This window comes from Papio anubis, chromosome 9 (assembly GCF_008728515.1).
Source record: "Papio anubis isolate 15944 chromosome 9, Panubis1.0, whole genome shotgun sequence".
Lineage (NCBI taxonomy): Eukaryota > Metazoa > Chordata > Mammalia > Primates > Cercopithecidae > Papio > Papio anubis.
In genome coordinates this window covers 8,377,776-8,521,954 of record NC_044984.1, presented here as the reverse complement: position 1 = coordinate 8,521,954, position 144,179 = coordinate 8,377,776, and the positions used below count along the sequence as shown (strand labels likewise).

Below are 144,179 nucleotides of genomic sequence, written 5' to 3'. Positions count from 1 at the left end.
TTGAGATACGTTCCTTCAATGCCTAGTTTGCTTAACGTTTTTATCATAAAGTGATATTACAGTTTATCAAGTCCCTTTTCTGTATCTATTTAGATGATTATATTGTTTTTGTTTTTAATTCCATTTATGTGGTGAATTATGTTTATTGATTTGTATATGTTGAACCATGCCAGAATCCTAGGAATAAGGCTCACTTGATTGTGGTGGATTATATTTTTGATGTACTGCTGGATGTGGTTTCCTAGTATTTTGTTGAGAATTTTTGCACCTCTGTTCATCATGAATATCAGCCTGTAGTTTTCTTTTTTGTTGTGTCTTTGCCAGATTTTAATATCAGAAACACTGGTTTCAGAACGGGTTAGGGAGAAATACCTCCTCAATTTTTTGGAAGAGTTTATGCAGGATTGGTACCGGCTCTTTTTTGTACGTCTGGTAGATTTGGGTTGTAAATTCGTGTGGCTGAGAGTATGATTCTACACTAGAAAATCCTAAAGATTCTTTCAAAAGACTCCTAAACCCAGTAAATGACTTAAGTAAAGTTTTCAGATACAAAAATTAGTGGCATTTCTATACACCAATAATGTTCAAGGTGACAACAAAACCCAGAATGCAATCTCATTTACAATAACCATAGAAATAATAAAATAACTTGAAATTCATCTAACCAAAGAGGTGAAAGATCCCTACAAGAAGAACTATAAAACATTGCCAAAATAAACAACAGATGACACAAACAAAAGTAAAAACATTCTATGCTCAAGGATTGGAAAAAGAAATACTGTTAAAATGTCTGTACTATTCAGAACAATCTACAGATTCAGTGCAATTCCTATCAAATTACTCATGTCATTCTTCACAGACCTGAAAAAAAGCTATTATAAAATTCATATGGAACCAAAAAAGATCCCAAATGTCAAACAAACAAACAAACAAAAAAGCTGGAGGCTTCACATTACCTAGCTTAAAACTATACTACAAGGTTACAATAATGAAAACAGCATGGTACTGATTAAAAAAGAAAAAAACAGACATATAGATCAATGGGACAGAATAGAAAACCCCAAAATAAACCCAGATGGTCACTAATTTTATATTAATAAAAGGATGTCATGAAATGACAGTCTCTTTGGCAAATTGGGTTAGGAAAACTGGATATCCATATGTAGAAGCTGGATTCATCATACACCAGGCACAATATCAAATCAAAATCAACTGAAGATTTATTTTTGTTTTTTGTGGGTTTTTTTGGTTTTTTTTGTTTGTTTGTTTGAGACAGAGTCTCGCTCTGTCGCCCAGGCTGGAGTGCAGTGGCCGGATCTCAGCTCACTGCAAGCTCCACCTCCCGGGTTTACGCCATTCTCCTGCCTCAGTCTCCTGAGTAGCTGGGACTATAGGCGCCCGCTACCTCGCCCGGCTAGTTTTTTGTATTTTTTAGTAGAGACGGGGTTTCACCGTGTTAGCCAGGGTGGTCTCAATCTCCTGACCTCGTGATCCTCCTGTCTCAGCCTCCCAAAGTGCTGGGATTACAGGCTTGAGCCACCGCGCCCGGCCTCAACTGAAGATTTAAAAGTAAGAACTAAAACTTTTAAACTCCTAGAACAAAACATAGGGGAATAGCTTACATATTAGAAATATTATATAGAAACAATTTAAATCCAGGAATGTCCTAATAGACTGTACTAAATATACTTTATCTCTTTTTTATCTCAATCTTTCATTTTTATTTTAGAATCAAGAGGTACATGTGCAGATTTTTTACATAAATAACTTGTGTGATGCCAAGGTTTGGGTTTCAATTGACCCCATCACCAAATAGTGAGCATAGTACCCAATAGGTGGTGTTTCAACCCTTACACCTCTCCTTTCATCCCCCCTTTTGGAGTCCCAAGTGTCTATTGTTCTCATCTTTATGCCCCTGTGTACTCAATGTTCAGCTCCCACTCATAAGTGAGAATATGTAAGTATTTGGTGTTCTGTTCCTGTGTTAATTTGATTAGGATAATGGCCTCCAGCTGCATCCATGTTGCTGCAAAGGACATCTTTTTATTCTTTATTATGGCTTCATAGTATTCCATGAGTGTATATGTACCACATTTTCTTTATCCAATCCACTTTTGATGGGCACCTACATTGATTCCATATCTTTAATACTGTGAATAGTGCTGTGATAAACATACAAATTCCAGTGTATTTTGGTAGAATGACTTATTTTCCTTTGGGTATATATCCAGTAATGGGATTACTGGGCCAAATGGTAGTTGTGTTTTAAGTTCTTTGAGAAATCTCCAAACTGGTTTCCACAGTGTAAATTCCAAACTAATTTACATTTCCACCAGCAGTGTATCAGTGTCCCCTTTCTTAGCAACCTCACCAGCATCTCTTATTCTTTGACATTTTAATCAAAATGTCAAATGTGAATCACCATTGTGACTGGTGATGGTATTTCATTGTGGTTTTGATTTACATTTCTCAAAGATTCCTTGATCTGTATGTCTGTTATGCCAGTACCATACTGTTTTAACTACGGTAGCTTTGTAATATTTTTGAAATCAGGTTGTATGCTGCCTTTAACCTTGTTCTTCTTCCTGGAGATTGCTTTGGCTATTCAGTGTCTTTTGTGGTTCCATATGAGTTTTAGGAATATTTTTCTATTGTTGTAAAAAATGCAATTGTGATTTTGAACAGAATTGCTTTGAATCTATAGATGTATTTGGATAGTATGCATATTTTAACAACATTAAATATTCATAAAAGCATAACTACCAAAGCAAAATTATATAAAGTGGGACTACATCAAACTAAAAATCTTCTGCATGGCAAAGGAAATGGCAGAGTGAAAGGCAACCTATAGATTCGAGAAAATATTTGCAAATAACATATCTGTTAAGGTAATAATGTCGAGAATATATAATGAACCTCTACAACTTAATACCAAAAACAAAAAATAGCCCAATTTTTAAAAATGGATGAAGGACTTGAATAGACATTTCTCCACAAAAGATGTGCATGTGGCCAGTGGGTGTACAAAAAAAATGCTCAACATCACTAATCATTAGGGAAATGTTCTAAGATGCTACGTAACACCTGTTAGGATGGTCATTTTACATATATATCCAGAAGGAGGAGAAGAGCCATCCTCTCACTTTCATTTATTACCCTCTTCCTTAAAATGAATATATCCATATATATATGGATATGATATATCCATATATATCATATATATCCATATACATATCATATATATATCTATATATATGTTGGTGAGAATGTGAAGAAATTGGAACCCTAGCACATTGTTGATAAGAATGCACTATGAAAAAGCTGTATAGAGCTTCCTCAAAATTTAAGAGTAAAACTACCCATGTTACCCAATAATATCACTTCTAGGTATACAGTATATCCAAAAGAATTAAAATTAGTATCTTGAAGAGATATCTGCACTCCCACATCAATAGTAGGATTATTAAGAATAACCAGAATATGTAAACAACCTAAATGTACATTGACAGATGAATGGATAAAGAAAATGTAGTATGTACATATGATAGAATATTCTTCAGCCTTAAAGAATATTCTGCCATTCATGACAACATGAATGACCCTTGAGGACCTTAAGCTAAATGAGATAAGCCAGTCACAGAAGAAGAAATGCTTTATGATTATACTTACATGAGTTATCTAAAGTAGTCAAATTCATAGGAACAGAGAATGGTGGTTACCAGGGACTCATTTTCAATTGGTTAAGTTTCAGTTATGAAAGATGAATAAGTTCTAGAGATATGCTGTACAACATAGTACCTATAGTTAGCAACAATACACTGATCACTTTAAAATCTGTTAGGAGGGTAGATCTCATGTCAAGTGTCTTACTTGCCCTCTGCTCCCAAAATAAAGGTCCTCAAGAAAACCTTCATAGATGATAAACATGCCTACTATTTTCATTGGGTGATGGTATCACGAATGTATGCATATGTCCAAACTCATCAAATTGTATATATTAAAAATGTGCAGTTTTTTTGTACATAAACTATACCACAATAAAGCTATTGTAATAAATCTCCAATATAGCATCTATTAATGGTCATCACTCAAACATAATTTGAAGAAATGCAAATTATAATACAAATCACGACATAGCTATTTGTTTTGAACAAAAAATAAATATAACAACAATTAATCTTCTTAATTTAAAGAAGAAAAATATTTAGTGTAGAATTATTCTGTGTGTTGCTGGTTTTGTGTCTTCTTAGAAATGTAATAGCAGGCTGTATATTCAAGATCCATTTTCCTATAAATAGATTACAATGGTCCATTATTTTTTTAAGTATTTACCTGTAACTAATTGAAAATATACTTTCTGTCATGTTCTTCTGATAAAGTAATTCAAACTTTTTACCAGCACTGAGGATGGCATTGTGATTATACATCCCTGGGTTCTACTGCTGACCTAAAATAATATTAATCTCCATATATAACATTAAAATATATTCCCTTATTAGCTTAAGGGAATAAATGTGAATAATCAAAATTTTTCTTTTGTTAGTGTAGAGCAAATTAAAATTTTTCTGCTTTTTAAAGTTATGAAACAATAGACTCAGAAAAAAAATTCTTCAAATATAGGATTTAAGTATAAAAAGTTGTGTGTACATATGTGTATATAAATTCTTGGAAATGTTGTTAAAATCTCTTATATGTTAAAGCACATGAGAATGGTCAGATAAAATCTGACCTCCTTCAAAAAATCTAATATTTATGTGAGGGTAATACGAATACAATACTTATCTTCTTTGTTTCTGCATTTTATGTTGAGTGTTGAGGAGCAAATGAATTGTCTTTTAGAAAGTGGCATTCTGGCAGCGGGCAGCCTGTCTGCTACTTAGTGCTCTATTATTTCTCTATATCTATTGTTATATTGTCCTGTTAAATGTTTAAAGAAACATTAACTATTGCTTTACTGTGAGATTTTTATCAAGATTCTTAACATTGTTAGAATATTATTCTTTAATTCTGCCTATTCCTCCACAATATTTTTCTAGCACTCTATCTATATACCACCTTGAGGTCTTCCTTTTTTTAACTGAGGTATATGACACACATAAATATTAAGAGTATTTTCTTACTGTCTGTCAGGTAGCTTGCGAATATATTTCCAACAATCTTACCTTTCTTCTGAAAAATCATCAGTTTTTGCCAGAGTTAGATTTTTAATTTTAAACCACCCAAATTTGAAAAATATTTACTATAATTTTAGCTCTAAAAAGACTTTCAGATCATGACTTCAGTTATTATATTTTATTCAAATATTTTTACAGTTTCTAATTCTCATGCAATTTTTATGCTTTCTAGTATATTTGGCATATAGTATAAGAGGAATGTATACTGTGCCTCCATAACTATCCAAATTGCACAACCAATTTTCATGAAATAAATGGTCCTTTCCCACATTACTTGAAACATCATTTGAATAAGAACCACCATATTAGTAGTTATATATATTTATGGTTCATTTTGACAGCAATAAAAAACCTTAATCAGATAAATATCACTTATCACCATTAATTTCCAAAAAATTTTGATCATGCATGCATACATCCAAGAGAATTATGTTAATTAATTAATAAATTAATTATGAATAAATTTATATTTAAGGCATGAAAGTCACACATAGATTTTATGGGCACATAAAATCCTTATTGTTTTCCTACACTTCTGAGTAATGTAATAAAATAAGTATTTTACAGGTTTATTAACCACAAAATTAAGACAGTTTAGTTGGATCAGCAAAGGTTTATCTGCTCAATTATTAAACACATAATATATTCCTTTTCGAAATGTCAAAGGAATTAAAAAGTCTGAACTGTGTTAGAAAAAATATATTGCAGGCCGGGCGCAGTGGCTCACGCCTATAATCTTAGCACTTTGAGAGGCCGAGGCGGGCAGATTACCTGAGATCAGGAGTTTGAGACCAGCCTGGCTAACATGGTGAAATCCCAACTCTACTAAAAATAAAAAAAATAGCTGGGCATGGTGTTGGGCACCTGTAGTTCCAACTACTCAGGAGGCCGAGGCAGGAGAATCGCTTGAACATGGGAGGGAGGCAGAGGTTGCAGTGTGCCGAGATCACACCACTGCACTCCAGCCCGGGCAACCAGAGCAAAACTCCATCTCAGAAAAAAAAGAAAAGAAAAAATATATTGCCAACATATTTGTATACATTTCCTATTAATTAATTCAGCATATTTATTGAGTGCTCTATGTGCCAAACATTGTACAAGGTTTGAAGTATAAAAGAACAATCAAATAACAACATTACAAAATTAAAATGATTATCATAAAAGCAAGAGTAGACTCACAGTTTGATGCAATAGTATGAGCAATTCCAGGAAAATATCCAAATATGTTTGCAGATAAAAATATTTGCGTAGATTATGAAATATTTAAATTGCCTATTAAATCACAAATTATTTAAATATTAATTTTTTACTGTATGATAAATATAACATTAAAATCAGTGATGAAAGAATAGTGAATCATCTAAACAGTATCCTGGCAGGTGAATGCTGAATTGAAATATATATAGAAAGAAATAATTCTGCCTATGTATGTATACACATGTATGTGCTTTAACTTTTTCCATCTCATCCTAAAATAAATTTCAAATGAATAAAGATAATTTCAGTCCACTTAAATGTCAAACATTTGTTCACTCAATAAAAGCAAATGAACTTTAAAGGCAAGTTGCTAAAGAAAAAAAAAAAAAAGGCAAGATGTCCAAGGAAGAATTTATAAGCTTAATATATAAGAAATTCATACTAAGCAATAAAATACAATCAAATGGGCAAAAGATTTTTATATAGGTTATAGGAATAACAGCCTCAGTAAACATCAAAAGAAAATAACTGAAAAGAACAAAGTAAAAATAATCAGCTATCCAAATTATCAAACGTTATCTAACATTGGCAAAGAGTGATAAAACAGCTTCCCATAGTTGTCTAATGCAGTGTTCTATAGAGCAATCTAACAATTTTACTTAAAACCACAAAAAAGGTACAAACTCTTTGGCCAAACAATAATAATTCTGTACTTCTTCCCAATAAAAATATCAGAGATGTTCCAAAATTCATATATAATGATGTTCTTCCCCATATTGTATTTATTGTAAAAATTATAATCAAATCATCTAATAACAGAGGCATATTTACACAAATTATAAAATAGCTAATTGCCTTTATTACTTATAAAATTTAAGCAAAACACATTGAAACATTGAGAAAGGAATAAGGAATTGTATTATATACTAGAAACTTACGGGCCAGGAGAAGAAGAGCCATTCTCCCACTTTCATTCATTATCCTCTTCCTTAAAAGATATGCCAATTCAAGTCTGACTTGCTGAAAGTAACTTTATGATACTCTGCATGAAGATAAAACATACAAGATAGTTCCTTAATACTCAATGTGCATAAGGGATGAAAAGTATGCAACTTGTGTCAAGTGAGAGGTAAAGAATCTCAAAAATAATTCAGTCTCTTGTCTGCTGATAAATGAAATATCAAAAACATATATTTCAGTATTGCAGGGTCTGTCCATTTATCAAAGCACACTACCTGACTTCATAATATGATACAAAGCCATAGTAACCAAGACATGGTGCTAGTATAAAAACAGACACATAGACTAATGAAACAGTATAAAGAATCCCAAAGTCAATCCACGAATTAAGAGCCAATTCATTTTCAACAAAGATACCAAGAACATACATTGAAGAAAGGACAATCTCTTCAACAAACAGTGGTGAGAAAACTGGATATGCACATTCAGAAGAATGCAGCTAGACCTTTATGTCTCCCCAAATACAAAACCAAATCCAAAGGGATTAGAGACTTAACTGCAGGACTTGAAACTATGAAACTACCAGAAGAAAACACTGGAGAAATTCTTAAGAACATTGTTCTGGGCAAAGATTTTTTGGGGTGAGACCTCAAAAGCACAGGCAACGAAAGCAAAAATAGACAAACGGGATTATATCAAGGTATAAAGTTGCCGCACAGCAAAGGAAACAATCAACAAAGTGAAGAGACAACCTACAGAATGAGAGAAAATGTTTGCAAACTATCCATCTGATAAGGAATTAATAACCACAGTATATAAGAAAATTAAATAAGTCAGGGACAAAAAAGAAAACAACATAGTTTTTTTAATGGACAAATGATCTGGATAGACATTTCTCAAAAGAAGACGTACAATGGTCAATGAAATACTCAATATCACTAATCATCAGGAAAACGCAAATTGAAACCACAGTGAAATATCATCTCACCCCAGTTAAAATGGCTTTATGAAAAGGATTTAAAAAAGAAACAGATACTGGTGAGAATGCAGAGAAAGGGGAACCACAGTACACTATTGGTGGAATTAAGATAGCCATTATGAAAAACTGTATGGAGATTACTCAAAAAAAAAAAAAAAAAGTAAAAAAAAAAAAAAAGTAAAAATATGATCCAGCAGTTTCACTACTGAGTATGTATCCAAGAGAAAGAAAGGTATATATCAAAGGGATGTCTGCACTCCCATGTCTATTGCAGCACTGTTGAAAATACAATATGGAATCAACCTAAGTCCATCAATGGATGAATGTATAAGCAAAATGTGGTATATAATACACACAATGAAATACTATTCAGCCATAAAAAGTGATGAAATCATGTCATTTGCAGCAACTTGGATGCAACTGGAGAACATTATGTAAAGCGAAATAAGCCAGGCACAGAAAGACAAATAATCCATGATCTCATATGTGGGAGCTAAAAAAGTAGATATCTTAAAGATAGAGAGTAGACTGGCCGTCACCAAAGGCTCAGAGAAATTAAAGGGGACTGGGGTCAGGCAAACAGAGGTTGATTAATGGACACAAAAATATAGTTAGAAGAAATAAAATCTAGTCTTCAGTACCTCTGTAGGGTGACTATAGGAAACAATATTGTATTATATATTTCAAAATAGCTAGAAGAATTTGAATGTTCTTAGAATACAGAAAAATAAAAATTTGAGGTTATGGCACTTAACTATTCTGACTTGATCATTACACATTATTTTAAGGTGTCAAATTATCACATGTACTCCCCAAATACATACAACTACTATGTATCAATAAAAAAAAGAAAATATGCTAGAAAGGAAAATATAGTAAGTGTTCAATAAGCATTAGCAATGCTGCTGCTATTGCTTAAAATGATGATGATGATGATCATGATGATGATGGTGTTTTTTCCTTTGGTACATTCTAAGATGTCTCCTGTAATCATTTTCCTTCTTTGTTATTATTAGATTAAATTTCTTACGTTTAGATTGTGAATTCTTAGAACTGCTTATTCCCTTCTACTCAAATATACAGAGTAACAGTTGTATATAAAAAGAAAGCATTATAATAAAATGCACATGCAAGAACTTAAAAAGGAAAATAATCTGAAATTATTCTGTATAGTTAAATTCTTACACACCTTATTACCCAACAATTCTACTCATAGGGTGATTTGCGATAAAGAGAGGACACATGAAGAAGTCTTTCAGGCCGGGCGCGGTGGCTCAAGCCTGTAATCCCAGCACTTTGGGAGGCCGAGACGGGCGGATCACGAGGTCAGGAGATCGAGACCATCCTGGCTAACACGGTGAAACCCCGTCTCTACTAAAAAATACAAAAAACTAGCCGGGCGAGGTGGCGGGCGCCTGTAGTCCCAGCTACTCGGGAGGCTGAGGCCGGAGAATGGCGTGAACCCGGGAGGCGGAGCTTGCAGTGAGCTGAGATCCGGCCACTGCACTCCAGCCTGGGCGACAGAGCAAGACTCCGTCTCAAAAAAAAAAAAAAAAGAAGTCTTTCACGTAAGACATGTCGAAGAATGTTGCATGAAGAACTAGTCATAACAACAAAACTGAAAATAACCCAAATTCTCACCACCTAAAGAATTGATAAGGTACAGCTACACTATGGAATAATCAGACAAATAAGTAAAATTCCTGGAATAATCAGACAAATAAATTCCATTATCTAAAATATGAGAATCATACCATCTTTTTTGAAGATTTTGTGCATTGAAATAATGCATGCAAAGATCTGAAATGTCATAAACATAAAATCACTGTTAATTATTTGTAATAATTACTCCAATTGGTGTATTTTATTCACTTTAAATATTTTTTATGCATTCAAACTTGAAGCAATAAAACATTTTCTTTCCTAAAGCAATATATTTGTTCTTTCACTGTCTCTTCCACACATACACACACACACACACACACACAAACTATACTGTCATTAAAATCTGTATGACAAAAATTATAGTTGTTTATATTTTAACACCTAGGGAAAATGCATGGGTATTTTAGAAGCAGGTTAAAAATGTACTTTATTATTTCTAGGTCTCCAAAGAAGCACTAAGTACAGTCAGATATTACTGCTAAATGTTAGGAGTGTACATAAATATAATGAAAGGCCACTTTTGTTTTGAAATATCAATAGATCTAAGTCATTGATTTGCCTATACTCTTAGGCTTTACAAAGCAGTAAAGGGCTCAAAACTCTAAACCATTAGTGTGAAAAAAAGTCGTTCTAAAACAGTTTTTCACAGGGTTTGTAATGTGAATCTATGTGCAGATGTTAGACATTGATGGCAAAGCCACAATCAAATGAGATATTAGAGCACAAAGTCCAGCCTTAGCTCTAATAAAGCTTAGAAGTTTGATAAATATCAAAGGGCTATAATAGTTCACAGAAATGCGGGGATGACTTGGGTATAAGCAATTTCATGGAAACTCTAAAGTCCACTAGCTTCAATAGCAAGAATAAAAACAGAAGCAAACAAAATAGGAAATCATAAGAAAAACTATGAATTACATATAAGTTAAGTAAATTTCCTGAGACTACAACAAAACTCAAACCATTTAGGAGTTGATCAATAACAACTGAGGCTTAAGTTGACTAACGTACTTAAATCTTGATTTTTGTATTTTTTTGATTCCCTCCTCTATTGCTTTATAAAATACCTATTTTAATGAAATAATTATAAATAAGCAAACCTAAGCTAACTAATAGTGTAAGGAAAGAGATAAATATGTTCTCAATCGCAAGCTACAAATGAGTATTTAAAGACTGTGATGATAAAGTCCACTCTGAAACCTGAAGTGTATAGTAAAAGCTAGCTATTTCAGGAAAGTGTGAGCAATCTAAAAGTCATAATTTTTTGCTATTCGATCTTCCACAAAACAAAGTGAGCTCAAGATTTTCTGAAAGAACCTTAAACTTGAATCTAGGAAGCAGTTCTAATCCTTGGTATGCCACAAATTAATTGTATGGCCTTAAGAAAATGACTTCTCCAGTTTCCTCATGTAAGTAACCAGACATTAAACTAAACCATCTCAAGAATAATTTTTGAGTCTACAATTTTATGTTAATATTATACTAAAACAAAACCCAGAGGGGTAAAGTTGACTTTCAGTCTGTAACACGTATCATACTGCCAAGGGTGTTTGTATTTTTATTTTCAGATCCAACTTTCTTATCCTTTTAATTACACTGTGTAATTAGTATGTATTGCATAACACATAGCCTGGTGTAGTGGTGTGAGCTTGTAGTAGTGGCCGCTCAGGAGGCTGAGGCAGGAGAGTCACTCGAGCCTAGGAGTTTCAGGCTGCAGTGAGCCGTGATTGTGCCAGTGCACTCCAGCCTTAGGGACAGAGTGAGATCCTGTCTCTAAAAAATATTTAAATAAATAAAAACTAAACATAATACATACTATGTCTATAACTATATACTGTGATTAAATAATGTATGCAGTTTTGAAAAAAGTATAAATTTGTCATCAAATCAGGACTTAGAATGAAGCATCATTCAATTCATGGAGCTGGGAAAATTAATTAACCATCTAGAAAAAAATTAGTCTTTCCTTATACCTAAATAGATTTGAGTTATTGTAGTTTCCATATTTATTGATTCTTCAATATCCACCACATTCTCTTCCAGATTCATCTAATTCACCTTGATTTGATTAAGGAATTAGAATGGGGCCCAGTTCTTACCAATGAGACACAGAGGAAGTCTGCAGCAGACTTCTAGGAAATCATTTCTTTCTTTAAAGAAAAAAGACAAAAGAAAACATGATCCCCTTTCTCCTCTGGAGATTCTGTGCAGGCTGTGATGCCTGGAACTGCAACAGCCATATCACAATTATGAGAAGAACTTAGGTTCCTGAAAGTCTTACTGAAACATGTTTACAGCTAGCCCTACTCCTGGACTTCGTGTTTATTATTTATATCAGTCCAAGTTCTTGAAATGATGCTGCTTTCATCTGAAATACCCAAACAAGTAAAATTACATTTACATACACATATCACATGTATATACATACATGTATATATGTTTTTATAGAGTATTAGAATGCTACTCTTTCTCAAAATATGTTAAATATAAACTAAACTTGACTGTTAATTATGATGTGTCCTAATTTGATGATATGAAAAATTCCGATGTTCAAAAATTTAAAATGAAGCTACATTGATATTATAGTTATATTTCATGTTTTAAAAAATTGTACCGAGTTTTCAATCTACCTCAAGCACATTACCAGAAAATATTTCACCTCTACCACACCAATAAAGATAAAGACAAAGACCTTCTTTAGAAATTGTCTATCATTCTCCAGTCAGCAATTTCTAGATATTTGAATAAATTACACTGTTATACCCAATGACTGCTGTTGATATTGATGAATGATAGAAAAGAATTAAAATGCTTAAACCTAAAATCTAAAATGGAATAATATTATGATTCTCTTTCAAAATCTTCCTGAGATTTTTAACTTTTTCCCTGAGAATAGAAGGAGGAGGAGAAGAAAAATGGTTCTTCAGTTACTAAAAGTGCAATCACAGGAGACAGTGAAATTTGAAAATATGGTCATGGTTTTCTCTCCAGATCAGTGGGATCATCTGAGCCCTTAACAGAGAAACTCCATAAGGATTTGATGCTCGATAAGTGTGATAATTTATTCAACAGTGTAATTTATTCAGTGAAACATTTTATTGATTTGTCATTTACATATACTAATTTTCGCCTTAAGAGTACAGTTGGATGAATTTTAACAAATGTATACAGTCAGTATCCACATGCATAATCAAGATATAGAATGTTTCCATTCCCAAAAAGTTACCTCATGCCCCTTTGTAGATAATCGTCTCACACTACCTGTTTCCCTGGCAACCACTGGCAACTACTAATATAATTTCTCTATGTTTGCCCTTTCTGCAAGCTCGTATGAATGGAGTCATACGATATACAACTGCTCAATTATGAATTATTTCTCTTATTAGAATGCTTTTGAGATTTATAAATGTTTTGAGTATCAGCAGTTCATTCCTTTTAACAGCTGAGAATTGTTCCATTGTCTGAATTGCTATTCATTCACCAGTTGGTGGATATTTGAGTTGCTTATGATTTTTGGTAATTATGAATAAAGAAGTCATAACATTTACGTCATATGGATTGTGTGGATACATGTTTTCATTTCTCTGGGTAAATACCCAGTCGTGATTTCTGGGTCATATATTAAGTATATATTTAACTTCATAAGTAATAGCCAATTGTTTTATGAAGTGGCTATAGCACTTCACATTCATATGAAGGTTTTTACAGGTTCTACATCCTTGAGAGCACTTGGTATTGTGCATCTTTTTAATTTTAGCCAGTCTGATTGGCTGTATAGTATGTCATTGTGATTTTAATTTCATTCTCCTAATAACCAATAATTTTTATACTGTTTTTTTTTTGACATCTGTATATCTTTTCTGGTGAAGTATCTATACAAATAATTTAATCATTTTTAATAATCTTTTATTTATAGTTTTCTAAGAGCTTTGGTCTCGAACTTGGGGGGTGGGAAAGTGAGGATCCTCCGGAAGGCCTGGGTGGCCCAGAGGGGCCCTGAGGCTGGCAGTTGGGAGGGAAGTGAATCAAGGACCCTCCCCTCAGTGCTGAGGAAAAGGTATTTGGCTCAGTCTCCTACCCCCACTCCCCTACCTGTGAAGGGATGGGGTCCGAGTCTCCTTGCCTCTTTCCATGGCGCAGAGGCCATTCCTGGTTGAGCCTCTGGAGGCAGCTTTTGCTGAACCCATAAAGGCTGATCATGATGGCACAGGACAGGGCAGCCTAGAAGATCCTCAGGAGGAGGTCTGCAGAGTCCCCTGGTGCCCCACTGGGCCTGATGGGAGTCAGTGTGATGGGCGGAACATCACTATCACAGCCTCCACCACTCCCAGGGCAGCCTGCCATTGAGTCTTCACCACGTCAAAGGGTAGTGTCAGGACCACAGTCACCATCTCTGAGACTCCACCAGCCACAAAGCTGAGGTCAGCTAACCTCTAGTCCTTTAGCATTCAACCAGCTCTTCTCCAGCTCAGAGTTGGACCCGTGCAGGGTTGAGAAGGGCACATCTTGAAGGGCAGTGGGGCCTAACCCTGCCACAGGGAGCGCCAGCCGCCCTGAGCCACCACAGGCAGACACGGGTGCCGAGCTCATGGCAGGCCACGTGCTGAGCCTGCAGCTATGTCCCCACAAGCTCCGGCCACCAAGGGTGCGCAGAGATCAGAGGTCAGGGCTCTGTCACACAGGACGGCCTGGAGTTTTGTCGTAAGCCAGTGAAGTAGATGGTGGTGGCTGGCAGGGTCATCACCAGGGTAGCTAGGAGGCTGTCCCCAGGTGTCCTGGTGCCTCACAATCTTCACAAAGGCACCCACGGTGCCAGTGAAGCGGGTTCTGATGGCACAGCGGATACCATTTGGAGACAGGTGCGGGGGCTCCAGGACACCACTGCCGCACAGGAGGCCCCGCCCTGTGGCTTGGAAGGAGGAGGGCGATTTGGCTTAGGAGAGGTCCAGAGTCTGGAGCGAGGTGTCAGTCACAGCAGGGCATTGAGAGCGCAGGCGGACCTTCAGCACGTCCAGGGGTGTCCTGGAGATGCAGGTGACTGCTGCCCGAGGCCACCACTTGTTGGAGGAGGTTAATGTCCTCAGGTCCTGCTCAGCCGCCTCCTGGCTTCAATCCTGCCTCTAGGCCTAGCAGGCGCTGTGGCGCTCGGGAGCACTGCAAGATCTACGCATGCTCGCCTCCTGACTTCAATCCTGCCTCTGGGCCTGGCAGGCGCGGTGGGGCGGGGAGGGGGGAATCACTGCAGGATCTGCGCATGCTCACCTCCAGCCAAAACCCACCCTGAGAGCATTGCCGAATTTGATTTGCTGATATGTTGTTTAAAAAGATTAGTTCTATTGAGGGAGGATATTCGTCTGCAGTTTTCTTTCCCCAACATGCCTGTCTAATTTTTATATTAGAGGAATTCTGGTCTCATCAAATGAGTTGGGAAATTCTCCTTCCTCATCTAATTTCTGGAAGAGTTTAAGTGGAATAGGTGTTACATTGTCCTTAAATGTTTGGTAGAATTTACCATGAAAGCGTGGGTTTTCTTTGTGGGAAGGCTTTTTAACTGCAAATTGAATTACTTTAATAGATATAGAACTAGTTAGGTTTAACTATTCCCTCGTAAGTGGACTGTGGAATTGTGTCTTTCAAGAAATTTTTACACTTTACATGTTATAGAATTAATGAGCAGAAAAATATATCCTTTAAATATCTGTAGCATCTGTATTACTTTTCCTACTTTTATTCTTGATAATGGTAATTTCTGTCTTCTTACAGTTTGGGGGAATAATCCATTTTGCTGGCATGTTAAAAGAATCAGCTTTTGATTTATTTTTCTCTGTTGACTTCCTATTTCCTATTTCATGGATTTCTGCTCTTATCTTTATTATTTCCTTTCTTCTGCTGGATTTGGAATTAATTTTCCTTATGTTTTAAATTCCAAAGTTGGAATCTTGGATAACTGATTTTAGACCTCTCTTTTCTAAATAGCATTTTATAACTTCTCTCCAAGCAGTACTCCAATAGTAGCAGAATTTTGCTATGTTGCACGTTTATTTTCATTCAATTCAAAATATTTGCTAATTTTGACTATAATTAGCAAATTAACCTATGTGTTATTTATAAGCGCATTTTAAAATTTTAGCATATTTGGGAATGTTCCAAATATCTTTCTGTTGTTGAATTTTTAGAATTATTTGTGGTCAGAGAACATGCAATGTATAATTTAAATTATTTTAAACACATGGGCTATTTTGTCCCAAAATATGGTCTATCCTGGTGACTGTTCTAGGTGCACGTGAGTATTTTTTTTCTGTTGTTGAGTAGAGTATTCTATATATGCCAGTTATTTCAATTTGGTTGATAGTGCTCTTCCAGACTTTTTATATCTTTACTGATTTTTCTCTAAATATTCCAGCAACCACTGAGAGAAGTGTGTTGACATGTTTGACTATAACTGAGGATTTGCCTATTTCTTCTTTCAGTCCTGGCAGTTTTGATTCAGGAGAATATGGTCAGGAGACAGGGAACCTAAGATTGATTCACGCTGACTTCCTAGAACCGAATCAAAAGGAAAACCCCACTTCTCTACATCCAAGTAACAAAAGGATCAGGGGCTACTCCCTTTGCAACATCCCCCACCCCTTTTCTGCATTGAAGACGAAAAATGAAAGTGTCTTTGATTGGTTCCCTCCTGAAACCAATCAGACCGATTACAGGCCAAGTCTTCATGTGTAACCTTGTAACTTTACTTCAGCCTCCGATTGGTCACCTTATGCAACCAATCAGACTGATCACAGGCCACTACTTCATTTACATAGGGTGTAAACCAAGTAACCAATTGGAAACCTCTAGAGGGTATTTAAACTCCAGGAAATTCTGTAACCAGTTTCTTGAGCTGCTTGCTTGGCCTGTTCCCACTCTGTGGAGTGTACGTTTGTTTCAATAAATCTGCTTTTTTTTTTTTTTTTTTCATTGTTTTGTTTGTGCATTTCATCCAATTACTTGTTCAAAATGCCAAGAATCTGGACACCCTCCACCAGTAACAACAGTTCTGGTTCTGTGTATCTTCAGATCTGTTATTAGGTTATATATACATTTAGAATTGTATGTCATCTTACTGCTTTTGATCTCATCAATATTATGTAGTATTCTTTATCTCTGTTGCAGTAATTGACAGAATTTTCTTTCAGTGTAACAAAAATGTCACTTTGTCATCTTCTGATCTGCACAGTTTCAGATGTGAAATTGTAATTCTTATTGTCTCTAAACTCTTAGATGACCTGTTACGTTATTTTTTAACTCTTTTTTTATTTTTGGTAGTTTAGTTGGGATAATTTCTGTTTATCTTCAAGTTCACTTGACTTTTTTTCCCTATCCTGTGTCCAGTTTTTCTAAGAAGTGCATGGAAGGAATTCTTTATTTCTGATATCATAGTTTTATCCTTGGCATTTCTATTTGACTCTTTTTAAAGACAGTTTTCATCTCTGAAAAATTGCAGCATATATCCATGCATTTTTTAATATTTCCACTGTTTCTTTGACATATTAAAAAATTAAGTTTCTCACCGATAATTTCAACATCTTGAACACACATATCTTGAATTCTTTCAGCTAATATTTCTTTTGGCAGGGGGTCCTTTTCTTGCTTTTTGTGTGTTTGTCTCTTATAATTTTATTGAATGGCAAACACTGTATGTCAGGCCAGCATGGCAATACCTGTTCCGTAAATCTGCAAAGTTGGGGTTTGATTTAAATTAATTTAAATTGATTTAAATACAGTTGATACTATTAATCTGAAAACAACTTTGGAAATTGAGGAAGGAAACATGAATTTTATTGAATGGCAAACACTGTATGTCAGGCCAGCATGGCAATACCTCTTCTGTAAATCTGCAAAGTTGGGGTGTTGAGCTAGTTTATGTTTCATTGTTCCTGTGGTCACCTTTAGTACACCACAGGCTTCACATTTTCCCGGTGGTGTACTGCCGCTACCTTACACTTCGTGCAGGGTCTGGGGAGTGGGAGGGTTTTTCTTAGAGTTCTGTTCTGATTTCAGCAGGCCCAGGACAGCTGCAGTGTGAAGGGGTTCTCTCTCTAAGCTCTTGCCCCTCCTCTCTTGTGGCTTGTTATGTGAAAATAACGATAGTGTTGGGAGAAACAGAAATTCTAATTTATTTTGGCCTATTAGTCTTGGGCAAGGCCTTATGTGCCTTGGCCTCAGGAGTGTGGTTTCCTCAGCATTCCCTTCTCCTCCTCCTCAGCACCCAAGCTCTTCTTGTGTCTATGAGGAGTCTTGGGCAGGAACGAATTTCTCCTCTGCTGGCATAGCAGATCTCTGCCTTGTGTCACTGTGGGATCCTTGACCCCAGAGGGTTTCCTGCTCCTCTCTCAGTTTGAACATCTTTTTCTTTTCCCCTTCCTTCAACAGCAGAATGGTTTTTGTCTAGGATCAGTAATGGGGGAGTTTTCTGCCCCTCTTCAAGCAGTAGACTGTTATCGTGTGTTGCCTGGGGCAAGGTTTGCGGTGGGAGGTATGGTGGTTTCCTCCTCTTTTCTCTGCTACAAAGAAATTTTGCTTCTAGCTTTCTCTTTGCATCACGTTACGTTCTCTATACACCAGGAGAAAGAGAGGTTTATCCTACCCCTCCCCCAAGGGAAGAAAACTTTTGCTTATACTGCTTCTCTAAAAGCACTCAAACTCTGCCTGATTCCTGGGAGCAGGAGGGTTGGTTGGCCCTCCCTAAGTATCTTAAAGGTTTTGCTTCAGGTGAGACAAGGCATTGGGAAATGCTGAGGTTTCATGCCTAGACATCGCCATGGCTAAGGGGCTTTCTCTGGCTCTGCCCTGCCCCAGGCCTTCTAATGAGCTCCCACTTGAGGCCTGTGGAAAAGACCTGGAGACTCCCCTTGTAGCTAGGACTCTGAGTGACCTATGAAAGCCCAACTGAGCTTAAGACTTTGTTCAAAATTTAGCGTTTTTATTTTACTTTTATGTCTGCCATCTTTTCCTCTTATGCTCTGCCAAAAATGAAACCGTCTATGAGTCCCATCTCTCCTTAGTGGTGCATGTCCCTCCTGTAGTTCAGTTTAAGTGGTTGCCTTGTGACCTCAGCACTCTGATATCCTCAAAGTTATAATTTTATACATTATCTGGATTTTTCTTGTTGTCAGATGACAGCGATTATCTCTGTGACTTTTTGTTTTCTAAGCACAAGTCCGAGCAAGATTTTTTTTTTTTTTTTAACTCAACTGGTTCAGTTTCTGTTAATAGATTATTTTTGAGTTAGCATTATAATATTGCTTTGCTGGAATAAAGTCCTTTGTAAAAATATATTTCTGGATGATTTTCAGTGAGGGCACTCTACTAAGTGAACTATAGGCTACACTTTATATATAATTTTATTTCATATGTTTATAATAAGAATCCTTGACACCTTTTAACTTAAAAATTGAATCAAAATAAAATCAGGCATACAAAATTAATAGTGATGCTCTTAAATTGATTTAAATACAGTTGATACTATTAATCTGAAAATAACTTTGGAAATTGAGGAAGGAGACATGAAAGTGTTCAAGTCTTCATGTTTTCATACCAGAAAAACAATCTTTATTACAAGTAAAACATATTTTTAAAAGAATAAAAGTCTAATGACTTCAAAATCTTTGTAAAAATAGTATTTCTCTTAATCTTAAAAGGGAAAACTTAGGAAATAATGTCTTATGTTAAAGAAGTATTAATTCAAATATTCATTTAGTTTAATTTTCTGTCTTTATTTTCTACTAGATCCTGCTAACATAAAATTTAATACTTTCTTTACAATTAAAGCATAATATGTAGAGTATAATCCTATTTTACTAAATGCATTTCTGCCTTAATATTCTACTTATTCATCTGTATATATATCCAACTATAATACATTAATAGATTATATAATCACAATGACTATTTCTTGGTTACATATAACATTTTGGATTTAAAAAATTTTTTCCTTTGTAATTATCTGCAATTTTAAGTTTTAGTATAGAATCTATAATGTATTTTAAGAAGCAATTGTTTGTTTAATTAAACAAGCTTTTTAAAATTTTAAAATGGCTGGAAGAGTATTTAAAAGAATTTTAGGTAATCTTTAAAAGAATTTTTAAGTAATTATAAATGGTGAAATTTGTCTTCTTTGTGCTTTTATGTAACTATTTCTAATAATAATATTTCATTCCGGCTTCCAGATATTTAATCTGCACATGGTCATGCCTTTGAGAATATTGTACAAACACATTTGTAAAATTTCATATGTCATATGTATTATGAGGTAGACACATAGAGAAGAGCACACAATAACTGGAGGACATTGTAGAGAAACTCCAGAAATGTGTTCAATAAAATATAGCACCTTAAAGCAAAACAAAAAATAAAAATAAAAAATTTAACTCTTGGTGATTCTGAGATAAAAACAAACAAAACATCTGTATATTTGTATCATAAATCAATTCTACATCATCTTTGATTGGAGATTAGAGGTAAAATCTAAAACACATACACACTAAACACACTCCTTACATATATATTACACTAGTGCACATTTAAATATATGTTTAATATGCAGGTATATGTTTATAATGTATACCATTTGAATTTAATTAGAAAATAGTATATGTAGAGGGAAATCAATCTCTTAAAAAGTGGTGGTTAGTGTTAGCAAAAGGCACACAGGGCTTAATAAATATTTGTGGAAAGAAAGAATGTATGAATGAACAGACGTATGTATGAATTAGTATCCAAATCTAGAGAGACAGAGTTATAGGGATAACAGCCCAGTTGTTTTCTTATTCTCGGGGATTTTCCCTCCCTCTCATTCATACCCCAGCCAGGGACTCTTTGTGACGATAATTTGCAAAGAAAACATTCTGAAGAGTCTGAAGTAAAAGTTCATTTGTTGAACCCAATGTTTTCCCCCAGGCATTGGGAAGGGGAAGGCAGAAAAGCAGAGTGCAAAATGAAGTGATAGTGGATGCTAACAAGAGAACCCTTGAACACGATGGGACAGAAATAAGGTCATGCATTTTCTACTATCTGTCTGTCACCTGTGAACAACTTGCCACTTCAACAGTTCTGGTCACTTTTAAGCTCCCCCGAGGAGAAGATAGGAAACTTGGACACCCTGTGTGGGATTGAGAATCACGAAGGGACAATCTTGCCAACTGGTCAAGACAGAGCTGAACCGAACTCTTCGTTCACAAGTGGGATTCTCATAAGAGGAAGGAAAGCAGACACCGTCTGACACTACCCACATCAGGAAGAGGTGAACCTTAATGAGGGAAGAAAACAGATTCTATTAAGGGAAAAAACATTTAATCAGAAAATAAGGCTCTGGAAAGAAAAGGCCAATTGGGGCTTTGTCTAAGGAAATAACAGAATATTTTTCTGCCAGAGAAAGCAACTCCAAGGAAGGAATTTTCAGATTGACTGAAGAGTATTGGTCAGCATCATTAGTACTTTCAGTGAGAAATAATTGAAAATAAACCAGAGCAAGCGTTCCCCACGTGGGAACTCTTAAACAGTCACCTGGGAACTGTTAAAAATGCAAATTCTTGGACTCTCCACCAGAATCACTGAATCAGAAACTCTGAAATGGGACTCAATAATCAGTAGTTTAACAAGCTCTCCAGGTGATTCTTATTCCAACTGAAGGTTGAAATCCCCTGGTGCTAGCACTGGAGGCAAATGAGTCACAGCTGTGAACAATCCCTACCATTAATCCCCTGGGTGGGATAAATAAAAATGAGAAACTAAAAAGTTAAATGATAGAGGTTGACCATAGTTCAAAAGCAAGGCTATACCTGAATATAAAATTCTTTCTTAACCTAGATACAAAATGGGAATATGTTTAATCATTTATATAGCATCTCGTTGGTTTTCTTCCAGCTTAATTGAGGTATGATTGACAAACATTATATATATTTAAAATGTACATGATGTTTTCGTATACATTGTGAAACAATTACCACAATGAAGCTAACATAACCATGACCTCACCTAGCCACTAGTGTGTGTGTGTGTGCGTGGTAAAAACCCTTAAGACCTACTCTTAGCAAATTTCAAGTATACAGTACATTATTATTAACTATAGTCACCATGCTGTACGTTAGGTCTCCAGAACTTACTCATCTTTTAACTAAAAGTTTGACTAACTTCTCCCCCCAACCCCCGGTAACCACCAGTCTACTCTCTGTTACTGTGTGTTCAACTTTTTTAGATTCCACATACAAGCAAGATCATGCAATATTTGTCTTTTGGTGTCTGGCTTATTTCACTTAGAATAATGTCCTCCAAGTTTATCCATGTTGTCACAAATAGCAGGATTTCTTTATATACTTATAGAATAAAAACTAGACTGAATTATGCTTTACGTTTCTTTTCTCTTCTCAATTTTTAATACCTGAAAATGATAATTTCCAGGTTGAGCCTAATAGAGCACTGCTTCTTGCCTGATGGTAATAACACCAAGCACAGGCGCAGTGCCTATAGGGGGTCAATTTATAGCGTAGACACCATAGCTCTAAACACATTCTCAGTGACTCATTCCAATTACTCCTCTACCTAGTGGGTTTACACTGGCATTTTTTTCATGCCCACCTAGGTTCTTCCTAGTACCTCATCTTTTCGGCCCACTTTCACTGGCAATCCGTTGTTTAAAACTCAGCCAATGTCATACCATCTTGTCAAAGCATATTGAAACCAACAGCAAATAATATAGTAAATAATAATGGAAATAATTATAGTGAATAATAAATAGTACATAAAATATATAATTAAATAACACATAAGCGAGTTCTACATCACCACGCCAACTCAATCCTCCAACCTCGTAAGAATTGAAAATCTATTATCAAAGACACTATGAAAATACAGCATAAAATAGACCCAGATACTTCCTGAGAGGTTAACGACATCTAGCCCACCAGAGGAAGAGCTGCAGCTGGAGCTACCTGGGCTCCGTGAGTTAAAACCACACAGGAAGCCTCAGACACAGGGGCTCACTTACTGTGTACCAGGAGGCCCAGGGTGACCCTTACAAGATCTCCTCTCTTCTCCCGCTTTCATCCAAGGTCTAGGAACAAGGCAAAAGTTAATTGTTAAACTAACAGGGATTTAAGATGTACCTTTAAATCCTTGGTTTGCTTTAAATTTAGCCTCTTGAGTACGGATTCTCCCTATAGGTTTACTGTAAGAAACATTCACATGAGAATGTGATATTGGACTAAAATGTCTAATGATTGAAAACAGAATGTTTGGACCCTAGATTGTTGATTTTTGTTTTTTGTCTTTTTGGAAGTTTTCTTTCATATATTTTTATGATTTCTTAATAGTCATACTTTACCTTAGATTCCATATTTTTGTAAAGTATTTACTTTGTTGGGTTTATTTATTGAAAATGAAAAAACTAATTCCTTTTATTGACTCTCTTCAAAAATAAGCATTGGTGAATTCTTTGTGCGGTCATTCATATTCCATGGTTTACTAGCTGAATCAAACCCATATATAGAAAAGACACATGCCAAATACAGATTTTTGGGGGCTAGGTTTTTTGTTGTTGTTATTATTGTTGCTGTTTGACATATATATCATCTTATCTAATTCTCCAAAATGATATCCATGTTTCAGAGATGAAAAATTAGGGGCATTAGGTGACTCACAAAAGGACATTCAATTGACTAGTGCACATCTATATTTTATGTAGTCTATTTTAATCCTCGCTTATACTTACATAGGTAGGAAGAAGAGGATAAATTTTGTGATTATTCTTACCCTACTTTTCTGTAATGTTTGTCAAAAATTTTTAAAGGCCTTTCCATACAAATCACTTAGTTTTTTACATTCAAGGGATATCACACACAAATGTGATTTTTTTTGTTTGTTTTTTTGGTTTTGAGACAGAGTCTCGCTCTGTTGGCTAGGCTGGGGTCAGTGGTGCCATCTCGGCTCCCTGCAACTTCCACCTCCCAGGTTCAAGTAATTCTCCTGCCTCAGCCTCCCGGGTAGCTGTGACTAAAGGCGCGAACCACCACGCCTGGCTAATTTTTGTATTTAGTACAGATGGGGTTTCACCATATTGGTCAGGCTGATCTTGAACTCCTGACCTCTTGATCCTCCTGCCTCAGCCTCCCAAAGTGCTGGGCTTACCACTGCACCCGGCCCCCCCAACAAATTTAACTATGAGCTCCAGGGATGGAACTGGGACAAGCTGGATTTTTGCCTCCAGGTGGCCAACATGAGCTCACAGTGATACCAGAAAATGAATGAGAAGAGAGGAAGTAGCTAATATGAGGGCTGAAAAGTAGGCAGATTGGGAGTTTTCTGGAGAACTGTGTGGAATGGGGAGAGAGCCACTAAGCAGTGTCATTTTGCAGCCTAAATAAGGAAAGGTGTTCACTCTCGTTGCCCCATAGAAAGCATTTTTACACCCACCTTTCAGCTTTCAAAATGATTGCTGTGTCTCCATCATCAGAATTGCAACTTCAGTGTTTAGCAAGTTGAGAGTCCTCAGCTAGACCCTCAGCATAAACTCTTCTTTTTAGGGAAAGAGATTTTATGATCTCCCTAACATACCCTTAAATTCACAGTTCAAAGTCCTAACAATACCTTAGCCGGCTATGGAGCTCCGAACTCTTCAAACCTTAGTGCTTGTTCATCATAATTCAATTATCCGCTGCTAGAAAGAGGAAAACCATCTTTAAAAGCCGCTTTCCAAAGGTAACTCCTCCTCTCCAAACAGAGCTGCCTATACATATTCTCCCTCTTCACATACAAATTCTGCTGTGTTAAAACGCTGAGTGCTAGAGAAGAGGGGCAATCTTGTGGAAATCCATATTATTAAAAATCATCTCAGCCTCACAATTCAAATGTTGGAAAAATCAAACAACCAAGATATTTTATTAACAGTATTTTCTACCATAATCTGCCTTAATAACAGCACCAATAATCTTTTTCTCACAGGTAGATATCCTTTCCAACAGAGAAATACCTGTAACAAATGCAAATACTTTTTACTCATGTACCATATTTGCTGTTGGAAATCATTATACAATGAAAAATATATGTTCAAAGTTCAGTATGTCACATAAACCAAATATTATAGAATAATTCAAATTGAAAGAGTTACAACTATTAAATGGGATGAAGAAAGTTTATTATACCATTATTAGTCTTTAGTGTTGTACTTGTTATATTATTTTACAAAATATCTGTTTATATAGCTCTCAATCCAAGTTGATCATCCATTCAGTGAAGGCAGAAATTCTGTTACTCACTTTTGAACCATCAATATACAGTGCAATGTCTGGCATATAAAAACCACTAGACAAATAATTACTGAATGAATGCTTTTTCTTTGATTTTTGTTTTTTGTTTGGGACGGGTTTTCACTCTGTTGCCCAGGCCACAGTGTAGTGACCTGATCATAGCTCACTGCAGCCTCTACTTTCAATTGTCTCTGGTGCTCAAGCAATCCTCCCATCTCAGCTCCCTGAGTAGCAAGAACCATGGGCATGTGCCACCATGCCCAGCTAATATTTAAAATTTTTCGCTTTTTATAGAGACAGGGTCTTGCTCTGTTGTCCAGGCTGAACTCAAAACTCCTAGCCTCAAGCGATCTTCCCACATTGGCCTCTCAAAGTGCTGAGATTATAGGCATGAACCACCATGCCTGGCTGAATGAATGCATATTTTTATGGTTTAACATAACAGAAGACAAAGAATTTTAAGTTACAAGTACTAAAAAGCTTTTAATTTATTTGACACAGAGTCTTGCTCTGTGGCCCAGGCTGGAGTGTAGTGGTGCCTTCTTGGCTCACTGTAATCTCAGTCTTCCAAGTTCAAGTATTCTGCTGCCTCAGCCTCCCAAGTAAGGTGGGACTACAGGTGTGAGCCACCACACTCAGCTAATTTTTGTATTTTTTGGTAGAGATGGGGTTTTATCATGTTGGCCAGGCTGGTCTCAAACTCCTGATCTCAAGTTATCCACCTGCCTCAGCCTCCCAGAGGGTTGGGATTACAGACGTGAGCCACTACACCCAGTCGTAAGAAAACTAATGTAATGTTATTGTTAACTTGATTTTTTCTTATTAACATATGATGTTCCAATGAGTCATTGTTGAAAATTGGAGTAACAAGGAGAAATATGAAGAGAAAAAACACTTCCTTATAAAATTACATTAATATGTTTCCTTTCTATAATTTCTATGCAACATACTGGGAATCACACATTAGTTTACAACCCAATTCATAAATTAGCATTATGCCAGAAGCACTTCTCGTGTCATTGAATACTTCATAAAAGTCATTTGACAGTGTGTATGTTTTTTAGTTGTATGATTGTATCATATATACTAACCCTTTCATTACTGTTGGACACAAGATTTTACCTGGTATTTAACAATTCCAATAATGCTAAGGTAAAATCTTGAGTGTGTACCATTTTGTCCACGTTGTCTTCTGAAGATAGATTTCTAGTAGACTCTTTGGCTCAAAAAGTACTACCATTTTTAAGGCTATAAATATATTTTGCTAAATTTATGTGCAGTATTTATCTACTAACATTTGCTACAGCAGTTTATGAGAATATACTTATCACTTTATTCTGACCAGCAAGACTTATTTTAAAATAAGCCTTGGTTTTAGAGCTTGGCTTATGTGGTGATGCCATCTGGTGGCCATAGTAGAAAATTACAGAATCAGAAGTGAAAAACCTTTTGAAAACTGTCATGAGCAAAATTATAAGGCGATGGCAAATCGCTCAAGTCTCATACGTTTTCAGAAAGCATTCTTGCTGTTTGGATTCCTAAAAATTATCAGGAGCCATATAAAATGAAGATTACAAACTCAGTTTGTAACACTCAACAGTTTGTAGCTCAACAGTTTGTAGCTGAAACGTATAAAATGAAGATTACAAACTCAAACAGTTTGTAACACTCAGGTTGTAGCTCACTAATTCATCTCTTCAACCTGAGTTTTTGGAGTACCTACCACATGGTGGATATTCTATTCCCTGCTGATGAAAAAGATGAAGTCTTCGTGCATGATTTCCAGGAATTTATAGTTTAATGGGAATACATAAATGCAAATTTACCACTATAAATTTTACCAAGGGCTTTTACAAGTGGTGACTAATATTTACTAATATTTGTCATTTGAATCATTTTTAGTTTATCAAATGTACAATACCTAATTGTGGTTGACAGCCTCTAAAATAACTCCAATCGTCATTCAGCTTCTTGGTATTCATGCCAGTGTGTAATCTTCTTCCCAGAGCGTGTGCTCAAGTTGGCATCTCTGTTTCTCTTTCTCTCCCACATACACACGCCCAGCAGAAAACAAACTAACAAACTGCCATGAAGTGAGTAACTCTATGGACAGGTCTATGAGGCAAGACATTGACATTTCTCCCATTAACACTCACTGAGGAGACCAGCCAACAGCATGCGCATGAGGTTGGATATGAGTCTGCCCCAACTGAGCCTTCAGATGACTGTAGCCCTCACCCACACCCCAAAGGCGGCCTTGTGAGAAACCCTAAGTCAGAGTCACCCATGACTGGATTCCTGACCCACAAAAAGCATAAGTTGTGGGATAATTTAGTAATTTGTTACACACAAATAGTTAACTAATTAACAAATAAAAAGAATGTGAGGCTGGCCTGGTGGCTCATGCCTGTAATCCCAGCACTTTGGGAGGCTGAGGTGGGTGGATCACTTGAGGACGGGAGTTCAAGAACAGCCTGCTCAACATGGTGAAAACCCATCTCTACTGAAAATACAAAAATTAGCCAGGCATGGTGGCCCATGCCTGTAATCCCAGCTACTCAGGAGGCTGAGGCAGGAGAATCACTTGAACCTGGGAGGCAGAGACTGCGGTGAGCCGAGATCGCCCATCGCACTCCAGCCTGGCTGAAAGAGCAAGAAACCCTGTCTTTAAAAAAAAAAAAAAGAAAGAAAGAAAGAAAGAAAGAAAGAAAGAAAGTTATTCAAACATTTGAATAGTGATTTCAACATAATTACTCAAGTCCTACACAAAATTACTTAAGTCCTATATAAAATTTAAACTACAATTACAGATTTAGTTAAGCTAAGTCTTTTGAGTACCTCAAACACCTTAAGTGGCAAATATATCCCAAGAAATTATTACAAAACCTATTGCTTGCTCTTAAACCTATCCTAAAATATAACAATAGTTTTTAAACTTCATTTTTTTCTTATTCCTATAATTTTTATTCTTCTCTAAGGCTATAATTCCACTCAATACCTTCCATTAGTTGTATTAATGCATCCTTTTATGTCTTTCTGGGCTTGTAGTGATCTACCTAGACCAATAAGCAAAATATTTCAGTAAATGACTGGTCAAGCAACTGATTTTTAGTAAGTTTGGAACCTGTTTGTTTTTCCCACGATAATTAACCCAAGCTGCAGGCCATGAAGTCTCCTCTTAAACTTCTTTTGTTATAAAAATAAAACATCTTAAATTATCATTTTTCACATAGGTTTGGATTTTTATAACCTAATATCTCCATCATAACTGATACATGTTTTAAGTCTCAACCAACATTTCATTATGTATTATCCTATCTCTATTATGTACTGATATTTTATGTTAGCACTATTATAAAGTATGTATGATTTATTGCATTATTTAAATTTAATGGCCACTTAGAAATTCTATATCCCAGGAAAAGGGAAAAGAAAGTTTGCAGTAAGCTCCCTTTTTATTATTATTATTATTTTTGAATTATACCTTAAGTTCTGAGATACATGTGCAGAACGTGCAGGTTTCTTACATAGGTATACATGTGCCATGGTGGTTTGCTGCACCCATCAACCCATCATCTACATTAGGTATTTCTCCCAATGCTATCCCTCCCCTAGCCCCCCACCCTCTGTCGGGCCCTGATGTGTGATGTTCCCCTCCCTGTGTCCGTGTGTTCTCATTGTTCAACTCCCACTTATGAGTGAGAACATGAGGTGTTTGGTTTTCTGTTCCTGTGTTAGTTTGCTGAGAGTGATGGTTTCCAGCTTCATCCATGTCCCTGCAAAGGACATGAACTCATCCTTTTTTATGGCTACATAGTATTTCATGGTGTATATGTACCACATTTTCTTTATCCAGTCTATTATTGATAGACATATGGGTTGGTTTCTGCTATCGTGAACAGTGCTGCCATAAACATACATGTGCATGTGCCTTTATAGTAGAATGATTTATAATCCTTTGGGTATATACCCAATAATGGGATTGCTAAGTCCAGTGGTATTTCTGGTTCTAGATCCTTGAGGAATCGCCACACTGTCTTCCAGAATGGTTGAACTAATTTACACTCCCACCAACAGTGTCAAAGCGTTCCTACTTCTCCACATCCTCTCCAGCATGTTTCCTGACTTTTTAATGATCGTCACTCTAACTGGTGTGCGATGGTATCTCACTGTGGTTTTGATTTGCATTTCTCTAATGACCAGTGATGATGAGCTTTTTCTCATATGTCTGTTGGCCACATAAACGTGTTCTTTTGAGGAGTCTCTGTTCATATCCTTCCCCCACTTTTTCATGAGGTTTTTTTTTCTTATAAATTTGTTTAAGTTCCTTGTAGATTCTGGATATTAGCCATTTGTCAAATGGATAGATTGCAAAAATTTTCTCCCATTTTGTACAACAGGTTGCCTGTTCACTGTGATGATAGTTTTGGGTTTTTTGTTTGTTTGTTTGTTTGTTTTTTGTGCTGTGCAGAAGCTCTTTTGTTTGATTGGATCCAATTTGTCAATTTTGGCTTTTATTGCCATTGCTTTTGGTGTTTTAGTCACGAAGTCTTTGCCCATGTCTATGTCCAGAATGGTATTACCTAGGTTTTCTTCTAGGTTTTTATGGTTTTTGGTCTTTAATCTATATTTAAGTCTTTAATCCATCTTGAGTTGATTTTTGTATAAGGTATAAGGGGGTGTCCAGTTTCAGTTCTCTGCATTTGGCTAGCCAGTTTTCCCAACACGGTTTGTTAAATAGGGAATCCTTTCCCCATTGCTTGTTTTTGTCGGGTTTGTCAAAGATCAGATGGTTGCAGATGTGTGGCATTGTTTCTGAGGCCTCTGTTCTGTTCCATTGGTCTATGTACCTGTTTTGGTACCAGTACTGTGCTATTTTGGTTACTGCAGCCTTATAGTATAGTTCGAAGTGAGGTAGCGTGATGCCTCTAGCTTTTTTCTTTTTGCTTAGGATTGTCTTGGCTATATAGGCTCTTTTTGGTTCCATATGAAATTTAAACTTTTTTTTTTTTTTCCCAATTCTGTAAAGAAAGAGAATGGTAGATTGATGGGGATAGCATTGAATCTATAAATTACTTTGGGCAGTATGGCCATTTTCACGATATTGATTCTTCCTATCCATGAGCATGGAATGTTTTTCCATTTGTTTGTGTCCTCTCTTATTTCCTTGAGCAGTGGTTTGTTGTTCTCCTTGAAGAGGTCCTTCAAGTCCCTTGGAAGCTGTATTTCTAGGTATTTAATTTTCTTTGTGGCAACTGTGAATGGGGGTTCACTCAGGATTTGGCTGTTTGTCTATTACTGGTGTATAGGAATGCTTGTGATTTTTGCACATTGATTTTGTATCCTGAGACTTTACTGAAGTTGCTTATCAGCTTAAGGAGATTTTGGGCTGAGACGATGGGGTTTTCTAAACATGCAATCATGTCATCTGCAAAGAGAGACAATTTGACTTCCTCTCTTCCTATTTGAATACCCTTTATTTCTTTCTCTTGCCTGATTGCTCTGGCCAGAACTTCCAATACTATGTTGAATAGGAGTGGTGAGAGAGGCATCCTTGTCTCATGCCAGTTTTCAAAGGGAATGTTTCCAGCTTTTGCCCATTCAGTATGATATTGGCTGTGGGTTTGTCATAAACAGCTCTTACTACTTTGAGATATGTTCCATCAATGCAGAAAAGGCCTTTGATAAAATTCGACACCCCTCCATGCTAAAAACTCTCAATAAAGTAAGCTCCCTTTTTAAGACATTTGGCTAAGTCATCAATTTATAACAAAATATTCAACTCCCCTTTCTCTCTCCTTTCTTATTGTACATGATCATCCTGTGTCTAGTTCTGCTTTTTCTAGACTGCTTGACTCACAATTCCCAATATTTTTTATCCTTTACTTATACAGTTTTAAAAAATGCTCCTGTATAAACACATATATTTAAAAGAGGAAATAGAATGATTTAGATATATTAACATACAACTTACTAAAATTTTTATTACTTTATTGAAATACAGTTTTAAAATATAATCTATTATATTCCTTCTCTTAGATTACAACTACCAATAGTAAAACACAATATCTTTTTAGTATCACTGGCAGCTAGCACAGCACTTGGACAGGTGACCTGCAAGTAAACAATTCATGATTATATTGCAGCAAGAACGTATTGGCATGATAAATCAGATGAAAGAAATTAACATATAAATTAAAAGTATTATTGCAACAGTGTTTGAAACAAAATAAATATTAATTATCCAGATCAAAACAAAATTACAGAAGCATAAAATTATTGAGGAGGTAACAGCATAATGTGGAACACTGCCCAATAAAAGACATCAAAAAAGATGAATGTAAGAAAATCTTTTCGGCCGGGCGCGGTGGCTCATGCCTGTAATCCCAGCACTTTGGGAGGCCGAGAAGGGCGAGGTCAGGAGATGGAGACAATCCTGGCTAACACGGTGAAACCCCATCTCTACTAAAAATACAAAAAATTAGCTGGGCGTGGTAGTGGGCGCCTGTAGTCCCAGCTACTCAGGAGCCTGAGGCAGGAGAATGGCGTGAACCCTGGAGGCGGCGCTTGCAGGGAGTCGAGATTGTGCCACTGCACTCCAGCCTTAGCGACAGAGCAAGATTCTGTCTCAATAAATAAATAAATAAATAAATAAATAAATAAAACATTTTCATCAAAACATGCTATGCACATGCTGCAGTCTCTGCCTCAAGTTGATTAATGGGTGTGTCTATGTGTATGCAAACACACATTTACACATACAAATAATGACTTTCTACATTGAGAATAAAAGGTTAATGTGTAGAATTTTAACATTTAATAAATTACTAGAGTGGATTGATAGGACTCACATTTGTCCTAAACCCACCTTCCTAAGGTCACTCACAACAAATTATAGCATGTGCTTTTATTTTCTTTGATTTTTTTTACAACTGCTATAAGTACAAGAGCAAGGATAATTGCAAATCAGACTTTTATATGCCAGGCATGTTCTGAAGTTTTCTAAAGCCATTAAAGACGAGATAGTTTCCTTCAGTTCTTCCGCTGGCATGACTATCTGTGGATGGAGAAAACAAGGCCCAGCATTAAATATTCACTTGGATTACTGAGAAGGATCGTCAAAAAAGAACTAATAGAGAATTAGAAGAATGATGATAAGGGCCTAAACTTTACTGTATAATGCATCGTACACATTTGCCTGGCATTCATGTTATTTCCTTAAATAACAAGAGAGTCTTACATTGCAAACATACATTGACTGTATTAGAAATAAAACCAAACAACGTCTCCTGCATTTTCTGCACTGTAATTAATGCACAGATCCAGGAAGAGATGATGAAGTATTGCTCTGAGCTCTTGGGCTCATCCTCAGAAGCCATTAGGGATGTTATTTCAAAGAGATTACTTTTTCTTTGCTATTGAAAGGCTTATAAACAGGTCGTTTATTATTTATATACAAGTTTATAAATAAAAGGCTTATAAACTTGTGTATATCAAATGCAGAAAGAAATATTTTGATTTAGAATAAAGAAAAATAGTCTAGGAGCAGGTAAAGTCCATGACTGCTACCTTGGGAAGAAATGAGTTGCATTTCCCTGGAGGTATTCAACCAGAAAGACAAGTACTTGGCAGGGAAATTGTAAAAAGAAATTCACAAACTCATTGAATTGTTGGATATAAGATCCTACTCAAAATTTAAGATTATGTGAGAATAGGTGTTTACCATAACTATATTGACTGCCAGTAGTTCTGGATAGTACTTTTTCTTTTGTCATGAGATTTCACCTCTGTGTAAATATTCTCCTCAGTCATTTCTGAAGAGTAGAGAAACATAACGAGATAAAATATGGGGAAAGAAGAACTTTCTCCATAATCATTCAAGATGTAAACCAAAAACAAAATTCTAAGCCCCCCAACCATCTGAATGGACTCTGCCTCTCAGTCAAGAGCATTTAAAAGTCAACCTGAAAAACTAGTTGAGGCCATGATGGGAAGGAGGAGTCAGACATGCCTCATTATACCCTCCTCCCTTTTGGAATTACTGATGGAACAGACGCTTTCAGTTCCCTAAGAGACATTTACAGCCTATTCTCTCTGAGGCCTGCTATCTGGATACTTCATCTGCATAATAAAACCTTGGTCTCCACAGCCCCTTATCATAACCCAAACATTTCTTTTTATTGACTCCAGGTCTTTAGACAATAACTCTTTCAACCAATTGCCAATCAGAAAATCTCTGAATCAGCCTATAACCTGGAAGCCCCTGCTTCCATTTGTCCCACCTTTCTGGACCAAACTAATGTACATCTTTCATGTATTGATTGATGTCTTATGTCTCCCTGAAATGTATAAAACCAAATTGTAACCCAACCACCTTGGGCACATGTTCTCAGGTTCTCTTGAGGGCTGTGTCATGGGCCATCAGTCATTCAAATTTGGCTCAGAATAAATATCTTCAAATATTTTACAGAGTTTGACTCTTCATCAACAAAGAAAACAATCATTATAATTCAACATATTGGAAGTAGTTGCTAATAAAAATTATAATTGAGTAGGTTTTCTTCATTTACAAGAATTTCTTTACAGGCCTTCCTGAGTAAAGTGTATATTGGAGTTCTCCACCATTTATGGTCTTCCATAGGGTTGAGGATGCTGTTGCATCAGTGATGGGCAGAAAAAGAGTTGATTGGAAAGAGACAAAACTGTAAGATGTTATCATTTCAAAGAGGCTCTCCTCCTACTATAATCAGAAGAAAAAATAACAAGTCAGAATACATAAACGCAGAGCTGTCAGGAAAAGGGCAAGCTGAGAAGCTGCAGCTTTGGCTTCCTGAGAGATTTAAGACCCTGTTAATTTTTAAACCACAAACCATAAGGGTTTCCTGTTTTGTTTGGTCTTGTTTTGTTTGTGTTTCATCTGAAACCAACTTGTTTTGTAGTATGGCACCAATTGTACACTGTAATGCCAAATTGTAAGAACATAATTTATAGCTACAGCAATAATAAATCCAGAATTCTGGTTTATTCATTCTGCTTATCCTACAAGTCCATTTCTACTTGTCAGATAATCTGCATCTGCATGGACTTCTAATTCAGTGTGAGACCTCTTTTTTGTGTGACAAGGAGCCCGTTGAAATCTATAACAGTCGCAGGTAGGTAGATCTTATAAATTTGGACATGTGTAATAAAAAGTCTAGAGGTCAAGAGACAGAGGGCTGTTAGCAGCTCAACAGCATCATCAATGCCATTTGCTTTCTAAATCCTTCTAATCTTCTGCGCTTGGACATGTGGACAACTTTGTGACCACACATAGCTGCCATAGCCCCAGATTAGTATTCATGGCAAGAAGAGAATAGAGGCAAAGCAGGACACTCCAGAAGTCCTCTAGCCAGCTTTGTCTTTAGTTTGATGGCCAGAGGTGGGTCATAAATGGACACTCTATAGCTGCAAGTGTGCTGGGAAAGTGAGTAACTTGTGAGAATGGCAGGAGATTGGGAATGATTCATGGCTTGGCCAACTGTCTCTGTTACTTGATTCTAGCGGTTACACAAGATTTAACCTTTAACCAGATATCAACAAAATTTTTAGGGCCTATTATTCATACTCCAAAATAAATACAAAAGTTAGGGATCCAAGAAGGCTCTTTCAGTTCCCAGAAAGGGGATAACATATATGCTATATTCCATAGTACATAGTGGATCAAGAAAACAATATACTATGTTTTTGGGGGTATTTTGATCCTCTGCTCGGTTACCTGCAGCAATTATCAGTAAAAAATAAAAATAAAAATATAAAAATACTTTTAAGAAAAGGAACTTGAGCAAATGCCTTTGAGGAAATAAAAACAGTAGAGTCAGAAACAGTTCACCTGAGGTGTGTGTCAGGGTTAATGGTGATTCCAAAGATGCCATAGGCAGTAATGACTTTAAATGGAAAAGGAAAGAGGGGTGAGTTTCTGGAATCTACACCAAAGAAGAAAGGAATAGTTTGGCCCTGAGCAGAAATAGTTGGATATTTTTTAAATTCCTATACAGTATTCATTCTTACATCTATTATGGAAACCTTTTTTTTTTTTTTTTTTGCCTACTCCAGCTAAACACTGGGCTGGTTATCTCCATCCATAACTCCTCCCAAAGGGCCCAATAGCCTATCTTCCAGCAGAACTAATAGTCCATGGTTTAAGTTATGCATTCGGACAACAATACATCTGAATAAAACGTCATTCTCCCTTTTATCCAACTGGCAAAATACATACTCTTCCTCTAAACTCAATTGGATGGAGTTCTTTGAGAAGACTTCCCTGATAACGTGCTGTGAGTTCTTTGAACACCTTAATTATGGCCCAATGACTTATGTCTTGACATTGCATTTCAATTACCTGTATTTCTGTTCTCTGAAGTTTGAGCTTCCTGAGGGAAAGATCTAATTTATTTACCTTTACAATTTCAGTACTAAATATAATATCTTGCGCATAGAATTGAATAAGCAACTGTTGGACAAATGAGAAAAGGAACAAATAAATGTTCTGTTAAGGGAAACAATTATAAGCAAAGGAGTCTTAAAAAAGGAGCAATTAATTCTGTATCAAGGCATCTAAAAAGATCAATTTGATTTACTTGAATGGCTTTGTTTCTAAACTAAAATACAAAGTTTATGTTTTGAAAGTTTTCAACTTATAAAGAAAAAAGTCATATAATTGTATAACTCCAAATAATAAAAAATCCCTGTCTAGATGATTATAGTTTATAAGCTAAGAATAAAGGCTAACTAAAAAGGCTGATACAAAGTGTTCAACAAAAAATATTATCATTTCTAAAGAAAGGGAAAGATAAACTTACCTCTTCTCTACCTTCTTAGTCTGTTTAATTCACATTATTCAGTTCCAAAAGAAAGAAGTTTTGGAAGACCCAGAATTATTCCACTATCAGAACAGAAATTCTTTCACTCAATTACCTGCTTTTTTTTTTTTTTCCTTTGAGACAGAGTCTTGCTCTGTCACCCAGGCTGGAGTGCAGTGGCATAATCTTGGCTCACTGCAATCTCTGCCTTCCAGGTTCAAGCAATTCTCCTGCCTCAGCTTCCTGAGTAGCTAGGATTACAGGCTCATGCCGCCACTCCTGGCTAATTTTTGTATTTTTAGTAGAGACATGGTTCACCACATGTTGTCCAGGCTGGTCTTGAACTTCTAACTTCAGGTGATCCATCTGCCTGGGCCTTCCAAAGTGCTGGGATGACAGATGTGAGCCATCAATTAACTGCTTTTAACTCACTTCAACTTGGCAATATTCTAATCCAGGGAATTCATTCCCCTTTCCTAATGTTTTAATATTCTGAATTCACTGTCTCTGAATTTCAAATATCAGTCACCATCAGATAGAATTAAAGGTATTAACAAAATCTTTAGAAACAATAGCTGATGACACTCTTGTCCTTTACCTAAAAGCTCCACAAACAATTTGATCAGAAATAGAGTTGAGAGTCTCTCATTTTCCCTGATAAATGCTGAACAGGAAGAAAATATCACATGTCCAGAACAACTACAAATATTGTCAGCAGCACAATAGGAGATGCTGACATTTCAGTGGCATTCTGACAGTTTCTGTTCTGGTCAGAATTCTCATAGATGTTTACATTGACACTTTTCACTTAGGGAATAGAGCTAAAAACAAGTGCCTATGAAATAAATATCTTTAACTGGTAAATGGAGAGAAAAAAATACCACAGATAACTAGACAAGGAAGGATGGAAACAACAAAGGAGAGAAGAAAAAAGGGAAACGAGGAAAGAGAAAGGGAGTGAAATGAGAAATAATCTAGTCAAAACTGTAAATGAATTAGATAATCTCTGTAATCACTTTACATGTGGTTTCCATATTGAGATCTTGTCTTTCCTTGATTTTTGTATGATGGCAGAGGAAATCCAAGCCAAAAGCTCCAAAAAGCTCCTTTTGGGGACAAGAATGTTCTGACAGCACCTCCTACGATATGACAGAGTCAAAGACGAAAATATACAAGAGAACTCTGCTATAGAAAATTACAAATTCAAACCATGGGAAAATGGGATATAGAAAAATTCTCTCTTAATTTAGACAGAGAAAGGATTATAAATACTGAAAATTGTCATTTCTACAAATGTCACTGCTCTTATGTTTTACATTGTGTAAATATTTGGAAGAAAATGGCACAATTTTCTTTCAAAAAAGGGAAAACATTCAAAATATTTAAATTATATATATTATATACGCAACATGATCCGCAAGTCTGGAAACATAACGAAGTTTTATAGTCGTGATTTATTCCTATCACTCTGAGATACGGTGACATTACATGGTATGTTCAACATGTTGTTCCTCATTAGCAATGTGTTATGCATAATGGGGACCAACATGGGACATTAATGCAACATTTCTATCAATGCCTGCACATGTTTCTGTGATATGTTGCCTCCAATGATTTTTGTCTCTAATTTTCAGAATATAAACCTGCTCCATTAGCATTTTCTGGAAGAAGCAATCAAATGGGTTAATCTGTGAAAGTAAATGTTACCTATATTTCCCAACATTATGGCCATCCTATATTAATGTATATTATGTATATTCTGAACTGCTCCATAATTGGAATAGTCATTCCTTATCAATAATTTACTTGCTATCATGGATATGTGTCTTTTAGTTAATGATCCCTTTGCCAACTAGCCCGGGTTATAGGCCGTGACTATATCATACTCATTTTGAATTCCCAGTGCTTACCACAGCTTCCTATACATGGTAGTTGTTTAGTAAATAATTCTCGAAAAAAAATAAACTTTAAATATTTCCTTTTTATTTAGCTTTGGAGTACATCTTGGATATATGACACTTAAGCACATACCACCCAGATCCTTATTTCCTCTGATGGTTTTATCATAATAATTGCTCTGAGAGACTTTTCCAATGAAGTCTTAGAGTTACCACATCTCCGCTTTTACTTTTCACCACTGAAAGATAGCTTTCTCCATATTCAATTTTAAAAACTCTTCTTTTTTTTAAATGCTCACTTCGCTTCTAAGAGATCTGGACCTAATGGCTTTCATTTTGTATTGCTTTAATGACAAAAGCCAAACTTCTAAGTGAGGAAATAAACTGTTTAAAGTTTATACAAATTGTGAACAAGTGTATGAAAAAAAATTTTCAGTGGAATTCGAATGACAGACATTTACTAAATGCAATCCAAAGTGACCTGATAAAAGACAAAGAGTTTCATAGAGCAGGAAAATGGGCAGTTAATTCTGGCTGGGATGAAACGTGAGAAATTAACATGCCACTTCAGCTGATTCTTGATAGAAAAATTTTAGCTGTAGAAATGGGAGGGATACAGCACTTCAGGTCAAATGAGACACAACTAGACATAACAGGTGAAACAAGCAGCGTCTAGCATAGAGACTTCAAAGCACATAACAATCACTTCTAACATAGAATTATGGAATTTTGTGTAAAAAAACTGGATTCTGGCCGGGCACGGTGGCTCAAGCCTGTAATCCCAGCACTTTGGGAGGCCGAGACGGGCGGATCACGAGGTCAGCAGATCGAGACCATCCTGGCTAACACGGTGAAACCCCGTCTCTACTAAAAAATACAAAAAAATAGCCGGGCGAGGTGGCGGGCGCCTGTAGTCCCAGCTACACGGGAGGCTGAGGCAGGAGAATGGCGTAAACCCGGGAGGCGGAGCTTGCAGTGAGCTGAGATCCGGCCACTGCACTCCAGCCTGGGCGACAGAGCCAGACGCCGTCTCAAAAAAAAAAAAAATAAATAAAAAAAAAAAAAAAAAAAAAAACTGGATTCTACTTTGAGACTTTGACAAAGATAGGCAGATAAAAGCAAAGAAAAAAAACTGAAAACAACCCTATTCCACATTATTGATTCCCAATATTCTTCTCTTTGCATCATGAGTCAGAATCTACCATTAAGGATAAACTCATTTTCAGGCTCAACCTTTTTTCTTTTATTTAGTTTAATTTGTATCACCATTTGGTCTTCTTACTGCTGTAACAGACCAAAAGACCTCTTTTACATAACTGCCATAATAACTTGCATGAAAATATGGCACCTGCCATTTTCAAATGCCTATGATAACATATATATCTGCCTTCATACCTGGGAAAATGTCCATTATTCTCAGCCTAGTAAGATAATGGAAGATATCATAAAAAAGCCTCAGATGGATTTGAATATTCCCAACATCGTGGCAGAAAAATACTATGTGAAATTTAATATGATTTTAATGTCCAAATAAGGAAAATCCCACTTTGTATACATTAGGTAAATTATAAGAAATTTTATTTGCCAAGTAGATTATGGCAAAAATGCTAAATAAATTAACAGAATGTAAAAGACAAGCCACTGATTGGGAGAAAATATTTGTAAAACCATATTTTTAATCAGCAAAAGATTACCTATTGAGGAATATTTTGGTTGGTTCTGGATTTTTTTTTCTCTTATAAAGCTCGTATAAACAGGTATAGAGAGACACCTCACAGATAGCAAATAAGCATATGAAAAGATATTAAGCATCATATACCATTAGAATATTGCAAATTGAAAGAATGAGATACCACTACACACCCATTAGCATAGTAAACACTTAAAATACTGACAACCCAAATTCTGACAAAGACGTAGAGCAACAGCTCCATTCTCATTCATGACTGGTGGGAATGCAAAATAGTACAACCTCTGAAAGATAGTCTGGCAGATGCTAAAAAAAAAAAACTAAACATACACTATGAGCCAGCAATCATACTCTTTGGTCTTTATTTAAATGAGCTGATAGCTTAAATCCACAAAACAACCTGCACATGAATGTTTATAGAAGCTTCATTCGTAATTGCCAAAACTTGGAAGCAACCAAGAGTCCTCGTCCAGGTGAGATCACCTGTGGTGGTACTTCCTGACAATGAAATATTATTCAGTAAAAAAACGAATGAGGTATCAAGTTATAGAGTCATGGAAGAAACTTAAGTGCATGCTGCTAAGTAAAAGAAGCCAATCTGAAAATTCTGTATAAGGTATGATTCCAACTATATGACATTCTGGAAAAGGCAAAACTATGGAGATGGTAGAGAAAAAAAAAAAAAAAAGTCAGTGTTTGCCAGGGCCTCAGAGAGAGGAAGGAGGTGAGGAATAGATGGAGCATAGGATTTTTAGAGCAATGAACCTATTCTTTATAACACTGTAATGGTAGATATATGTCATGCATTTGTCAAAACCCATAGAATGTAAAATACAAAGAGAGAAACTAATATAAACCATGAACTTTACTTAGTAATATATCAATATTAGCTCATCAATTATAACAAATATACCACACTAATGCTAGATATTAATAGGAGAAACTGGGAGGAGGGTGAGTGAGTATATGGAAACTCTCTGTACTTTCCACTCAATTTTTCTGTAAAACTAAAACTCAAAATTGTAGTCTACTATTTAAAAAAATTCTGACATCACTATATACATATCAGGAGGGATAAAATTTAAAAATAATGACATCACCAAATAATGGCCAGTATGCAAAGAAAAATGAATCACTCATGGGTATATGAAATGTTACAGCCTCTTTGGAAAACAGTTTGGCAGTGTTTTATAAATCTAAACATGAACTACCATAGGACTCAGTAATTGCATTCTTGGGCATTTATCTCAGAGAAATTAAACATGTTATGTTCACACAAAAATGTCTATCCCTGTTCATAGCAGCTTTATTTGCAATAGCAAAAAACAAAAACAAAAAACCCTATTTCCTCAAATATTCCTCAATAGGTAAATGGTTAATCAAATTGTGATACATCCATACCTACTTGGCAATAAAAGGAACAAACTATTGATACCTACAAAAACTTGTATAAATTTTCAGGAAATTACGTTTAGGTCACAGGCTATATGATTTCATTTACTTAACAGTCTTGAAATGATAAAATTACAGAAACAGGAGGAGTCAGGAACAAGGAATGGAGAAAAGGAAGCAGGTGTGGCTATAAAAGGGCAATAATAGGGAGCCTTGTAATAGAATCACTCTGTATCTGTATCAATGTCAATAACTAAGTTGTGATATTATACTATGATTTTACAAGATGTTACCGTTAGAGGTGCTTTGGTTTGAATGTTCCTTCCAAAACTCAGTGTTGAAATTTAATAGTCACTGTGACAGTATTGGGAGGTAAGACCTTGAAGAGTTGATTAAAGTCATAAGGACCCCACTCTTAAGAAAAGATTAATCCCCTCATGAGAGTGAGATCATTATCCCAGGAGTGGCTCTGTTGTAAAAGCAGGCTCTCTCTCTTTCTCTCTCTCTCTCTCTGTCTCTTGCTGTCTCTCCATGTAATGCCTTCACCATGGGATGACCCTTGCCAGATGCCAGCGCCATGCTCTTGTACCGTCTTGGTTTGTAGATGCATACCTATCCTTTCCTCTGTCTTCACATGGCATTCCCCTCTGTGTCTCTGTGTCTTTTCTTATCTCTTCAAAGAACATCCATCATTAGATTTAAGGCCACCTTAAGGCCCACCATAATCTAGCATGATCTCAAGATCTTTACCTTAATTACATATGCAAATATGCTCTTCCCAAATAAGGTCATAAATAAGGTCATGTTCACATTCTTCAAGGGAGGACTGGAGCCTACCTTTTGGGGGACACAATTTAACATGCTGTACTACTGAATTAGAAACTCTGGAAGTGAGACTCATCAGGCTGTGTTTTCCAGGTGAATCAAATATCAGATTTTGATTTTGAGAAACTAGAAACTAGTAGTAAGATCCACTGACACTGACCAGTACATACCCTTCAACTCTTCACTGGCTTGCCTGATTACACACCAGAACCAGCTTTGGCCACAGGCCAGCATCCCAACAGCATTTCACACTACTGTATAAGTTTTTTCAGTTTTATTTTATTTTTTATGGACACATAATAATTGTACATATTTATGGGATACAGTGTGATGTTTCAATACATGTATACATTGTGTAATTATCAAATCAGGAATCAGGGTAATCAGCTTATCGATATCCTCAAACATTTATCATTGCTTTGTGGCGAGGACATTCAAAATTCTCTCTTCTACTTATTTTAAAATAGACTCTACAATATCATCAACGATAGTCATCCTACTTTGCAATAGAACACCAGAACTTATTCCTTCTATCTGTGATTTTGTACCTGTTGACAAATCTCTCTCCATTCCTTCCTCCTTCTACCCTCCCCAGACTCTGATAACCACTATTATACTCCCTACTCCCATGATACCAGCTTTTAAAAATTCCACAAAACAGTGAAACCATGTAGTATTTGTTTCTGTGCCTGGTTCATTTCACTTAACATAATATTCTCCAGGTTCATCCAAATTAATGCAAATGACAGGATTTTATTTTTTTTAATGAATGAATGCTATTTCGTTGTCTATATAGACTAAGTTTTCTTTTTCTTTTTTTTAAAGGCGGAGTTTCACTCTGTCACCCAGGCTAGAGTGCAGTGATGCAATCTCAGCTCACTGCAACCTCTGCCTCCCAGGTTCAAGTGATTCTCCAGCCTCAGTCTCCTAAGTAGCTGGGATTACAGGCATGCACCACCGTGTCCAGCTAATTTTTGTCTTTTTAGTAGAGATGGGGTTTTGCTATATTGGTCAGGTTGGTCTTGAACTCCTGACCTCAAATTATCTGCCTACCTCAGCATCCCAAAGTGCTGGGATTCCAGGCGTGAGCCACCGCACCAGGCCTATATACCACATTTTTTAATCCATTAATTCATTGATGAGCACTTAGGTTAATCCCATATTTTGGCTATTGTTAATAGTGCTGCAGGTATCTCTTCGACATACTGATTTTATTTCCTTTGGATAAATACCCAGTAGTGGGATTGTTGGATCATTTTTAATTTTTTGAGGCACCTCCATATTGTTTTTCATAGTGACTGAACTAATTGACATCTCCACCAACAGTGTTTAAGTGTTTCCACTTTCCTACATCCATGCCAAGGCAGCATTTTTTTTCTCTTTTTCATAATAATCATTCTAACAGGCATGAAGTGATAACTCATTGTGGTTTTGATTTGCACTTCCCTGATGATTAGTGATGTTGAGCATTTATGCATATACCTATTCCCATTTGTATGTCTTCTTTTGAGAGATGCCTATTCAGATCTTTTGTCCATTTTTTAATTGAGTTGAGTTTCTTATGTATTTTGGATATTAACCCCTTCTCAGTTGCATAGTTTGTAAGTATTTTCTCCCATTCTGCATGTTGTCTCTTCACTCTTGATTATTTGATTTGCTGTGCAAAAGCTTTTCTGATGTATTCCCATTTGTCTACTTTTGCTTTCGTTGCCTGTGCTTTCAAAGTCTTAACCAAAAAATCATTGCCCAGACCAATATTATGATGCATTTCCACTATGTTTTCTTCTAATAGTTTTGGTCTTCCTTTTAGACTTTAATCCTTTTAGAGATGATTTAAGTATATGGTGAAAGATGAGGATCTAGTTTCATTGTGCATGTGGATATCAAATTTTTCCCAGCACCATTTATTGAGGAGACAGTCCCTTTTCCAATGTGTGTTCTCAGTGCCTTTGTTGAATATCAGTTGGCTGTAAGTTTGTGGATTTATTTCTGTGTTCTTCATTCTGTTCCATTGGTCTGTGTGTCTATTTTTATGCTACCATGCTGTTTTGGTTACTATAACTTTGTGGTATACTTTGAAGTTAGGTAATGTCTTTTTGCTTAAGATGTCTACTATGAGCAGGTGGCCAATGGGCACATAGAGGGAGGCTCAGCATCACTGATAATTAGGGAGACGGGAATCGGAGTCACCACAGAAAACTGTCTAATCACAAGGTAAACAAGAGACAAAGAAAGGACCAAATAATCTATAAAACAACCAGAAAGGAATAATAGAATGCCAATGCATGGTGGGCTTAATATCTAGGTCATGAGTAGATAGGTGCAGCAAACCACCATGGCACACGTTTACCTATGTAACAAAGCTGCACATCTTGCACATGTACCCCAGAACTTAGAAAATAAAATAAAATAAAAAGAATAATAGAATGTCAGGACTAAATCCTCATCTATCAATAATAACCCTGAATGTAAATATATTAAGTTCTCCAATTAAAAGATGTAGAGTGTTAAATTGATTTTTTAAAGAATGATCTAACTTTATGCTTCCTGCAAGAGAAGTACTTCACCTGTAAGAGAAGCACTTCACCTGTAGGGACATAATAGGCTGAAAGTAAAAGGATGAAAATGATATCCCAAATGGAGACCAAATGAAGACAGGAGCAGCTATATTTATATCCGTTAACTAGGCTATAATTGAAAAACTATAAAAAGAGACAAAAATGGTCGTTATGTAATTATAAAGAGGTCAATTCAGCAAGAAGATATAACAATTATATAAATACAGCTGGCCCTCTGTATTCACGAGTTCTACATCCATAGACTCAACCAACTACAGAATGAAAATATTTTTTTAAAAAATCCAATCTGTACTATATATAGTTTTTATTATTGTCATTATTCCCTAAACAATAAAGTAAACCAAATATTTTACATTGTATTATGTTTATAAGTAATCTAGAGATGATTTAATGCATACAGAAGGATGTACAAAAGTTTATACAAATTCTATGTCATTTTATATCAGGTACTTGAGCATCAATGAATTTTGGTAGATGCAAGTGAGAAGTGAAGCCAGCTGGACTTCCTGGGTCTAGTGGGGACTTGGAGAACTTTTCTGTGTAGCTAAAGGTTTGTAAACACACCAATCAGTGCTCTGTGTCTAGCTAAAGGTTTGTAAATGCACCAATCAGCACTCTAAAAACGCACCAATCAGCGCTCTGTGTGTAGCTAAAGGTTTGTAAATGCACCAATCAGCACTCTGTAAAAACTGACCAATCAGCACTCTGTAGAATGGACCAATCGGCACTCTGTAAAATAGACCAGTCAGCAGGAGGTGGGCAGGGCCAAATAAGGGAATAAAAGCTGGCCACCTAAGCCAGCAGTGGCAACCCTTTAGGGTCCCCTACCATGCTGTGGGAACTTTGTTCTTTCACTCTTCACAATAAATCTTGCTGCTGCTCACTCTTTGGGTCTGCACTACCTTTATGAGCTGTTAACACTCACTGTGAAGGTCTGCAGCTTCACTGCTGAAGTCAGTGAGACCACAAACCCACAGGGAGGAACAAACAACTCCAGATGGGCCACCTTTAAAGGCTGCAACACTCACTGCGAAGGTCTGAGGCTTCACTCCTGAAGTCAAGTGAGACTGGAAGGAAGAAACTCCAGACACATCTGAACATCTGAAGGAACAAACTCCAGACACACTATCTTTAAGAACTGTTACACGCATCGTGAGGGTCTGTGGCTTCATTCTTGAAGTCAGCCAGACCAAGAACCCACTGGAAAGAACCAATTCTGGACACACAAGGATTTCTGGAAACAATTCCCCAGGGATACTGAGAAACTACTATGCATATGCACTCAACAATGGAACACCTAAATATACAAAGCAAATATTATGAGATCTAAAAGGACAGACTGCAATACAATAATAGTACCAGACTTCAACATCCCAGTTCCTAAAACAGACAGATTATCCATGTGGAAAATCAACCAAAAAAACCCCATCAGGTTTAAACTGTACTCTAGATCAAATGGACCTAACTGATATTTACAAAACAGTCCAACCAACAGCTGCAGAATACACATTCTTCTCATTGGCACTTGGAACTTTCTCCAGGATGTATTATATGTTAGAACACAAAACAGGTCTCAACAATTTCTTTTAAATATCAAAATCATATCGAATGTCTTTTCTGACCACAATGGAATAAAAGTAGAAATTAATAACAGGAGGAACTTGAAGAATAAATAGGTCAATAAATATATTTAAAAGGAATTAAAAATATCTTGGGACAAACAAAAATGGAAACACAATATATCAAAACCTATGGGATACAACAAAAGGAGTTCTAAGAAGGAAATTTGTAGCCTACATCAAAAAATTAGATCTCAAATAAACAACCAAACATTGCACTTCAAGGAATCAGAAAAAACAAGAACTAAATCCGAAATTAAAAGGAAAGACATATAAAGATTTTTAAAAAGTGGCAAATACACACCATGGAATACTATACAGTTGTAAAATAGAATGAGTTCATGTCCTTCACGGGCTCATGATGAAGCTGGAAACCATCATTCTCAGCAAACTAACATAGAAACAGAAAACCAAACATTCCATGTTCTCACTTATAAGTGGGAGTTGAACAATGAGAATACATGGACACAGGGAGGGGAACATCACACACTGGGGCCTGTCAGGGGGTGGAGGGTAAGGGGAGGGAGAGCATTAGGACAAATACCTAACGCACACAGGGCTTAAAACCTAGATGATGGGTTGATGGGTGCAGCAAACCACCACGGCACATGTATACCTACATAACAAACCTGCACGTTCTGTACATGTATCCCAGAACTTAATAATTTTTTTTTAAAAAAAGAAATAAAAACATTAAAGCAGAAATGAAAAAACAGAGACTAAAACAATACAAAAGATCAACAAAACAAAGTGTTAGTTTTCTGAAAAGATAAAATGAACAAACCTTTTGCTAGACTAAGAAAAAAGAGAAGATTGAAATGAATAAAATCAGAAAGATGAAAATGAAACATTACCACTGTGTATTTTTTAATCATTTTTGATGCTTCAACCTTTCCTGTTTCATGCTGAGATGAGATCATCACCACATCCTACTCACTCTATTCAAATAAGAAAATCTAATCTTGAGTTATAAATTTATTAAAATTCTTTAATGATAGAATTTCATTTCTATGGACACTGAAAAACTCTTCTCTACTGCTATATACCGAATATTTATGCCCCCAAAAAATTCATTTGTTGAAACTTTATCCACAGTGTGATGCTATTTGGAGATAGAGATTTTGGGAGGTGATTAGGTCATGAGGGTCGTGCCCTCATGAATGGGATTAATGTCCTTATAAAAGATATCCTAGAGAGCTTCCTTGCCTCTTCCTCCACTAGAAAACACAGCAAAGATGGCCATATGTGAAGCACGAAGCAGGCCTTCACCAAGTACTGAATTTGTTAGCACTTTGGTCTTGGAATTCCCAGTCTCCAGAACTGTAAGAAATAAATTTCTGTTGTTCATAAGCTATCCAGTTTATGGTATTTTGTTATAGCATCCCAAACAGACTAAAACAACGAGGTACCAAGAAATTGATATTTTAGTTCCCAGGACCATGCCATGAGTATAATTCATTAATTCATCAAATATTTATTTAGTAACTACTGAAGAGAAGAACCTTTAATGCACTGTGGATACAACTATAAAAAACAAAGATTAATTTTAAGGTAGAACATATAGACTAGTGGATGAGACAGAACAAAACTTTAAAATATGTGAAGCAAAACATAACAGATAAGTAGACAAGTAAAAATCATATTTAAACATTTAAAAACCATTCTTTCAATAATTGATAATTAGACCAAAAAATCATTAGGACAATGGAAGATCTGAACAAAGCTACCAATCACCTTCACCCAATTGATATTTATAGAACACTCCATTTCAATAGAGCAAAATGCACATTGTTTCCAAGTATACATGGAACATTTATCATGATGGACCATATACTAGGACATATAACAAGTATTGACATATTTTAAAGTATTAAAATCATATAGTATATTTTCTGGACACACAGAAATTAAATTAGAAATCGGTAACAAAATTGTATCTGGAAAATCCTGAAATATTTGGAAATTAAACAACTTTTTTTCTTTTTTTTGAGACAGAGTCTCACTCTGTTGTCCAGCTATGTTTTTGTACTTTAGTAGAGATGGGGTTTCACCATGTTGGTCAGGCTGGTCTCCAACTCCTGGCCTCAAGTGATCCACCCACCTCAGCCTCCCAAAGTGCTGGGATTACAAGTGTAAGCCACTGCACCCCGCCTAAACAACATACTTTTAAGACATGAGCTAAAAACAACGACCTAACAAAATTTGTGGTATGCAGGAAAATAGCACTTGAAGGGAAATTTATAGCTTCAAGTAGTTACATGTGAAAAGAGACTTTCACTTATGAAGTCAAGATTATAAAAGCAGTTAAACTCAAAATAAGTAGAAGAAAGGAAATAATAAAAGACATATAAGAAACTGAACCAAAAACAAGAAATAAAAAGAATGTTCATTGAAAAGATTAATAAAGTGGATATAAATCTCTAGACTGATCAAGGAAGACAAATAAATACAATATCAGAAAAGAAAGAATATAACTACAGGCCTTACAGACAGTAAATACATAGATTATAAAGGAGTATTATTGCTATGGGTTGAACTATGTCCTCCAAAAGTATATGTTTAAATCATAACCCCCATACTTGTGAACATGACCTTACTTGGTAACAGGGTTGTTTCGCAGATGTAATCATGTTAACATGAGATCATTAGGGTGGGCCCTAATCCAGTATGACTAGTGTCCTTAGAAAAAGAGAAAACCACATGTGAAGGCAGAGATACACCGGGAGAAATTCATGTGATGACAGAGTCAGAAATTGAGGAATAAGCTGAAAGTGCAGTAACACCAGGTACTGACAGCCACCACCGGATGCTAGGAAGAGGCAAGGAAAATTCCATCCAGAGTCTCAGAGAGAGTGTGGTCCCGTTAACACTTTAATTTTGGACTCCTGGCCTCCAGAACAGTGAGAGAATAAATCTTTGTTGTTTTAAGCCACCAAATTATCTGGTACTTTGTTACAGTAGCCCTAGGAAACTAACAGGACTATGAAAAGCAATATGCCAATAAATTTGACAATTTAGACAAATGAAACAATTTTCTTAAAAGACAAAGATTAACAAAATTGACAGAAGAGACAGAATGTCTAAATGGCCCTGTCTATTAAAGAAATGGTATTCCTAATTAAATACATTCTCCCAGAGAAAATCTCAGGCCTAGATTATTTCACTGGTAAATTAGATCAAACATGAAAGAAAAATACACATTCTGAAAAAAAACTTTCAAAAATAGAAGCATATTTAAAAATATCCCAAATGAATATATAAGACCAGTGTCTTCCCTATACTGTAAACATTAAAAAATTTTTAAATAGATCAATATCTCTTATGAATATAAACACAAAAGTCCTTTAAAAATTACCCAGTTAAGTCCAGCAACATATAAGGAATATAATATATTGCAACCACATGAGATTTATTCGAGAAGTACAAGTTTTGTTTAACATGCAGAAATCAATCAATGCAATTCACCATATTAAGTGACGAAATGAGAAAAGCTATGTAATTATCTCAATAGACACAGAAAAATGTATAAAAAATCAACTCCCATTAACGATAAAACTCTTAACACACTTAGAAGAAAACTGCCTCAAAATGATCTAGAGAATCTATGAAAAGCCAATAGCTGACTTCATATATCATAGTGAGAAACTAAATACTTTTCTCTGTAAGATTGGGAACGAGGAACAAATGCCTATTAGAATCACTTCTCTTTAACATGGTCCTGGAGGTCCTAGTCAGTACAATAAGACAAGAGAAAGAAAAGGAAAGGAAAAGTAAAACTTTCCATATTCTTATAGGACATGATTGTGAACATAGAAAACTCTTAAGGAATCTACAAAAAAAATTGCTAGAAACAAGAAGTACACTTAGCAAAGTGATAGGATATGAAGCTAATTTACAAACTCAATTTTATTTCTATAAACTAACAACAAATACTTTGAAAACTATTTTAAATTCCATTTAAAATATGATCAAAAAATAAATTTCACAAAATATGTGTAATGTATTCTAGCCAGGTGTGGTAGCTAACGCCTGTAATCCCAGCACTTTGAGAGGCCAAGGCAGGTGGATCACAGGAGGTCAGGAGTTCAAGACCAGCCTGGCCAACATGATGAAACCCCATCTCTACTGAAAATATACACACACACAAAATTAGCTGGGCATGGTGGTGCATGCCTATAATGTCAACTACTCAGGAGGCTGAGGCAGGAGAATTGCTTGAACCTGAGAGGTGGAGGTTGCAGTGAGATGAGATGGTGCCACTCTACTCCAGCCTGGGTGACAGAGTAAGACTCTGTCTCAAAAAGAAAAAAAAAAAAATGTGTAATATATTCCAAAAGGTATCATATTGCTCGGAGAAATTTAAAAGACCTAACTAAATGAGAGATAAATCATGTTCATTAATTCTAACAATATTATTAAGACGTCAATTCTCTCAGATTAATAAGAGTCAAAGCAATCCTGGCCAAAATCCCATTAGGCATTTTTGAAGAAATTTTGAGAAAATGCAAGAACCTGGAATAGCCAGTATACTTTTGAAAGAGAATGGATTGGGAGAATTGGCACATTTGATTTCAAAGGCTACTATAAAGCTACAGTAATTGAGACATTATGGTACCATTACAAGAATAGGCATATAAAATGCTGTCAGAATAGAGAATCCAGAAATTGACTGACACAGGTAGGTCAATTAATTTTGTACAAAGGCACCAAAGTAGCTCAATGAAGAAAAGGAAAGTCTTTTTAACAGCTAGTGCAAAAACACCTGGATATCCATATGGAATAATAGTGAACCTCAAATTTTTTCTCACTTATATAGGAAAATTAACTTGAAATGTATATAAGCTAAACATAAAACTATCAAGCTTCTAGAAGCAACTATATGAGAAAATCTCCGTGCTCTTAACATAGGCAAAGATTTCTTAGCTAGAACATCAAAAAGTATGAATAAGGAAAAAATGATGTTAGGCTTCAGTAAATTTTTATTTATTTATTTATTTATTTATTTTTCCATAGGTTATTGGTGAACAGGTGGTGTTTGGTTACATGAGTAAGTTCTTTAGTGATGATTTGTGAGGTTCTGGTGCACCCATCTCCTGAGCTAAAATTTTAACACTTCTGCTTCTTGAAAGACACCATTAAGAAAATGAAAAGGCAAGACATAGCCTGGGAGAAAATATTCATATTATCTATATCTAACAAAGGATTTGTATCCAAATTATATAAGGAACTCTTACAACTCCATTATCAGAAAACAGATGAACTCAATTTTTTAAGTGGGCATATGAATGTTTTACAAATATACACATGGCCAATAAACCCATCAAAAGAGGTTCAGTATCATTAGTCCTCAAGGAAATGCAAATTAAAAATGACAATGAGATACCACTATACAGCTCCTATAATGGCTACAATTAAGAAGACACAATATCAAGTGTTGAAAATGATGAGGAGTAAATGTAATTTTCATATGTTGCAACTGGGAAAGTAAAATTATGCCACTACATTGGAAAATAGTTTAGAAGTTTTTTATAAAAGTAGGTCAGGTACGGTGGCTCATGCCTGTAATGACAACACTTTGGGAGGCCAAGGCTAGAGTATTGCTTGAGGCCAGGAGTTTGAGACCAGCCTGGGCAACATAGAGAGACCCCATTTATTAAAAAGTAGATAAATAAAAGTAAACATACACTTACCAGAGGGCCCAGCAATCGGACTCCCAGGTATTTACTAAAAAGAAATTAAAATATGTCCACACAGATACTTGCACACAAATGTTCATGGCACCTTTATTCACAATAGCCAATAAATGGAAACACATCACATGTCCACAGGTGGATGAAGAAACAAATTGTGGTATATCTGTACAATAGAATACTACCTAGTAAGAAAAAGAATGAAATACTGATACACAAAAGCATAGATAAAACTCAAAAACATGCTGAGTAAAAATAACCAGATACAGAAGAGTACATGATGCATTAAATTCTAGACTAAGGTAAACTAATTTGTAGTGATAGAAAGCATATCACTAGTTGCCTGGGGCAAAGTGGGTGGGGAAGTACAGAAAGGAACTTTTAGAGATGATGAAAATATTATATATCTTGATTTCATACTGTGTAAGATATATATATAGAGATAGATGTTAAAAGTCATATTCTTCATGACTTAAAGTGAGTGCATTTTATTGCATGAAAAGTAAAACTCAATAAAGTTAATTTTTAAAATGTCAAGGTCAAGAGAAAGAAAGCCTAAAGAACTGTTTCAGATTAAAGGAGACTAAAGAGACATTACAATCAAATGCACTGCATTATCCTGAACATGGAGTTTTTAAAAATACATATAAATGACATTATTGGGACAATTGACAAAATTTGAACATGGATTACAGATTAGATCATCGTACTGTAATAATGCTAAATTTTCTGAGTTTGATAATTGCACTGTGATTATATAAAACAAAGTCCTTGATCTTGGAAAATATTTAGACAAAGGGGCATGAAGGCCTCAACTTATTATTAAGTGGAGGATAGAAAGAGAGACAAATATAAAGCAGAGCAAAATATAAACAACTAGTAAGTATGAGTAAAGATTATATAGAAGTTCCTTGTACTATTCTTGCAACTTTCAGTAAGTTTCAAGTTATATTTTATAGCAAAACAAACGTTTTAAAAGATGAGGTAACTTCTAGATGGGAAGAAAAAAATAACTATATTGTAGCTCACAACTGCTTATCAAAACCAGAAGATGCTGAAATAATTTATCCTATTGATAAGAAAAAGACCCAGGATATAATATCAGAGTTCTCTAACTGGTTCTATAGGTAGTTCCAAGAATTTAGAAAGAATGAATAATTCCTCAGGGACATTAAAGGAAGGAATAACCACTCTCAAAAGAGAAAATCTCCTCTTTTCCAGGAAGAAAGACGGCATCTGATCGTTACAGTCATAGTCCAAAAGAATTTTCTTTTTCTTCCTGTTCATCTTTATTTTTTCAAGAATTAACTAAGTCCTGTAGTTAAAAGCAATGATTTATAATCACAAATTATTATAGGAAACAAAAAAAGAAAACATTCCATTTTCACCTTTTCTTCTTAGCGCACACTGAATCAGAGAAAATAGAGTCAGTTCTCTTCTCACAGATACAATTGTACTTTTGAATGCAATCAATAGTTGCCATTCTTGTTGAGGTCAAAAATGCACATTCTCCTCTCCCAGAAGAAGAACGCATTATTGTAGAATTACTGTAGAACAGAAAACATATGTAGCCAGCTGTTTAATTCCAAAGCTTACAGTTACATAAATCATGATTTTTTTTTAAATTCTGTTACCTAAATGTCTAGAATATGGAAATGTTTATCATAACTTCATCACTAAAATATTTTCTTTTGTTCTTAGTCCATTAAATAGAATCATGACCTCTTAATCACACCCACAATCTCCCATTTTATTCCACACTGACAATTTTTGGTCAGAAGGCAAAAGTACCTTGCAGTATTGCAATGAAATTATGATATATTGCTTTCCTGTGCTAATTTTTTTTCAATAAAAGTGAGAGATTAAAAAGAAGGTGGCCAGGTACAGTGGCTCACACCTGTAGCCCCAGCACTTTGGAAGGGCGAAGTGGGCTCATCACTGGAGCCCAGGAGTTCAAGACCAGCCTGGACAACATAGTGAGATCCCATCTCTACAAAAAATACAGAAATTACCAGATTATCAGGGTGTGGTGGCACATGCCTGCAGTCCTAGCTACTCAGGAGACTGAGCCGGGAGGTCGGGGCTACAGTGAGCTGAGATCATGCCACTGCACTCCAGCCTGGTGACAAAGTGAAATCCTGCCTCTAAAAACAATAAAAAAGAGAGAGAGAGAGAGGAATTGAATATGTGTAACATAGATAACCAGGGCTCATGTATATATATTGTAAGAAGAAAAGGGAAGAATTGGAATATAGTCAGAGACGAGATTGATTGTTTGTGTTCGGTCTCCTTTCTTCCCCCACCCTATAGCTAGGAGTTATTAGCTAATGACAATTCTTTGAAAAATATCTAAAGCATGACTTCTATTTTAGTAAAATGGTTGATTAAGTGAGTTCTTTAAAAACAATTTAAAATACTGAATAAAAAATGTTAAGCCTTCTTGAATAACTTCATAAACTGATAAGAAGCAGATTCATACTCAGGCTGAATATGAAGTAAAGTAAACCCACTGCAGAGAACAAGTGAAGCACTGAAGATAGTTTTTCCCTTAATGGATGTAGTAGGCTGAAATGAATTCCACTCAAGATGGAGATTCTAAGTAGAAGATAAGCTACATAGGACTGAGAACCCAAAGGGATATACGTTCAGTATAAACCACCTAGAATTATCCTGAACCTTGGATCTAAGCAGAAAAGAAAACTGATAATCCAACTTAAGAACTCAAAATCAAAAAGCATCCCTCATATGTTTGCATTTGCTGTATTACTTAAGAAAGTTCAAATCTGCTACAGGAAAATAAAGAAACAGGTAAGGAAGATAAATGAAGCCAAGTAGCTTGTAAGGCACAGGTAGAACTCACAAGATGTGTTAGGTGTGAACAGGTAAAATTAGTAACATATGAGGTGTTAGATATAGATACCGTAAATAAAGTATGTGTGCATTAAACATAGACAAAAAAAGAAGGGATCAAATAGACACTAAACATACACAAAATATACATGAGGCTCATACACACTCAACATTCATGAGGTCTTAAATTCACCACCCATTGGTGATTCCCATTCTGGTCTCTGCCCAAGAAACACAAATTAAATCCACAGCTGCTCATCAGGTTAACTGGAAACGTACAGCTGTGGCCAGGCTTACACATTCCTGTAAGACAGAATCTTCCCTGTAGAAAAACACGTGTGCTGGCCACAAAAACTTTGTCTGTTGGGTCCCCTTACTCACACCACAAGATGGCCCCATATCATCATCAGGGGAGGATGATGTCGTATGAAGACTGCGTAACCCAAGATTCAGGTGATCCTTTCACCCTGCACCTTATCCCGAGTGCAACAACTTATCCTCTCTTTCCCTTTGCACTGTGCTATGGGTTTTACACTGGTTTAACCATCTGTGATTTGATGATCTTAATTGGGCCTGTAAGCCCTTCTGTTCTGTGACCTCTGGAATAGTCTGCCTGGGAGTGTGCTTGAAGAATATGATTACATCAAGGTAATTCCCTCTGCATGACATCTTTTGCAGGTTTGCAGTCCAGAATTACAATACTTGCAGAACCCACACTTAAAATTATAATAATTAAGATTTTTTAAAAGTCAGTGAATAGTTTAACCAGATTAGAACTAAATGTAAACCCAAGAGTTTACTAATAATGTCCTTCAAAATAGAAGGTCTATAGTGAAGGTGTATATACATATATATTACATGTTTTATATGCTATGTGTGTATAAACTAATCATATAAAGTAACTCGAAATAAATTTTTTGGATACTCAGGATACTCATTTGTGGTTGTGGGTGGGATCATTATGGCTGACTTATAGGATGGTCCAATCAGTTCGTACCACCCACCTTCCTTTATGATTTTGTTTCATTTTATGTACCTCATAATACATATTTCTGGGCATGTGTTTAGCATGATACTTTTAAAATTATTATTAATAACTCTTTATGGCCTTCTCTTCCTTTTCTACCTATACTTCCTAAAACACTCTTACTCATTGTTCTAATTGTTACTAAAGACTCCTGCTTAAAAATGAGTTAAACTGTGTGAAATGAGAAGAGATTCTCTTTAGACACAATCCTTTCACCCTCCCACACCAGTGTTATAGTTTGACTGCATTCCAGACACTTACATTCCAGGAGATGTGCCATTATCAATCCACTTCCACTTACTTTCCCTTTTATCATACGATAATCCAATCCAGTAATTATTTTCATAAATCTGAGATTGAATGAAGGCCTATAATAGAAACAAAACATATTAAGTGACTAAATTCCCATCTGTGTGATGAGTGAGAACAAGCACAGGTCAAGAGGCCGGCTGTTTCTATGGTCAGTACTCTGCTACTCTCCATATCATCCTTCATCCGTTCTCGCTAGAAAAACCTCTCTTCCCTAGATCCCTGCCTTTCCATTTCCCAAAGTCATTTCCCCCTCGTATTAATATATTATTCATTTATGTTAAAAAAAAATGGCTGTCAGTATCACAGATTATTTAAAACATGGAAAGTTTCAAATCCAAATATCTACCAACAGGAAAGTTGTTAAATATTTTTATAATGCTTTATGAAACTATCCAAAATCACACTCCAGGAGAATACTTAGGATGTAGAAAATCGATCATCACTTAATCTTAAGTGAAAAAAGGAGTCCTCAGAACAAATCTAGTAAAATAAAAAGGTGTGTGTATGATAGGGGTGCAGTAAAATCTTCAGCCCCATAAGAGGAAGCCTTGCTATAGTTCCACAGCTGGAATGGGTGAAGTATTTGAAAGTATTTACTATGTCTAAAATGTAATATATCCAAGTGACATATTACATAATGTCTGACTAAATGACTAAATATATTTTAAAATATAAGTTTAAATGTAACTGTTTTACACTTGATATGAAATTATCATATGAAATTATTTCATAACTTGATATCATGAATTCTTTTATGCTATGATTTTAAACATTCATTAGATTTGCATATATATTTTCTGTTGTTTTCCTAAACAATAAATAAAGGTTTCAGGCTAATCTTTGCAAACATATCTCTATAAAAACATGTTTTGAGTATTTGGATAACTTTTATTAGTAACACTTTTTTAAAATTTTAAACAATTTTTTAAAAATTCAATATTGTTATATTCAATATTGTTATCACTATCATTCAGTATTGTTACACTATGTCACTATATTTTCTCTTTTTACAATTCTGTTTTAAAGATACACATCTTGAGATAATATATAACAATGTTAAGTGAGTGTTACCTACGAATGCAATGAAAATCACTATTGAGGCAAATTGGTAAAGCTGTTATCACTTTTATGTTCCTCATTATTATCTCCATTTTGAAGATAGGCTCAGAGAGGTTAAATAAATACTAGAGGTCATCCATCTCCCTTTCTAAGGAGTCTGCAGTATAACCACTCATAGGGAGATGATTTGCAAAGACGCAAACAGCATCCTTAATAATAATGGTCATCACGATAGATAACATGTATTGAATATTTAGTAAGTAGCAGAATTATATGACCACTAGCAGGGAGTGTTTCCTGGGAGCCTCTTAACTATACCATTTTGCTCACACAACAGACACACAAAGACTAGCTAAGGTCTCTCATTCTGGACTCCAGTCTGTCTTCAATATCTTAGGTCCAACATTGAGAGACAGAGTCCAAGAGAATAAAAGTGAATGTAAAATACCAGTTCATCTTTGTCATCTATCTTCAAAAGAGATGATCTACAATGTTGACAAGTTTGTTTACATCCCTTCCAGTCTTTCTTCTGCATGGTAAAATAATAACAGTTTACTCCACAGCAGGACCAATGGTCTTCAGAGAATTTGCCTACAATATATTAGGTGAATCATCAAACTTCTTGTCATCTGGTATTCTGCTAACCAGAGCAATATGTTTCTTAGCCCTCCATAACTAAATAAAATCCCAATAGCAATCAATAATGATAATACGAGGTTCATCAAGATTCTGGAATACAAGAGATACCTTCACTCCCATGTCCAATGCAGCATTATTCACAATAGCCAAGCTATGGAAACAACCTAAATGTCCATTGATGGACGAATGGCTAAGGAAAATGTGTTATATACAAAAAACAGAATATTATTCAGCTTTTAAAAGAAGTAAGTCCTTCTGTATATGACAACATGGATGAACCTTGAGGACATAATGCTAAGTGAAATAAGCCAGTCACAGAAGAACTAATACTTTATTATTCCAATTATATGAGGGATCTAAAATAGTTAAACTCACAGAAGCATATAATGGTGGTTGCCCAGGGTTGGAGGGAAGTGGAAATGAAGAGTTGTTCAATGGTATAAAGTTTCAGTCATACAAGATGCCTAGGTTCTAGAGATCTGCTGTACAGCGTAGTGCCAATAGTTAATGATACTGTATCGTACACTTAAAAACTTATTAAGAGGGTAGATCTCATGTTGTGACCGCAAATACATAAATAAATAAAAAGACATGAGGAAACTTTTGGAGATGATGGATATATCTATTACTCTGATTGTGGTGATGGTTTCATTTCTGTCCAAATTCATCAAATTGAAAACATTAAAAATATGCATTTTTGTATATCAATAATAATAAAATTGTCTAAAAATAATAAAACTGAATTAAGTTTTTAAAAAAGATTTTAGAATGTTTTCTAAATAAAAGAAAAAATTTTTTAAATTTTTTCTTTTCCTCATATATTTTATACCATACTAAATTTTTAAAATATTACTCAACCTTTAAAAATGGAGATGGTAAATTTCTACTAATTACCATGCCTAAATGAGATTAAATATACAAAAGTTCTTTGTAAACTCTAAATCCTAAACAAATATTTAGTAATTGTTGATTAACCAGGTCAATTAATTCCATCATTATGCAAGATAATAGAGTTTACTGTAGGAGATTTAATATTTTTATACCTTAGGTGCTTTTAATGGTATCATCACACAGAGTCGCACAAACATTAACACTATGGCAAATCTTGTAGATGTGCAGGAGGGAGTACATAGTGATCACAAATAGACCAAATATGTGAAATCAAGGCAGAATGGAAACACACATACGTGCATGACACACACAATTATCTTTATAACAGCATCCAAATAAAAGTCCTTGTGCCCATTTTAGTGCAAATATATTTTAACTGAAAACCTCCATATTCTATGTCAGCAAAAAGTGGAAGTCTTTAATTTGCTCACAGGACCGAAATGATCAGAATTTTCAGGGGAGTTTACATACTAGTTCACCTTTTGGGAGCAGTAATAATGAAAGACATGCCAATGAGTTTTGGGAACTATAGGCTTTTACTAATCCAAACATGGATCCTGGAGTCCCAATTCCGTATTTGAAACAAGCAAACCTCCAAGATACCCACACTACATCTATAAGGCACAGACTAAAAGTTGCCCAGTAGACCTCACAGATCACTAATACATATCATAAGCCTGTTTATTAGGCTTCAAGGATTATGGAGGGGAAGAAATAATGTAAAATCATGCAATCTTTCTTTCAAGATTTCCTTCGTACCTGTATTTTGCAAAAATTTTAAAACGATCTCATTTTCTCTATGACATCTGCTCTTTAGCATGAGGAGTGAATCCAGTTCCTTTTTCTGCAGAAAGCTGTCTTTTTTGAGAATGTCATATTTTAAAGTCTTATTTGTCAAAAGCTGCTCTTTTAAGTAGTTATCATTTTGCATGATGTACTTTTCACTACAGTTTCTTAGAATTTCCTGCTGTTCATGTTTTTCTTGAACACACTGAAAGACTAAAATAGCATACATATAATACAAATAACTACTCATAATAGTTAAATATTGAAATTTAAGACAAAGGAAAAAATTTTACTCTGACAACCATTAATCATTACTTTAATTCGTTATTACTTTAATTACTCATTTGACATTTAGAAAGTAATACCTCAACAAACTGACCATAAAAAGGGAAACATAAATTTCTCACCATTAGCAACTTAAGTGTAGGATAAATAAAATAAAATATCTGAATAAAATTATGAAGGTGACACCTTATTTCTCAGTTTAGTTCATTTTTAATAACACATCATTTATAAATAAGCACGAAAGTAAAAGTCAATTTGCCAACATTTAACCACATATCTTCTGCATATGAAAATCTGAACTAAGAAACATGAAGGGATAGCACGATTATTATTGGAGCAGATAGAATATCCGCAGCAGAAAAGAGAGTAAGATCCAGACATGTAATTTTATCTGAATATAAAATATCAGTGATTTTTCTCTAAAGATATGAGGAATTCAAACAAAAGATAAAGTTTAAATTTAATATTATGTAACAGCATGTGCAGATTGTTTTACTAAACCATTTCGTCATTACATACTTTGAGAAATGTCAAGAGAAAGCCATAATTTCTTTTGAACAGTTGTCCCTCAAAGAATGTTTATCTCAGATTCACAATAATCAAACCCAAATGGCAGAATACATGTATTACTCAATCCTCTATGAGAAGGAATATTACCATGTATTATACACAGTGAGACAGCTCATCACAGATTCAGGGTCAAGGTTAAGTACATTAAAAATGACACTGTGATATGCCCAGAAAAAAGTCACCAACAAAGGCCAAAGCCACCTGGGACACTCTCTGATTACAGACGGGGAACAATGGATGGAGCATGGTTAATATCTGCACAATCAGGGGTTACTGCTGCTACTCAGACAAGAAAGCTGTATTTTACTACTCACTCTTTGTCACCAACACTGTGACTATCATCAGAAGAAATAAACAGAGGATCCCAAGAGTCACTGCAATGAGACGCCAGGGCACTGAAAACTCTTTAAATACAAAAATAAGGAAAATAATCACCAGGGGAAGAGCTCGGCTCACTACTAACCTTGACCTGAGAAACCATTTGAAACAAAGAGACAATCTTCTCTAAAACTTTGACAAAAATATATCACATAAGTATATTTAAATGTGTAATCTGGAAGTTACATGCATGCATTGTAGAAATCCCACACACAGGAATAGTTCTATAGGATTTAAAAAGTCCATCCCGCATAAAAGCACCAATAGCAGTAGACACAAAACATGTAGTAAAATCTAAGCTAACATGCATGCTCCTTCCTGTGATCACAACTAATCATGAAGAGAAAGGAAAAAGCAGTCAATAATGCTAAGAAATTAGTAGTCAAATAGTGGATATTCTGAAGCTGCAAATACGGATGGCTCCATCTTTGAGGGAGTTTCTAGAAATCAACTTTTCTTTCTTTTTCATCAATTCTGTTTTTCTCTAAACAATACTATAGCCTTTCGCTTTTGATATCCTCAGTGTCTGAAAGTTCTATCTCTGATTATATTAAAGCAGTAAAAGTTATTCTCATTGTAGAGTTTAACAATGATCATATTTGAAGGGAGAGAGAGAGCAATAGAAAAATTAGAATGCCCTTTTGATTCAAACATTGTTTCTGCATCATTGCCATTAAGATTTGGTAAATACTTAAGGCATATAAAATATCTTCTATCTGCATAAAAATGTTGTTTTAACATTGATTTTTCATTTCTTACACACTCTTTTATACTTTTACGTCTCTAAGAAAACGTAAGGTTTTCTTCAGACTCTAGTCTGTCCTTTATTATCAAGGCCTCACAAATTCTTCTTGACTAGATTTAAATAAAAACATTCTAATAGCTTCTCAAATTTAAAAGAATTCACTCATTTCTCCATCCTCATAACTTAAAAAAAATACTTCTACTACTCTACCCCATTATAGTTTCTTATTACCAGCCAAAAACCAGAAGTACAGATAGGAATCTTTTTTCAAATGTCAAAAGTTTGACAATCCATAAGAAACAGGTGAATGTAGATGCTTAAAATGCATACCTTTGTCATCAGTTTTCCCAGGCCTTTGAGTATCATCATGCCTTAATCTATTCTGTGACTCTGAAGGAGACTGCAAAAATCTCAGGGTTGAATAAACCTCTCCCTGATCATTCATCTTTAGAGTAAGAAGATAAGTTTTGCATTCAAATCCTGCAACAGGATGGCTTCTGTTGAAAGAAAAATTAAAATGTCAGCCAATAGGAACACACCAGGATTTGATGCTGAGAGATGTGTGTGTGTCTGTCTGTGTCTGTTGGTGTGTGTTTATTAACTAAGTGCCTAAAGCATGTAGAGTGAGCCTCATTTATAGAAGAAATGAAAAATCTTTCAACATTTTTGTTAAAGTCATTTATACTTCTAGTGATCACAGTCATAATAATTAGAAAATAGAGAAATGATGAGAAAAAAAATCTACCAATAGATTATTGTTCTATTCATCCAGCCAATTTTGCTCAAAATATTCAAAATACATATACAAATGTTGGGCAAAATTGATACCACCGTAAATCACTGAAACACTTTAAAACTATCAGTTCAACAAGAAATCTAAATTCTGAAAAAATAAAAATAGCTTGGCTTTTTAAAACTTACATGTATTCTAACATACATATAAATATAACAAAGTTCTTGCATTCTTTTCAACCATACTTGACTCTACCAGAGTGTTTCCCAAAATGTATCACATATACCCTCTACAAAAGAATTATTTGAGGGTTAATATTGCAAATTGGTTAACATTCCAGATTCAGTGCCTTTTGCAAGATGTACTAAATAAAAATCACTTCGGTTGGAGCCCAGACAAATGTATTTTTAATCTCAAATGATTCCATGTACATTAAAATTTTAGAAATAATCTTCCAGTATATTATATTGCCAGAGAAGCCTAAATGAAAATAAAAGTTGTCAACAGGCAGTCATTAATGTCCATAAAAGATTCAATTTATTAATAAATGTCAATACAGAAAAGAATAATTAAATAGCAAATACCTAAAATTTACTTCTTATGTTAGTCAATATAAAAAGATGATACCCAAGAAACGAGAAATATGAAAAAACAAATTGCACATGTAACCATATTCTTTTCTAAATTTTTTTAATTTACAAAATTTTCTAACCCAGTCACATTTTTGCTAATTTCCTAAGAAAAATAAGTATTTTCCACTATCGAGTCATTCAAGATGGATAAAATATATAAATCGTTAGACTTCAGTAAAAAGTAATTAACCCCTCAAATCTCTATTCTTTATTTTGATAACACAAAGCAAAAGTCATAGCATATTGAGAAAGAGAAAATAACTTTTTGTTAATACTGAACTACAATTTCCTTCAGAGTAATGCAGCTCTAATAGAATCAGTAGCGAATGCTTTCCTGTCATTCCTGTTATAATGCTAAGTCATTTGTAATTAAATGCCATATTTCTAGAATTAGTAAGACTAAGGATAATCTGGTAGAAAGATCTGAGAAAATAAAAGCGGATATTACCTGTATCTGTGCTATGCAGTGGTGCAGGTGGAGAAAGCTGATTTCAAAATGAGGGAGAAGCTGGCCTTTCCGGTCCTGGATCCCTAAGGGGTTATAACATGAAAGGCAGAAATAAATTGTCTTCGAATGTTATTCTAACTCAAAATTTTCTGCCCCACCTCTTGACCAAAGTGGTAAGAGGAAATTGTATGATGAAAGCTGATACTGATGGGAAAGGAAAGATGGTCAAGAGCTGTAGATTCTCTATCTCAACTAACAACCACTTAGTACTCTTTGCAAAATAAAGTTCAAAATCAGTATTTGAGGGCTGAAAAGATAAAATTTTGTACACATCTTTGGAGAAAATAAAACTAATATCATTAACAAAAAACTAACATAGAGAAACTGCTGGTAAAAGAGATGACTAAAATGTCTACGTATAAAAATATAGACATATATAAAAGAAGTGTAATGATTAAAATATTTAGCTCTTAGTTTAAATAATAGTCTCTCTGTTAGAAATGTTCTCCTATATGTCACTATTTTTTTAAAAGTTCCTTTTTCTATCTATGTTTATTTCAGGTAAATGTATTTTTTAAAGTTACTTTAAAACATCCATAATTCCACTATAAAATTGTGGCATATATTCTTCCAGTTTTTTCTCTGTATGTTACATTTACTATCAAGGTTGGTATCATTCCTTACACAGTATTTTTGATTTATTATTTTCTAATAAATAATATGTATTCCATTATTTTAAAGAAATTCATCTGAAATGTTATTTTTAAAATATTACTCACAGGGACAAACCACCATTTATTTAGGCAATCCACTACTGTTGGATACTTAAATTGTTTTCAATTTTTTGCTATTGTAAAATCTATTTGGTCTGTACTTTTGAATATTTTGTTAGGGAAACTTTTTAAGCATAAAATTAGATGTTCTTTAAAGAACTTTAATATATGTCACCAAATGCCCTCCAGAAAAGATGTTCCCATTGATATTCCATCAGTTGTGTGTGAAAATGTTCACATTTGATTTTTTCAGAAAAAGATACTGGCAAATTATTTCTCTACTTGAAGTCTACGAAATCTCACTTCATAAATCTGTCCCTAAAACCTTCCCGCAAGGCCTCACATTTTCACCTATGTTGAAAACTTTAAAAAATTCATTTTTATCACTCTACCATGAGGTGGACCCTGTCAGAATGTACTGAGATCTCTCATTGACTTTCACTTTTACTGGATTCAGTTTTTTTCAATCTTCTGATTACAGTTCTAGGAAACCAATTGAAATTGTTCTTCAAATCAGGTGATAGTGGTTAATAAGGAGCGTGGGATGGAGAGGCACAGAGCAGCAGGGGAAATTGCTGATACAGGGACATGTAGCCCCTGAAGTCGGCCACATCATCATGTGCAGGCCGTCAGATGAAACATCTCCCAGAGGCTAATTTTACTCGATCATGAAGGTAAAGTTTCATGTGTGGAGTTTGGGCGCTTCAGGAATACTTGCAGCTGGGCATTTTCTTCTTTCCCTCCATCCTGGATTGGTTTTGTCAATCCCAAATCAGAGTAAAGATGGTCCGTATTCCTTTATCTCAATGCCAAAATAATAAATAAAGAAGTTAGTTCTGTGAGAAAAGATAGGAAGTGGGTGACGGGGGCAGCGGCTGGGGTGTAGTAATAGCGGATGTTGAAAAGGTGGCAGAGATACTGTCAAGTATTGGAGTACCTCTTGTAAATATAACCATATTAAAACCTCCCAACATTTACAAGTATTTATTATTGTCCCCATTTCACAAATGAAGAAACTAAAGTGAAGAAGTTCATTGACTTGCATAAGGAAACGTTATTGCTAATTCTTCATTCCTGTTTAAAATCAGGCCTGACTGAAGACAGAGCACAATGGACCATGAATTCAGAAGGACCTAGGCTTCCAACAAGGTCTTGCCACAAAGTATGAATCCTGGAACCAGGAAAATCTGGCTTGAAATGCTGGCCCCTAGCTCCCACATGTGACTTCAGGGAAGGTACTTCATTTCTCTAAGTCCTGTATTCACCATAGTAAAAGAGTGAATTTTTTGGCCATCCAAGGTTGCTGTGAGGGTTAAATGAGATAAGATCCATCTCAAAGTGTCTAACTACAACCTGGCATGTATACGGTAGGCTCTCATAAATGTTAAAAATTGTTACTTGAAGTCCAAGATTCAAGTCGTTCTTATCTATAAAATTTGAATAAGTCAACCAAATCCTCAAGCCTCACTTTTCTCATAGGTTCAATAAAAGTATCACATGCTTCATAGGCTAGGACTAATAAACGTTAGCACTACAGACAGGATTTCTTACACTTCAAAATAAGTAACTGTTTTCTTGTTTTTCTTCCCCTAAGGTTGTAATAGGGGAAACACCAGGACTGCAGTCGAGAAATCCTGACATATCATACTGAGCCAGGTTCTCCATCCTGCCATGAGGCTTGGAGTACCAGTGCCACCATTGCTTTAGAGAAATCATTCTGTGGCTGCATATCTTACTGCCCCATGCAGATAGATACTGGTGATGTTGAGGCATTTTTCTGTTTTGATTTACATCCATATAGCCGGAGAGAAGGTGAATAGTTCTCAGGATGGAGACTAGACAAGTGCAGAGCACCCTTTTTTATACTTTTTACGTATTGTCTCTCTAACATAATATAAAGTCCATAAGTCTGTCTTTTTCATTATTGAAACTGCAGCACATGTAAGAGGTATGATGCCTACAAGTGCACTTCATGAACAAAGTGGATCAAGTTAAAAGGAATTGACTATAAAATCTAGATTTGTTCATAGTTTTGAAAAGAGGCAGAATGAAACTGATGATGGGAAAGTCAAATTTGCTAGCTGCTCCTGTATTCTCTTCATTACCAAGCTCTGAATTGCTGGAAAAGGCAAATTTCTCCTTTAAAGGAAAACACAATCAGCACCAGAAGATAACAGTAACTTCAAATGGGATTGGAACTCCATACTTGGCCTTTTGATTAAAGAGGCACAAAATTGGAAGTATTAAACCTTATCACAACCAGTTAATAAAACAGAAAGAAGAGAAATGTGAGAGTTTTGAATGTTCTGGTACTTTGTCTTCCAAATTCACTTTTGTGCAAAACATGCACGTAACACACAAATATGAATATATGAAGCATTAATTTGCTTATTTTCTGGCTCCTTTCCTGCAAAAGCCTTTTTTATTTGGGAAACCACACATTTTACTCACTCCTTTCTGACCATACTGTTAGCTAGAAGCTTAGCACACAGCTTCTAGTCACACCTTCAAACCTTCAGGTCACACTGTCAAACCTCAATGGTTTATCATTTCACAGCAGCACCCTGTTCTTCCTGCCCCAGACTAAAATGAAGGATGTCTGGAAAAACCCCTAGCATGCAGGGAAGATGGTCTGAATCACTTCATTGGGAGGACTAACCTCACCCAGACAAGTTCTCATCTCCTTTTTTTATTTGTTCTAATGCCTAACTTTTATCCCACTGCATGACACTGAATTTCCTGGCTCTTACAGTAAAGAAAAAGATAAAAAGAGGCCGAAGCAGGTGGATCATGAGGTCAGGAGATTGAGACCATCCTGGCTAACATGGTGAAACCCCATCTCTACTAAAAAAAATACAAAAAATTAGCCAAGCGTGGTGGCGGGCACCTGTAGTCCTAGCTACTCGGGAGGCTGAGGCAGGAGAATGGCATGAACCCAGGAGGTGGAGCTTGCAGTGAGCTGAGATCACGCCACTGCACTCCAGCCTGGGCGACAGAGCGAGACTCCGTCTCAAAAAAAAAAAAAAATCTCTAGCTTGAGACTTTCTGTTTCCCTAATCACCCTTTTTGTCCTTCTTGTCTTTACAGTAAAATATATTCAAATGCTCTAAGTCTAAAATACATTGTCCCAACAGGACCTCTAGTAACCGATCAAACAATAACCATCCTTCCTCTTATTTCTGAGAAACCAAACAAGAGGAAACACCTCAGGAACTAAGTTAACCATGATGACATAAGGGCAAAAAAAGGATTCCCAATGGCAATTTAAGGGAAAATAGTTAAGCTGATCTGTAATTAAGACTTCTGATTCTTAAATCAGTATTCTCTCCACCACATCACACAGTTCAAATTAGGACAATGTAGATACCAGAGATTTTGAGTGGTAGTTATCCAGCTTTACTGTTCATCATATGGAAGTCAGCCAAGGCAGATTCTGAACTCACCCTCAAATCCTTCATTTATCTTTGTTATCTTTATTAAATTTTTAAAATTTTCTATTCTACTTCATTATCCATTCATGCTAGGAATCCAGTTATTAATTAAAGGATTCAGTGGTTAAACTTGCAGCACAGTCCATGCTCACAGGTTCACACATTTCGAATCAAAACAAAGTAGTCTAACAACAGAATATATAAATCATTTCAGTTACATTTATGTTTACATTTAAAATATCCATACAAATAGACTCAGCCTGATACCAATTCCTGATACCAATATCTATACCCAAGATAAATAATCTAAAGGCAAATAATCTAAAGACAGAGCAAGACAGCAACCAATTCAACAAACCTAAAAACACCTACTATATGGAAAAGACTGTGCTAGGGTTCTGCACCATCTCATGAATGGGGAAGAGGTGGGATGAGGTGCAGAAACAGTACTTGCATTATTTCAAGTGGTCTCTTTATTAAGGAAGGAGGTAAAAGGAACACAACCTGAGTGCAATAAAAATCTAGTTTCATATAAAACTAGTACTACACAAAATTCAGTTTATAATGATCACTGTCCATCAGCAGCTTACGATCAAAGATCAAAGTATAAGAAAATTGTAGACAATAATATTTTCCTAATGACCTAGTCTCCCATCTTGGTTTAAATATGAGAAATTCTAGTAGATAGTAGGGATAGAGCTAAATAACCAAAACATAAGAAAGTTAGAGAATGGGGACAAAGACTTAAAGATTTTTTAATATAAGCACGATTTCTCCTCAACCTTGCTCAGTTTTGAATGGATCAGCTTATTCAACAGGAGCCAGAGAATGAAGGTTATTTTGAGGAACAACCAAACACTGCGGGCCCACTGGAAGTTCAAAAGGCGATTGTTCCTCTTTCTTCTTGAGGTTGACATCTAAATGCAAGAAAATTATAATACAATTTCATACTGCACAATCATCATGGTCTACAACTGGAACAGAAATATTTCACTTACAAAAGACCTGAAGATGATGGTGTACTTGCATAATGAAGTGGAAATCATTTGACTTCCCACGGCAAACCTGAAGACAATGGGCATGCATTTTGAGGAGTGAAAAGGACCATCGAGTGCTCCATGGCAAACAGGTTACCAAGCCATGCTCTAGAGTTATACTGTCCAAAGGGTAGCCACTAGACACATGTGGCTATCTAAATTTAATCAAAATTAAGTAGCACTACAAAAAAAATAAAATAAAATAGCTTACTGGCACCAATTACACCAGTTAAGTGAAAAACTAAGATTTATTATAAGAGATATTACAGTAAAAAAGATGTTAAGTATAGAATCTAGGTTGGCATATAGGTGTTCACTTTACAATTGTCAAGAGTTTTGTTTTATCCTTTTCACGTTAGAAAAAAAAAATTGTTTAAATAACACGGTAAGTTCAGTTATACGAGGCACACCTCAAGTAATCAGTAGCCTCGTTTGGCCAGTGGCTACCCTACCGGACTGCACATAGAACATTTCCATTATTGCAAAAAAGTTATTAGACAGCCCAACTCTAGAGCCTAGCTGCTCAGGAGTCCTGGCAAGCCTTCAGAAACTAATTATTCCACCCAAAAGTCAGTGCTAACTTGTTCCTAGGGCAAGTGGATTATAACTACTGAAACAGTATAACTTTTAAAGAGTGGAGGTTCAGATGGAAGAATAAAAGGAAACAAGGGACATGGTTACTAAAAGTAACGAAAGAGGAAATCTATTAGAAAGAGGTTGAAAGGAACTGGGAAACTTAAGTGAGACCCCTGGTCAATAGGAGTTAAAATATTTCTGTCCATTCATACGCACATGTACGTTTGTCTAAATGTTTAACAATTTATAAAGCTGAAAACTCATTTAGTTCCTCTCCTCCCCTACACACCAAATACATTGTGAATTAAGGAACAAGGACATAATCGAAGATATGCCTAACATGGGGTAGACTTTACTTTTTTAACACCTTAGGACATCACTGCTTATAATTGAAAATATTTAAATGTGAATAATTCCTGAGGGGTTTGTGATAACTGTAAAAAAACAAAACAAAACAAAAAAAAAACAAAAAAACAGACCTTCTGTAAGCCCCCCAAAATTAAAACCAATCATGTATGAAGGAAATAAGGGAAGATCTACAATTGCCTTTCATGGATGGGAATATGGCTACATATTTCCACCTAAAGTATCTTCTGTCACAGGATATACCTACCAGAACAATTTCTTATTATCTCTAAAGTGAATTAGAGACATAGCCTCCTAGAGAAAACAAAAAACTACTCTGCAACCAGGATTTGGTATGTTTTATTAGAGCAAATTTTTAACAAAAGGTGGCTTTTATTTACAGAATTTAATATGTGTGGGGACTGTCCAACCCATGTGGACTCAAGTAAAGATAACCATTAAGCTGGCTAATGTATTTTCTTATTTTCAGTTTACATACAAATTTTTTTTTGTTTGCTTCACATTCATAAAAACCCCAATATTGTAAATGACAAATAACCCCTCCCATCCCTTAATTAAATATACAAACAGCTTGAAAACATACAATTTAAATTGGTTTAATCTTGAAGTGTAATCCAATAAGACTGAAAACTAAACATTTCAAGTCTTGTACCAAATAGTAAAATACTCGAAGACCTTCAGGATCCCTAAAATTTAAAAAGGTAAAAGTTACTTTTTCTTCCTAGGATAAAACAATTCTTTAAATTCCTAAAACAAAACAAAATTAAAATCTTTTAACAATTAAGTTAACAATATTTAGGAGAAGGGAAGGATTTTGCCAACAACTAGAGCATAAAATGAATATCTTTTCTATAAGAAAAAAATAGTTTCTTCATCAGTATTCATTTTAGTATTTAAAGATTCATCTCCTTATGAATGTCATAACCGCATCAAAAAAATGTCTAATAAAGCAGAAAAAATAATACCGTAATGCCACCATTTCATAGAATAACTGTGAACATTTTGATGTTTCTCTATTTTATAATAACTAAAATCATTCCCTGTGCCCCTTTTTACATTGCTTTCCCCACAGCATTAAAAAAAAAATTCCCTAGTAATTTTTAATTAATTTAATAATTCTCTCCCTGTTAGACAACGGGGTTAATTTCCTATTATTAATAATACTTCAATAAGCAACTTCATGCATAATAAAGCTTTTCCAATATTTAGGAGTAGTTCCATAGAAGAGATGCTCAGAAATGAAATTACTAGGCCAAAGGTGAATGAAAAATGTCAACGGTTTTTGATGCATATTACCAAACTGCTTTCCAAAAACCACTACCAATTTATAATCCCAGTAGGGTATCAATGCCACATCCTCACCAAATGTAGGAAAAGAAATTTCATAGTTTAAAAGCATCCAGTTGGTCTCTGTGAACACAGACTTTTGTGTCCAATAGTCATTATGCATTCATTCCTTTCTCCTTTCCTCTAATAAATATTTATTGAAAGCATCTATTATGTGCAGGGCACTATGCTAACTTTGTGGATACAGCAAGGTTCTCATGGAGCTTACTTAAAGCAGACAAATAGGTTATTACAATTTAGAGTGACAGAAAAAGGGAAGAGCACTATGGGACACTTTGAGGGGAATGGGCACAAATAAGTGGCTTGGATCAGACCAAGAAAATGGGATATACTACAAAACCCTGGGGCGGAGGAGAGATCGATCTTGGGAAGACATTGGTAGTAAAGGATACTTAGGCTAGACTGGATTTTTTCCATCTTTTTCCCAAGTATTGAGCCCAAGGAGGAAAGTGAGATGACATGGACCTAATGAGGCTGATATAATCCAATAAGGACTTCTTTTCTTCGGATTTTCTGATACTATATCCACATTTTTATACAAAATAGCTAATACAATTTGGGCATTATTATATACAGCTGTTGGATTAAAATTTTTTGGACAATCGATGAAATACTCTGCTAACTTCTACTGAGAGACAAGATAGTAAACCTTTAATGACATAAAAATCAGAATTACATCTGCATAATAAACTGATAGGAGGCCACTGAAATTATCTTGGCTAACAAACTGACTATACTATAGTTCTAAAATGAGCCTCTCTAATAATGACAACTTGGCCAAAATGCTTTAACATACTTACTTTGACTGATTTACGTCAATAAGAGAACCTATTTTTGATGTGGTAAATGATATGTGCTCATCTCCAATTACAATTTCAAGCTCCTAAAAAAAAAAAAAGCAGAAAAATGTAGTTAATATAAAAATCTATCCCAGAGATATCTGTATTCTTGCTACAAACGGATCCCAATTTTAGTTGTAAGTTTTCTAGCAGTCAACAGGGGGCGGGGTGGTGGGGGGAAAGAAACTTGGTGTATTAGATATAAACTGTATCCTTAAAATAAAAACTGCTCACAAGTACTACCCCCAAGTTTAGGACCAACAAAGAACTGCTTTCCAGAGACATAAAGAAGACACTATGAAACAAAATGACAAAGAAATATTTCTTACAATGTCAGTAAAAACTGAAGACGTCACTTTGAAGCACGTTAGAAAAATGATAGGAGTATAAGACCATTTTTAATATGTCAAATACATATTTTTTCTTTCTGGAAGATTCTACAAATAAAATGTAAAATATTAATAACCACCACCACCAGTTTAGCACCTACTGTATGTCAGGCTCTAGTGCTAGGGACTTTATACTCTCTCTAATCTTGAAAATACCCTTATTAACCTATTTTACAAATGTGTAATTCAAAACTCATAAAGCAGAGGAAAACACTTGTTGATATTTATAACCACTAATGAGGATGGTACTTATATTTGATCCCAAGACTGTAAGACTTCAAAACTAATACTCCACAAAATAACTAAAATTAAGAACTAGTTTAAAAAAAAAAACCATACTGTAGATGTTCCTAGTGTGCTGTCATTACTGTATAGATTTTTCCCTATATTGTTTATCTGCAGGCCTAAAACCAGTAATTAAGAAGCTGTATCTGTAATGAATTTTCAAGTTAACAGACACTATTGAAGACAATCCTAGCTATTTAACCAGAGGCCTAATTATGCAGTTTATGACACACACCAAATGGAGAATTAGCTAAGATGCTCTAACAGCCATAAAACCTTTGACCTGATACAAAAGGCAATTTCTGAAGCATGCCTACTCCTCCCCACTAACCAAAACCCATGAACACATCCTTAAGCAAGTAGATAAAATACTAGGCTCTCCCTGAGTCTAAATGATATAAAAGGTTAGCTGCTGTGGTTTGCTTTTTAGTACATCTGTATATCTGCATAAAACAAACTGAGGCCTAAATTTGCTTTTTAAAAGTGATACCATGCTTAAAATAAATACTGTTAACTATTACCTTTGCTCTTCTAAACAATGTTTCTTTAAACAGAAGAGTTAAGTTACTCCTACAGAGTGTCAGCATGTGTTAGATCTCTCCACATTTTCTTCTACTCAAAGAAGGTGAGATAAAGTACAATCCTCAGGGATACACAAAAGTGAAATTAAATGTTCTTGCTTCCAGGGGTTGTATCTCATTTCTCCAAGAGCTGAAAAGACCCAATTCAGAAACCAAACTTTCTTTTTACAGAGTGAAATGAGGCCTTCAGAGTTCTTCAGAAGCCTTTTGAGAAACATCAAGTATTCTGAAGGAACATGAGAGGCAAATGCAATCATAAGTTTTAACAAAGAAACCACCAATCAAGTCTCTCTCTGGGGTATAGGGATGCAAATAAGAATTTTAAAAGTTATGATTTGGCAAAAGTAAATTTTACATAGTCATATTCTTAATAAAAGTGATTAACACACAACAGAAATTATTCATAACACTGCACTGTGAAAGCATCCTAATGTTGGCTAGGGTGACTACAGAGAAAGACTAAATTTAGAGCTATGCACTGACTCCTTCACTACTAGGAGGTAGCACAGAAAAACGGAACTAAAAGACAAAATTAAAGAGAATTTACCAGGTGTCTATTAAATGGAAAGCCAAAGAATCAACTTAGACTCATTCAAAATAAATAAGGGGAATCATAATAGTATTATCAATTTTTAATATTTATGCACTTAAAGAATCACTAAATACAAACCTGTCGGCCAACCCTATCAGGGGGAGGCCACAAAGCATCATCTTCTTTTGTAATTTCACTGTCATCAATAATTCTCTTCAGTTCTTCCATTACACTCTTGTGCACATAAGCCTAAAAATTAATCATAATAAAATTGGATAATGTCCACCTATGTCACCCCTCAACTCAGAAAGAAATAAGAGTTACAAACTCTGAATATTCAAATAGAGGAATATAGAAAAATTTAATTGATTCCAAAAGTAGAGAATGAGAGAGAATCATTTATCCTTGTTATATTACTTTTCTTCATCTCTTGCCCTTTCCTCTCACATTTATTTTTCCCTCTTCTCATCATTACCGGTCTTTGAAACACTGTATTCTGCCTTTGTAACATTAAGATCCAAATACCCTCAAGTGGTTAGATCACAAGATCTATAAGGTGAACAGTAATAAATGCAAGTACACTGAAGCAGGAGAATCGCTTGAGCCTGGGAGGCAGAGGATGCAGTGAGCTGAGATCACGCCACTGCACTGCAGCTTGGGCAACAGAGCGAGACTCTGTCTCAAAAAATAAAAATAAAAATAAATAAACAAATGCAAGTGTAGTTCACAACAAGGTTAGTTCTCTGAACCTTCTCATTCCTATGGATGCAACCATTGTATCTAATTTAAATGGCAACTCTTTCAATCTGTAAATTGCCTTCTTCTTTACAATATAGCCTTAGATGTACTTTTGTAAATTCAACATAGACTTGAAGAAAATGGGCTAAATGCAAAAAAAAAAAAGACATTCGTATAGAACTTACCTCTTTTCTGATCATGACATCATTTTTGTAATTGCTGTTGTTGGCATATCTAAGCTTTCCTGTGGGAAATGGAAAAAAATCAATTTACAATAGCAAAAACTGCTAAAAAAAATTAATGACATCATATACAATTTTAAAGGTAAAGACCATTTTATACTACTACTTTTATTAATATTTCCTCCCTCCTTGTGTAAAATCATTGTTAGACATGTAGACAATAAATATTTGCTGGTTAAGTTTGCTGAAGTTGAAGCTAGCCAAATATTTAAATAGCCGATGCCTACAACATATAGATATAGCGTCATTTTTACGGCCTATTTTCTTAAGCTACATCATGAACTAGAAAGAGAATCTGCAAAAGGCACTAACATTCAAGTTTGTTATATGTATGTATTGGTGTTAAGTGCGTTACACAGAGAATTTAATCTAATCTGTAAAACAATCCTAAAAATCAGGTTTTATTCTCTCACCTATTCATAAGAGAGAAAACAAAGTTAAGTAACTTAAACATGGGAGATTCAGACCTAGACCTACTTTCTTTTAATACTCAGGCTTTCTCCACTACAAAAAAAAGTTCCTTTTTTTCCTTCAAATGGATGCATACAATTATATTGTAGACATTTTAGAATTATGACTAAGAAGGATACAAACGATGCTTCTGGATCGAAGTTGATGAGTTTGTTAGCTAGTTTATATTTAATTTTAATCCATCATGATTTGTGTATTATCTGACGTATGCTTCCCCTTATGGCTAGTCAGTTGCCCAGACACAGCTATAATGTGCAGCAGCTACTCTAAAATGATAGAAATGCCAGTCTTTGATGGCTTGGCGCCAGGCACAGTGGCTCACGCCCGTAATCCCAGCACTTCGGGAGGCCGAGACAGGTGGACTACCTGAGGTTAGCAGTTCGAGACCAGTCTGGCCAACATGGAGAAACCCATCTCTAAAAATACGAAAAAGTAGCCGGGCGTGGTGGCACATGCCTGCAATCCCAGCTACTCGGGAGGCTGAGGCAGGAGAATCGCTTCAATCCAGGAGGCAGAGGTTGCGGTGAGCTGAGATCACACCACTGCACTGCAGCCTGGGTGACAGAGCAACACTCCGTCTCAAAAAAAAGAAAGAAAAGAAAGAAAAAAAGAAAAGAAAGAGAGAAAGAGAGAAGGAAAGGAAGGAAGGAAGGAAGGAAGGAAGGAAGGAAGGAAGGAAGGAAGGAAGGAAGGAAGGAAGGAAGGAAGGGAGAAAGGCAGGCAAGTCTTCGGGAGACTAAATATTACCAATAGAAGAAGTATGTGTAACAGTGCAGTGGCAGATACATTGATTAGAACCACTGTTCTAGCATAAAACGTCCCTGATAATATTCAGGTGCTTAATTTATGTGACCTGCTAAAAGTGAGAGACAAGCTTGACGGTGTTCACAGGCAGAGGAACTGAAAATAATACTACATAAAGAATAGATGAATTCAGGTAAATTTAGCTGAATTTATGGGGAGAGTAAGGTCGAATACAGTGATTAAGGTTTCTAAATAATTGCAGGGCTGGCACGGTGGCTCATGCGTGTAATCCTAGGACTTCGGGCGGCTGAGGCTGGTGAATCTCTTGACCTTAGGGGTTTGAGGACAGCCTGGGCAACATGCGGAAACCCATCTCTACAACAACAACAACAAAGGAGATGGGCGAGGTGGCACTGGCCTGTATTTCCAGCACCTCGGGAGGCTGAGGTGAGGGATCACTTGAGCTTGGGAGGCGGAAGTTGCAGTGAGCTGAGATCCTGCCACTGCACTCAGATCTGGGTGACAGAGTGAGACTGTTTCAAAGTAATAATTGCAGGACTGTAGTTCACGTGAGTTCTGCCTGAAATGCTTGATACTCTTCTCCTTTCCTAATATACGTTTCTCCTCTAATTTTTTATTCTTGCTCTCACAGAACATTGTCCAAAGCCTGCTTATAGGACTTAATATATCTACTGCTTTATAGTTAAATGTCTGTGTCCCCACCAAGACAAATCTCTTTGAGTTAAATTTGTCTTACTCATTAGTGTACCTTCAAATTTTGTATTTGCTTGTTGCCCAGCAAAAAACGTGCATTTAAAAAAACCCAAAACATATATATCCAAATGAACTTTCTTGTTGCAGGTAGGCAGGACCAATGTAACATTCTCTAATAGCGCTGTCAGAAAACAAATTGTTGCACGCTACTGGGGTAGCAGTTTCACCTCGTCCTCTGCTCTCACTGCTCTGGAAGTCTGTTTTTTTCTCTCAAAGGCCAAGTCTCTCATTTCGAGACTCATCTCAAGAGTGTCTTCCTCTAGGAAGATTTTCCTGACTCCCTCCTGTGGAACTTTACATCTCCCCTCTTTTTTGGTACTCTTCATGCGTCCTGTGGTGAACAATTATACGTAGACACCTAAAACATATTATTATTCTCATTTGTTAACACGTCGGGCTCCTCCCCTTCAAAGAACACACACAGCCTGAATGACGAAAAGGTACTGGTCACCACAAGATTTTATTCATCCATTGGACCACCCGCTGATGGGGGTGTTTTCAAAAAAGTGCTAGCATTTTTAATCAGGTCAACAATCTACAGAGTCCCTTCTGGTGCACTGTTACAGAATTCTGATTACTGTAAGTTCGACTTTTCAGTTTGCGACAGGATTAGCTTTAATTTATTGCAATTAGTTCTTTTTCATTTATAAAACCAACTTAGGCCTCCTCTATTCTTAAGCTCCTATTTCCTTCGAGGGAAGCAGTGGCCTCCGCCCCCTGTACCCTCCACACCACCCGGCCTCCCCTCGCCTCCTCCACGGCCTCTCGGTCTCGCTCCCCTTTCCCAGCACCGCGTGCCGTGGGCCTCTTCTCACCGTCTGGCCGAAATTCGAACTCCAGAAACTCGTGCCCAAACTTGCCCTTGTGCCCTACGTAGTAGCGCAGGTAGAAATCGCTAGCCATAGCCATTTTTGTCCCCGGGAAGCCCGCCGAAAACCCAGCCAACGTGTCCCCCGGCGCCTTGTAGTCACGTCATCGCGCGGAATAAGTGCGTCACCACAGGCGCTTCTCTTCCGCCTGCCGTGCAGCCCTGGACTAAAGCGTGAAAGCCGAGTCTCGCGTGAGAGGCCAGTTGGTGCTGAAGGGAGAGTCGCATGCCGTGACTTTCTCTTTACTAGGATTGGAGGCACATTATTCTCAAAATAAAGATTACATTATATTAGCAAATATTAGAAATGTGAGCATATGATAGTATTTTTTTATCGACTTAGAGCTAAAGGTTTGCAAGTGGCTTTTACTTTTCTGGTCTCCCAGTCCTCGGGGCGTTTGTGAGGTGGGTGTGGCTCTATTCCCCCTTTAACTGGGAGCTAAATAAAGATAAAGCTTAGAATAGAGATGGCAGACCGGGAATATAAACCATTTTTCTTAACTTGATTTCGAACAGGGTGCTTTCCCCTTTGAATAACGATTGGTAGTTGCCCCGGACCTATAAGCCTATAATAATAGAGACAAAGTCAAAGGAATCCATCACAGCAAAGAACTTAAGAGATCTCATTTGATCTCTCAAGAATTCTGTGAGCTTGGCAATGTAGATTGCTGTATATGCCTTAGGCTGAAGAACAAACAGGCTTAGAGATAGTCACTAGCCCGAGGTTAGGTAGCTGTAAGTGTTGGGATTGAGTCTTCTCACCACCACTTTCTACTAAAAATCACTGACGGTGATTTCAGTGGGACAAAACTGGCTTAAAGTCTTAAAATACACACCCCCTACGCCTGAAAAACCCTGACTGTCACCGTGCTTTTTTTTTAACAGCAGAACTTCTATGGTTCTTAATTCATTCAGTAAGGGTTAACTTTTAGTAGCCTGTGGAGTTTTGGCAATTTGACTTAAGATACAACAATGGTTTAGCCCATTACTGTTTCTCGCCAGATATAATTAAATTGGAGGAATGAAAGAATGCTCCATTGTGGCATAGTTTTTAAGGTAAGGGAAAGACTTTTACACAAAGTCTGCTTTTTAAATATTATTGATCACCCTTTTGTTATCAACACACAGAGTAATCCTCTCTGTCAGTTGACAACCTTCAGTGATTTTTGTAGAAAGTGGTGGTGAGAAGACCTGGGATTCAATCCCAACACTTACAGCTACCTAACCTCGGGCAAGTGACTATCTCTAAGCCTGTTTATTCATCAGCCTAATGCATATACAGCAATCTACATTGCCAAGCTCACAGAATTCTTGAGAGATCAAATGAGATATGTAAAATAAGCTTTAAATTTTATAAAACGTTAGTTTTAACAAACATTTCCTATGTGACAGTTTGAAACTAGAAATAAAAAGACATTTGCACTGGTAGTCTAGAAAAGAAAGCAAACTTGTAAGGCAAATATCGGCACAATGGAGCAATTGCTATAATTAAGAATATATGTGCCATTCTGGCCAACATGGTGAAACCCCGTCTCTACTATAAATACCAAAAAATTAGCTGGGCGTGGTGGCGTGTGCCTGTAGTCCCAGTTGCACGGGAGGCTGAGGCAGGAGAATCGCTTGAACCCGGGAGGCAGAAGTTGCAGTGAGCTGAGATGATCCCACCGCACTCCAGCCTGGGCAACAAGAGCGAAACTTCGTCTCAAAAAAAAAAAAAAAAAAAAAAAGGAAAGGAAAAGAAAAAGGAGGAGGAGGGAGGGGGAAGGGGAGGAGGAAGAAGATGATACGTGGCCGGGCACAGTGGCTCATGCCTGTAATCCCAGCTCTTTGGGAGGCCAAAGGGGGCAAATCACCCGAGGTCAGGAGTTCAAGACCAGCCTAGCCAACATAGCAAAACCCTGTCTTTACTAAAAATACAAAAATTAGCCAGGTCTGGTGGCACGCGCCTGTATTCCCAGCTACTCATGAGGCTGAGGCAGGAGAATCGCTTGAACCCGGGAGGCGGAGATCGCGCCATTGCACTCCAGCCTGGGTGAGGAAAGCGAAACTTCGTCTATATATATATACACACACACACACACACACATTTATATATAAAATATATAATGCTGGTAGTACAGCAGAGGAAGCAAGAGCGTTCTATTGCAGAGTAGGTAAATTTGTAAAAAGAGTATTGGAGAAGGACTATCAACGGAAGTATTTGAATTGGACCTTGAGAAGTAAGTTCTGTGTATGTTCAGTGGGATGAAAAAGCATTCCAGGCAGAAAATGACCTGAGCAAAGACAGTGGGTGAAATGCATATTTTGGGAACACCACGAAATTCGGTATAGCTAGAGCATAAGGTTTAAGTAGAATGACTAAAAAGGCAAATTGAGCCACGTTTCCTTGAATCCATGTTAGTACTTATATAACTATTAGTATAGAAAAATGAATCAATCCCTACAATAGGCCACCGTTTTGGAGAGTACGTAAGAAACAGCAAGCACCATGTTTTATCACTAGGGTGACTAGCCATTCCAGTTTGACCAGGACTGTGGAGTTTACTGGGACATGGGACTTTCCATACCTGGAAACACCCAGGAAAACTGAGATGGGTTGGTCACCACACTTATCACGAGAATAATTCACAGAAATTTGAGCACTGTATTCCATAGTATCTCTGGAAATATCAGCTGTAATCCATTTTGTTGAATTATATGGAAAGCCTCATTCAATATTAGATTCCCTAATGTCTCTCCTTCAGGTTTTTGGCACATGTGCCAGTGTTCATCTTCACGTTTACCTAAATGGAACTATGGATACCAGAATGTGTAACTATGTAAGTAGAGGTTATGGAATGCACAAAGTATTAACGTCTTTGTTAAGTGGGCCAGTTACTGTCTTGATCTCCAAAAATGACATAGGGGTTCAAGACTATAACCCTGTTTGTAAGATAAAATATGAAACCATGTTTACTTAACTCTTCATATTTTAAACCAAAATTTGAACCTTTTGTATGGAAGCAAGAATTACAAGGTGATAAAGCATTTGCGTTTTGTGGTGTTCTCGGATGGTACACAACAGTGATGTGGTAAAGTTCTTTTGTATGGCTGCTGAGCACTTGAAATGTGACTAGTGTGACTTCGAACTGAATTCTTCATTTTGATTAATTTAGATGAAAATTTATATAAACATATGTGGCTAGAAGCTACTGTATTGGTAAGCACAGTTAGAATCTTTTCATATACTTTTAGTTGGGCTAGAAATAGCAAAAAAAAAAAAAAAAAATTGTGAACATTTTTCAAATCAGTTGTTGTAGGCTCCAAATTAGGACATACTTACTGATATCAACACAGTTTACTTATGAAAATAAATGTTTGAGCTGCTTAATTGAAGCCAAAATACTGTTTTCACCTTTGCTAATACAGTGGTAAATTTCAAAGCACAAAGTGAAGAAGGTAAGAAATAAACGTTTTATTTCCAACTGAAATTAAGGCTTAATGATTAAATCATTCTGACTTCCAATTTTCAGAAGTATGTTCCATCTTTATCGTGATAAGCACTAGACATTATAGTCTCATGTTTTAAATTTATGAATAATTTTTGATTCATTTGATTTTGTATTTATAGAACAAAAGATGTCAGGGCTATTTCATCCAGTTATTAATAAATGGATCAGAGTAGTAAGTCAAGAATAAGTGCATAATGTGGTTTAAATTTTTAAAAATACTCAGAATGAGGTAGTCTATTTTTAATTCATCCATCCACCTTGCTCTTCTCTTTTCCATAACAGACTTCCCTGTGGACTTTAGCCTTATCTTTTTACCACTCAGTGGTATTAACTTTTTAAATAAGAGAATCACTATCATGCAGAAACACCTAACTTTCCACATCATTCTTTACCACATACGTTCATATATGGAGAGCGCTTGGAGCTACTTCTAGATTATCATGACATGATATATTTAATTCGATTATTCAATCTAAAATTTTTTTCCGGCATTTAACAATATTATATGCTTCAAACACATAGCATAATCTCTAACTCTTTTGCCCAAAATGGATAAACATAGTCTGCTAAATTAAGGATAATAGGATATCTTCCAGTCTTCCACTGTATTTGCTACTTGTTTATTTCAATGAGCGTGTCAAAGCAAAATTTTTAAAAAATTATTGCAACAAAGTTAAGATTAAGAAAACTCCATTAACTTACTTTTTTGTTTTAAAATGCTAAAAAACCCACTACTATTATTTAATTTTAATAACAGAATACCTAAATCTGGCATGAAAAACATAGTGTTCTCCATGAGCATAATTTGAGAACTACTGGTTCAGACTATTCTATTTTAAATGACGTCGCCAAGTGTCCCTTAGAGACTGTATCTAGGTGGGTGTTTGCTTTATTCCTAAGTGTTGGAACTTTTTTTAACAATAAAACATAGATAAGAAAAACAAGACTGGAAGAGAAGGCAATCAAACCAATACAAAAAAATCTATCTAGAGTCAACCTGATTAAACGATAAATATTTTGATTCTTTTTTTCATTCATTAGCTTGTAAACACCCAGGTTGGCTGAAAGGTCAGAGATGCCAGAAATATCATCCTCCTTCTGGAAGAAGTCTGGCCAAATGAGAGAAAGAACCAGTTTTCTTAGAGTAAAAATTACTGTATCCAGTTTTCCAGGCCAGAAAAACAAATAAAATTGGGGGTAAACAATTTAAATATCAATTGTCTGCTTCCTTCCCTCCTACTGAAACAAATAAGACAGTACAACAAAGCAACCTTCCATTTCACTGTGTTCCACTTTCCCTTAGCTCACTGTGCTGCAACCCATATGCTTTCTTGCAGTTCCTTGCCTCAGAATTTTCACACACATGTCCTCCTCCTCGGACACTCTTCTCATTCGGCCTGGGTTACTTACCCATCCCTAAGGTCTCAGTTTATAGCCCATTTCTGCTCAGGGAAGTGTTCCTTTTAAACTCCCTTCTACTACCCTATGCTATTTCTTGAAAGCACTTAACACTTTGCACTTAACAGATACCCACATAAATAAATGTATAATGTGTCTCACCTTCTAGACTGTAATCAAAAGCTTCCTATTTCTTTTATCCTACACCTAGCCAAGTGTCTGGCACAGCAAGCCTTAACACTCAATATTTTTAAGTGATCAGATAAATAAGTAAATATTTGTAATTTTGACTTAAATGGACAGCTGAGAGGCAACAATGGGATTCCAAAGGACTTTGTAATTTTGTGTGAAGCCACTCTTCCACCCTTCTCCCTACTGCAATTTGCTATCCATTTAAATCCTGACTAGTCATTGTGGAATTCTCACAGCAGCAAGAATCATTATTCCTTTAGCTAACTCATTAGGATTCCATCAGGATTCCCTCTTCTACAACATTTTTAGCTGCCAGTCATCTTTCTTACAGCAGTCTTAGATGTCCCTTCCAGGGTACCCGAGTGTTTTTAAAATTGCAGACCATCATGTTCAACAGAATTGCCCTCATGGTGATGTTTTTAAAATTGTAGACCATCATGTTCAACAGAATTGCCCTCATGATGATGTTTTTAAAATTGCAGACCATCATGTTCAACAGAATTGCCCTCATGATGATGTTTTCAATATTTTGAAATAGTATGAGTCCACTATCATCATCCAAAAGCATGCAAAAATGATGACTTCATCATTGCACATGTATAATATCACTATTTGTGCCGTATCATCTTTAGGCACGTCCTGCCTCGCAGTGCTACCGACTGAGTTTCTCTTCTTGGCCATAGTAGATTTTAAATGAAAAATATATGAAAGGTTCTGGGTTAGGAAAGGCAAAAGAAAAGGAGAAACACATTTATTGAGCACATATGTGCCAGATAGTGTACAAATACATACTCAGTACATACCAGTCCTCATCACAACCTTGTGAGACAGGTATTATCCACATTTACACATAAAGAGTCCCTTTTCTGACATTGTACGTTCTCTCTTGAATTTTTCTATTAACATTAACTTTCATTTATTTACATTATCCTCCGTATGATATTTTTAGCAGTTATAAACCAGAAAAACATATTTCCATTTAATAAATATTAATTTAATAAAATAAGTTTCACAGTATATCAATGGATGATTGAAAATTAGAAGCTGCTATCCTTCCATATCAGATTACATTCTTTTCTAGCCCTTGTTAAAGACTGAGCTGCAAAGGCTTCTTGCTTAGTTTCTACATTTCCTATTTATTGTGCACACACACACATACACACACACCGCATTCTTATCACTGTTCTAACATTGACTCTCTCGGCTTAGTCTCCTTAGTCTAATTGGAACTAGGAAGCAAGCTTAATGAACAATACATGTTGAATGTTCTCAATCATGAAATGACTCCTCCATCTTCTAATTAAACGTAGTAACAGAGTTTACCTGTTTCAGAATCAGATAAAAGGGGACCATCTTTCTTTTATCTATACCTAAGGTGAAACTCAGAGGTTTTTCCATTATAGTTCTCTTCCAACCCTACATGGAGGGCTCAGGACTGAAGAACTTTGTGTCCTACCACCTTTTCTTGAAGGAGGTGTTGGTCCACATCTGTAATCCTGAGCAAGAAGAACCTTAAATTTTCTTTCCCTTCAACTCTTTTATTGGATTTCTACTCCTTCATTTCATTCCAGATTTTCTGGACCTTGTAATCATCTAGAGAAAAATGTGGTTCCAGAGGAAACTAGCCTAGGATGGGAGGGATGAGCTTATTTGTGTCATGCCCCAACAAATACTGCAGAGTTCTAAAACCTCCTTTGCACACGTCTACTACTTCTACCCAGGATTTCTAGGACTGGAACAGCAGAAGTGAGACTGACAGTATGTCTTAGCTCAGGGTGTGCAGAGTCTCATCCAGCATCATTTAGATTTCCCAAGAAATGTGCAAAGGAAGATCAAGAATCCATGTCCCATTTCTTCTTTTGTGTCCCCTGGAAAGACCATTCTCTGTTCTTAGAGGAATTGATTCCAAGAACATATAATCATGCATGAATGTTTGTTGCCCGGGACTCTTCAAAGCATGCTATAGTTGTAGAAGAGGCTCTCCACTCTGATGCCGGCCACAGCTGCATACAGTTCAGGTACCACCAACTCTGGTACTTGTAACACAGCCTTGTCATCTGCAGTTTTAATGGCAACTTCTAGGCGCAAGCGCAGCTCTCTAGGTGAGGGGCGGCCAGCCTCACGCCAGCACCAGCAGGACTTCATAATCCCGTACCTGAGAGGGAAACAAGAGAAGCTGACTTCCTTGACAAGGCAAATGCATGGGGAGCATGTCTCCTCTCCTCACAAACCTTAACAAACAACTCTGCAGTTCTTTAATTGTCTTCTGTTTGCCCTGCTACTCATATTCTTCCCAGAGATTGATATTCCTTCTCAACCTTTTTATATCAAGTCTCTTAATAGCACTTTCTCAACACGTGCTCTTGTATGATAGGAATGACTTAACATTTTCCAAACTAGGGTATGACAGGACAGTTTTATCACTAGACGTTGTTTGCTGTACATTGTAAGCAACGTGCAGTAAAGTAACAGGGCTGGGTAGAACTGAACACATATCGTTTTTACTCTGATATGAGATAGAGTTTTTAATCATTATATACTGCTGCATGCTTTAGGTTGATTTTCATGTTTCATATATCTCCTCATCAAAATGTTACATTCTTTAATGCTTGTGCCTCGAAGCTGCTGCTAGAACTGCAGATGACAAGGCTGTGTTACAAGTACCAGAGGTTGTGGTACCAGGTCAGGTATTTTGTCGGTTAGGCGTCTCTCCCGTATCAAGACCAGCCTTTTACACATAGAAATGTTTGTCATCAATTTCTTTCTATTGTCCCTAGCTTCATCACTATACTGTGTGCCTGTGTGTGTGTGTATACTCATATATAGTTAAGATATTTAAATTTAATCTGCTTGATGCAGTAATTGTTTATCATAATGAAAACCAAGTGCTGTAGATTTACCCATTCAATGATGAAAAACTTATAAAATAGCAACAATTCTAATAAAAACATGAATATATTCTCTGCTGCCTTCTTATACACAATTTAACCTTTTCTTACGTTCTGTAGCAGTTCCTTTTTGAACTTCATTGGTAATAACAGTCTGTGTAATTTTACATTTCCATTTCCTGCCTCTACGTTGGTTCACTAACTGTCCCTATCTGCTGATAACACTGGATCCTCCTCCTGCCTTTCTAATTTCTGCTTATCCCCCCTTCCTCTGGTTGGCTTCTGCCACACTGAGAGCTGGGAAAACAGGGAGACAGTCATTTAAAAGTTAAATACTAAATAAGAACTGGTATACTCTGAATGGGTAACTCTAGTGCAATGGGTTTTATGACAGCTGTCTGAACTGTGGCTGGCAGAAGACTGACATGTAGACTAAACACAACTGTACTTGCATTGGGTTTAGTTTACTTGCTACCTATTTTAGAAGCTTCCCGTGGAACTAAACTATAATAAAATTAGATTTCTAATGTAGTTCTCAGTGTGTGGTGGGGGTATGTGTGTGTATGTGGGTGAGTATGCGTGACTGTGGATGTATATGTATATATAACATATATGCACATATAATATATGAGATAGGTGTATTTCGCTTCGTGGGTTTGGTTAAAAGCTGTACATTGGTACATACGGAAAGGCAAGGATCATCTGAGCACTTTGAAAAGGGCATGATTGATAGAGAGCAAAACAACATTTGGCATGAAAGAAGAGCAGATCTTTAAAACCCACTTACATGGTACGTGTGCAGCTACTGGGTCTCTTCATGATTTTCCTTTTTTGGAGATGCTGTAGGATGCTGGCAGGAGGGACTTCAGGATACGGTGGTGCCCCTGTCATTATGAAAATAATGAGAACTTTAGGGTCCTCTAAGATACAAACTGTAACTAACACTATTCTTCATCCATTTGGATTGGTTGCTTGCAAAAGATATAGCCGTAGGAAAAATACTACATACGATTCAGTTGCTCCCTGGTGATCAAATATGGATATAACGTAGTGAATTGGGGGGAAAGGTGTTTTGGAGAAAAAAACCTGATAAGTTAGGAGAAACCTGAATCTCTAAGAAAGTAGTCAAATAAGACAAAGTAAGACATAAGACCTGCCCTCCACTCTCTGCACATGGGAAGGTGTGCAGTTTCTCAATCAAATGAATTAGTAAGCCTGAAGTAAACATTTTTATGTTTATCCAAGACCACTCTGGGAATTATCCTTGGGATCTGAAAACATCCCGTGGATTTGGTAATATTTTGGGGAAAATAAAGATGAAGAAAGCAAAAGAAAGGTAAAAAAGGACAGGGAAGAAGGGAGTGGGGCAAGGAGAAAATAATCAGTTTATATGACCATCACGGGAATCAGGCTTAGATAACATGTCGTCCATTTCAAGCTTCAGCACTGTACTGAACCCTTTCTGAAAGCATACATCATCCACCCCTTAAATAAACATGCTTGCATATTTGCATACAGGTACACACTATTTTGGGGCTCATCCTTACCTAGAGTCACCATCTCATACAGCAGGATCCCAAAAGACCAGCTGTAAAAGAAACAAAGCCATCTACTTAATTGCTATTTCTGTTTTTCTAAAGAGAGCTCATTTAAGTGTCAGAGACCTTCAGTAAGAGCCCCATAAAAAAGGCAGATGAAGGAGAATCAAAGATGAGTGTCTGAAAAGCAAAATAACTGCCATTAGAAAGCATTTCTGCTCAATTTCCGTAGATTCGAATCTCTTTTAGGATTGAAGCTATATCTCTATTTACTCTCCTGTATTTTAAATTAATAGATGATTATTATTTGCATATAACCACACAAACACATTTACCTCAATTACAAAAGCACATTTACCTAAAAATATTCCCTCTGTGTCTCTTTCTTCCTTTCCATCCCTCTCTGCTGAAATTCTAGCCTTTATTCTTAGAGCAAATCTAATCTTTATTCTTAGAGCAAATCCAACAAGTTTTATCATTTAGTCACTATTTTCTCAGTAGATTTAATTCCCCAAACCTAGGAAAAATATTAACAGAGCAAGCTTTATATATAGTTGAAATTGTTATTTGCCTAAGCAATATGACTTGAGAGGTGTATAGTTCACTATTCTATAATATCATTATTAAACGATTAATATTTTACAGTTAAGTTTATTACCCCCAGATGTCTACTGAAAAGCACATGTCAGTGAAGCAGCAATGGAAATCTCATAACTGACTCATCCTATTAACGGATATTCTAAATTTCCTCTGCTGCTCATGGCATTCATGGCTAGCAGGATATTCTACATTACATCTATTCACTTCTCCAAGCAATTGAGTTATATGGCTACCAAAAGTCAATTGTGATTCTTTATGATCCTGTTAATGTCAATTTTACATGTAATTGCAATTATATGTAGTTATATAATCAATTAGATATTTTATATACTGATTGCATGCAAAAAAGTGTTATCTTCCCTCAAACTAAGTTGAATGTTTTGAAAATTATTTATAAAAATAAACTGCTGAAAAAGAAAGTGTTGTCAAATTGTGTGAGGGAGACAACTGTAGAAAACTGGGAAAAGTAACATCAAAAGTCTGCAAACAATTTCATAATTATTTTCAAGTTTCTCATGCTACCTAAAATCATTCTGAACTGGAACTCAAAAATAAATCATTCTTATTTACACTAAAAGATACGATTTACACTAAAAGAACAACATACAACTTCATCCTCATAAAAAGAAGACTTGCCCCTCCTTGAAAAAAACAGATAATGTGCATTTATAAGTTTTATGTTAAAATAAGTTATTGAAGGTATGTATGTTTCTTTCTATTTTAACAATGTATGGTTTAACTGGCATTTTGGTTATGTGGACCTACCTCCTTCAGATAAAAGAGACTTTACTAGATTAAGTCCTAGGATATTGATGTGAATAATCTTTTCACTTTTTTTTTTCTAATTAAGGCTGCTAATCTAATACAGAAGAAGTACTTGAGGCTGGGCATGGTTGCTCATGCCTATAATCCCAGCACTTTGGGAGGCTGAGGTGAGAGGATCACTTGAGCCCAGAAGTTCTAGACCAGCCTGGGCAACATGGTGAACCTTGTTTCCAAAAAAAAAAGAAAGAAAGAAAGAAAAAAAAAAAGTCAAGCGGGGTGGTGCATGCCTATAGCCCTAGCTTCTAGGGAGGCTGAGGTGGGAGGATCGCTTGAGCCTGGGAGGTGGAGGCTGCAGTGAGCTGTGATCATGCCACTGCACTTCAGCCTGGGCAACACAGTGAGATCCTGCTTTAGAAAAGAAAGAAAAGAAAAGAAAGGAAAAGAAAAGGTTGAAAAAGCACCAAAAAGGACTGCAGACAGATGACAAACATGAACTCTGTCACAGAACACTTCTGCTTGAGAGTATGCCTGATTTCTAAGTAGAGATTATATTTGTAGAAATAATTGGCAACAGATCAAATCATATTGAGGGAGAACACCCAAGTCATGAAGAAAGTAAACTCAGAGTCCAGGAATAAACCGTACACATCTGCTCTGATGCCAGCAGGTCTCAGGAGAAGCCGTTCTGGGGCAAGCCACTTGAGAGGTATGGTTTGAGTAGAGGAGATGGCCCCTCGGGTGTAAACTTCATAAGCCAGGCCCAATCCACAGAGCTTAGCAGTGAGATCACTTTGGATCAGGATATTCCTGGCTGCCACATCCCCATGGAACAAATGCTTATCCTGCAGGAATTCCTGTCAAGATAAAATCAAATATGATCAGCTGTCTGAGATCACAGCTTGGGTCACAGACAAGGAGAGACAGTCCTAGGAATCTTCAAAAACACAAGGACATTTTCTACTCTGAACAAGTCTCATTAATAATGATACGTCACTTCCAAAGCATGCTAATGAATCGCACGTTTCTGCATTGTGTTTAGGAATACCAAATTGAGCAAATAATTCAAATGACATTAATACTGGATTTTGAAAATATAATCACCTCTGTGTCAAACACTGACCCCTGCTTGATTTTCCTTTCCCGTGAGAAAGGACCCAGCTAGACACTGGAGAAGGGAGTAGATTCCAAGTTTCTTCCTTTTTTCTTTTTTTTTTTTTTGAGACAGAGTCTAGTTCTGTTGCCCAGGCTGGAGTGCAGTGGCAGGATCTCAGCTCATGGCAAGCTTTGCCTCCTGGGTTCACGCCATTCTCCTGCCTCAGCCTCCTGAGTAGCTGGGATTTCAGGCGCCTGCTACAAGCCCAGCTATTTTTTTGCATTTTCAGTAGAGACAGGGTTTCACTGTGTTAGCCAGGATGGCCTTAATCTCTTGCCCTCGTGATCCGCCCACCTTGGCCTCCCAAAGTGCTGAGATTACGGGTGTGAGCCACTGCACCCGGCCTGATTCCAAGTTTCTAGCAGTAGTCCCCAAAACAATGTAATACATACCGAAATTGAGTATCATAATGAAAAATTTACACACATATCTCACTTTTTACCCTAAAATAACTGCATGAGTTGAATTCAGAAATTCTCTTTTAGATAAATTGAAATTTTACAAATGGCCACAGAGTTATTAAGTGGTACTGACCAGAACCAGGTATTATAATTCATAGGATATACTATATAAACTCTACTAAAAATTCTCAAGTCAGTCTGCATATTGGAATTGCCTGAGAGCTTTTTAAACATAAGATTTTCACCCCAGATTTACTAAACCAAAATGTAAGAAGAAAGACCTGGTAACCTACATTTTTAAGAAGTATCAAATTCTAGTACAGCCAACAGAGCATCGGAGAGCTATGGCACCCTATGATAATTGATTTTTGGAGTCATTTCTGATGGCATCAAACTATTCAAGACATAAGGAGAAGCTGCAAAACTACACATGACTGAAGACCTGGAGATTGAGGGCTGTAATTACTAAACAAGGATGGTATAGAAAATTAAAACGTAAAGGTGATAATTTCCAATCACTGATGATAAAGAAAACTAGCAGTTTTCTGTGTCTGGTGAAGCTTTAAAATAAGAAATTACACTGCCGTGATAAGAATTAAAGAATGTAACTGACTTTGAGGTTGTTAAAAGTAAGAAAAAAATAGTATGATATTGCCTTGTAACAGGTAGCACAGGGTCCTGATGAATGCACCAGTTTGACCAATTCATCCCTGTTTGGCACCTCTGCAATTGTGGTTCTGAATACAGGGTAGGCTCTATCCTGACACTCTTTATCAAGGGAACATACCAACGAGGCCTTCCAAGCACCATAGACAATATTCACGTATATGATGTGTACTCTCCCTTGTCCTATAGGAGCTTCACCCATAACTATTACTCTTTACCCACCTTAATCCTTTTTTTCTAACTTTTTCCTGATTCCACTTAGATCCCTATATTCCACACCTCAAGGTGGCAAGATATATCAAATACTTAAAACAGCAGCTTCACAGAGCCCTGATTTTCCATAGCAAATGTTAATTTTAAACACAACTATTTAAATAATTTCATAGAAATAGACATAGAAAGTTCCTGGGTAATTCTGGTAAAGGTAAATTTTTTATCTTAAACCCTGAGTTCTTTGTCTTCTCTAAGTTGTTTTAAAATAAAGGAATTATCCAACTGTTGCTCTTTTCATTCATCCTTTTCCACTTGTTCCTTAATCATTTTGTAATTATATGTACTCCCTGTCACATTCAGTATCAAAGCAAGTCTCTAACCAAACATGTTCTGAACTAGTTTTTCTTGTTTTTCAGGTATAAAATTGCATACTTCCTTCTGGTTCTGTCGCCTTTCACCCATTCAGTTTCTCTTTCTGCATCTTTTCCCTACTTGCTTCCCTATCCATCTCTTTTAATTCTATTATTAGTACATACGGGGATGTAAAAGTATCAAGTAAATGGGCGTATACCTCTTGGCCCTGGCTGTTGAATTTTAGGACTGAAAAATCTTTAAAATCCTTCCTGTTCCTTGTATAAACCCTAAGTTGACTACTTTCTTCCTGAAATTACCAATAGTGTAGTAAATTATCTAGATAAATCCCTAAAGAAGGGACTAAAAACAATTTATCCATGCTTGAGTTTCTGCCCCCTAACTTCTATCTAATTTTCTTTAAAACATATACACCACTTGAGAATATTAATATGAGAAATATGGCATAAAAAACAAGGTTAACAAGGAAATGTCACACCATCAGTTGTCATTTTGCATCGTCTTACCAGCGCCAAAAGGACCTGCTTTCCAATGTGATATACTTGTTTTTCTGTGAGATCATAGAGAAGACCATCCATGGTCATCACATCCTAAAGAGACAGGGGGAAAAAAGCCATTATATCAAAATGGCACTAACAGATTTGGAAAAGAAATAAAGTTGGGCAGAGATACTCTGAAATGCAGTTACCAAAGCTAAGAAAAATATAAGGACTAATGTTCAAAGTGAGGCTGATGTGGGAGATTTTCAGACAGGCAGAGAAATAAAATGATCAACTGGACTGGAAAAACAATGACAGACATAGATGAATAGCAGGTAAGTAAGGCAAGTATAAATAAGACTATTCACTGAATAAAACAGCAGTTTTTCTGGGGCTCTGTGTGAGTGTGCGTGTGTATGCACATGTGAGCATACATGTGTTCATGATTAATTTAGCACATTAACTGAATGCATCTTTATTGAATGCCTGAAATGTCCCTTATTCCATGTTAGGAACTTGGAATACAAGCATGAGTAAAATAGCATGGCTGCTGCCTTCTGGAGCTTGTTGTGTGACAGGCACATGTGAATCAGAATCAAATAATCACACATAAATCAATGGTTACATATCTGTAAGTGCCATAAAGGAAATGTACAAAGTGCTAAGAGAGCATATGATTGTGGGCAGAAGAGAGTTGATTGAGTTGGAGGGACAGGGAAATTGTTTGATGAGATCTGAAGGATGAGTGGAAATTAACTATGAAAAGAAGAGAAGAGAGAAGTTTGGTGGAACAAGAAAAACATATAAAGGTAATCTGAAATAGAGCTGCGCGGTATTTTTGAAAAATGGAAAGAAGCTAGTGCAGTTAGAGGACAAAACAAATTTTAGATGAGTGACCTCTTTGAAAAGTTTAAAATGCCTAAATACTTGCAATTGTCCTATTGACAACACTGGATGGAAGACAATAACAGGGTCCCTTTCTCATACACATTCAGTTGTACAATAATCAGCATATGAAGGAGGTTCAAAGAATGTTGAACTTGCTCACTAGCAAGTAAGAAACTAGGGAAACAGGTAACACTTCTCAAAGAGGAATACAGAACAAGAGAAATTGCAAGGAAAAGGACATCCATTTGAGGCTAAAAATGTCTGAACATTTTAATTTTAAAAAACATGAGTTTGAGCTACAAAAGTTTTACAAGCTAAATTTCCCCCTGAGTTTGCCCCACCATACTATGGTAATGTTACAGAATGGAAAACACACTTAATAACCACAACAAAATTACAATCATTACCAAAAATACTCATGTTGTTATATAATTATCTTTAAAACAGCTACCATTTTGAGTGCTTACTCTGTACCAACCACTGCGGTTTTCACATACGTAATTTCTTGTATTTTTTATAATAATTATTACTCCCATTTTACAGATTCAGAAAACTCAGTATCAGAAAGGTGACTTGCTCAAAGTTACATAACTAGTAGGAGGTGAAGCCTAAAGTCCATGCTCTAAACTTGTACTGTCCACTCTGTGCTCATTAGCCACATGTGGCTATTTAAACTTCTATTACTTAAAGTAAAATAAAATTTAAAATTTAGTTTCTCCATCACATCAGCCACATTTCAAGTGTCTAGAAGCCATCTGTGATTAGCAGCTTATCACATTGGATGGAGCAGTTATAGAATATTTCTATAATTACAAAAAGTTCTATTATTCTGTCATGCTATTATAATGTCTCTGCATTTTGTCATTTGTCACACTAATTGACATGTGAAAAGCTAATCAACAAGGTCAAGCCTTAACCTCCTAATACCTCTGCCCTACTGCTCACCCGCCGACAGGTCCAGAGAAAGTTGAGCAGGTCCCCGTGGGCCACATCCTCCAACACCATATAGAGTGGCAGCTGTTCAGTGCAGCAGCCTTCCAGCTGCACTAGGTTCTTGTGTTTCCCCAGGTATTGATGGAATTGGATTCGCCCTAAGAAATCTTGTACCTCATGGAGCCCAGCTGGTTCTGTAGAGGATGAAAGAGCCAGGCAGTGAGCAGTCAGCGCATCCTCGATGAGTGGGAGGCAGGGAGCAGGAGGCAACTTAAGACGGTAATTCTCAAGGCCCCACATGGGAGTGAATGTAGGCAAAAATAAATACAAAGGGGACAATTAGAAGAAGATGATGCTTAATATCACTGATCTTTTATCAAAGGTAACACAGAATCATAATTATTAGAACTGGATAGGCTTTCATCTGCCTAAACAGAGAGATAGTCTGTTTGCATTAAAAAGTTATCGCTGTTTAGTCCTTTGGATTCATACCCTTGCTTGTCTTGTCTTTGTTCTATGTATCCACCATTACTGGCCCATATCATGAAGAAGAGAGACAGAGAGAAAGAAATATAATATAAGCTGGGTTCAATGGCTCACGCCTGTAATCCCAGCACTTTGGGAGGCTGAGGCTGGTGGCTGAGGTCAGGAGTTCGAGACTGGCCTGGCCAATATGGTGAAACTCCATTTCTACTAATAATCCAAAAATTAGCTGGCCACGGTAGCACATGCCTGTAATCCCAGCTACTTGGGGGGCTGAGGCAGGAGAATCACTTAAACCTGGGAGGCGGGGGTTGCAGTGAGCCCAGATCGCACCACTGCACTCCAGCCTGGGTGACAAGAGCAAAACTCCGTCTCAAAAAAAAAAGAAATATAATATCAGGAAAGGGTATCAAAGAATAAAGGAAAATGAGGAAACAACCTCAGAATCCTAGTCCAAGTAACATCCATTGTGGAAAAAATCAGTTTTAACAGCCTCCATAGCAAAGAAGAGCTAGGGAACCTAGGATGCAAGGATGTTTTAACATATGCAAATCAATTCTGTGACATACCGCATTAACAGAATAAAGTATAAACATCATATGATCATTTCAATCAATGCAGAAAAGGCATTTGATAAAATGCAATATCCTTTCACGATAAAAACACTACACAAACTAAGTACAGAAGGAATGTACCTCAACACAATAAAGACTGTGTAAAAACCCACAGCTAACATCTTACTCATCAAAACATTGTACTTATTCGTGGTAGTCATTTTAGTTATTATTTGGAGATTGGGTAAGGATTCACAAATAAACAATTTGTGTAATTTAAAAAAGGGCCGGGCGTGGTGGCTGAAGCCTGTAATCCCAGCACTTTGGGAGGCTGAGGTGGGCCGATGACGAGGTCAGGAGATCGAGATCATCCCGGCTAACACGGTGAAACCCCGTCTCTACTAAAAAATACAAAAAACTAGCCAGGCGAGGTGGCGGGCGCCTGTAGTCTCAGCTACTCGGGAGGCTGAGGCAGGAGAATGGCATGAACCCAGGAGGCAGAGCTTGCAGTGAGCTGAGATATGGACACTGCACTCCAGCCTGGGTGACAGAGCAAGACTCCATCTCAAAAATACATAAATAAATAAATAAATAAATAAATAAATAAATAAAGGACACCAAGAAAAACATTTCTGTCTCCAGTTTCCACTCTATTTCCTTCTTCTGTACACAGTTGTGATCACAACGGTTAGTTAACATCTCAATGTTCACAAAGCCTGTTAATATTTACTGTTAGGGGAAGGGGAGTCAAACACTTCTTGTTTTACCTTTTAAAGCCTTGAGAATAACACTCTTGGGCTTAGAAGTGTCCCCAGTGTTCATATTGGCTCGCAAGATAGGCCCATAGCTACCGTTGCAAATCTGCTCCAGAATTTCAGAGAGTTGCTCCCGCGGCACCTGCAGCTTAGCCAGGGCCGGTGTAGCTCCCAGAAAGTTTTCCACTGATGTCTCCTTAAGTGGCAAAGCCACATTTCCTCCATGTCCAGCTGCTTCCCAGCTTAGGTCCCTAGACGGAGGGACAGGGGCAATGTCTAGAACAGAGAGATGGTGTCAACCAGTTTTTCCCTGCCCTGGGAATTCCCAGAAAGCAGACCCCGAAACAAACTGGCAAGCAAGTTCTTCAGCAGTTTTCTCTCTGGCCAATGTGGAGTTGTCTTCTGATGCTTCTCTATAAACCAGCATCAATGCCAAGTTTGTAGAACCTTTACGATAATCCCCATTACTTCTTAGGACAACTCAAGAAGGACCCTAGGAAAGCGGTCATGACACTTCCTTTCTGCCTTCCTTCCTCTGGGTTACAATTGAGTACTCCCCATGAGTGTGGTATGGAGACAATTAGGGAAGTTCCTGAATAGGAATCCAAACCACAGATGCCTAGAGGTGGAGGTAACTGCCAGTGAGAACTGTCATTTAAGTCAGACAAATGGCTTTCAAGGTGAAGGAAAGGTATGGGTAATTAATCAACTTTAAGCTATGGTTATTCTTCCTCCCTCAAGTTACCCCAAAAGTCAAGTTATTTCATATATCCTTGAGTCTCGGTCAAAAAAGTCTTTGGGTACTTTCTCCCTCCCTTGGCCAGCAAAAAAGAGAGGTTCATCCTTCTTATTAAATCTACATTTATTCATTTATTCAACAAATACCACTTATTACATGCCAGGTACTGTTCTAAGTGTTGGGAACAGGCAAAGTCCAGATTCACCTGAAGATTACTTTCTAGTGGTAGGGGAGAGGAAGCAGGTAATAATATATCAAGCAATTAATGTTGTGCAGGAAAATAAAAGATGGAGAAAAAGCTGAGTGTGGTGCCATGAGCCTGTAATCCCAGCTATTGGGAATTAGCATTCAGCCTGAGCAACATAGCGAGACTCCATCTCTTAAAAAAAAAAAAAGGCAGTAGGGAGAAGCAACACCAGTGAATCAGTCACCTATGTTATATATGAAGGTCAAGAAAGGCCTTTCTGATGAGATAACATTTGAGAAAGGCCTGGAAGCAACTAGGGAGCAAACCATGCTGGTGTCAGGGAGAGTACTGTAGGCAAAGGGAGCAAAAATTGCAAAAGCATTAAGCAGGGAGCATACCTAGAATAGTTGAGAAACAGCAAGGAAGCCACTGTAGCTGGAGCCAAGTGGGATCATTGGAGAGTAGTAGGAGATAAGGCCAGGGAGGCCCAGATCATGTAAGGCCATGGAAATAGTTTTGTCATTTTTCATTCTGAGCAAGACGGGAGGTTACTGCATGTGTGTGTGTGTGGCAGAGAGATTTCAATCTGACAACTAACAGGACTGACTATTAAAAGACTCATTCTGACCTTTCTATAAAGGAGTAGGGGCAGAAGCAGGGAACATTAAGAGTGTGTTGCAGTCATCTGTGAGATGTGAGGGTAACTTGGGGTTATTTTGAAAACAGGGTAACAGTGTTTGCTTATGGATTAGATATGGACTATGAGAGAAAGAAGGGAGTTAAGGATATCTTCAAGGTTTGAGATTGAAAACACAGAAGACAGGACTTGCCCTTTACTAAGACAGGCAAGACTATTTGGGGAGGACATTTGTGAGAGAATTTCAGGACCTTTGTTTTGGTCATATTACATATGAGATTTGTATTCTATTGAAACTGTGCAGTAGGTGGGTTAATACAAGAATCGAGTTCAAGGGATTATCATTGGAATAGAAAACATATTTGAATCCATAAGACTAAAAATTATAGCATTTAGGAAGTGGCTTTAGTTTTTTTAAGTATTTCAAGAAAAAAAGTTCAAAACTGTTTCAAATGCTTTTGACAGATCAGGTAAGACGAAAACTGAGAATTGATCATTGGACTTGTCAACATAGCTGTCATTGATGACCTTGGAAAGACTTGTTTTGGCAAAGTGGTAGAGATAAAAACCTTATTTTAGTGGGTTCAAAAGAGAATGTGATGAGTAGAAGTACTAGAAGTGAGTTTAAGACAACTTGTTTGAGAAGTTTTCTATAAAAGTGAAGTATAAGATAAGTGGGATAAAATTTAAAGAAAAACAAAGGATTAGCCACTATAGAGTTTCATATTATTACAAGAGTTTTCTTTTTCCTTCTTTTTACCCTGAGTTTCATGTATGAGCTGATTCCCTTTTATTATATGCTCAATGGAACTCCAGAATAGACTGTTATCATCTACTTAGCATTTCAAAGACTATTAAAATATGAAGGCCCCTCCTTTCCATCATATATCCTGGAGGCAAAGATTAGGAATGGAATGTATCATAGGGTGATATGTCATCTTCCTAGGATGTTAATAAAGCCCTGGACTTTACCCCCTTAGGTCTTTCTCCTAGGTCCTTAGGCACTCATATAGTCAAAGTTTCGATAGTCCAATAGGAATAGAAACAGGTTATATGAGGTTTTTTCTTGCACAATCTTTTTTCAGTCAGTAAGCACATGTTGAATTCCAACTCAGGACTTCCTAGAAAAGAGATCATCCCCCTCTCAACTCCATGGGAGGGAACCCATGCCTCTCTCATTGCAGGTATCTAGACTTCTACACATGGGCTCATTGAAACTTAGACCATACTTTTTCCTAATCTCCATCTTCTTTAAGCCCCTGCCCAGCCCCAAAGTTTGAGCTTTACCTCGAGGTCCAGGACGCTGCTGTTGAGTTCTTTGTTCTCTGATAAAAAGCCACAGGATGACCCCAAGAAGGATGAGGAAGATAGTAACCAAGAAGGTTGGGACGATAATCACTTCATACTGCTTCTCCTGGATGACTGGGTAGGCAATCACATAGGAAGAGAAGAGAATGAAGAAGCAGCCTAACCTGGCGTTCATGCAATTTCCCCTATGCACCAGCAATCAGCTCATCATACATGAAAAGGTCATCTCTTCTACCTTCCCCTCTACTTCCATTCAACAGAAACACTGCTGGGAGTAACTCTCTAATCCGAAACCCCAGTGGCCCTGTTTCTTAGCCCATCAAATGTACATGACATTGCTTCTGGCAGTTTTCTTACCAAGATTGAAGATGCAGCATCTGGATCGCTGATTAGCACTTACCCTCTCCCCAAAAAGACAACGGCTTCTAGTCCCCATCCTTTTATCACTACTGTCTTCATTTCTACTGGAAATCAAATCATCTTCCTTCTAGAATCTATCCAGACCTTAGCCTTCATAATTCTACAATCAGAGGATAGACATCTGTGGAATCTGTACTTACCACACAACTTGTCACTGAGACTGCATTCCAGGAGCGTCCGTGTCATGCCCATTGCCACAGGGCTGTCCTCTTCTCTGCTAGGCCCACAGAGAATGCACAGAGCACAGCTGTGAGTAATTCCTAAGGATTGAGTGGTTTTTGAAAAAATAAAAATAAAATGAATGAAAAAAATAAATGAAACACACACAGAATTTTACACTGCCTCTACAGATCGCTAGTTAGGTAATTGGCTACCTCTCTGAGTCATCCGTTTATCTCTATCTACCTAGCTGACATTCAGGTTGGAAGAACCCTCCCGACCTTCTCCTTTCAACATTTCTCTTTTCTCTATTATACAGCAAAGACAGCTCTGATCTGCTCTTCTCCTTTCATTCAATTGTTACTGAAATTATTTTAAAGTCTCCCCTCCCAGCTGAGACTTCTGCTCCCATGATCAACTACAGATTGACAATATCTATCTGAACCGTGATCCACGCGTTATGTAGGCATGATCTACCTCCCCTACAGTATTAAGCATGTCTAATATGTTTTTTTTAGCTGTGCATCACATTTTTTAAGCAAAACTGTCTTTTGAAGTTGGGATCTTGCTCTGTAGTCCAGGCTTGAGTGCAGTGGTGTGATCACGGCTCACTGAATTCTCAAATTCTTGGGTTCAAGTAATCCTTCTGCCTCAGTCCCCCGAGTTTCTGGAATTACAGGCATGAGCTACCATGTCTAGCTCTAAAGAAAACATTTAATTTCATTTTTACACACAGTTAATTCAGGTAATGAATAAAAAATTGACAGATGTCAAAGGACATGAATTACACATTTGCTTTATTTCTCTGAAATATCCACACCCTCACAAACAATGAACAGACAGCATTTATCAATGAAAACTATTTAATTCCTCATCCCTCAGAGCTTCAAGGTGCTTCCTCTGCTCATATCAGATATAGACATGGACACTGATTGCTACCAGGATATAAAGGAAGTATCAGTACCAAGCCACCTTCTCTTTCTCTCTTAAATAAAAAGAAAATACATTCATATGATTCAAAAAATAAAAATGTAAAATAGGATAGCATAAAAATCTTTCTCCCACCCCATTCTTTTCCATTTATCCAGTTCTTAACTCTCCTCCAGTCTCCTCCAAGTAGACTCTAGTTATTAGTTTCTTGTTTGTCTGACAACGGATTCTTTATGTGTATCACTGTTAAGTCTATATAATATAATCAGTACATATTTCAAATAACACCCCCAGAAACTTGGTTCTTTCTTTCAGAAGAGAACTCATGTTTGCCACTCTCCCATCCTTCTCCTAAATTTATATTTTGCCTTTGCTTGACAAGACACGCCCATGGTTCTATAGTCAGCAAAGCCTACTTCTTTAATTCTGATTAACTTGAAAGAAAATATAGTGATTTTTCTCCTAAATAAGTCTAAATATGTGATCCAGTTTTGGAGTGACTCGATAAAAACATAAAACAAAAATCAGAAGCATAGCTTACATAATATGCTACTATATTGTACAGGTGTTACATTGCCCATATTGTGCGGTCCTCTATTACATCATGCATTGTTTTTATTATTGATACTAACAACCACAGTGTTACTTACTGAGGTAGAATCTCTCAGTGCCTGAAAGACCTATGTAAAGAAGCCTCCCAGATTCTGCCTTACCTGTTTTCCACTCTTCCTGGAGCACCATGAACTTGTATGTGTGTTCAATAGTTAAGCAATTCCCTTATAACTCAAGAGAGACAAAACTGTGTAGTTGGTTGACAAAAGCCCAGGTAGACAGCAAAGTAGCCAGCGAGTGGAAAATTTGCACAAAAGACGGAAATTCTTATCCTTATCCTTATTCTTAGAACGGGATCTAAGATGTCGACGAATAGTTAGATAGCAAAGTCCACCATATCTAGTGTGTAAACCAAAAAGGCAAGGAGAAATGTGGCTGAGAAAGTTTTCACAATTCACGAGGCCACATGGAAGGACTGGCACTTGTGATGAAACTTTCAAGAAACAGACCCTTAAGAGAGTGGCACAAAGGAGAAGATCTGAAAAATAAAACACTGGATCAGTAGGGTGAATTCAGGAAGGCTATTAGAAAATTCATCACTGCTATTCTCATTCTTATTTTCCTTTCCTTCGCTTCCTTTTCAGTGGATTATCAGAACTAATTATTTTCATTCAAGGAGCAGCCAGTTTAACCAGTTTGGCTTCCTGGGGAGGAGGTTCTCAGCCTACTCCCTCTTACCACAGCACAAGTGGAAAAAAAGGGTCAGTCAGCAGCTAGCTCAGACTCGTGAGCTCTGCCCAGAAAACAAACTACACACCCACTGATACATACTGAAGGGAGTCGTTTAAAGTCATATGTGTACATGTACCCTGACATGGGTACAGTGAACTGCTCATGGAGGGCATCCATACTCAACCATATGCACCTGGCCAAACACACCTATCCCTGATAATTCAAACTCATGCTTACACCCTTACACTGACTATCACATCTATTACAGAGCACTCACCTTTGGATGCACTATGGCCTGCTACTGCATTTCCTGAACCAGGTTCTCACCATCCCATTTATTTGTACATAAGTCGTTTAAAGAGGCAAGGCTTATTGATATCTCGCAGCCCAGTGAAACTGGATGCCAGAGCAAGAAGATAAATGTATAGAATGATGAGGCCCACTCAATGAAATTGCTTTCCATATGTGTATACAATAAGCCCTTTCTGATGGTTACGGTTTAGGTAGAGGCATATGGAGCGTACCAGATAAGTCTAGGATTTTTAGGGCATACACACCGGGCACACCCACATATCCATGAACGCCAGTGTGGGAAACCTCACCACAAAGAGGCCACCAAAGCTCATACATCAGAGAATGCTTATATTTACTTGTAACAGCAATATTCCTCTCTAGATCACTGTTTTCCTTGAAATTCACACACAGAAACCACATGGCTTGGCCTGCCCACTCTGACAAGCTGAGAAAAGTCATGCCTTGATGCCAAAACCCTCGAGGATGACTTTTCCCATGGGTTCAATTCTGGCCCACCTGACCACTAGGAGGATACTTCTGACCAAGGTGCCTGTTCAGTCTGACCAATACTCCACTCCCTTTCATTGTATCTAAATACTTTTCCCAATATGTCATATCTTATATCTTATAAGAAATAGCATATCTTAAACTAAATATTCTCCTGCTGTAGGCTACTGCTTCTTCTCTTAGCTGAACTGTAAGTTCTTAACACTATAAAGCATTATCCACAGTTATCCACAGTTCTCTATTTAATGTTATGAATAATGAAATCCATGGCACTGGAATCAAGGGTCTAGTGAAATTGTAATATATTTTATTCTGACAACTATGTTTGATAGTTGTAAAATACGATTGTACATACTTTGCCTCTAGTTTACATAATCCTATATCTACAGAGCCAAATCTCTTCAGGCAGGGTTCTAATTAGAACAATAATATCGTCTCTCTGGTAGTTATCATTACTAAATGTTCTCTCATCAGTTGCTTCAGACTTTCTCTTAGCATGCTAAAGTTTTAACTCCCCTCTTTAATTGGGAATCCTGAGGAGAAACAAAGGAGATGATGGAGACAAAGGCGATGAAGGAGACACAAAGGGGAAGAGAATGAAAGTAAAATGAGGAGTAAAGTCCATGCTAAATCTTTATGAGACTATAGTCTGAAGACCATAAAAGCTCATGAATATAACTATAATGAAATTGAACTAAATAGTAGTATTAATTCTCTAAACTTTTACACATACAATACAAGCATAATGTCACACTGCATTTAGGCATCTATTTTAATTCACACTATATTCTATTTGCAACCATAACACAACTCTTATTAAGTGGCATTTCTGTTCAGTTAGCACAATACAGTCTCCCAGACACAATCTGCAATTTACCCATGACTTTCCAGAGTAAAATCTTCTTACCAAAATATACCTAGACGTAAGACTTCTAAAATCAGATTTCCTGTACTCTGCCTGCTTACGTGTGGTGAAACATTCTGTGATTGAACTCACTAGAACATCTGGCTCTATTCCAGTAAGGTACAATTAAATCCGTTGTGCCAGCCTCACCTTCAAGCTTACTGCTTGCTTATCAACACATGCGGATCTTCCAGCCATGTTCTTTTTAGATAGACAAGTGATCCACCCTCCCAGGTGGATGCCACATGGGTCAAGGAAGTTATTAATGGCTATGGGGCAGAAGACTCAAAGACTAAAAGTGAGGAGAGTAAACTGTAAGGAGGTAGCAGCCCCTAGCCTGAAACAGTCTGCCTTCTTGTACAGTCAGTCTTTCATCCTTACCCTTGAGCTATTTGGAAAAAAAAACAAAACAAAAACAAAAAACCAAACCAAACCAAAACCCAAACCAACAAACAAAAAACATGTTTAATGGGCTGAACATATTAATTTGGAAGTGAGACAGAGAACAATGCTCAGATCTAGAGGATTTGAGAATTACTTGTTACCAACATCCTATAAAACAAGCTTCCTGTTTGCGGATCTAATAAACCTGTGTTTAGTAACTACGGTGTGTCAGGTATTGTGCTAGGCACTTTCATACAAAGAAGGCAAGGCAGAAACTGAAGGGTTAAGTTATGAATTAGTGATTAAGTTATAAATTGGCCACTTTTTTTTTTTTTTTTTTGAGGTGGAGTCTTGCTGTTGTTGGCCCATGCTGGAGTGCAATGGCATGATCTCGGCTCACTGCAACCTCTGCCTCCCAGGTTCCAGCAATTCTCCTGCCTCAGCCTCCCAAATAGCTGGGATTACACGTGCATGCCACCATACCCAGCTAATTTTTGTATTTTAAGTAGAGACAGGGTTTCACCATGTTGGCCAGGCTGTTCTTGAACTCCTCACCTCAGGTTATCCGCCCGCCTTGGCCTCCCAAAGTGCTGGGATTACAGGCATGAAACACCATACCCCGCCAAATTAGCCACTTTTTTAAAAAAATGGCAGAGCAAAGTTGCACACCCAGGTCTTTTACTTACAAACCCAATGTTCTTTATACTATTTCCTTATACATATATACTTGTCTTTCAAATAAGCAAGACCAACGAGGTCAAGAAGGATTACATTAGAATCCAAAAGAATCATGGAGACCACAAGGCTGAAACCAAATTTTACTAACAAATGCACTCTAATTTGGAAAGAATGGATGAATTGAATCTGCCTGTAACGGTGTCATATAGGAACCTCATAGGGACATAGATGACATCTGCCTGTCTGTCTTTAAAGTATATTCTGAAAATAGAGGCAGAATCAGAATTTTTTTCCCAGTATTCACCAGATTATGCCATCTTGGGTTGTTTCCTTTGTTCATTTTCCTGGGTCTGATCCCCAATCCTATTTCTATCTTCTGCTTTTTGAGTAAAACAGTCCGCTTCTTAGGACTAGCTATCTTCCACCGTGAGCATGAGGGTCAGGAAGAGACCAGAAATTGCAGGGCACAGGGCACTGGCCTAGGAATTAGGGTCTTCATGCGGCTCTCTCAGTGCCCCAGGCTCTCCCTTTCTAGGGAAACAAACCAGTGAGAGGACACCGAGTGCATGGAAGGGCACACTAGAGACATGATTCTCTGTGAATCCAGAGAAGCATATTTGTGTAGATAACTTGCCTTATGCCCGGTGATATCTCCTAGCGTGGGTGAGGCAGGGAGGAGGTTACCTAAGAGAGGTCATCTTGTCCTCTCACTCTTCTCAGATATTGAGAAATTGTGCTTATTCTGATCTTTGCCCTCCCTCATCTTCCTAGAGACCCAGGGATCAAACCGAACTTTGAAACTCTAGGGAAAGTGTTTCAGAGGGGTTCTCATAGGGAACCCCCTTTCCACCATGGTGCCTAGGAGTCCCTGAGCCTGTTTCAACAGATCTTTTGACTCATTGGTGCTCACCAGATTATGACATCTGAGGGCTATCAGCTTTTCTTGCTTCCTATTTTTGCCTATCTCCAGAGATTCCTGAAACATATGTGATATACAGTTGAGATAAGGAAGCTTAATCTGCATCCTGGTACCTCACAAAAATTTACTTTGCAGAGGAGCGAAGTGATTGGAAACCAGGCCCCATAACATCTAGGTAAGAAACGCAGTGCTCACAGACACTTACAAACAGCATCAGATTTTAAATATGGTTTCACAGATAAACACATTTTATTTCCTTTGAGGTATTATACAAATTCAAAACAGCTTATTTTTATCATAATTATCTTGCTATTTTTTATGTGCCCAATTCCATAATCCTTCATCTACCAGTTTCAAACAAAAGCCCAAAAATAGCATATCTTAAACTAAATATTCTCCTGCTGATTACTTTCTCTTCCTGAGATTCCTAATGAATAACAATTTTCCCAGCTCCTCAGTTTCCCCAGCTCAGCATAAGGGCTCTCATCAGTAAGAGGGAAAAGCCGAGAACACACAACGCCACTCCCACTCAGTACAGGATTATCTCTGATCCATCCGCGTCTCCTTTTCCTACCTGATTAATGCACCAGAAGACGGCTTGGGGCTGCTTTCAAATACCTGGTTCCTACTGTTGTCAGTGACCTTTCATTTCCAGGGATCAGTCCTCTTCTTTGGTATTCGGCCTGCTGGGTTTTTCCTTCTATGGAAGATTTTGGGTTCTCTAAAACTCTCTTGGAAGTCTCCCCCCATAAGTGAGGAGATCTGTTTTGTTTTCTGGCCACTCTCCAGCCTATCTAACACACCGCCCCCTGGCAGAGAGGAGGGCCCAAGCTGAGGAGGACTGAAGGACTACAGGCTACACAGGCTGTAGGGGCACATATACACGTACACGCACTTTCTCATTCTCTGATAAATGAGACCCGGGTCCAGGCAGACAGAGAGATGTGGTCATGAGGTTTCACCATCAGAAAGCTAACTCAGCTGCTGCTTACCTCAGTGCTGTGCCCTACAGGGTGTGTCACTATAAAAGTTCTATATGTAGAATGTAATTCCAGGTAAACAATAACAAACTCCTGGCAAGCGGAAAAAGACCCCCCTGGGAACACATAACCTCCTGCCTCATTCTGCACAGCCGGTATCCAAGGGCAGGTTCCCCTCCCTAGGGAGTGGGTCAGCGTGGTTCAGAGCTGAGCAGTCCGGGAATTAGGGGAAGTGGAGTCAGCCGTGACTTAGTGCCGTAATAACAGACTGAGAGGGTTGAAGTTCTAGTTCTGGTTTGGTGGGTGATTCATTCAGCATCCGGAAGCATGTCACCTGACCTTGCCATTCTTCGCCTTCCTAGTTTAGGGAGCAGGAAACGTGCGTGTCTCCTAAGGGTTGTGTGTCTCTCTCCTGCTGCAGAGAGCAGCAGGAAGTTTATCAACTGGAAAACGGGCATGCCAATCAATAAGTACCCTCAGCCAGTTACGCTACCTCTCCTTGTCCCTGCAAGAGCTCCCAGATTTTGGAGGCTTCCTTTCATCCACATCTTCCCACCCATATCATCGCAGCCCTGGAATCTGATAGGTATCTCTTCCTACCCTTACCCTGCATACAATTTCCTATGCTATAATGGTAAGGAAAGGGGCTTTGGAGTTTGGCTTTTGTTTGAATCTCATTTCTGTCATTCATTATGACTTTGTATGGGTATTTTAACTTTGTGAACCCCCGTTTTCCCATATGTGAAGTGCTGCTGATGATATCTACCTACCAGGGTTGTTGAGAGCTGTATAGCATAATTTCTGTAAAATATCTAGAACATTACCAGAGCCATTGCGGATCATCAATACGTGTTGCTCTCCCTCTCCCTTCCTTACTTTTTCACCTGCCTTTCCAGTTGGGAAATAGTCACATAGCTGTATCAATCAGGTAAACATGTATAACCAAAAATAACAAAATGAAACAAAAAACCTTTCATCTGAATATTTATAATATTTGTGGATGTAAGTATACTCATCTCCATGTACAGAGAGGGAGTTAAAGTAATCAAAAAGTTAATACAGGATTTAAAACTTCTTATACTTCAATTAGGTGTCATTTGACAGCAGAAATAGTACAGCTGCCAGTAGATATCTGAATTGAACAATCACGCTGAGGAAGAGAGATTTAAACCAGATAAATCAAATAGCATAATGCTGTAAACTAAGGTATAGAAATGGAAAGAATGCTAGATAGTGGTATGGTATTTACCAGGGAAAAATGTATCAGCACCTGCCTGATTTCTTCTGCCTCTAAATTTTTCAGCTCCTCGTACTGATTCCACTGATAACACTTATATGCTGGCTAATTTCCACCCAGTTCCTGAACCAATTTTGATGAGGGCATTATGGTGATCAGCAGTCTCAGTCCTCTTCATCCTATTTATCTTACATACTTCCCAATTTGGGGAAGATGTAGCCTTTATCCACTTCCCAAAATCTGCCCACTTATTCATGCCTGTTAACAGAACTCTCAAATCTGGACCCGTCACCTGAATGCCACACAAGTCGATGAGGCCTTGTTGTCCTCTCTTTGCCTAAATCAATCCTAAGTAAGATTGAAATGTTGCTTTATACTCTGATTACCGTGCTCTTGCTACTAATATAAAAGCCTCCCAGATAAATGCAACCACAATGGTCGAATGCCTCTTCACTGACCATCATCCTGCTCCACTCTACCTCATTCCTACTTCATTCACAACCCTGAAGCCCACTGCCTTTTGTTCAGCCGACCACACTGAAAACCTGAGTTACTAAATCTTGCCTGAATTTTACTCTATAACTGGACCATCCATTTGAGACAGCTGTACTTCTTCCATTTCTACAATCTAGTGAGTTTATCTCACATCATTCCTAGGGGGCCAGCCTTATTCCAAGTCATTCACTCAGATGTTAAATAACTAATCATAAAAGTTATTAAATATGTTTTGCTATGAAGGAGAAGTTTAAGGTGCTATAAAAAAGGTGCAATAGAAAGGAAGTCAAAAAAAGTTTCTCTAAGTAAACAATATTTAAACAGATGATGAGTAGGAGCTGACTAGATAAAGGTGGGCACAGGCACAAGGCAAGAGAGGAGGAGTATCCAGGCCTTGGATGAGAACAGAGCTTGATACATTCTTAGAACTGGAAGGTCAGTGGGCCTGGACAGTAACAAGAGAGGAGAAAACACGAAGAGATGGCACTGTGCAGGTAGTCCAGAGGCAGATCATAATGAGCCTTTAGGCCATGCTAAACATTGCTTGTTTTATTCTAAGTATCACCGAAGTGTTTAAGTAGAGTGACATGATCCATTTTGTATTTTTTAAAAAAACACTATTTGGAATACTACTCAGCAATAAGAAGGAACAAATTACTGCTACATACAACACTTGAATGGAACTTAAGGACTTCATGCTGAGTGGAAAAAGCCTGTCTCAAAAGGTTACATGCTGTATGGTTCCATGCGTATAATATTTCCAAAATGGCAAAATTAGAGAGACAGAAAATAAATCAGTGTTTACCAGTAGGAACAGGGAGAAGGTGTGACTTTGAAGGTGTAGCATGAGGGAGTTCCTTTATGGTGACAGACAATTTTGTATCTTGACTGTGGTGATAATTACATGAATATATATGATAAAATATCAGAGAAATATGTACAGAGAGGAACAAGATAATGCATGAATGCAAAAACTGAAATCCCAGGAAGCTCTATAGTCTAGTTAATTATACTATGCCATTGTCAGTTTCATAATTTGGATTATTTGCTACAGTTATTTAGATGTTCCCACTGGGAAAATGGGTAATTGTTACATTGGATTCTATACTATTTTTGCAACTACTTGTGAACTTCTAATCATTTCAAATTGAAAAGTAAAAAGTATTATTTTTGCAGCCATTGAATAACAAATTGCAGGTGATAATAAATACATACGAGAATATCAATTGTGAAACTAACAATTTCATAATCATTTTTGGGTTACAGTAGTGACAGTAAAAAAAGAAAAATAATGGACTGGAAACAATGAGGAGATTGAACCAACAGGACACAGTGGTTGTAGAAGGTAAGAAGAAGAAGGAGAAATCAAATAAGAGGAGAAGATGATGAGTCGTTCTGGACATTTTGATTTGAGATGCCAGTGTGACTTTTAAGTAGAATATTAGAAATAAGCATTTGGTTGTACAGTTCTTAGGATTCATAAGAGAAGCCTGGACCGCAGATAAATATCTGGGAGTCATTAGATAATACTGAAAGCTTGAAAGTGAGTAAGAGAGAAAGAGGAAAAAATAAACAAAAAGGAAAAAGAGAAGAGAGGAAAAGAGGGCCTAGGAAAGAATGCATGGAGTTCCAATGGATAAGGCTACATGAAGGAAGAGGAGTTGGGGTCCAGGAGGAAACTCAAAAAGGGCCTAAGAGGGAAAAACTAGAGAAGTAAAGGGGAACCAAGAATTTGTGCTGTTGTGGAAGCAAAGGAGAGGATCATGGACAGCAGCTGGACTAAAATATGATGAGAGGTCAGGAAAATAATAAGTAGTGGATACAGGCAACATGGAGGTCACTCGTCATAGAAAGAATGGCTATAGTGTAGTGGCCAGAGAGCAGGGTGGTTCTGGGAATGAATAGGTGGTAAGAATGTGGAGAAAATGTGTCTAGGGAGCTCTTCTGTGATCTTTGAGACCTGTATGAATGAGCGGACTGAAAAGAGTAGTTCAGAGAGAGATTTTATAGTTGATTTCTTTGGAAACAGGGCTCCAGCAAGATGAGAAAGGGAACTAGTAATACCCCAACATGCAGTAATCTCTCATTCTAAAAAAACAAAGCAAAGTTTGGTATGGAGAGGCCTGTATCAGGCATAAATGGTTTACAAAGCCTAAATACACACACACACACACACACACACTGAAAAACATTAAGATAGATTACTAGAACACATAAATATCCCAGAAAAAAAGACACATATTTAGGACTTTAATATAAAGAAGTCAGCATGAATCAAAATGAGCAGATCAGTGGTTCTCAAACCAGAGAGCACATTAGAATCTCCTAGGAGGCGTTTTTTAAAAATATCAATCCTGATATTCATTTCCCACTTGATATGGTTTGGCTGTGTCCCCACCCAAATCTCATCTTGAATTCCCATGTGTTGTGAGAGGGACCCAGTGGGAGGTAATTGAATCAAGGGCCAGGTCTTTCCCATGCTGTTCTCATGATAATGAATAAGTCTCATGGGATCTGATGGCTTTATAAGGGGGAGTTTCCCTAAACAAGTTCTCTCTCTTTGCCTGCCACTACCCGTGTAAGATGTGACTTGTTCCTCCTTGCCTTCCACCATGATTGGGAGGCCTCCCCAGTCACTTGGAACTGTAAGTCCATTAAACCTCTTTCTTTTGTAAATTGCCCAGTTTCATGTATGTCTTTATCAGCAGCATGAAAATGGATTAATACAGTAAACTGGTACCAGGAGTGGGGAGCTACTGAAAAGATACCCAAAAATGTGGAAGTGATTTTGGAACTGGGTAATAAGCAGAAGTTGGAACAGTTTGAAGGGCTCAGAAGAAGACAGGAAACCGTGGGAAAGTTTGAAACTCCCTAGAGACTTGTTGAATGACTTTGACCAAAAAGCCAGGCCGGGAGCGGTGGTTCATGCCTGTAATCCCAGCACTTTGGGAGGCTGAGGTGGGCGGATCATGAGGCTGAATCACGAGGTCAGGAGATTGAGACCATCTGGCTAACATGGTGAAACCCAGCCTCTACTAAAAATACAAAAAATTAGCCAGGTGCAGTGGCAGGCACCTGTAGTCCCAGCTACTCAGGAAGCTGAGGCAGGAGACTTGCTTGAACTGGGAGGTGAAAGTTGCAGTGAGCTGAGATCACGCCACTGCACTCCAGCCTGGGAGACAGAGTGAGACTCCTGTCTCAAAAAAAAAAAAAAAAAAAAAATGCTGCTAATGATATGAACAATGAAATCCAGGATGAAGTCATCTCAGATGGAGATGAGACACTTCTTGGGAACTGGAGCAAAGATGACTCTTGTTATGTTTTAGCAAAGAGACTGGTGGCATTTGCCCCTGCCCTAGATATCTGTGGAACTTTGAACTTGAAGGAGATGATTTAGGGTATCTGGCAAAGAAAGTTCTAAGTAACAAAGCATTCAAGAGGTGACTTGGGTGCTGTTAAAGGCATTCAGTTTTAAAAGGGAAACAGAGCATAAAAGTTTGGAAAATTTGCAACCTGACAATGTGATAGAATAGAAAATCCCATTTTCTGAGGAGAAATTCAAGCCAGCTGCAGAAATTTGCATAAGTAACAAGGAGCCAAATGTTAATCACCAAGACAATGAGGAAAATGTCTCCAGGGCATGTCAGAGATCTTTGAGGCAGCCCCTCCCATCACAGACACAGAGGTTTAGGAGGAAAAAATGGTTTCGTGGGTTGAGCCCAGGGTCCCTCTGCTATGTGCAATCTAGGGACTTGTTGCCCTGTGTCCCAGCTGCTCCAGCTGTGACTAAAAGGGCCAAGGTAGAGCTTGGGCTGTTGCTTCGGAGGGTGAAAGTCTCAAGCCTTGGCAGCTTCCATGTGCTGTTGAGCCTGTGGGTGCACAGAAGTCAAGAATTAAGGCTTGAGAACCTCTGCCTAGATTTCAGAGAATGTTTGCTGCAGGGGCGGGGCACTCCTGGAGAATATCTGCTAGGGCAGTACAGAAGGGAAATGTGGGGTTGGAGCCCCCACACAATGTCCCTACTGAGGCACCACCTAGCGGAGCTATGAGAAGAGGGCTACCATCCTCCAAACCCCAGAATGGTAGATCCACCAACAGCTTGCACCATGTGCTTGGGCAAGCTGCAGACACTCAACACCGGCCCACGAAAGCAGCCAGGAGTGGGGCTATACCCTGCCAAGCCACAGCAGCAGAGATGCCCAAGACCATGGGAATCCACCACTTGAATCACCATGACCTGGATGTGAGACATGGAGTCAAGAAAGATCATGTTGGAGCTTTAAGATTTGACTGCTCTGCTGGATTTTGGACTTGCATGGAGCCTGTAGCCCTTTGTTTTAGCCAATTTCTCCCTGTGGAACAGCTGTATTTACCCAATGTCTATAACCCCATTGTATCTAAGAAATAACTAACTTGCTTTTGATTTTACAAGCTTATAGGTGGAAGCGACTTGCTTTGTCTCAGATAAGATGTTGAACTGTGAACTTCTGAGTTAATGCTGAAATGAGTTAAGATTTTGGGGGGCTGTTGGGAAGGCAATATTGGTTTTGAAATGTGAAAACATGAGACTTGGGAATGGCCAGGTGTAAAACGATATGGTTTGGATGTCTCCCCACCCAAATCTTTTCTTGAATTCCCATATGCTGTGGGAGGGACAAAGTGGGAGGTAATTGAAACATGGGGGTAGGTCTGTCCTGTGCTTGTGATAGTGAATAAGTCTCACAAGATCTGATGGTTTTATAAAGGGGAGTTTCCCAGAACAAAAGAGTTCTCTCTCTTTGCCTGCCATCATTCACACAAGATGTGACTTGCTCCTCCCCCTTGTCTTCTGCCATGATTGTAAGGCCTCCCCAGCCACTCGGAACTGTAAGTCCACTAAACCTCTTTCTTTCATAAATTGCCCAGTCTCAGGTATGTCTTTATCAGCAGCATAAAAATGGACTAATACACCACTCCTCTTAGAGACTATGATGATTATAAACCCCATAGATTATGACCTCACATATCAGCTTCAATCAAGGAAATGCTTCCCAGGAGATACTAACATACAGCTGGGGTTGAGAACTACTAAGATATATTCATCAAATGGAATTTAGGTGATAGAATACTTGTTTGATAACAAAAATTATAGTTTTGATTCACCTGTACACAAAATAAATTTTGGGGAAAAAAGCTAGATGCTTTGAGAGACATAAAAAATTAACATTATAAATTGTATTGGGTTTGTGACAACTTCCTAAGCTTAAACAAAAAACTTTCTGCCAACAGGAAAAAAAAAATCACAATGAAAACATCAACCAATAAACAAATAAAAACATAGTACCTTTATAGTAATAAGAAAACCACTAATGTGCCAATAAATAAATAGTCAAGGAACATGAAAAACAAAAGAAAACCAGTTCACCAAAACAAAATGTTTAACAAATATGGAAGCATGGTGAACTAAAATGAAAGTTTTTTTATCTTAACTAGTAATTTTAAAACTACGTTAAAATAAAACAAGATACATTTTTTTGCCAATTCATTTAAGAAAAAAAGATATTTATTTATTTATTATTTATTTATTTTATTTTTTAATTTTTTGAGCTGGGGCCTTGCTCTGTTGTCCAGGCTAGAGTGCAGAGGCGTGATCTTGGCTCACTGCAGGCTTGATCTCCCAGACTCAAGTGATCCTTCCACCTGAGCTTCTTGAGTAGCTGGGATCACAGGCAGGTGCCACCACACATGGCTCATTTTAAATTTTTTTTTGTAGAGATGGGGCCTTGCCATGTTGCCAGGGTGATCTAAAATTCCTGGCTTTGAGTGATCCTCCCACCTCAGCCTCCCAAAGTGCTGAGGTTATAAGTATGAGCTACCACACCCAGCAGCAAACAACATTTGGAAACTAATATTTATGCTCTAAAGAGTTTTATTTAAAAAGACCACTCTTATAAGATTGACAAGGAATCTAAATGTCTACATTTTCAAAAATAACTTGGCACTATGAAAATTGAGAGTCTGAATGGCCTCAACGATTTTGACTCTGTAATTTCTCTCCCAAGTGTCAATTATGTATATGTTTTTTTAAAAATGGAAGATGTTTCTGAACACACAAAAAAATCTGTGACACTTATTTAACTGTTTTGAAAATATAAATAGGGATTTGCTTCAAAATAATTCATGAACTTGAAGGAGGAGAAATAGATGGAGATGTAAATAAAAAAAAATTAACCATGTGTTCAAAATTGCTGAATTCAGGGGATATACATGGGAAGCCATTCTACTATTTTTGCTGCTTTTGTATATATTTGAAATTTTCTGAAATAAAAAATTAAAAATAGAAGAAAAACTTAAATTTTCATCAAGAGGAGGGATGTTTCAAATTATTTTTATATAGTTGGACAATGGAATACTACATATTTATTAAATTTATGTTCACAAAAAGTTTTAATAAATGGCAATTTTTAATGTTAGTGGGTTAAGTAAAAAGGCACATTTTAACAATATATGTACCACAAGAGTACAATGAAATTGAGTGGGAAAAACACCTGTGTAGGGGAATCCCAAAGAGAAGTATATTAGAATGTTATAGCAACAGTGATGATGGTTAGTATGAATAATTTTTTCCTCTATTTTCTATTTTCCAAATGGAATGAATTAAGCCTTAGTTATTTTATAATAGGAACATGCAAAAGAAGAAAGGCTACAAGGCAGAAAAGTTTGCTAGACGAAATACAAAAGAGAAAATTGGCTGAGGGTAATAAAAAAAAGTCAAAGAGGGAAAACAATCTTCCTAAAGAACTAGTGTTTAGAATTAAAGACAAAGTACAATCGTTAAATCAAGATTAATGGCTTCAAAGAGGGCTCTCCTGGCCTACAGTCAAGGTGAAGATCTGGAGTTTAACAAGCTTCACTGTTGCTTGCTAAAGGCATTATCTTGCCAACCTGGGAGAAAGCCAAGTTGGAACTCCCACGAACAAAGTTAATGTATTATCTCCATTCAACTGTAGTAAAGGAGAAAGAATAAAAGAACCCGTGTCAGAGTTAGGGGTGGGTTTATCTTAATGTATTGAAGCCTTGGTTTACTAACCTATACAGCTGAGATCATTCTGCCTGCTTACATCAGAGGATTCTAGTGAGAATTAATAAGAATGTAAAATTGTTCTTCAGTGATAGTAGCTAAAAGTGCCTCTTCTAGCAAGAATGTATTTGTATAACATAATTACTTTTCAGACAAATGGTTCCAACTTTGTGCTCCTGATCAAGATTCCCTTTTTGATGGCTTTCCTTCAATGCATTAGCATAAATGTAGCTAAAATTCCTTTCTTCCCAGCACAGGCACAATAAAATGAAAGTGCCCAAAGACTTGCTAAATGTTAAGTAAATTTAGGAAACCAATTCAGTGAATAAAAAGTGAAGGAGCAGGTCCGGGTGTGGTGGCTCATGCCTGTTACCCCAGCACTTTGGGAGGCCGAGACAGGTGGATCACCTGAGGTCAGGAGTTCGAGACCAGCCTGGTCAACATAGAGAAACCCCGTCTCTACCAAAAAAAAAAAAAAAAAAAAATTAGCCGGGTGTGGTGGCAGGCACCTGTAGTCTCAGCTACTCAGGAGGCTGAGGCAGGAGAATTACTTGAACCTGGGAGGCGGAGGTTGCAGTGAGCCGAGACTGCGCCATTGCACTCCAGCCTGGGTGACAGAGCGAGACTCCATCTCAAAAAAAAAAAAAAGTGCAGGAGCAGTGTGTGTGCAAGTGTGGTTGTGGGTGTGTGAGGTGTGTGCGCAGGAGTGTGTATTTTCCTAAGTTGAAGTTTGCAATTCTACTGCAGCTAGCTTGTTGTCTTAAGAGGGCCATGCTGGAGCCCAACAGCCTCCTGCCTTGGTCCTGCACTTTTCCTGCTCTGAACTTGTATGTGTGAGGGAAATGCTGGGCTCACTCACTCCTTTCCTTATGGTCTTTTATATCTGCCATGAGAAAGGTGTATTTACTATTCAGACTCCTAGGTTTCAGCTCACTTTCCAGTTTTTTTTAATCATAAGTCTCAGAAACATAGCCCAGCCCATTTCTGAAATTCAGTATACCCATCTCTCCTACTATTATAATTAGCTTTGTACTTTTGAGTGAATTACTTAATCTCTCCTCATCCTCAGTTTCTCATCTGCAAATTGGGTTTGCAATAGTATCTAACACAAAGAGCCATTGTAATAATTAACCAATTTTACATGATAATGCACCTAGAACAATACCTAGTACATAGTAAGCAGTAGCTGTTACTAATTATTCCTAGGATAGCTATAAAAATAAGAATATTCCTATAATAATTACTGTTATTATTCCTCAAATTATGACATTTTTGAATGACCTCTCCTTGTGGGTAAGACCTTCATTCTATGTAACATCAATATGATAACATAATACCACTCACATTTCTGTATATTCCACAGGAATAAGATAATTATTTCCTGACACCTGAGCTTACAGAAAATCTTACTTACACTTTGGTACAATTTTCTGACCATCCTTCTGCAATGTATCTGCTTTTTAAATCTTAAATTGTCAATTGTTCTATTCTTTTTTTGTAAATTGCTTCATAGTTTTCAAATTTAAAAGGTCATATGAGTATTAAAGTGGACGCAGCAGATTTTATACTATTCTTTTCCTAGGCTCTAACAACCAAAATGTAAGTCAGAGGTTCTACTTGAGGAGCTTTTTAAAAATCTCATTGCCTGGGATGCATCTCAAACCAATTAAATCAGAATCAGATTCTGGGAATAGGAACCAGGTATTGAGATGTATGTAAAGCTCCTAAGGTAATTCCAATATGCGACCAAGTTTGGGAATCCTGCCTTAAACCCTTGTTATCTCATTTTCTTAATTCATTCCAGAGAAAATTCACCAGACTCTAATTTATTAGATAAGATTCTACATTGGCATCCACTATTCTAGTTCTCTCTCTCTCTTTCTCTCTCTCATTCTTTCTCTCCCCCTCCTCCCTTCATTCATCTCTCCCTCATTTGTATGTAATCTTCAGCAAGTGAGATCATTTCCCCGGGGTTTAATCCCTAATCTGTAAAATAATGGGTCATAGTCTTGCACAATGTAATCAGAGATGTTTTGACAGCACAAATGAGATAAAACATATGAAAGTACTTTAAAGTTTTAGAATACAAATACAAGTATTTCAGAAATCCAAGGTAGAATTGTCATATTCCCCACATCCTTCCCTCTCCTCTCATATAGACATGCGCAAGGCCATCTCTTCTGAAGTACCCTTGCTTCCTGAAGTAAAGCTTTTCTATGGTAAATAACTTGAGGATCTGTTAAACTCTTAAGGTTTTGGTATTTCTTTCACAGACTTTCAAGCAAACTTTACTTAAGGCTGTATCATTTGTCGACCACACTTTTTATCTTGTCTTATATCACTACTTACAGTTTTTAGAGAGAAAAAGGGTTAACGAGTCTACAGAGAGATAATATGAGATGCACTCTGGAAAAAATCTAAGATAAATGAACTTTAAAATAATGCTATTTTTGCACACCAATATGGTCTCCAGTATGATGAGGTCCTGACAGTAATCTTCACTTTGGCTTCAACTTCCTTCTGCTCTGAAATTCATCTTGTTTTCCTCACCTAAATATTTCTCAATAGAAAGTTCTAGGAGAAATGCTTGGTTGAAAGGAAGAAACTTCTCCTGAAACACGGAAAGGAGTCAGGAGATCTCACTTATAACACTGGGTCAATGACTTCCCGTGTGACCTTTGGCAAAGCAATTAACATATCTTTTCTTTTTTTTTTTTTTTCTTTGAGAGAGAGTCTCGCTCTGTCGCCCAGGCTGGAGTGCAGTGGTGCGATCTTGGCTCACTGCAAGCTCCGCCTTCCGGGTTCACACCATTTTCCTGCCTCACCCTCCCGAGTAGCTGGGACTACAGGCGCCCGACACCATGCCCGGCTAATTTTTTTTGTTTGTTTTTTTCAATGGAGATGGGGTTTCACCATGTTAGCCAGGATGGTCTTGATCTCCTGACCTTGTGATCCACCTGCCTCGGCCTCCCAAACTGCTGGGATTACAGGCGTGAGCCACCGTGCCCGGCCCAATTAACGTATCTTTTCTAGAGAGTTGCATGTAAAGTATTTGAGATGTATAACAATCAGTACAAATATGACGTATTATCATTATTTATTGATATCTCATGAGGAGTACTCAAGAAAGTAGAACTATAATGAAACTAAGATATATAAAATATATTTACATATGAGAATTCAGAAGTGTAAAACCTGAGAAAAGGTGGATAAGGGTTTTTCTCTATCATCTTAAGCAAGAAATTTAATACCTTATATCATTTCCTCAAAATCCAGTCCTTGCAGTCCTTTTAGTAGAATCTGTGCATCCTGTATATTGACAGACACAGTCAGAGCTCCTGGAAAATCAAGAATGGTAGATGTGCCCCTACAATGATACAGAAAGCAGTTTAAAGCAAAGGTATATGAATAGTGCTAGCAATACCTGCTACCCTCGTGGATTCTTGACTTGTCCTGGGAACAAAAACGTGGCACTGTATTAATGTTTAAAGATTGGTCTTGTTGGAGGCATTTGAACCAGAGCAGCTCCATTTTGAATAGGGGCTGGGTAAAACAAGGCTGAGACCTACTGGGTTGCATTCCCAGGAGGTTAGGCATTCTTAGTTATAGGATGAAATAGGAGGTCAACAAGATGTAAGTCACAATGGCCTTGCTGATAAAACAGAATGCAGTAAAGAAGCCAGCCAAAACCCACCTCAACCAAGATGGCCACAAAAGTGACCGCCGGTCATCCTCACTGCTCATTATACACTAATTATAATGCATTAGCATGCTAAGAGACGCGCCCATCAGTGTCACGACAGTTTACAAATGCCACAGCAACATCTGCAAGTTACCCTATGTGGTCTAAAAAGGGGTGGAAACTTCACTTCCCAACCCTTTCCCAGAAAACTCATGAATAATCCACCCCTTGTTTAGCATATAATCAAGAAATAACTGTAAGTCTACTCAGTCAAGTAGCCCACACTGCTCCTCTGCCTATGGAGTAGCCATTCCTTTATTCCTTTACTTTCTTAGTAAACGTGCTTTCACTTTATGGACTCACTCTGAATTATTCCTTGAGCAATGTCCGAGAACCCTCTCTTGGGGTCTGGGTTGGGACCCCTTTCCAGTAACATCTTCCTGGAAACCATGAAGGGACTATACTGAGGAAAATTCTATGGACCCAAAGGAAATAGACTACAGCACTGCCAACTGGCCAACTTTAGGTAAGGTGCGGGATATGTTTTGCCCAGGCAAAGGATCAGATTGGGTTAGAGGTCGAACTTAGGAGAGTATCTCCTAAGAGAGGGTTAAGGTCCCTCCTAATAAAAGGCAAGGATGCTTAACGGAACTTGAGTTTGAGGCCCAATTTAGAAAGGTTAGAGTCCTTCCGAAGATTTAGGGAATAGAGGTCCCTCTCAGCAAAGTCCTTCTTGGTTAAAAGTGGATTTGACACTATGGGATGTTAACTGCTATTCTCTTTGGATTAATCTGCCTTGCACTCTTTGCTGACAGCTATGGGTGACAGGATTAGGCATGTACAGGATCACCAGACATGGGGAACTTTTTTCTCCCCAAAGGGGGAAACTTGAGAGCTTATGGGACTACTAGGAAACATCCTTCACTACTGACAAGTGGCCACCTGGGTCTTTCTCTAGTCTCCCTGAGCTCCTTGGCTTCCCCACCCCACCGTAGGCAACACTTTTATCCTTTCCGATTCCTCTCTCTGTACAAACCAGTTGCACGAATGGTAGAAATCACCAGCTCTTGCAACGTTTTGATTAATGAGTAAAAGGATTCACGATGCTAGTCTTAACGCTGTAGCGAATCTGGTGTATTTTGTGCTTTGAATTTGTCTTTCTGTGTTATTCAGTCATAAAGGGGAGGTACCTTGGGATAGAACACAGGCTTAGGACTCCATAAGCTGGATAGGGTTTCTCTCTCATCTTGTTTTACACCCTTGGGAGCTTGACCTTGTAACCACGTGGCAGTACTTTCTCTTAGTCTCTGCCATCCAGGGGACAGCAATTTTGGAGTTTATGACATAGTTAGCTCTAAAAATTGTTTTCAGCAGTTAAAAGCCTTCATTGGCTCAAAACTGTCTGCTCTAGGCCCTTTCTGGGAAGGCAATGGAAACTTCCCAATGCTGTAGCTTAGTAGTTAAGGCTTTGTCTTTTCACGATGGCATCCCTGGTTCAGGGTTCAATTTCTGGTTTAGGGAATTAGTACTTTCTGGTTGATATTTGTGTGATCTTTGCCATTTGTTGATTTTATTCCCCTCCATGAACAACTTCTATCTTCCCTTCTTGAGTCTTCCTTTCTCCAAGCTACCTTGTAGACTCTAAATCTTGTAAAAACTGCTAATCACTTCTTTTAAAATACTGGTACACTTGTGATTAAGTCATAACCTTAGTGAAGGCTTACCGGTTCCATCTGGGAGGTTACTTTTGGTAGAGCTTAAAAGCCAGAAAAATGGATTGTTTGGCCTGGCTAAAGTCAGGTAATAAGAGATTTAAGAGTATTTTTAAAGTGTTATGGTTAAAAGTCAGCTTTAATTAAAAGCAGATATATGAGCTATATGTATATTTAAAAGGTCTTTATAATTTTTCTCTTCTTGGATCTTATTTCTCTGAGGAAAAAAAAATTTTTTCTTCTCAGTTGACTAAATTGTTGATAGGGTTTGGCTATGTCCCCACCCAAATCTCCTCTTGTAGCTCCCATAATTCCCATGTGTTGTGGGAGGGACACAGTAGGAGATAACTGAATTATGAGGGTGGTTCTTTGCCATGCTGTTCTTGTGATACTGAATAAGTCTCATGAGACCTGAGAGTTTTAAAAGTAGGAGTTTCCCTGCACAGGTTCTCTCTTTGCCTGCCGCCCACGTGAGACATGGCTTGCTCCTCCTCCTTGCCTTCCACCATGATTGTGAGGCCTCCCCAGCCATGTGGAATTGTAAGTCCATTAAAGCTCTTCTTTTGTAAATTGTCTAGTCTCAGGTTTGTCTTTATCAGCAGGGTGAAAACGGATGAATACAGGGCCGGGCGCAGTGGCTCACGTCTGTAATCCCAGCACTTTGGGAGGCCAAGGAGGGTGGATCATGAGGTCAGGAGATAGAGACCATCTGGCTAACATGGTGAAACCCTGTCTCCACTAAGAATACAAAAAATTAGCTGGGCGAGGTGGTGGGCACCTATAGTCCCAGCTACTCGGGAGGCTGGGGCAGGAGAATGGTGTGAACCTGGGAGGCGGAACTTGCAGTGAGCCAAGATCATGTCACTGCACTCCAGCCTGGGCAACTCTGTCTCAAAAAAAAAAAAGAAAGAAAAAAGAAAAAAAAATGTATGAATACAATTGTTTTTCTCCATTTTGTCTTCTTGCCACTCTTGATACACATGAGGTGATCTAAAATAATTTCTAACAGCCTGGGAGTCCTTGGGAAAAGCAGAGGAGTTGCCACAGGTCCTGTTTTGGAAAAAAGCTTCTGTTTGCCTTATGAAACCACTGGAATTGAAAGGGGATAAATAAATCCTTCTCAAAATCTAATGCTGTGTTTCATTTTGTATTGTGTTATCTGATGGTTTTGACTTTTGTGGGTATCAGAAATTACTTCTCATTATGAGAGAGCTTTGGTTTGTAATAACTAGGAAACATACTTTTAGGGATGGCTAATGGAAGTTATGGGGGGAGGATACTCGGCTCTTTGCATGTTTGGATCAGAGAAGCATACTCTTGGCCACCTGGAAGATATGGAAGTGTCCCCATTGCCACACTGAGAGATAAGAGTCCCAAAGGATGTGGACTGATTTTCTCTTTTTGGGGATTCAACATCTGGTATAAAAATGGGACCCTTAATTTTTTTAAATCTGTTTTGCCTTCCAGCTATGCCTGCCTATTAGGCTCTAGCAATTACATGCTTTCCTGGTCCTGTTCCTCAAAGGGCTCCTCCCTGAAGCCAGTAATTCAATTAAGAAACTTAAAAATTGGCAAATGAAAAATCTTACAACTATTGGATCTTCTGTCTGTTGTGTATTCGTATGTGTTGTATGAGTAATGTTTATATATGAAAGAGCTCTGATTAATTGGTTTAAAAATAATAAGTACTTAAATCAAATATTTTGTCAGAAAAATAAAAACTGTAAGGCTTTTTAGTTCATGCGACTTTAGTAAGCTTTGGGAAATAAAGACAGTTTTAAAGATTATTGGTAAAATAAAAATGTCTTCCAAATTTTGACATTTGGTCTAAATTAGGTAGATAAGATATTAGATTTACTAAATGCTTTAAGGTCATAAACTGCTTATTTGACTTCTGAAAATTGTTTGGTATACCTGCTTTAGAGACATTAGATTCTAGATAAGTCCTGGGGATATGTAGAATTCGCCATGCCCCCTGGCTATGCTGGAAAGAATCAGATCTTATCTTGTACTTCTGTCTGGTGTCCTAAGCTTCACACCTAGTACCTAATTAAAATCACTTACTTACCAGGTTTTTCACCAAAAATAAAAGTTGCTAAGAGTTAACATTGTAACATATAATCGAGACTACTGGAAAAACAGTTTTAACATGCAAGGTGTGTAAGGAAAGTGAAATGTGTTTTTGGTAAAAGATTATAAGAAGGCATGGGAATGTGAATTTTTTTTAGCCTAGTTTAGAAGGCTAAGGGGTTGTAAGTATTCTTTATCCTGAAAGTCTGAGCAAATTGTGGAAGATCTGTGAAAAATTAATCTTGTGAAGGAAATTCTGTGTGAACATACTGGCTAAAGTTAAAGGGGTCTTATTCAGTTTTTCTGTAAATTGAACATTGGAATAAAAGCACAACAGGGTGTTCTTAGAGCACTGATCTGCTCCTTAACAAAAATTTGTAAAGAGTTTAAAAAAGCTTACGGGAATCTTACCTTTTCGTCTAACTGCTTAAGATTGAATAGATTTGTCTATAAGGTTTTATTAAGAATTGGGATTGACATTAACAGTACACTAATGCAAAGGGTAAAATCTGGCTTTCTCTCTTGAATAAGATTTTTGTGTAATATTTTTAAAAATGAAATTCTGTTTGCCTTTTGACTAAACTATAAGAAAAAGACAGGAAGGAAAAGAGACATTGTGTGGAAAGCTGTCTTCCCTGTATTAATGAGTAAAGTTTTTTGTCTTTTTACAATTTTTGAGTTATCATTTTGGCTAAATGAATGACTTATGGTGACCTGAGATTCTATGTTTGTAATATCATGTGCTTAAACCTTCGATATTTGACAAACTTTCCAAAATCAAATGATAAATTATGTCTTTTTCGGACCTAATTAATCTTTTCATATTAGGTCCTCTAAAGTCCAGAAGAGCCATATTTGGCTTAATGTGGTATAGAAATCTATAGAAATCATACAGGAAGCATTATAAAATATAAAATTATGTTTGCCTTTCTTTGGGCTATATTTGAATAAATACGTTCTTGGTTATGTGTTCCAAGATTATGGGAAGCTCCTATAATTCTAATATGACTTAGTGTATTATTAGTAATTATAATTGTTACATAATATTATTGTGTGCCATAGAGGTAACCACATTTCCTTGTCAATCATGTCTGACTGTGACTGCCCTAAGACTTTTTGTCATTCACAGACAACTGTTGTCTTGTTTTGATCCTCTTTTAAAGGTGCCTTATAATCAGCAATAGGACTTTGACAGGTGCTCTTGAATGCAGGTTTCTGATAACTTTGGAGATTGTGACATTAGGATAGAGGAGAAAACTTTCATGATTCTCATGGAGAGCTGAAATGTTCATGAATATCAAACAGAACAGGAGTTAACTGCATGGATTGAACCAACAAGGAATGACTGAAATAATCATTTTGTGACTTTTTGCTTAAAATATTGCTAATTCTTTGCTTTGTTTTTCAGAGTGAAGAAAATTTTTGGGTTTTCTATAGCTTGTGGCAATACTCTTGTAAAGAAAATTTTAGAGCATATTTCTCTCTGATTTCTCCAGAATTTGGAAACTACTTGTGAGTATGCTTAACTTACGGCAATATAGTTATTTGCATAAGTGAAAAAGAATGCTTTCTTTTGCAACAGGACACAATTGGATAAACTTTTTATTACCAAGTCTTTGACTGGAATAGCGTGCTTTCCTTTAAGGAATTAAACTTGACTTACACAGCCAATAAAAGCTCCTTGGGAAAACCGGCCTCATACCTTGTCTATGCAGTCCCTGTACAGGGTTCCTGACCTCTGGTAAGTGAAGAATGTCATTTTCTGATGGGCCCAAGAGCCCCAAGTTATCTTGGGACCTCAAGGGGAGGGGAATTTATCCAACTCATAGGTATTTTATGGTACAAAACCATGGCTGAGCTCAAGGAGTTTTTAAAAACTCTTAACTGAAATTCCTGATGGCATAAAGTTTCATCAGAGATAATTTAAAAAGAACCTATGTGAAAAATAATTATTCTTGCTGAACTTCATATAAATAATCAGGCCAAGTATAATACTAAAGCTTACTTTTGCAAACAAATCAGTTCTATTATGATTTGTCTTTAGTTAAAATGAGGAGATAGAAAAATTATGTTTCAAGAACTATGGTACACCTGTTGTTAGATTCTAGTCCCATCAGTTTTTAGTTTTTTTCTGCAATTTAGACTGACCCTGCCTATTCCTGTGAATCAACCAGTGATCTCTGACTGCAGCTCAGAAGAAACAAGATGGATGGGTAATATAAAAATCTGGATTAGTATTCTAATTCTGGGCAAGTACTGGAATCAGTTAGTGACCCCATATCATCTTGGTTCCAACAGTTGCCCACTTCACAAAAAGCCTTGTTAGTTTACTTAGGATAATTTTATTTATTTTGCTCTACTCTTGTGGAATATATTGCTTTTGCACCCTTTGTGTAGGAATGCAGTATAAGCTTACTGAATGTTTTCTTAAATTGAACACTTATTAATATTCCAGATATTATCTTTTGTGGGAAATCAAGAGTTATGAATGGCCATCTGCATATTGATGCTTTCTGACCAAGCTTCTCTCTACCCTGAATACAAAAGACACTGATAGTTAGGCAGCAATATCATTGCCACTATTCAGCCTGAAGAAGTTACAGAAGATGGATCTTCATCCCTCTACAACCCTTAGGATTAAGGGTCCCCTTGTAAAGGAGAGGAGAGAAATATGTTAGAGGCATTTGAACCAGAGCAGCTCCATCTTGAATAGGGACGGGGTAAAAGGAGGCTGAGACCTACTGGGCTGCATTCCCAGGAGTTCAGGCATTCTTAGTTATAGAGTGAAATGGGAGGTCAGCCCAAGATACAGGTCACAATGACCTTCCTGATAAAACAGAATGTGGTAAAGAAGCCAGCCAAAACCCACCTAAACCAAGATGGCCACAAAAGTGACCTCTGGTGGTCCTCATTGCTTATTATACACTAATTATAATGTATTAGCATGCTAAGAGACACTCCCACCAGTGTCAAGACAGTTTACAAATGCCATGGCAACATCAGGAAGTTACCCCATATGGTCTAAAAATGGGGGAACCCTCAGTTCTGGGATTTGCCCATCCCTTTCCCAGAAAACTCATGAACAGTCCACCGCTTGTTTAGCATATAATCAAGAAATAACTATAAGTATACTCAGTCAAGTAGCCCACACCACTGCTCTGCCTATGGAGAGCATTTCTTTATTCTTTTACTTTCTTAGTAAACTTACTTTCACGTTACTCTATGGACTCGTCCTGAATTTTTTCTTGAGCGAAGTCCAAGAACCCTGTGTTGGGATCTGGATTGGAACCCCTTTCCGGTAACAGTCTGACCTTTACTTTTTGAAATGAAATACTAAAACTGTCTCAAGAAAAAAGTAATCTTCAAACCAGAACAGGAGGAGAAACATCATGAGTTTATGACCAAAATTCCAGAGGAAGATCTTGGAAAATTTTTGCCTAATTTTTACTTACATTAAACAACAAGTATATATTAAGTATCGTTAACCATTCCTTGCTAGTCCCCATCTGTCTCCTCTAACATATTTTTGGACCTTTTCCCAGGACCCAAGTAAGAAGGCAAAATTTAGATGTTATATTCTCGATCCATATCATCGCCTCCTCCTCTTGGACAAAACCCAGACTCTTTTCACACATCAGCATGGAGCAGAGTCCAGCCAATAAACGGAGTGAAGCAATCTGCTTTGGAATCCACCCTGCTCTGCTCTTCCTTAACTGACATTTGTGTTTTACACAAACTTCCTCGATACTGGTTTTGATTCCCACTATTACCTAGTACAGTTTATTGCACACGGTTATAACAGCAAACATTTATACTGTGGTAGTCGTGTGTTAGGCACTCTTCCAAGCACTTCACAAATATTTAGTCATTTAATTCTACCAGATGAAGAAACTGGGGCACAGAGAGGTTAAGTAAGTTACTCCAGACCACACAGCTAGTAAGCAGTGAAGATGGATTCCAACCCAGATCATTTGGCTTTAGAGTCCATGTTCTTAAAATCTGTCCTATACTGTTTGTCCAGTAAATTCTCAAAAACTAGTATTTTTTTGTAAAATTAGAATTACCTTTAATATTACTTGTTTTTTAAATTGAGATATAATTCATATACCATAAAATTTACCTTTTTAACGTGTGCAATTTAGTGGTTTTATTAGAGTCACAAAAGTATGCAACCATCACCAATATCTTATTTTAGAATATTTCCATTACCCTAGAAAGAAACTCCTACCCAATAGCAGTCATACCCTACTGCTCCCTTCCCCAGCCCCAGGGATTCATGAATTATTTTCTGTCTTTATGGATTTGCCTATTCAGGACATTTCATATAAATCGACTCATACAGTATGTGGACTTTGTAACTGGCTGGCTTCTTTTACTTGCAAATGTTTTCAAGGATGATCCATGTTGTAGCATGAAAGAGTACTTCATTCCTTTTTGAGGTTAAATAATACTGCGTTGTATGGATAGACACAGAGATTTTGTTTAGCCATTTATCAGTGGGTGGGCATTTGGATAGTTTTCACTTTTCCACATTTATATAAAACGCCGCTGTGGACATTCACATACAAGTTTCTATGTGGACATGTTTACATTTTTCTTTGGTATATATGTAGGAGTGAAATTGCTGACATGGTAACTCTATGTTTAAATTTTGAGCAACTGACAACTGTCTTTTAAAGTGACTGCATCACTTTATACTCCCACCAGTAATTTATAAGGAGTCCAGTGTCTCCACATCCTTAACAAACACTTCTTGCTTTTTGTCTTTTTTACTGTAGCCCAACTAGTTGGTGTGAAATGATATCTCATTGTGGTTTTGATTTGCATTTTGATGCTGAGCATCTTCTCATATGCTCGTTGGCCATTTGTATATCTTCTTTGAAGAAATGTACATTCAACTCCTTTACCATTTTTTTTGGTTGGGCAATTTGTCTTTTTATTGTATAAGTACCCAGTATATATTCCAGAAACTAAACCCTTATTAGATATATCATATGCAATATTTTCTTCCATGCTCTTATGTTGTCTTTTCACTTTTGATAATGTCCTTTGAAGCATAATAGTTTCTAATTTTGACAATTTTGTGTTTGATTGCTAGTGCTTTTGATGTGTGTTTAAGAAACCATTGCCCAACCAATATCACAAAGATTTACACTTACGCTTTTCCTAATAATTTCAGAGTTTTAGTTCTTACCTTCAGGCCTTTGGTTCATTTTGAATTAGAGGTCAAGGTCCAACTTCATTCTTTTGCATGTGAATATCCAGTTGTCCCAGCACAATTTGTTAAAAACACCCGTTTTCTGCTCTTTTTTGTTATTAAAGATAGTTTTTTTCAGCCTTATTATTATTAGAGAAAATGTCTCCCTTTGTCCCCCAGGCTGGAGTGCAATGGTGTGATCAGAGCTCATTGCAGCCTCAAGCTCTAGACTCAAGGGATTCCCTCTGCCTCAGCCTCATAAGTAGCTGGGATTACTGGCGCGTGCCACAGCACACAGCCCACGCAGTCTTGATTACTGTAGATTTGTCATAAGTTTTAATATCATTAAGTGTGGCTGGGCGCCGTGGCTCACCCCTGTAATCCCAGCATTTTGGGAGGCCGAGGCGGGCGGATCACGAGGTTAGGAGATCCAGACCACAGTGAAACTCCATCTCTACTAAAAATACAGAATGAGCCGGGCACAGTGGTGGGCGCCTGTAGTCCCAGCTACTCGGGAGGCTGAGGCAGGAGAATGGCGTGAACCCGGGAGGCAGAGCTTGCAGTGAGCTGAGATCGCGCCACTGCACTCCAGCCTGGGCGACAGAGCGAGACTCCGTCTCAAAAAAAAAAAAAAATTCATTGTGTGATTCCTCCAACTTTGTTCTTTTTCAAGACTGTTTTGGCTATTCTGAGTCCCTTGTGTTCTCATAAATTTTAGAATCACTTTGACCATTTTGGAAAAAAAACAAAAACAAAAACGGCTGGAATTTTGATAGCGATTATGTTGAGTATGTAGATCAGTTTGGGGAGTACCACTATCTTAACAGTATTAAGTCATCCCATTGAAGAAAACAATGTGTCTTTCCATTCATTTAGGTCTTCTTTAGCTTCTTTCAAGGATATTTGGGATATTTTGTAGTTTTTGGTGTACAAGTAACATTTGTTGATAATAAACTTTATAGTTCCATGGCCTCTAAAGGTTAAACCAGAATTTGTGTGTGATTTGGTGAGACCACAGAATGTTCTGTGTCTGGAAGAATCTGTTCTAGGACAGGTTGGGCGACAAATGCCTCCCAGAGACTGGCCAGAAACACATTCTATGTGAAGTAGCATGGTGTAATACAATGCCACTATTGATCCTTCTCATACCTGGGATAAGTAGACAGACTATAGGGCACTACATTCTATAGTTGTCTTGATGTCAGAACCCAGCTTATTTTCCCCTGACAGACCACAGGGGATGATCTAAATTTCTCAGGTTGTCATAAATTGCAGGGACGAGAGAGTGTGTCCAAAGAATCTGCATCCCTAACTTCCTATTAACATAAATACTTCTATTTATCCATCCTCCTACAGAGACCACCGCTCCCTAGGCACCAAAAATATGTCTGATTGAGATTTAAGTAAAAGCCCAGAAAGATGCAGCCCCCAATATCCCCGCTAAACCCTAAACTCAGGTGTAAAGATGCTAGTACATCTAGCACAGAACAGAGAGTTCTATGCCAAGGATCAATGAACTTCTTTTTGTGAGCAATCTATCTCACACACTATCTGAATATTTATAAACCCACAACCTGTCACTAGTTATGTCTTGTTGATACTGTCAAATTTTTGTTGTCCGTCTGTTTGCAGATATCCTAAGGTCACACTTTTATGACCTTAGTTCAAGTGAGCCTGATTCTATTTCCTAGTAAATGTTAACTTAACGAATTAAGAATAGTTCATTTTAATGTCAGCCCCCCAAAAAAGGAGACTTAGAAAAAATGATTTTGGTGTGGGAGGGGAGATTATAATTGTACTTTTAAATCACATTTGGTTTACCTACATTTCTTTTTTTCTAATGCTGCAAAACTGGAATATTTTTCAAAATTATCCCCATTTTTGTAAAAGAAAACCATTTCACAATAATTTGTGGATATTTTACCAACTTCATATTGCATGTGGAAACTAAGTTTAAATGAAAAGGTGACTTGCATAAGTCAGAAAATGAATCAGAGATCTAATCAGATGTGGGACCTTCCAATCATGAATCCATAATTAGACTGTCTCTAAGTATGAAACATGGGTGAGGAAAAGAGACAGAGAGTGAACTCAAGGTCATTTGGGGTTATGGGAACCGCCTGGGCTCCAAGAAAGAATGCAAACACAGCAGGTTCAACTCTCAGTGTCAGAAAGCCATGCCGTTCACACACTGTAAATGAGGTGACCATCCCATACCTTCTGTACCACTATAATCACACCTCCCTGTTACAGAAACAAAAAACATAAGAACAGCAACCCTGTTGTCTATTTCTTGATCTCTTTGACAAATACACTATGAAATACAGCACATGCTTCACAAATGCCACAGAATGCCCTATGTGTACAATAAGAAGGGTGCTTTGAAAGCAACAACAAAAACCTAACTTCCAAATATACTGGTGGGGGAACTAAGGCACAGAGTTCAGATACCTCCCAATAGTTAATTAGCACCTAAGCATTGTGTGTTGGCATCTCCATCTGGTGCTCTTCCCACTACAATTTCCCACCCTTCATACAGCTGACTGGGATATTCCATCTATTTTTTTCAGTTGAGTTTTGTAGGGATGAGAATGAGAAAGAAGACCCTGGCCCTTGCAATTCACAACGTGCATAGACTTTCACCGTTTCTTCTGGGCCTTTGGGATGCACATGTATCCGGACTAGCCTCTGCCAATCTCTACCAGATACATGAAGGCTACAATATTTATATCGCAGTTGTGTTTTCATTGATGGGGCTTTAAGAATATTCTAATTAATACTCTGCTTCCTTTTTCTTCCTTAGCCAGAACTTGCTCTGACTTATACTAAGATACCAGCGCCAAGGAAAGTTAAAGGAGTCAGGCCTTGAGCCCTGTGAGGAAAGACCACAGAAGCAGGAGTCCGGGAAGCCGTGTGATTTCACATCAGATGGGCTGGATTTGTGGAATTGGAGAATAAGTCTTATAGAATAAATCTGACCACAAGGAGGTCAGGATCAATTTTCAGCATTCCAGTTTCCTCTCTCCTCCTTCCTTGAACCATAAGCCAAACCTGTTAATTCTACGACTAAAACAAGTCCTTTCTTGCTGTTATAGCGTCTAACTGGCCGGAAGTGGTACTAAATTTGGGCCCAGAATGAAGAGGTGTCAAAGAGCTGCAGCCTTCACCTCTCAGGCTCAAGTGATCCTCCCATCTTAACCTCCCCAGTAGCTGGGACTACAGGCGTCCACCACCATGTCCAGCTAATTTTTGTAGGTGAGGGTCAACCAGGAGCTTTTCCTGTCTAGGCGAAGCCAGCCTGATCTGGCTTAACAGAGACTTTGGAGAAGTTGATTCTAAGCCTTTTTTCACTGACACAAACTAGGGGTGACTTGACATACAATTGGTCCTGATAGCTGACTATTGTCAGAAAAAAAAAGTACTTGAGATCAACTTCTCTAAACATCAAATTAGCACCTTTGGCAAGTATTTTTCACCACTTATTTGGTAGCATGATATGAATATAAAATAATCCTGTCCCCTAAGGTTGTCCAACACAAACCCTGCATTCATCTCCCACAACACAGTACCTCTGGTTAAATCATTCAATGTCTGAGTGTGCAACTAAAACCAATCATTTCAAGGCTTTTTCCAGAAAGGCATCTGACTTCATATGTGGATATTACATGTTGACATGGTTTGGCTGTATGTCTTCACCCAGATCTTACCTCAAATTGTAATCCCCAAAATCCCCCCATGTCCAGGGAGGGACCCGGTGGGGGGTGATTGGATCATGGGGGTGGTTTCCCCCATGCTGTTCTCGTGACAGCGAATAAGTTCTCACGAGATCTGATGGTTTTATAAGGGGCTCTTCCCCCTTTGCTCCCTTCACACGCTTTCTCTAGTCTGCCACCATGTAAGACGTGCCTGCTTCCTCTTCTGCCATGGTTATAAGTTTCCTGAGGCCTCCCCAGCCATGAGGAACTATGAGTCAATTAAACCTCTTTTCTTTGTAAATTACCCAGTCTTGGCTAATTTATAGCAGTGTGAGAAAGGACTAATACACATGTGTATTACTGAGATTTTTCTATAACCACAATGTATAGTTTGAAATACATTCTTTTCCCTTAAACCTTTGGCATCCACTACTGTGTCCTTACCAGAATTCTAACTTAGCCTAGAATTATATACATATAATACTTTTAATTTAGATCAATATTCTAAAACTATCGTATTTCTATATATTGTTATCTAACAATTTTTGAAAATACACTTAAATGTATAAAGATGAGGCTAGTTATTGAGGTTATAAAAGGTTAACAGCTACAGAGGAAGAAAACTAAAGCAGGTTTCCTTTTCATTTTTTATTTTGGCCAGTAATTTAAAGCATAAAAGTATAAATTTTGGGTCATAAAAGTTAAAACACTACCTTCAATTTGCTCTGACCATGGCAACTGTTAAGAACTAGCGGTCAGCTGGCCTCCACGGCTCACTTCTGTAATCCCAGCATTTTGGAAGATGAAGGCATGAGGATCACTTGAGGCCAGGAGTTCCAGGCCAGCCTAGTTAGCCAGGGTCTTCAGCAAGACCCTGTCCCTTAAAAAAAAAAAATACAAAAATTAGCTGGACGTGGTGGCACACGCCTATAGTCCCAGCCACTGGGGAGGTTGAGATGGGAGGATCACTTGAGCCTGAGAGGTCAAGGCTGCAGCAAGCTGTGATCATCCCACTGCACTCCAGCCTGGGCAACAGAGTGAGACTCCATCTCAAAAAACAAAACAAAACAAATTAACTGTCGATATTCCTTTTTGTCACTATGCCAAGAAGGGTTATTGTGAGAGAAATATGAGAAAACTGATTGAGATGGCTTTCACGGAAGCACATAATACTCAGAAGCTTGGATACGACCTAGACTTCTGGGGGCTAAGGAAAGAGTGAGCATCAGGAAATGTTCGTGCTTCCTGAAGACTCACCCTTAGGAGGTAGTATTCACAATATGATAGGGCTGAACTCTAACTGCCCAATTCAGCAGAAGGTATAGGGAGAAAAAGCTAGTGAAGAAGGCCACCTGGGCAGAGGAGGGTTCTGCAGGAAATGAGGTCTTAAGCCAATGGATGGATAGAAACCCCTTACTCCATCCCCATTATCTTTTCCCTATCCAGAGGTTACTATCTCCTCTGAACTCTAAACTGTCTTATTATTCTGGTTAGAAATCTCAAAGAAATTCTGCGAAGTTCAAAAATAAAAGACTTTTTTTGTTTGTTTGTTTTTTAAACCTGGAAGAATCTCCAGCAATTTCCCAGTCAACCTCTACCCTTCATTTTTAAAAGGAATAAAAATAATAATCAAACAACTAAGGACCCCTGAGGTCGGTGCCTTGTTGTTTGCTCACAAAGACAGAGCTTAAAACAGGTTTCAGGTCCCCTGGACTGAGAGAGGACTCTGTCCACTCTACACTGATGTCTGTGTCATTAGCTGCTGCTGCTGCTGCTGCTGCTTCTTTTTTTTTTTTTTTTTGACAGAGTTTCACTCTTGTTGCCTAGGCTGGAGTGCAGTGGCACGATCTCGGCTTACTGCAACCTCCGCCTCCCGAGTTCAAGCTAATCTCCTGCCTCAGCCTCCCGAGTAGCTGGGATTACAGGCAGCTGCCACCATGCCTGGCTAATTTTTTTTTTTTTTTGTATATTTAGTAGAGATGGGGTTTCACTATGTTGGCAAAGCTGCTCTCAAACTCCTGACCTCAGGTGATCCGCCTGCCTCAGTCTCCCAAAGTGCTGGGATTACAGGCGTGAGCCACTGTGCCCGGCTGGCCATAATTAGCTTCTTTACCTTTGTGCATATTCATTCCCTTCTACTTTCACTTTCTCCAGTTAGAAACTATGCCAAGACATGATATGCTAATACCCAACCTACTTATTCAGTACTTAACTAGTTTGCCTATTATTATCTGTTTCTTCCCAACAAGACTGTAATTTCCTGGAGAGCACAGTCAGCTTCTTTAGGTCCCTCATTAGCACAGGCCAGAAGTAGGCACAGAACAGTAGCTACATCTAAATTCAGAAAGCATGTTGAAGAACTGGAGACTGGCTGAGCCTGGGCTGGTGGGGAGGACAAAAATGAAGTGGCAAAGTAAGAAGAAAAAGCATGAAACCTTCATGAGAATAAAAATTTAGGGACCAGTTATTTTGTTCACTGCTGTATCCCTAGCACCAAGAGCAGTGTCTGGCATATATCGGAATTCATATGATTGTTGAATAAATAAGTAGCTAATTCGTCCATGAAAATACCATTGGATCTGCAAGAAATTTTTGTAGAAAAACAACCTATAGAAACTAATGAGGCATAAAGAATTAAACTACAATACTAAAAGTACAAGGGGGAATGAGGAGTAGTTTTTAACAGTAAATATAGCAAGTCCATGGTACCCAGGTTTCTGCTCAATAGGGACACATTTTTTTGTTCCATCATTAAGCAGGTTGCTTTTCTTCAGATAAAATATTTTAAGTTCTTTGCTATCTATAAACAGCAGGCAAAACATCGAGCCTTCAGAATAAAAATAAGATAATATACTCAATAAAGAACACCATATACAAAAATCAACTCAAAATGGATTAAAGACTTAAATGTAAGATCTGACACTAAAAGTACTAGAAGAGAACATAGAGAAAAGCTCCACATCATATTAGGATAGGCGAGGTTTTTTTGGACATAAACCCAAAAGCACAGGCAACAAAAGCAAAAATAGACAAAGGGGGTTACATCAAACTAAAAAATGTCTGCACAACCAAGGAAAAAATCAACAGAGTGAAGAAATAACCCATGGAATGGGAGAAATATCTGAGAAGTGATTCATGTCTGGTAAGTGATTAATATCCAAAATACATAGGGAACTAAAACAATAGGGGGAAAACAAATAACTGTATTAAAAATGACAAAGGACCTGAATAGACATTTCTCAAAAGAAGACACACAAATGACCAACACATACGTGAAAAAATGTTCAACATCACTGATCATCAGGGAAAATGCAAGTTAAAACTACAATGAGCTATTACCTCATACCTGTTAGAATGGCTATTATCGAAAAAACGAAAAATAAGTGTTGGAGAGGATATAGGGAAAGGAGAATGCTTGCACACTGTTGGTGGGAATGTAAATTAGTACAACCATTAGGGAAAACAGTAGGAAAGTTCCTCAAAAAATTAAAAGTAAACTACTGTATGATCCAGCAATCCCACTATTGGGTATACATCCAATAGTGATTTGACTTTTGTATATGGTGTTCTTTATTGAGTATATTATCTTACTTTTATTCTGAAGGCTCAGTGTTTTGCCTTCTGTGTATAGATAGCAAGAAAATGAAATCAGCGTGTCTGATTTCAGACATACTGCTGTCTGCCCGCCATGTTTATTGCAGCATTGTTTACAATAGCCAAGAGATGGAATCAATGTAAATGTCCATCAATGGATAAATGAATAAAGTATAAATACATATAGTATAAACACAATGAAATATTATTCAGCCTTTTGAAAAATGGAAATTGACAACATGGATGAACCCAGGAGACATTATGTTAAGTGAAATAAACTAGGCACAGAAAGAAAAATAATCCCATGATCTCACTTATATGTAGAATCTAAAAAAGTTGAACTCATAAAAGCAGAGAATAGAAAGGTGGTTACCAGAGGTTGGGGGACTTAGAGGGGTTGGAAAGATGTCAGAGGATATGAAAGGATTCTTCCTAACAAGGAGGAATAAGGTCAAGAGATCTACTGTACAACATGGTGGCTATAGTTAATAACTATGTATTGTGTTCTCGAAAATTGCTAAGAGAGTAGATATTAAGTGTTCTTACCACAAAAATATGTGAAATAATACTATGTTAATTAGCTTAATTTAACCATTCCACAATATACACATATTTCAAAACAACATGTATATGATAAATTATATATATAATTTTTAATTTTTTAAAATTAAACATAAATTTTAAATATACATATAATAAAAATAAAGAATACCCAGTTGGGAAAGCTCAGGTATAGTAGGCAGAATAATGGCTTCCCAAAGATGTCCATGTCCTAATCTCCAGAACCTATGAATATGTTGATTTTTAGTAGTGTTGAAATAGTGAAGGGGAATTAATGTTACAGATGGAATGAATCAACTGACCTTAAAATAAAAAGATTACCCTGGAATACTCAGTGAGTTCAGTGCAGTTACAAGAATCCTTAAGTGTGAGAAAGGCAAAAGTGTGAGCGTCAGCATGAAAAGACATGAGAAACACTCGACCGGCCATTTCTGGTTTTGAAGATGGAGGAAGGGGCCATGAGCCAAGGATGGTAAGCAGCCTCTAGAGACTGGAGGAGGCAAGGAAATTGATTCTCCCTTAGAACCTCCAAAAGGAACCATCCATCTGGAGACCTACCCATCCATTTTTACTTCTGACCTCCAGAACTGTAAAATAAAACTTTATGTTGGGTTAGGCCACCACCTTTGTGGTAATCTGTTACAGTGGCAACAGGAAATGTATAAACTCAGGTTAAAAGAAAACAGAGCTGCAAAATCACATAACTCCTGGCAGAACTTCGGAGCACATGTTGGTTGGGACTGGTTGTGAGGGTTTGGGAAAGGTGGGAATTAGTTTCTGCCAGAGACAACTGAAATAGATGCAATGCTCAACTAACTTGTGCATGATTAAAGACTTTACTTGTTAATGGGTTGAACTATACACCCTCCCAAAATTAATATGCTGACATTCTAACCTCCAGAACTCATAATGTAACTTTATTGGGAGATGATAGTGCAGAGATAATCAATTAAAATGAGGTAATTAGGATGTACCCTAATCCAATAAGACTAGTGTCCTTATAAAAAGGGGAAATTCAGGGGCAGGGCACGGTGGCTCACACCTGTAATCCCAGCACTTTGGGAGGCCGAGGCGGGCGGATCACGAGGTCAGGAGATCGAGACCATCCTGGCTAACACAGTGAAACCCCGTCTCTACCAAAAATACAAAAAAAAAATTAGCCGGGCGTGGTGGCGGGCGCCTATAGTCCCAGCTACTCAGGAGGCTGACGCAGGAGAATGGTGTGAACCCAGGAGGTGGAGCTTACAGTGAGCTGAGATCGCGCCACTGCACTCCAGTCTGGGCGACAGAGCGAGACTCCGTCTCAAAAAAAAAGTTGGGGGGGGGAAATTCAGAGACAGATATATACAGGGAGAATACCACATAAACATGAAGACAGCCACCTACAAGCAAAAGAAAGAGGCCTGGAATAGATGCAGCCCTCATAATACCTTAGCTTTGGACAGCTAGCCTCCTGAACTGTGAGACAATCATTTCGTTGTTTAAGCCAGAGGTCACCAACACCCGGGGTGCAGACCGGTCCGGGGTGCACAGCAGGAAGTGAGAGGCAGGTGAGCCAGCAAAGCTTCATCTGTATTTACAGCCACTCCCCACTGCTGTCATTACCTCCTGAGCTCCTCCTCCTGTCAGATAAGCCACGACATTAGATTTTCTTTCTTTCTCTTCCTCTTGTATTTTTGGTGGAGACGGGTTTCACCAAGTTGCCCAGGCTGGTCTCAAACTCCTGAGCTCAGGACGATCCACCCACCACCTCCTCCCAAAGTGGTGGGGTTACAGATGTGAGCTACCATCCCCGCAGGCATTAGATTCTCATAGGAGCGTGAACCCTATTGTGAACAGCTCATGTGAGGGATATAGGTTGTGAACTCTTTATGAGAATCTAATGCCTGATGACGTGAGATGGAACAGTTTCATTCTGAAACCATCTCCCACCAACCTCATCCGCATCTATGAAAAAATTGTTTTCCACAAAATCAGTCGCTGGTACCTGGTGCCAAAAGCCATGCAGTTTGTAGTACCTTGTTACAGCAGCCCTAGCAAACTCATACAGTAATGCAGGCACTGAAAGAAAACGCGTATGATTTTCATTGAAGCAAATACTTCATGATGTCTCATTGAAAGACCTAGCTGCCGCCTAGCTAGCTGTCAATGGAGACTCCGGTATACTGAGGGGGAAAAAACGGGTAGACAGCACAGAGTTCCGTTTCCAGGTGTATTTCAGTTGAGCTGTGCTGCACATTATAGTAACTCGACTCCTTTATTGCCACAACTACTTCCCACCCAGTGGGAAGGAAGTGTGGTCTCATAGGTATAAGAAACTCCAATGTGGAGAGGACTCATTACAGAAGGAAGCAACAATCGCATAAATGAAAGAAAGAAAGAAGGGAGACAAAGCGGGGATGAGGGGTTGATAGAGAAAAATGAAAGAGGAAAAAAGACGTTAAAAAGACACTAAAAACACAAAAATATTAGCCGGGCGTGGTGGTGGGCGCCTGTAATCCCAGCTACTTGGGAGGCTGAGGCAGGATAATCGCTTGGACCTGGGAGGCGGAGGTTGCAGTGAGCCGAGATCGTGCTACTGCACTCCAGCGTGGGTGAGAGAGCAAGACTCCCTCCCCCATTCTCCCCATCCCCCCAAAAAAGAAAGAAAGAAAACAGAGATTTAGTCAACGAGGGATAGCACATCACGCTGTACCCTTTTTAATCATGGTGATTGATATCTCATTTAAATACCGCAACAACCCTGGAAAGTAATTCCCGTATTTATGCTTTGCAGTCGAAGAAGCTGAAGCTGAAAGCAATGAGCCCATGGTCTGAAAGGCTATGCAGTCCTCTGACAAGTAATTCCTGTAAGCTCATTCTTTCCCTGCCCCTCTCCTGATGGCCCCCTCTCCAGGAATAAACAGAGGTCCCCCATTCCTGGGTTTTCTCATGTTTTTCTCTGCACCAAATCTGCTGAGGCAGGTTTAGTCCCTTACCGTATAAAAACACAGAAGCCAAACCCCACAAGATGCTTGTTCCGAAGAAACACAGGTTAATTCACTTGGTGATTTCTGTTTGTTCACATAAACACAAACAGCAAATCACAACCGTTCCGCTCCCAGCCTCTTCCCTTCTTCTCCCTCCCCAGCTGCAAAGTCCACCCCCGGCTGCCTCGGCGCCATTCCCCTCCCACCTTCTTTACCCTCCCCGCCGCGCCCGCCCCCCATGCCCCGTTCACTACCGTGTCCCTCCTGTGGTCACTCCGGTTTCAGGTGGGACCGGCCCAGTCAGAGGGGAAATAATGACTGGCTTGGCTAGGGCAAGGTGTGCCAGCCTCAAGGAAATGCTTTTCAGTCCCTCCTTCCCACTGCGGGGCGTGGCTGCCGGCAAAGGATGGAGTTCGGGCGGGCTCCCGCGAAGGGAAGTCTGTGGGCTCCGAGGTTTCCGGGACTCGCCACACGCGAGCCACAGGAAACCTCTGCTGAAACTGTAAAAGCTGGACTTGTTGCTGATCTACAGTGATCGCTAGATGCCAGGTATCGCGGAGACTCCAGTCCAGGTGAAAACGGAGTCACGATACAGGGCAACAGCGCCACCTCACGGCCGGTCCCAAAGCAGCGGCCTCCACTGGCGCCTAAAAATGGTCAGGATTCACATTCAGGTGGATTATTCCGCGCCAGGAACGTTCTCCACCTGAAGGCTTTGCCGGGGTGTTCCAAGGTAATATTGACGGGCCGGGAGTGGTGGCTCACGCCTGTAATCCCAGAATTTTGAGAGGCCAAGGCGGGTGGATCACCTGTGGTCAGGAGATCGAGACCAGCCTGGCCAACATGGTGAAACCCCGTCTCTACTAAAAATCCAAAAATTATCCGGGCGTGATGGCGGGCGCCTATAATCCCAGCTACTCAGGAGGCTGAAGCAGGAGACTAGTTTGAACCCAGGAGGCAGAGATTGCATAGAACCGAGATTGTGCCACTGCATTGCAGCCTGGGCGACAGAGCAAGGCTTCGTCTGAAAAAAAAAAAAAAAAAAAAAGATAGTACTGATCACTGCGGAGACGTGGGGGAACCTATAAGGAATTAATGGGAATTAAAATCCCAAGATTAAGTAATTGATCATTCATTTAGAGAGCACGCACACACACACACACACACATATATGTATATGTATATGTATATGTATATGTGTGTGTGTGTATGTGTATCCCATTATGTCCTGGGTTTTCCTCTGGGGAAACAGTGAACAAATTAGTTATGTTACCTGCCCACATGGAAACTAAAATAATAGAAAATACTTAATAGATAGTTGAAGGAATTCTGTTAGATATGAACACCTAATACAAATTCTATTAAAGAAATATGGGTCATAGGAAACTTGAATATGTCACCAGTTTGTTCAGCATTGAACGCATTCGAAACACAAACTGACATTCATTAGAGCAAAAAGAACTTGGGTGCAAGGTAATGTGGAATATTTAGAGATTGAGATATGGCAATTCTCTAGAGCTTTCTCTATTGGCATTTTCATTTCCTTTAGGGCTTTATAAAAACAGGATGAATTGTACTTAATGCCACTGAACTGTTCATTTTTAAATGGCTAATGGTTGATTTTATGTGATGTGAATTTTACCTCAAAAGGAGAAAGGAAGACATCTCATCAGTTAGTTGTTCTTTCCATCCTTTATGTCATAAGTGATAAATCAAAGCCAAATGAACTCTTTGGAACTTCATATTATGTAATTTTCTACTCTGCCTCCCCAAGCATGCTCCTTGATGACAGATAAAGTGGTTTACTCATTTTTTAAATTTCTGCAGTGTATTGCTAGATACTCATTCTGATGCACAGAATTTTGTTTAAAATCTCGTTACTGTTATGGTAATAGAGGTTATAACCTCTAGGATTAAAAATATATATATATGGTATAGAAAGGGGAGGCAAAATTTTACTTTCCAATTTTGTTGAGCAAATCAAATAAATTATACATTAAAAACATTTCGAGATAGAGAAAACACTGGAAATGGTAATGCCGAGACACGGAAACAAGTAAGTACCACATAGTCTGAGTTAAACAGCAGAAATACACAATGAGGTACGTATGTATAGCTAGTCCCACACATTATACTCATTAATAAGATGGTTAGAATAGCCATTATTTCTCTTTTCTCTTCAAGTTTTCATTCCCTTGTAATTTCAATTATTACCTCCATCTCAAATTCATGAGCCTCCAACTCATTGTCAACAATGCTTCGGCTCCAGTGTTTCTACCAGATCATCATTTCTGCCTCATTATTAATTCCGTAGGAATTTGTCGAATGCCCATTCTCTCTCTGTCCAGATTAAGTACTGAACAGTAGTGGGAAGTCACACTGAAATATACATTGGAGATCGCTTCCTTCTCCAGTTTAGTCTACATGAATCCTAACTGCCAGATCCTGCTCTCCTCTAAGCTGTTAAAGCCATCCATCCATGTGTTACTTAGTATATTCCCTCTTGTATGATTCTGCAGTTGTGAGGAAGGAATCTATTGGTTTAGTGGGGTGGAATCTATTTGCAGAAGGCATGGAGGAATTCCTGGAAAGTCATTCATTATAAGAAAAACGAAAATCAAAGCACAAAGGTATTTTCCACTAACAAGAATAGCTTGGGGTTCAGCATTGTGTCTGCATCTCAATATCCTTTGGCCAAGCCCTTATGAAATAACGGAGTCCTAGTGAGAGGGGACTCTAAGTACAACTGGTAGAGTTATTTCACAGAAAAATACAACAGCAACAATAAAACTGTATGAGACCTTGTGTACGCAAGGTAACTTTGCGTTGGAACTGTTTTCAAGGGAATATAACACAAAAGCGAGGCAGGTGAATTCTTCCAACCTTATCTGGAAATGCAGCTCAACTTTCACAAAAGGGCAAGCAGTGGCTACTAGTGGGAGGTAGCTCCACATGGGCCTGAGGCTTACCTGAAAGGCTTGCACTGGCACAGAGGATCAGAATCCCTTTGATGAAAGCTATAAACAGAGTCAGTGGTAGAGTCACCGCAGCAATGCCTGGCATCTAAATGGAGCTTCCCAGGCATTTAGAGAACAGTAGACATCACCAGAGGAAATCTAAGACAAGGAAAATAGTGGATTCTATGTAGCAGCTAGGGTTTGGGATTGTGAAAATGTATGAGGTCCTCTACTATCTTGAAGATCTTCAGGGACAGTTGGGGAAAGGATCTTTTAAGAAAAACCAGAGGTTCTGCAACCAACTAAAGGCAGTGACAGAGTATGGGAAATTACTACTGATATGACCTCATGTTTAACCCTGGTTGGTATACCCTATAGAATATTGATCATTGGTAAGCTTCCATGTATATGTTGTTTCTTTTTACATTATATATTAGTTTTCTATTGCTAACATAACACATTACCACAAACTTAGTGGCCTAAACAATATAAATTTTTTATTTTACAGTTCTGTAAGTCAGAAGTTAATATAATTCTACGTGGGTTAAAATCAAGGTATTAGCAGGGCTGTATTCTTTTCTAGAGGTTCCTGGGAAGAATTTGTTTTCTTGCCTTTCCCAGCTTATAAAAGTCTCCCATATTCTTTGGTTGCTAGGCTTTTTGTTTCCCCCATCTTCAAAGCCAACAGTGGCTGGTTGAGTCCTCTCACATCAGGTGTGTGTTTCTGTGACCATTCTGCCATTGCTGTGTGTCCTGTTCTCTCTCTCAGCACAGATTAGAAAGTTTCTCCACCTTTAAGGACTCACATGATGAGTAGATTGGGACCACAGGATAATCTTCTTCTCTGAAGCTCCATAACCTCTGTCACATCTCCATTGTCACTTTTGCCATTAAAGGTAGCATAATCGTTACGGGTGGAGGGTGTCCAGGTTCTTGGCGTTTTGAACAAAGAAATGGACAAAAGGCACAAACAAAGCAATGAAAGTAAATCACAGATTTATTAAAATAAATTACACTCCACAGACTGAGCAGGTTCGAGCAAGTGACTCAAGAGCCTGGTTACAGAATTTTCTGGGGTTTAAATACTCTCTAGAGGTTTCCTGTTGGTTACTTGGTTTAAACCCTATGTAAATGAAGTAGCGGCCAGCAACCAGTCTGATTGGTGATGCAAAATGACCAATCGGAAGCTGAAGTGAAATTACAAAGTTACACACGAAGACTTGGCCTGTAACCAGTCTGATTGGTTGCAGGAGGGGACCAATCGGAGGTCCTTTCATTTTTCATCTGCAATGCAGAAAAGGGTGGAGCGGGAAGTTGCAAAGGAAGTAGCCTCTGATCGTTTTGTTACTTGGGTGTGGAGAGGTGGGGTTTTCCTTTTGATTCAGTTCTAGGAGTCAGAGCCAATCGGCCTTAGGTTTCCTGCCTTCAAACCCTATTCTCCTGCCTCATAATCACGGGTTCTGAGGATTAGGGTGTGGACATCTTTGGGGGGCCATTGTTCTGCCTACCACACAATGCTTGGAAGAGCGTGCAGTATAAGGTCCATGTCTTACACCTCTTCGTAGTCTCTGTTTCCTGTAAATACTAAAAAAATAAATGTTATTGTCCATAAAAAACGTATACCACTTGCCAACTACTTTTATTCTCAAGAACATGCGTTCTCCCTATGGATTAAAAAAACGTGATAATTAAGGATATGATGTCAACCATTTGGGTCCACTCATTTTTTTCTTCTCGTTTTCCTTCTTTCGCCAGGAGTCTCATACAGTTGTTCGGTTGAGAATGACTGTTTAGAGATCACGGACCTACAGCTAGATTCCAGAGCTCGCATCAGCTTGAGCAGGTTGACCTTTCTGGGCCTCAGGTTTCTCACTTGTAAAATGGAAACGTGAGACTACATTGGCCTCAGGTTCTTGTCAGGGTTCATATTCTACGATCCTCTAAACATTGCATGCACAATCTCGTCTCCCCCTAACTCCTGCCTGCTAGAGCTGCTGCATGCTATGGAACATCTCTGGCAGGTGGACATCCAGCTTTGTCTACACTTCTTCAGTGCTGAGGACCGGCCACCAAGTAGCTTATTCCATTCATAACACCTGATACCTAACCTCTCTAACCCCCAATTTGTTTACATGTAAAATGAAACAAAAAAGGCCTAACTCACAGAGTTGTTGAAAGTTCAAATAATAAAAAAAAAAATACTGAAAGTACTTCTTGAAAATCAAAAGCACTACATAAGTGTTAATTGCCATATTATTATTACCTAATATTGCTAATAATAACGTACGTTTCTATTAATCTATACTTGTGCAACCTATGGTGGATTGTACATCTCTCTTTTAAACACTTTATTTGTTCATCTCAGTCCCCTTCAGGTAAAACATCAAAAATAATTCTGAATCAAAATTCTGACATTATCCCTCTCGAGCTATATTACTGAGATATTTTCAACTTGATTTTTTTAAAAAGCACCCGTTTTAAATTATTTCCACCTACTTCACTGATGAAGGTAAAAAGAACAGAGTTTTTACGATACCACTAAATAATTATCTAAATGTTGGTACTTAATTCAATAAGCAGTCTTTAAATATGATTTTCCAAATAGCTACTGCCCTCCCTAATGGACTATAAGCTTCAAGGTAAGAATACTGTATCCACTGAGCTGCTCAAATCAGGAAGCTGGGAAATGCCACATAGATGCTGTTCAATCTTTTTGCCTCCATTTCACGTAATCAAATATGAGTAACAGTTGTACCTTCTGAATCTCTTTATCTTGTCTCTTTTCTCTCTTACATTATCTGAATTCACCCCTCTTCTTTTCCTGCCTGAATTTCTGTAAGAGTCTTCCAACTGGCCTTCACTCCTCAATCTCACCTTCTAATTTTTCATTTTATTGCCAGCATATTTTTCCAATGAGTATGTCTTACCATGCAATATCTACCCCCATTTACAATCTTAGCAAAATAAATTTTTTTTTTTTTTTTTTTTGAGACGGAGTCTTGCTCTGTCACCCAGGCTGGAGTGCAGTGGCCGGATCTCAGCTCACTGCAAGCTCCGCCTCCCGGGTTCACGCCATTCTCCTGCCTCAGCCTCCCGAGTAGCTGGGACCACAGGCACCGCCACCTCGCCCGGCTAGTTTTTTGTATTTTTTAGTAGAGACGGAGTTTCACCAGATTAGCCAGGATGGTCTCGATCTCCTGACCTTGTGATCCGCCTGTCTCGGCCTCCCAAAGTGCTGAGATTACAGGCTTGAGCCACCGCGCCCGGCCTGCAAAATAAAATTTCTTAAAGATGATTTCTTGCATTATTACAAAATAAAATGTCTTGATGGTGAATCTCCCTTAACCCTCACCTTATCTATACTTCCTAATATCCACCAATCATACTACATATTCATTTTTTCTACAAAAACCAAAGAAACAAGTACTAAATCCTCTCACCTGACAAGCATTTGCACACTCTTTTCCCTATGCTTGTAATGCCCTTCCCCTCCTAACTTACTTAATAATTCCCACCTAGCTGTTTAGGATGCAGCTCACCTCTGAGAAGTAAATGGTCCCTGAGCTTTACTCTGAGTCATCTCCTATGCAGACTGTCCTTCTTTCTTCTTGGCACCAGAGTGTTTCTCATTTGTAGTTTCCTTGTCTGTTTCTTCTGATAGACTATATTCTCCCTAAGGACAGAGAACCCAATTTATCACTATTTATGGACCCTTG

General features: G+C 37.5%; 3 protein-coding genes across 9 annotated transcripts; all 3 read right to left on the bottom strand.

Moving 5' to 3' along the window:
* Window positions 1-50,364: 50,364 nt before the first annotated feature.
* Window positions 50,365-63,225, bottom strand: LOC101013367 (killer cell lectin-like receptor 2). Its single transcript, XM_003905987.5, has 7 exons — window positions 63,143-63,225; window positions 61,660-61,826; window positions 60,521-60,610; window positions 59,325-59,564; window positions 57,484-57,626; window positions 55,926-56,032; window positions 50,365-53,334 (listed from the first exon to the last, which is right to left on the bottom strand). Exons 2-7 carry the CDS (start codon window positions 61,772-61,774, stop codon window positions 53,172-53,174), a joined length of 858 nt encoding a protein of 285 aa, XP_003906036.1. The 5' UTR covers window positions 61,775-61,826; window positions 63,143-63,225; the 3' UTR covers window positions 50,365-53,171.
* Window positions 63,226-69,648: 6,423 nt separating this feature from the next.
* Window positions 69,649-77,262, bottom strand: MAGOHB (mago homolog B, exon junction complex subunit). Of its 2 annotated transcripts, none has more exons than XM_003905986.5 (5): window positions 77,083-77,262; window positions 74,222-74,280; window positions 73,437-73,547; window positions 71,473-71,555; window positions 69,649-70,011 (listed from the first exon to the last, which is right to left on the bottom strand). In XM_003905986.5, exons 1-5 carry the CDS (start codon window positions 77,174-77,176, stop codon window positions 69,912-69,914), a joined length of 447 nt encoding a protein of 148 aa, XP_003906035.1. In that variant the 5' UTR covers window positions 77,177-77,262; the 3' UTR covers window positions 69,649-69,911. The 2 variants fall into 2 exon arrangements, with proteins under 2 accessions (XP_003906035.1, XP_009178463.1); XM_009180199.4 differs by lacking the exon at window positions 77,083-77,262 and adding an exon at window positions 76,435-76,989.
* Window positions 77,263-82,935: 5,673 nt separating this feature from the next.
* Window positions 82,936-138,321, bottom strand: STYK1 (serine/threonine/tyrosine kinase 1). Of its 6 annotated transcripts, XM_009180200.4 has the most exons (11): window positions 137,761-138,320; window positions 117,278-117,393; window positions 98,336-98,455; window positions 97,755-97,889; window positions 94,917-95,180; window positions 93,125-93,306; window positions 91,319-91,402; window positions 88,653-88,861; window positions 86,652-86,692; window positions 85,892-85,988; window positions 84,141-84,371 (listed from the first exon to the last, which is right to left on the bottom strand). In XM_009180200.4, the coding sequence occupies exons 3-11, from the start codon at window positions 98,385-98,387 to the stop codon at window positions 84,167-84,169; spliced, it is 1,269 nt and encodes a 422-aa protein (XP_009178464.2). In that variant the 5' UTR covers window positions 98,388-98,455; window positions 117,278-117,393; window positions 137,761-138,320; the 3' UTR covers window positions 84,141-84,166. The 6 variants fall into 6 exon arrangements, with proteins under 6 accessions (XP_003906037.2, XP_009178464.2, XP_009178468.2 ...); XM_003905988.5 differs by lacking the exon at window positions 117,278-117,393 and having other exon boundaries at window positions 82,936-84,371; window positions 137,761-138,319; XM_009180204.4 differs by lacking the exon at window positions 117,278-117,393 and having other exon boundaries at window positions 98,336-98,409; window positions 137,761-138,321.
* Between the last annotated feature and the right edge of the window lie 5,858 nt (window positions 138,322-144,179).

Excerpts from the sequence above, each read along its gene's own strand:
- MAGOHB (XM_003905986.5), bottom strand. The coding sequence starts at position 77,176 with ATGGCTATGGCTAGCGATTTCTACCTGCGCTACTACGTAGGGCACAAG. Across the intron at positions 73,548-74,221 it reads ATGTCATGATCAGAAAAGAG|GCTTATGTGCACAAGAGTGT; the intron begins GTAAGTTCTATA and ends ATTAATTTTTAG. Across the intron at positions 70,012-71,472 it reads ATTGACGTAAATCAGTCAAA|GGATCCTGAAGGTCTTCGAG; the intron begins GTAAGTATGTTA and ends TTTAAATTTTAG.
- LOC101013367 (XM_003905987.5), bottom strand. The coding sequence starts at position 61,774 with ATGAATGATCAGGGAGAGGTTTATTCAACCCTGAGATTTTTGCAGTCT. Across the intron at positions 59,565-60,520 it reads CACAGTGTTGGTGACAAAGA|TCTTTCAGTGTGTTCAAGAA; the intron begins GTGAGTAGTAAA and ends ATGCTATTTTAG. Across the intron at positions 56,033-57,483 it reads TAGATGACAAAGATGAACTG|GCCTTCATTCAATCTCAGAT; the intron begins GTATTTTACATT and ends TTTCTATTATAG.
- STYK1 (XM_009180204.4), bottom strand. The coding sequence starts at position 98,387 with ATGGGCATGACACGGACGCTCCTGGAATGCAGTCTCAGTGACAAGTTG. Across the intron at positions 97,890-98,335 it reads TCTCAGTGACAAGTTGTGTG|TCATCCAGGAGAAGCAGTAT; the intron begins GTAAGTACAGAT and ends TTGCCTACCCAG. Across the intron at positions 86,693-88,652 it reads GCTGGCATCAGAGCAGATGT|CTGGTCTTTTGGGATCCTGC; the intron begins GTACGGTTTATT and ends TTTCTTTTACAG.